Source organism: Trachurus trachurus, assembly GCF_905171665.1.
Source record: "Trachurus trachurus genome assembly, chromosome: 2".
Taxonomy (NCBI): domain Eukaryota; kingdom Metazoa; phylum Chordata; class Actinopteri; order Carangiformes; family Carangidae; genus Trachurus; species Trachurus trachurus.
Genome location: NC_139914.1, coordinates 2,717,117 through 2,828,148, shown reverse-complemented (window position 1 = coordinate 2,828,148; position 111,032 = coordinate 2,717,117). Strand labels below are relative to the sequence as shown.

Below are 111,032 nucleotides of genomic sequence, written 5' to 3'. Positions count from 1 at the left end.
CTCCTCAGACACCAGTGTCACCTCCATGGGTGTGATGACTGCTGAAAGATGGAAGAGATCAGTGGTGTAGTCTATGTCATACGCAGGTATAACACTGGAAGACTAGACTACACCACTGGAAGAGATCATTTCACTTCACTGTGACTGACTGACACCGAGTCAGATCATAAACCTCCCGTTAGCAACGCCAGCCCATAGCCCTGCCCAGAGATTTTATATATAATATAATTTTTTCCAGCCCTTCAAAGTGCAGGAAAAACACAGTTTTTATTTGGAGCTAACCAACTCACGTAACTGTGTTTTTCCTGCACTTTGAAGGGCTGGAAAAAATTATATTATAGCGAACAATGGAACTGTGTATTTTTTTTTTTCAGGTAAAACCTCTTTTAGGCCCTGAAAATAGGCCGTTTCTTTGGGTCTGTTCACAACACTTGTTGTAAATCTCTGGGCAGGGCTATGGGCTGGCGTTGCTAACGGGAGGAGTGCAGAGTCCTCTACTGCAATTGAAGTACTTGGGGCTATTTGTAGACAGAGGTGGGTAGTAACGCGCTACATTTACTCCGTTACATTTACTTGAGTAACTTTTTTGGATAAATTGTACTTTCAATGTTTCAATGCAGCATACTTGTTACTTTTACTTGAGTACATTTCTTCAGAAGAAGCGGTACTTTTACTCCATTACATTGAGCTGCATTCCGGTCACTTTTTCTTATTGATCCAATGTGCGATCTGTCTGTTTATGTTTTAATGGAGATACTTCCGAGCCTCTGTCACATGACTGCGTTTCACCAATCAGATGTAGCCACTCGCGACGTTTGCCTCCGTGTAACCAATCAGACAGAGCCAGGCAGTCACATGACCGCACACAAAATCTCCGCAGTAGGCTAAACAGGGCGGCCACTCCGCCTCAAATTTGAGAAACTGCGGCTAGTAGCTAAATGATTGGGATGACGTCAGCCCTGGTATGTCGTGGATAATAGTGGATAATGTCCGTGAAGGTTCTCAGTCATCCAGGTCATCTTATTCTTCTTCCTCCCCAGGAAGTTTAAACCCCATACACACCTGGAGACATGTGACTCCTAGACATGTGACCCCCCCCCCCCCCCCCCCCCCCACACACACACACACACACACACACACACACACAGACACACAGACACCACACCCACACAAAGAGCTTCTGGACAGTACATAGATCTTTCATAGATAGGCCTATGTAAGTTATTGTGGCTGAATTTGTCTTCATTTATGTTACTTTGTAAAAAATGTCATTTAGGCTTTTGTCTTGTTAAATGTTGTTCTTTGGCAATATCTGGATTTTTTCATTGCTATTATATTTTTGTGTATTTGATTAGGCCTACATTTATGCGCTGATCATTAAACGAACAAATCAGAGGTTACTCAGCAGTTACTCAGTACTTGAGTAGCTTTTTCACCAAGTACTTTCTACTCTTACTCAAGTAAATGTTTGAATGGCTACTTTTTACTTTTACTTGAGTAACATTATTCTAAAGTAACCATACTCTTACTTGAGTACAATTTTTGGCTACTCTAGCCACCTCTGTTTGTAGATCATACAACCCCACTTTTAAAAAAAAATGCTACTATCCCTTTAAGCGCAGGGAGAGTCGGGCAGTGTGTGTGTTGTGATCCTAACCCAGAACGTTGTAACTTGTTCCTGATTGGACAAACAAAGCTATTTGAAATGATCCTCTATTAACATCACACACAGACTGAAATAGCCTACGTCATAAAAGTTAAAGTTAACAAACGAACTAAACTTACTCCGCAGGCTTATCTCAGTCCAAACAGCAGCAGAAGGACGTCTTCACTCGAACCCTGCAGATTTAACTACTTCCTGTTAAGAGTCAGAAATAGGAAGAGGAGGAGCAAATTTTAACAATAAGATGACACGTAACCGTTTGATTTTAACATATTTCATTTATTGTTGTTTATGATGATGTCAGACACACGCAGGTTTGTCACTTTCACTGTATTTACAGCTTAAAAACAAGCTCGCGTTAACACAGCCAACTTGTTGCAGTTCAGGATTGCGACCACTAGATGTCGCCAAAGTAACGTGACAGTTGAGCCCCAGAGTCTGTTTCCGGCTTTCATTCATAACAACAACTCTACAGTGAAGTTTACAGGTCACTGTTTCTACTGGAGTTTATTTCCTAGGACTTTACAGATGCATTAATTTAGAAAAGTCGTTTCTTCAACAGGCATATTTATCATCTATATGTCTTATAAAGTTTAATTAAATTGCCACTTGGGCCAATTAAATCAAACCCTCTGATAATAATTGATCATGAGTTCATCATAGCCTCAAACTCATCAATTCTCTGTTTGGTGTTTCCTTTGCGGATCCTCCTGTAGGACACAGTTTTGAATTTGGAGGACTGATGGCCGCCATTCTTCTTCGCCTCCTCCTCTTCCTCCTCCTCACTCTTGTTAGGGGAGTTTTCACCTCCGTACTGTTTGACCCCGTTGTCCTCCTTTGTCTCCAGCTCAGAGCTCTCTGTCCCGGATAAGTTCTGTGGACTGGTCTCCTTGTCGTCTTCCAGTTTGGACACTGTCGCCGTCGACTGAGCTTCTGTGTCCATCAGTGTCTCTCCTCTCTCTGGAAGTGGAAATATCAAATGTAATAAAGGGCTTTTCAATCATCCAACAGTTGTTTTGTGTCATCTGTGTGGAATTTTAATTAGATTTTGATGAATGAATTAACTCTCTGACCTGAATCTCCACTTTGAGTAATTGTGTTGCAGCAGTTATGTAACGACCTGTCTACACTGCAGGCTCCACAGCAAAGTGGGACAACTTCAAGTTCAACATTTAAACGATTAAATGAGAGAAAAATGTAGAAGCAAAACAAATTAAAAGTTTCAAACACTGCAGGGGAAAAGCAGCAAACTGACATTATGCAAATGTTAAAGCTCTTTTACTTTTATTACTTCATTAATTTGTGGAAACTATCATTTTTGCACATTTGCTGCAGTTTTTCCTTCTTTTTTACACAGATAACACGGTGCTTTTATTTTAAAAAGTAGAGAAAATGATCCATTTCAGATATAGGCTAGTGAAATTAAAAACTTGACTTCAGAGATTAGTTTTACTTCTGGACTTGTTTAATCAAACTACTACCTGTACGTGGCTCAGGTGAGACACCTCCAGGCTCCGCCTCCTCCTCCATCCTCAGGTGTAGCTGCTGGTCGTCGACACTGTGGAGATCTGTGTCCGTCACAGTCGGAGCTGGAGCGTCTGTGCTGCTCAGCTGCTCTTCCTCCTCCTCCTCCTCCTCCTCCTCCTCCTCCTCCTCCTCCTCCTCGTTGTTGTTGCTAAGCGACGTGGGACAATCGTCCTCTCTGTGGTTCCTGCCAGAGACTGAGCTCCACTCTTCATCGGACCGAGCTTCATCTTCTCCCTTCATCTTGTTTTCTTTTTCCTCCATCTTCTCTTCTTGTCCTTTCATCTCTTTTTCTTTTCCCTGCATCTCCACTTCTTGTTCATCCTTCTTTTCTTCTTCTCCATCCACTTTGTCCTCTTTTAACACCATCTCTTCCTTTTCAACCATCTTTTCTTCCACCTCGTCTTCTTGTCCCTCCATCTTGCCCTCTTTACCTGTAATCTCTTCCTCTCTTACCTCTGTCTTGTCCTCTTTTCTCTCCATCTTTTCCTCTTTCTCTATCATCGCTTCCTCCTTTTCACCAATCTCTTCTTTTCTGTCCACCTTTTCCTCATTCCCCTCCACCTCTTTGTCTTTTCCATCCATCTTTTCTTCTTTTTCCTCCAAAACATTTTCTTTGACTTCATTTTCCTCCGTCTCATTTTCTTTTCCTTCTTTTTGCTCAACCTTTTCTTCTTTTTCCTTCATCTCATTTTGTTTTACTTCAATTTCCTCCATTGTTTCTTCTTTTTCCTCAATCTTTTCTTCTTTTTCCTCCATCTCAGTTTCTTTTTTCTCTATCCTTTCTTCTTTTTCCTCAACCTCTTCTTCTTTTTCCTCCATCTTTTCTTCTTTTTCCTCCATCTTATTTTCTTTTACTTCTTTTTCCTTGATCTTTTCTTCTTTTTCCTCAACCTCTTTGTCTTTTTCCTCCACCCTTTCTTCTTTTTCCGCAACCTCTTCTTTTTCCTCCATCTTTTCTTCTTTTTCCTCAATGTTTTCTTCTTTTTCCTCCATCTTTTCTTCTTTTTCCTCAACCTCTTCTTCATTTTCCTCTATCCTTTCTTCTTTTTCCTCCATCCTTTCTTCTTTTTCCTCAACCTCTTCTTCTTTTTCCTCCATATTTTCTTCTTTTTCCTCCATCTTTTCTTCTTTTTCCTCAACCTCTTCTTCATTTTCCTCTATCCTTTCTTCTTTTTCCTCAACCTCTTCTTCTTTTTCCTCTATCCTTTCTTCTTTTTCCTCCATCTTTCCTCCCTCTTCCTTAATTTTTTCTTCTTTTTCCTTCATCTTTTCTTCTTTTTCCTCAACCTCTTCTTCCTTTTCCTCCATATTTTCTACTTTTTCCTCAACCTCTTCTTTTTCCTCCATCTTTTCTTCTTTTTCCTCAATGTTTTCTTCTTTTTCCTCCATCTTTTCTTCTTTTTCCTCAACCTCTTCGTCTTTTTCCTCCATCTCCTTTTCTTTTTCTTCTTTTTCCGCCATCTTTTCCACTTTTCCTTTCATCTCTTTTTCTTCCATTTCTGCCTCTATTTTTTCAATCTCTTCTTCTTTTTTATCATCCATCTTTTCTCCTTCCTCCGCCACCTTAAACTCTTCTCCTCCTTGCAGATATTTGAGTTCTTTCACTTTTTCCTTGGCAGTTTCTTCTTCTTTTCCTTCACCTCCATCATCATCACATTCTTCCTTCTCCACATTTTCTTCTCCTCTTCCTTGCAGATCCTTGTGTTCCTTCTCTTTTTCCTCTCTCCAGTCTTCATACTCTTGGTCTTCTCCTCCCTTTTCCACCTTCTCTCCTTCGTCCTTCACCATCACATCCTCATCCTCATCTTCACAGTTTTCCTCCCGGTCACTTGGACGTCTGCGTCTCTTGACCTCTGACCTCGTCGTCGTTTCCATGGCGTCCTCCAGCGACAGGAAGTCTCCAAACAGACCGACGGCCTGAATCACCCGAGACATGATGGAGTTCTCCTCCAGGTCCAGACTGTCCAACACGTCGGCCTCCGTCCACCAGCTCGCCATCACCAGCCAGAACCAGAACCAGAACCAGAACCAGAACCAGAACCAGATCCAGAACCAGAACCAGAACCAGAACCAGATCCAGAACCAGAACCACTGCGGCTGTCGTTGTGGTTTCTGCTCAGAGTGAAGTAAAACTAAAGGAGAATTTCCATAATGCAGCACACGTCACCTCTCAGACCTTTAATCCCTCATTTTCTCCTCCCACGCTCACAAACTGCTCATTATAATAATCATTACTATTATTATTATTGGTCCAATGCATAGAAACACATTTACACTGCTTCTATATTTCAAAATAAAAGTTCAATTAAATCAGCTCAAACAACTGTGCATCATCTCTATTTACAAACGACCTTCATGTTTCAAAATGCACCACAAAACAGAGGAAAGAGAAACTTGAATAGGTCAGGTAGAAATATGGAGCTTGTTTCTGTGACTCTGGATTTAAATGCATATACAACACAACAGCTTGAAGATCAACATTCCCACGTGGTTTATCCCTCTGTGGTATGTAAAGCTTCACAATAAGCTGCAATAAGAGAAACAGCCTCACGTGTGTTGCAGCTATGTCGACACCTCCTCCTGCACCATCATCATCATCATCATCATTATTACACTTGTGACGAGGTAAATCAGTCATTAAAGAAAATTATATAATTGTATCTCATCCTTGACTTTACTCACTTTGTCCACTGGAGAGCGCTGTAACATAAGAGCTACAGGGAAGTGCCCCTCATGTTAAAGCCTCCACCTCCTGCACAAAATATGCATATTATTTCTATATATTAAAAACAGCTTTCTTCTTCTTCTTTCAGTTTATTATTGCTTCCATCCTCTAACCGATAAATTAATATCCAAATCACCAACCTTGTCATGTGCCATGATATTTATTGCAATAATAAAATAACAGAACAGTACAAATAGGACTTGGGTTTTCTATTTTCAGGAGCTTTACATCATCTGTTATGAAAATACATTGAGCACTAAGTGTGATTTATAATCAATTACATTCTACAGTGGTGAAACTAATAACTTATGCACACTGATGAGAAGAAATATTAACTCTATAACAGGTGAAGGTGCTTTATCTTCCCTACAAGTGTAAATACTTCGTCCACCATTTGAAAAAAGGGACATTTACATTCAAAAGATTGTGTACTGGAGTTTCCTCTCCACCAGGATTCATTTCTAACATTCACTGCGGCTGTTTGACTTGGCTTCCAGCTGCGCCCTCCAAGCGGCGACAACCTCGTCGTCTTCAGCCTCTGCAGCAGCTCGAGCTCTGATCCGCTGCCTGGTCTGGGCGATGAAGGTCGCAATGTCCTCCTCCTCCTCCTCGGCATCGGCCTGCACCCTCCTCCCGCTCCTCGCCTCCGTCGTCTCGCTGCTTTCGTATCGCGATTGGTGACCGTACTTCCTCTTGGAGGAGAAGTCGCCGTAGCTCTCCGCTCCCTCCTCCCTCTCGCTGCGAGCCGAGTACGACCTCCCCGCTCGGGACTGCGAGAACCCGTTGCAGGAATAATCCGCCTCTTCGCTGGACAGATCTTCACGTAACCTCGACCGGTACCTAGAGCTGTACGTCGTCTCTTCCTCTTCTCCTTCGTCGGCAGCGTAGGATGCCCGGCGGCTCGAGAAGTCGAACTCAGAAGCGGAGGCATCGAGGTCATCATAGGGATCCTCTGCTGCACCGGCCTCTGCTCCGTAGGCGGTTTTCCTCTGGGGAGGCCGGACGCTCTCCAACCAGTCGTCCACGCTGGTGTTCTTCTCTTTCTCCAGCGCTGGGTTGAGGTTCAGGCACCCGGACAGGCCGAAACTCCTCTTGGGTTTCTCCTTTTTCTTAGTCTCCTCCAGAAACTCCTCCTCTTTCTGCTTTCTTTCTTCCTCCTCATCTTCATCCTCCTTTGGTTTCTTCTTCTTGTACAAAGTGCTGCGCTTGTTGTCCTCCAAGATCTTCTTCTTTTCGTAGGTAGACATCTTGTCCCTCATATCGGACTTCATCTCCTTGTCCATGGCGTCCAGTTTGCCCAGGTTGACCTGGTCTTGGAAGAGGCTGAAGAGTGGGACGCTGGTGGTGGTGATCTTCTTCTTGGAGCTCAGAGTGGAGCTCAGAGTGGAGCCCAGAGCTGAACCTCTACCACTGAGACCTGAGAAGCTGCTTGAGCCGCCGCCGACGCCTGAGAGCACGGACGCTGCTCTGCCCCGACCTTGGGACAGAGCGCTGGAGTAGGACGCGCCGCTCAACATGGACGCTCTGTCGTCATCTGCTCCTCTTCCAGAGATCAGACTCGCTGCAGCGCCGCCGTAGCTGAACTCTGACCCTGCCCGTGACGGCGGAGGCAGGCTCATCTCGGTCTGCTTCTGTTTGATCGTCTCCGAGACGACGTTAGCGATCCAGTTCTGGATGCTGGCCAGATTGACCATCGGCTCGCCTCCCGGGCCCGGGACGGCCGGGACCGGGAGGATGGGAGGAACGGGAGTCATGGGAGTCATAGGAGCTGCGTGTTGCGCCGATCGCGCGCTACGAGGTTGTGAAACCGAGGATATGGCCGACGACCTGCCGCTCAGCATGGACATGTTGTCATCGTTGGCGACGCTCGGCGGGCCCGTGACCCCGGCTCCGGCCCAGAAGGCCGAGAGCGGAATCGTTCCTCCGCTGACGCAGCTCTCGCTCTCCCAGCCGCACATGGACTGACTCTCCTCTAAGGTTTTCTTCGAGCGCTCTAGGAGCTCTTCGCGCCTCTGCCTCCTTTTGATTGTGGCCGAGTCCTCGCCTCGACTCATCTCCAGAATCTCGTCCGTGTTCTCCTCGCCGAGGCGTTTCTGCTGCCTCAGCTTCCACGACTGGTACGCCGTCAGGTTGACGTCCTGGAAAGACGGCGTCTTTGTTTCTCCCTCGCCGTCACCTTTCTCTCCGTCCGCGACCGAGCTTTTCTCTCCGTCCTCTCGATCTTTCTTGTTCCAGCCGAACTGAATCCGTTTGACGCGCCAACGCTCCAGAGGCGACATCTTCTCCTTGTTTTTCTGGCAGAAGTTGTACATGGAGCTCGTGTCGGAGAGGATGCTCTCCACCTCCACGTCGATATTCTTCTTTTCTCCCTCCGTCCTGGTGCTCTCGCTGCCTTCGTCGTCTTCTTTCTTGCGGTAGCGAGCGGCGGCTTGTTCCTCGATCTCCTTCAGCCGCTGTTTCCAAAGATCGGAGTAGCTGGTGCAGCTGGAGGTGGACATTGCGTCCGACGGCGGACGTCTGTTGCGACGCTTCAGACGCTCCTTCACCGCTCGTACGTCCTCGCTGGTGACGCTCTCCACGTCGCCGTCCGCGCCTTCCGCCGTCTTCTTCGATCGGCCACCGGCAAGAGATTCCGCCTCGTCGACGTCGCTGTTGAGCTGGGCCTCCCACCAGTCCTCGTCTTTATATTTCTCATTTCTCCGCTGCCACTCGCGGATCATGCTGCCCACTCCGTCGTCATCGTCCTCGTCGCCCCGTTCCTCGGGCAGGACGATCTCCTCGGGACCGGCGGCGTTGTCCAGTCCGTTCTGCACTCCGATCAATCCGCTCCTGAGCGCCGCGGCGGCCGCAGACGAAGCGACGCTGCTCATCACGCTTTCACCATCCTCTTCCTCCTCCATCGTGATGGACTGAGCTTTGACCCCGATCATGCTCTGCTCTTCCTCTTTATCGGTATCGTCGTCGTCGTCGTCTCCGTTGAAGATGCGGCCGCGGGTGCGAGCGTCGATCACGGAGCACTGGCTGAGCGTCTCGTCGTCGTCGTCCCGCTCCTCCATCAGATTCTCGTTGAACTCTCGCAGCTGCTTCAGGAAGCCTTCGTTGGGGTTGATGGGACGCTTCTTCCTCATGGAGGTCAGGGCCTCCATGATGGTCATGTGCTGGAAAATCATCAGGTAGGACGCCACCAGGACCGCAGAGCGACTGGAGCCCATCATAGAAACCACAAGAACCTTTCCTGTGAGGAGAGAAAATGACGATTGGATTGGATTGTACATTTGTTTTGGGCTCGGAGCCACTGCATACACAAAACAATACATACGAGACATTCATACAAAGTACTTTCACACATTTAGCACACATTCAAAACAGTGAAGGGTGCTTCCACTCTATACAAATAAATCATTAAAATCAATAAATCTGTAGAACTGATCAAACCAGCAGCTCTTACTGTAAGATAAAGTGCTATGTGCGCAGTGGTTCGATACGGAGAAAAAATAAACCAATAGAATAAAACCAACGGTACATAAATAAACTAGAGTGCTACATTCACAATGCTTGCATATAAAAACAATAAAATTATACAAAAAAGGTAAAACCTACAGTTCTGCAGTAAAGTGCTTCATATTACTGTTTAGTGCCTTAATGGCGGAAGGTATAAATGAGTTCCTGTCTACTTTTTGGAACTCTGAGCCTTCGACCTGAGGGCAGCACATCAAATACTGGGTTGAGGATGTGTGTCCGGTTGTTAAAAATATTTTGTACTTCTCTGAGCAGTGATTTCTCATATAACAACTTAAGATAGTTCTGCTCCTCCCTCCCTATGATTTTCATGGCGGTTTGAGCCAGGCGTGCAAGTTTAGACTTCGCCAGTTCTGAGGTATTACCATACCAAACTTGCATGCTGTATCGAATGACGCTCTCAAAAATCGCCTGGTAAAATAAAAACATAATCTTGTTGTTCACACCATACAGCCTGAGTCTTCTCAGGAAATACATTCTTTGCTGCAGTCGGGAACAAAGCTTGTCAATGTACACCTGCCATGTAAGTGTGTTGCCTAGGTCTTTATATGTAGCTACCTGATTAATGGCTGCATCATGAATGATTGGCGTCGTTGAGTCAAAGGGGCAGCCATCTTGTCCACTTTGTTTTTGAATATTGGATTAAAAGCAAAACTGTGTTAAAAACAAAAAAATATATATAATGCAGATTTGACGCTCAAAGAGTTTTGGCCTCCAGGACTACAGTTGCTGTTGCTGCTGACGTCAGAATCAGCTGCAGTTACAAAGAATAAGAGAGTCACAGCGACTGTAACGAGAGGCTCTGCCAGGAACAGAGGAGTTTCTCTGTATGCTCCATGAAACACTTCTCAGAAACTGGGATTCTGTGTAAATCGGTGAGACATTTCCGGTTAGCTGTTCGTGATCTCTGACTGCGTCACTGTCGACCTCTGCCGGGGGACAGGCTGTTAAAAAGTGCGCTTTTGGCTAAATCTGGTAAAATGGGAGTATTGTGCATCATTCCCATGTTAAGTTAATAATGAAATAAATACAAAATCTCCAGGAATCACAGAGCAACAACAACAACAAATCCACTCTCTGTTTTATTTTTGAGACATTAAAACAGTTAATGAACTGAAACCATGTGATTCCTCCTTAAAACATGATAAGGACACACAACTGAATGTTGTTGACTCTGCAGCTCAGGAGCACAATGGCTCTTTGGACATTGAATTACTGTAAAAGTCGCTGGAAGACGTTGAAAGAGACAACACACAACCCCCCCCCCCCCCGGCGGCTCACCTCTGTGGGTCAGCAGGGCCTCGTCCAGGAACTCAGCGGTGGATCTGAAGTGCGCAGAGATGTCGGCGTCGGGGAAGTCGTCCACCTCGATGCCCATGTACTGGATGTTCATGCCGGTGTAGAAGGACTCGCCCGTGTAGACGCCGGTGCCATGGGCGGCGTTCAGGATATGGGTGATGCCCATCCGCTTCAGACGAGCTTTGTTGACGGCGACAGATCTGAGGAAGATGAGATAGATAGGCTCATGGGATTTCTTGGTTTCCTTCATCAAACTCATCAAATACACAATCCAACAACTCCACAACGCTCTGGTGGACAAGTTGTGACCTGCACATTCACCACGCTATGAGATAATAACACAACGTTACGATACAGCTCGCGGCTCTGCTCCGCCGTTCTAAAAATAGCTTGCACCGTCAATTAAAGGTAACCAACCTACTGCTAAGACTATAGGGATTATGGCAATGGGCCAATTTGACAAAATGTTGAACTACTGAAAATGTAAATATGTCCTCAGCATCATCTACCTCCTTGGTTACCATAGAAATGGTCGTACTTGCCCCCTAGCCACAGGCAACAAGATATATAGATAGATAGATAGATAGATAGATAGATAGATAGATAGATAGATAGATAGATAGATAGATAGATAGATAGATAGATAGATACTTTATTCATCCCAGTAGGGAAATTCAGGTGTCTCTCACTCATTCAGACAATTAAAACAGTTAAAATGCAGACCAGTGCATACAGACTGGATAAAAGACTGCAAATAAAATAAATAGCAACTAATAAAACAGATGGAAGAAACGCTGTGAGTGAGATTCTCTTGAAAGGTCGGTTGGATTTCTGAGACACAGCTTCCATGTGGAGAGACTCACTTCTCCGCGATGAAGATGTTGGGCCACACCTCGTCCACCGGGTTGACGGGCGCCTCCAGCCGGTCCTGCACCATGGCCCTCTGGATGTCCAGCACACAGGGGGTGTTGTAGGGGCTGCGGTCGTCGATCATGTCCCTGACCCGGTTGTAGAGGTCCTCCACCATCAGCTGCTCCGCCGTCTCCAGCATGGACTCCGGGATGGACTCGGCACGCACGCTTCGAGGCGGCAGCTCTGAGGAGACACAGACATTGTGTTACAGTAAACCCCTGTTAAAAGGATTGTTTATACATTATGGTAAATTGGCCCATTGCCATAATCCCTATAGTCTTAGCAGTAGGTTCGTTACCTTTAATTGTCGGTGCAAGCTGTTTTTAGAACGGCGGAGCAGAGCCGCGTGCTGCTCAGAGCTACGCTATGGAGGCTCATGGGATTTCTTGGTTTCCCTCATCAAACTCATCAAATACACAATCCAACAACTCCAAAACGCTCTGATGGACAAGTTGTGACCTGCACATTCACCACACTATGAGATAATAACAGAACGTTACCAGACAGCTCGCGGCTCTGCTCCGCCGTTCTAAAAATAGCTTGCACCGACAATTAAAGGTAACAAACCTACTGCTATGACTATAGGGATTATGGCAATGGGACAATTTGACAAAATGTTGAACTATCCCTTTAAACCAATCATTTGTAACTTCCTGCAGAGAAATCGATGGACTGTACAGAAAAAAGAAAGCATGAGGCCTTCTTAACTCTACCCATAATAACTATTATTACTTCTTTAAATATGTCCTCAGCATCATCTACCTCCATGGTTACCATAGAAATGGTCGTACTTCCCCCCTAGCCACAGGAAACAAGATAGATAGATAGATAGATAGATAGATAGATAGATAGATAGATAGATAGATAGATAGATAGATAGATAGATAGATAGATAGATAGATAGATAGATAGATAGATTTTTCTAACTGTTGACAAAGAGGCGAAGGTTTAAATTCAACCTTGAAATGTTTTTCTCTTCTTATTAAACAGCAGCTGGATGGTTTTCTGTGTGTGTGAACCCACAGTAGGTGAATCACTGTTTGTGTTACAACGTTGACATCGATCTTGTCCTGGTTTAAAGGCCGTCACAGTCGATGTCTGACAAACTCCTCAGAAATTCATAACCAGTGCATGTCAGAGGGTTTTTTCATTTCCCAGGTACAGTCTGTTCAGAACATGTGTGTGTGTGTGTGTGTATGTGTGTGTGTGTGTGTGTGTGTGTGTGTGTGTGTGTGTGTGTGTGTGTGTGTGTGTGTGTGTGTGTGTGTGTGTGTGTGTGTGTGTGTGTGTGTGTGTGTGTGTGTGTGCGTGTGTGTTTGATCTCTGTGAATACCAGCAGCTCATAAACACAGACGCTGCCGTATTCATCGTCTCCCTCCTTAGATGAAACATGCATCGTGTATTAAGCTGCTGCTAATGTAAGGAAACGACAGAGGAGACGTGTGAAGCAGGAGCCGCCGTCTCGACGTGTCGTCCACGCTGATTTAGTCAATCAGCGTTTCTCCGAGGAGAAAAACTCTGGGGCCTCATAACGAGCCGAAACAATGAGACACGGCTTCACTCTAATTGAAGAGCGTTTGACCAAATTACACTCCATGGTTATATGTGGACGTAGGAGTCATTTCTCCAATTGCTGCATTTATATGAGGAGTGAGGGGCAGAGTGAGGCTTCTCAGAGCTGAATACATGAGCAGATCAAAGTCACACTGCAGGAATTTCACCGTTTTACTTTAACGGTAAAAGAAGAAGACAAATTTGTCTCCGTCTGACATCATAATGATCAATAACATCACTGGAAATTTGGGACAGATCTTCCAAAAGCTGAATATTTAATCTACAGTATATATTTGGTTTTACTGTTGTGCAGCTTTAATGTTTAGGAGTGCACGCAGAAAATTTAGGGCCGCACACCGTAAATCAACTTGCAAAGCAAATATTTATATTTCGTTTTCATTGGCGTGACACCTTAAATGACAGATACCAGATTATTTGAGTTGCCACTTTCACTATAGTACTAAAAGAAAACAGCAAATTAACTGGTTGCACATAAGATTTTACTTGCATGCTCTCAAATTGCACCCATTTAGGGGCAGTCTGGAGCCCTGTTGTGGATGCTTTTGTTCTGAGTTTTATTGATTAATAATGTTTGTTCACCTTCGTTGATGATCTTCTTGGCAGCGATGGCCGACGACAGGTGGATGGGCTCCATGAAGATGCTCGCGGCGTCGGAGCCTGAGATGGTGGAGAACCTGGACTCAGACACCATGGAGAAACTGACAGAGAGAAGAAGAAGAGATGATGATGATGAAGATGATGATGATGATGAAGATGATGATGAAGAAGAACCAGGTGGGAGGAGTCTCTCCTACCTGGGGGAGGGGCAGCGGAGGTAATGAGACTGGACTCCTCTGATGCTCCTCTCCTCCTCCTCCGCCTCCTGCTGCTCTCCTTCCGCCGCCACTTCCTCCTTGTTGCCATCGGGAACCGTCTGATCCCTGTGCTCCCCGTTCTCACCGGGCGACGCCATGGCAACCAAGATACTTCCCACTGATGAGACTGGTTCCCTGCGTCAGAGATTTCACACTATTATTATTAATATTGACGTGAGATTAACACACGTTGTGTTACTTTGACCTGTAGTTTGAATCTCAGCAGGATATTTGAAAGTAAGAAAGACTTAAACAATGACAAAGATGACTCAAAATAACAGAGTTCTTGAAAAGCGCTTTATAAATAAAATGTATTATCATTATTATTAATAATTAAACAGTTCTTTTCGCACAAATAACAAGACACAACCACCTGTCGTGGCCGATCTGTGCTCATGTGTGAATTAAAAAAAGGGTTTTCAAACTGGCATTGATTTAAATCAGTGTACAGAAAGTGCATGTGTGTGTGTGTGCATGTGCATGTTTGTGTGTGTGTGTGTGTGTGTGTGTGTGTGTGTGTGTGTGTGTGTGTGTGTGTGTGTGTGTGTGTGATATGAGGCCTTGCAGTGGGTCTATATTTAGCGGTGACAGCTGCCTCAGAGCCCGTCAGGCCTGAGAGCAGCAGCTCAAACAGCTTCAGGCCTTAAACAACAGAACAACAACACTAATCAGGAGTGTGAAACCTCTCACACACACACAGACAAACACACACACACAGTGACCCTTGTGGTTCTCAGTTTTGTATAAAACACCTCACCTATGTGTGTGTGTGTGTGATTTCTTACCTCGGTTCAGGCTGGACGAGGTCGTCTGCTCTGAGGTCTGACGGCAGCCGAACTGACACAGGCTCCTAAAGTTAGAGAGTCACTCACCCCCCCTCACCCTCCTCACCCCCCACCAGGCCTGTGTGGACGCCCTGACACCCGACACCAGAGCTGCAAGTAATCGAGTACTTTTACTCAAATAAAAGTAGTTTAAACAAACAGCTCTGTTCACTTTCCACTGTTATTTTCTTTTCTTTTATTACTTTTTTGTCTATTTTTTTCCATTTTACTTTTAATATCATAATATTGTTCAATAAATTAAAATAAAAGTCTTTTCTTTTCTTTTTTTTTGCAAACTGTGTCCTTGGAGTTTTGTGATTTTAAGTTTAAAGGAGCTCTGAGTCCATTTTGGTTATTATACATAGCTAATATCAGCATCAAATACAGATAGAGGTGGAGAGTAGAGTCGTTGTTTTGCTTCTATTTATGTGACCTTTCCTATAGTGAGCAATGCTAACCAGCTAGCTACAGGCCAGCTTGAATTTTTGATTCCAAAACAACAACTCCCTAACAGCCTGTTAATAATAGCTACACAACAATGTAGCAGAACTTAGCTCTGACATGCATGAGCATCAACAGGAAGTGATAATCTGTCATGTGACTAAAAGCTAGCATGCTAAGCTAAGCAGCTAGCTGTGGTCCAGTTTCCTCTGAGCTCAGCCAGTGTGTTTATCTGCAGTCAGCTGATAATCCACTATTTATATCAGCAGAGTGCAGCTAATTTAAGTCACAGGGTCTCTCTCACACACACATCATCACACACAACAAAATTAGGTCATTGCCGTATTGTCCATTTGAAATTGAAGGCCGAGTTGTTGTTTCAACAAAAACAACAGATTCTAATTATTTTATGTCTCTGAATATACGTATACATTCATCCCACCTCTTTTCCAGCTTCTTTATTCCCATTTTACCTACAGTGACCCTAACAGGCCACCATATGTTCAGATTAATGACAAATGACAAAAACTTCCTTTTCACTCTTTATTGCATTTAAGAGTTATTATTATCGTCGCTTGTGTCACAATAAAAAGGTGAAAATGTATCTAACACTCAACACAATGTGCATATACTGCAGGTCCACCATTGTCCTCACATGGAAAAGTTTCCAGGTGTGTGTGTGTGTGTGTGTTGGTGATGGCAGCTGAATTTTCAACAACAGAGGATCAAGCGAACAAACGAACGAACGAACAAACAAACAAACACGGCTCTGTGAAAAACAAGGCACATGAAGGCACAAAGATTTACAGCACGACGTCGACCTGCAGCGGCAACGACAAACACAGTGACACAGTGTCCAGTGGATCAGAACCATCATCTGATGTGTTACAGATGCTGCAGATGTGGAGGCTTCCAGTTAGGACCTGACACATGATGCTCCTTCATCATCAACACCTGAAGCATCCAGGTAGAGGAGGAGGAGGAGCTTCTACAGCAGTAAAAACAAAACAGCGTGTGTAATAACGGGACGACAGCCACCCACTGTAGAAAAATATACTGTATCACGCTCTCTGGATGAAACGCCTGGAGGTCTGAGATGAACGTGATGATTGACACGTGGACGACAAACACGAATCCTTTCACAAATTCACAGCTTCTGACTTCCTGAGGGCGGAGCTTGCGGAGGAAGAGGAGCGAGGACTTCAGAGGAAACACAATGTTTTTAAAAATAGATTTAGAAAAAGTCATTTAGACACATTTCTATTAACTGATGAATCAATTACAGAATGAAAAGTCCTTTTATAAATAGGAAAACTAACCTGATTCTGTTTCTGCATTTCCTATTAGTGCTTAAAATTATTTTGTTTGTTTTTTAGAAGATCCTGTGTAAAATCCAGTTATTTATCCCTGTTTATAGACTCTATTATTTACTCATGAGTTAATGCACTGCAAAACTCAAAATCTTTCCAAGAATATTTGTCTTATTTCTTGTCAAAATGTCTCATTTCTAGTCAAAACTAATCTCGTTTCACTTACAATAAGAATCATCACCTAAAAATGAACTTGTTTTTAGATAATTTTCATTTGTTTCAAACTAATTTTTACTTGAAATAAGTAGAAAAATCTGCCAGTGAAAACAATTTTTTTTGTGCTTGTAATAAGAAAGAAAAACTTGATCCACTATCAGATTTTTCTACTTATTTCAAGTGAAAATATGCTCAAATATTCTTGGTAAGATTTTGAGATTTTTTGTTTTATTACGTCTTCGTTTCTCTTCTTTCGTGTCCAGACATCGTTACGTAACGTGTCGGGGTTCACACAGATGTGGATTAACATTCTGGGGCGTGGAATTATGGGATATGATCAACAATCGCAGACGTGAAAAATCTCGAGAGCTCGACTTCGAACACACCTGCAGCCCCTCCTCCCTCCTCCTCCTGGATGTGACGCAGATTTTGGCGCTTTATCAATGAACCCGATTGGATTTGATTCGATTCTCTTCAGCGGAAACTTTCATTGTCATTTTTAAATCTCTTCGTCCGCAGCTTCAACAACAACAAGAACAAGAACAAGAACAAAAACATCAACATCAACATCAACAGGTTTGGTCCCCAGAGTGTGGTGCAGCTGAAAGGACAGAGACAAGCCGAGGTCCGGAGGAACCGGAACCGGAACGACGCTCGGTTCTGTAGAGTTTGCGTGTTTGTTTTTTGTTGCGACGTCTGGAGCTAAATTGTTCTGCGGACTCCAGCGTCGCTCGTGGCAACAGTTTCCATGAGAAGTGTGTGTGTCTGTGGATGTGCTTCCTGTCACTCAGCCCTTGTTGTCGACGGTGACGGGCAGCAGTGGGACGGCGGCCTCGCTCCTCTCCGCCTCGTCGCCGCCGCCGCCGCCGCCGTTCCTCCTGGCCTGGTAGTCGGACAGTTTCTTCTTCTTCTCCTCTTTCTCTGCGGTGTGGAAGTCGACCCGTGGCGCCGGCGGCGGCGGGAACTCGCGGCAGTACGGCGGCGGCAGGCACGGCACCAGGTGCACCTCGCCGCTCTCGTTCATGAGCTGGACGCAGGTGTAGAAGTCCTGCGGCGAGCGGCTGGCGGTCCGGGCGGCGGCGGCGGCGTCCGGAGCGTGGGCGAGAGCGGCGGCGTTGGGATGTCCCACGATGCTGTAGTCCGTCCCCGGCAGCGACACGATCTCCGGCCTCGGCCACAGCACGGCTGCGTCCAGCGGCACGGCGAAGGCCTCGGGCGGCGGTGGCGGCGGCGGGCAGTAGGGCGACGGGCTCTGCACGTACGACGTCGGGCCGGTCGGGGCGGACAGCTGGAGGCGAGCGGCCGCCGGCGCCACGTCACACGGCACCATGAGCCCGTCCTTCTCGAGGTCGGCGGAGACGCTGTCCTTCGGCGCCGCGCGGTACACGTGGTCGGCGCTGACCTGGTCCCAGACCTCCTCCGACGTGTAGCTGGGAGGACGGTAACTATGGAAGTTACTGAAGTGGTGGTTGATTTCATCCAGGTTCCCCTTCTGATGGAGGGAGGGAGGGAAGGAGGGAAGGAAGGAAGGGGGGAGGGAAGGAAGGAAGGAAGGGAAGGAAGGAGGGAAGGAAGGGGGGAGAGAAGGAGGGAAGGAAGGAAGGAGGGAAGGAAGGAGGGAGAGAAGGAGGGAAGGAAGGAAGGAGGGAAGGAGGGAAGGAGGGAAGGAAGGAAGGAGGGAAGGAAGGAGGACAACGACGACAATGGAGGGAAAACAGAGGAGGAAAAGTGAAGCAGGAAGAGAAAGAGAGAAGAGGAAAGAAGAGAATGATGCAAGAAAAGGAAGAGAGAAGGAAAATCAAAAAGATAAAGTGGAGGTAGAGGAGAAGAGCGAAGGAATGATGTGAACAAAAGGGAGGAGGAGGAGGAGGAGGAGGAGGAGGGTTAAAAGGAAAATAAGAATAGAGAGAATAAGAGACGGAGACAATGACCAGAGGAGGCAGAGAAACAAAGAAAAGGAAACACAAGGTCAGTGTGAATAGCTCTTACTTCAGAGTAAAAACAAACATGGAGGTGGTGGACAGTTGGCCTGGGCTGGTTGCTATGCTGGTTGCTACGCTACGGTGTTGTGAAGTTTTTTTGGTTTTTTTTTTATAAAGTAAAAACTAAATAAAGCACCAAACAAAATAAACTCTCAGCTCTCTGATTGGCTGAGTCGACCTCTCTCTGCTGACCTGAAATGACCTCACACTTTAATCCCCAACAACAACAACTGTGTGTGTTACCTTGAGGAGCAGCGGGTCGATGCCGATGATCCGCGGCTTGGGGATGGGCGGCAGGAAGTACTCTTTGATCCTACGGCAGTAACACACACACAGAAGATGTTGAATATATATCAACAACAGCAACAGAAGAAACTTTCTTTTCTTTATGCTTTTCATTTTTGTTGTTTTTCTTGATCTGAAGCCCCAGTATGTAACTTATTTGGCTTTTTATTATCAAAAATCAAATATGTCTGTCATAAATCTGTATTTCACTGAAGTGGAATCACAGCCGCATACAAATGAAAGCTTTCTACCTTAGAATGAGTTGTTACAAGTCGTTACAAATACATAAGTGGGCGACGCACCGAACCGAGGCGGCCATGTTGCATCGCCATTTTTTTTTTTACGTCGAGTGGCAGCCATAGACTGTAAAGAATGGACATAGCGTCCGTGACGTCACCCATTGGTTTTGGGGAGTCGTTTTTGTGACTCAAATATGGCGGCCTGAACAGCGCCATGTTGGATTGGCCGGCCGAGAACCCGCCCACTGGCCTCTAAGCAGCTGTCCACGGAGCTGCTCGGACCTGTCACTCAACGTTTCCGCGCCCTAATTGGCCAGAGTTTTAACCTAATAACAGTAAAACGGTAGAGTTAAAAAAAAATTCACCCCCCTCAGAGTGTGTGCGGGGGTAGAAACTATCGATTGAGACGAAAAAACGTTCTGACACCAGGCTTTTAACATGTTTACTGAGGATGTAAAGTCGGCGATTTTAACATGGGGGTCTATGGGGAATGCTGCTTTCTGACACCAGCCCCCAGAGGAAGCCGGGGGGATTGCAGTTTTTTGAACGCGGAAGTGAGCTTCACTTCTCAGACCGACAACTGCCCCCTTGGTGGCAGCGTGACCGTAGGTAACCACGGAAACTGAGCGTAGCTGTGGGCTCGGCCTGTTAAAACTGTCACCACTGTGTAGTGTGAGGAAGAGGAGGCACTGGTGTTGCATTCAGGTGCAGTCAGGCAGACGGCCGTCGGCAAACCAACCGGATGTCATATTACTCCATCAGAGAAAGACGGTAAAACAATATCACATCACCAAGACAACATATTGTCTCGTGGTGGCGGACCACTTGTTTACATAGACGCTTGTTTATCCTGTTACATGCAGCGTCTGTTGTCTGTCTGACGTCTGCCCGATTTCACCTGAATGCAACATCAAGAATACGTTCAGATATGCAACCGCACCGCTAGATGGGGGGAATTCCTACGCATTATACCTTTAAATAATAAAAATCGTCACTGCAGCAGCTGTGTGTGTGTGTGTGCTCTCTGACCTCTTGCTCTGTGGGATGACACCGAAGGCGATGACGAGCAGAGCGACGACTCCGACCCCTGTGACCAGGATCAGCACCAGGAGTTTACCTGCAACAGGATCAATATTATCAATACATTATAATCATCATTACTGTGATTACAGAGAGAGGTCTCAGTGTGTGTGTGTGTGTGTGTGTGTGTGCGTACCCGCCGGCGGCCGCGTGGGGATGCTCATCAGCAGCGTGGAGCTCCACCGGCTCCACAGGCCGTAGTTGTGCGAGCGGCATCGAACTCTGACCACGTAGTCGCCGAAGGGAAGACCGAGCAGCTCCACGTGCGGCTCCCGCAGAGGGTGTTTCACCTGCCACACACACACACACACACACACACACACACACACACACACACACACACACACACACACACACACACACACACACACACACACACACACACACACACACACACACCAGGGTTACTATAGTTCACTCAAACTAAAACTAGCAGTGAAACAATAAACTGAAATAAAAATAAAAATTACAATTTTTCCAAAAACGAGAACTAAATGAAAACTACAATTGGCAAAGCTCTCCTTCGTTCTTTCCACAATCCTTTTTCTCTTCCTTCCTTCCTTCCTTCCCTTCGTCCTTATTTCTTCTTCCTTCCTCTTTTGATCCGTTCCCTCCCTCCCTCCATCTTTCTTTACTTCCTTCTTTCCTCCCTTCTTTCCCTTCTTCCTTCCTTGAACGAATCTGTTCCTTCCCTCCATCTTTCTTTCCTTCCTTCTTTCCACAATCCTTTTCCCTCCCTTCCTTCCTTCTTTCCCTTCTTCCTTCCTTCTTCTTCCTTCTTCTTCCTTCCTTGAACGAATCTGTTCCCTCCCTCCATCTTTCTTTCCTTTCTTTTTCCCTTCTTTCTTTCCACAATCCGTTTTCCCTTCCTTCCTTCCTTCCTTCCTTCCTTCCTTCCTTCCTTCCTTCCTTCCTTCCTTCCTTCCTTCCTTTTTGACCCAATTGGCACAATCTGTTCTCTCCCTCCTTCTATCTTTCCTTCCTTTTTCATTTCCTTCTTTCCTTCCAACTTTCCCTTTGCCATTCCTGCCTGCCTTCCTTTCTTGCTTCCTTCCTTCCTTCCTTCCTTTCATCCTTCCCTTCATCCTTCCTTCCTTGACCCAGGAGGACAACAGGAGGGTTAAATGTGAATATTTCTGTTTTTCTTTGTTCCTTTATGACAATAAACTGAGTCTCTCTTTGGTTTGTGGACAAAACAAGACATTTGAGGACGTCGTCAATCAGTGAAACACTGATTGACATTTTTCAACATTTATTAACATTTTATTGACCAAACAACTAATCGATTAATGGTTTAAATAATCAACAGATTGATCGATAATGAAAATAATCGTTAGTTGCATTACCTTCCAGTTGTCGGGCTCGGTGACGCGGCGGTACTGCAGCTCGTACACCAGTGTGATCCAGCCGTAGCGCAGCGCCGACGGCACCGGGTAGGTCCAGGACAGCTGAGCGTTGTGACCCATCTCGTCGCCGCCGGCGTCCGACAGAGTGTAGGTCAGGTTGACCGGCGCCTCCGTCTGAACTGCACACACACACACACACACACACACAGAGGAAGGCATGGTTAGAGAGGCTCTGCATACATATAATAATCAGTGTTTCAATATTTTCCTTCCCAGAATGCACTGGTGCACTGATCCACGGTGATATGCTGCTGTAAATCCCGCAGCGTCTCTGTGGATCCTCTGTCTTCATGTTCAGAATATAAACCTCATCTTTCCTGTAGATATCAAACTCTTTGTATGTTATTTATTTATCTCTTCTTTCTGTTTCTCTGAGGTATGAAGGACAGAAAAACCATTTGTTACTCTGTTTTTGTGATTTTCATTGTGACATTGTGACGCTTTAATTTATCTTTTACTCAGCTACACTGTAAAACAAAGGTTCAATGTAGGGCTGCAACAAACGATTAATTCAATTATCGATTAATCTGTCGATTATTTAAACGATTAATAAATTAGTTGTTTGGTCAATAAAAAGAGACTCAGTTTATCATAAAGGAACAAAGAAACCAGAAATATTCACATTTAAGAAGCTGGAATCAGAGAATTTGGACCTTTTTTTCTTAAAAAACTACTAAAAGCGATTATTTGATGGACTAAATCTCCAAATGTTGAGCTTTTATTCTGGAAACAACTTCCTGCAGGTCGTTGTTCAAATAATAAAAACACACATTTCTTATCTCAGTTGTTTGTTTTCCCGACATGCACATGAACGCCACATCAGATCTGTGTAGTGTAAGAGCTGCAGTGCTCTGTATCTGCTCCACTTCCTGCAGGGTGGTGATAACCCCCCCGACCCCCCCGACCCCCCGACCCCCCAACACCACCACCACCACCACGCAACAAAAGAGCACCACTGTGGTCACAAGGATCCGCGCGCACGACTGTTACACACATGTTGGTGCTGATAAATCACACATGACACAGAGCAGAGCTGCACTCAGACCAGCTCCGAGGAGGCTGCAGCGTCTGGATAATAACACACACTCGCTCCCCAATAAACCACATTAGCCGATGGCAGACACACACACATGCTCCTCCAAAATAAGAGCCTCTAAATGTGTGTGCAAAAAGAATTTTTTACACACACACAGCTCGTAAAAACGAAAAGTTTCACATGACTGGGAAATGTGTGTTTTTATAATGCTGCTATAACAGAAAAACTTCTGTCCTGTAAATAAAGAGGAATAGAGCATCTTCTTCTTCTTCTTCTTCTTCTTCTTCTTCTTCTTCTTCTTCTTCTTCTTCTTCTTCTTCTTCTTCTTCTTCTTCTTCTTCTTCTTCTTCACGTGAATACAGCGTGACTCCAGCTGCACAGGCTTTTATTGTGAAAAATGTTGACTTTCAGGAAATAAGAGGAAACTAAAGACAGACGCCTCAGCAGCAGCATCTGTCTGTAAAAGCATCACGTGCTCCCAGGAGAAGCTTCTGTTCTGTTGTTAGGAGCACGAACATGAATTAGCGGCTAAAAAAACAGCAGGTTTCAGATGTTTTCCTTGAGGTTTTATTGTGAAGGTGTCGGTCACACTGACTGAATCCCATCAACATGTGTCTCCTGTGTGTGTCAAAGCTCTCACAGTGAATATTTGAATATCTAATGTTATAGCACATGTGTATTTTCTGTCACGTCGTCCGGCCTTATGTGGATTTAATTAAAAACCAGCCGCGCCTGAAGGCATCTCACATGAGCACACGGTCGGTTTAGTGAATGCAGACACCTGCCGACCGAGCGCTCGGCTCATGTTGCTGCTGCACCAAATCCTCGGCCGCTGTGTGTGAGAAGCTGCAGGTGGTGAACGTGCATCAGTCAGTCAGTCGGTCTCACCGATCTCGGCCACGTCCAGGCAGTGCTCCTGCGAGGTGTAGTTCCTGCGGGCGGTGACCGCCGTCACGTTCATGCAGTAGATCTTCCATATGGACGTGTGGCTGCTGTCGAAGTGGCAGCTGTTGGCGCCGGCCGCCACGTAGTCCGGACACTCGTGAGTGGGGCCTTTGCTGTGGACGACGGAGAGAAGACAAAGTTTTAATCACACATCCGACTCATAAAACACATTCTCTGCAGGATGCACTGAACGGTGATTAGATTTTGTTCAAAAATGCACTGTAAAAACTCAAAATCTATTTGTCTTATTTCTAGTCAAAACAATCTCATTATACTTAAAATAAGACTCATCACATAAAAAGTAGTTTGTTTTTAGACACTTTTTACTTCTTTCAAGGATATTTTCACTTGAAATAAGTAGAAAAATCTGATAGTGGATCAAGTTTTTCTTTCTTATTACAAGCACAAAAAACTTGCTTTCACTGGCAGATTTTTCTACTTATTTCAAGTGAAAATTTGTTTGAAACAAATGAAAATGATCTAAAAACAAGTTCATTTTTAGGTGATGAGTCTTATTTTAAGTGAAAAGAGATTAGTTTTGACTAGAAATGAGACATTTTGACAAGAAATAAGACAAATATTCTTGGAAAGATTTTGAGAAGAGTTTTTGCAGTGTGACTTCACAGAGCTGTTGTTTTGCTTTTACTTCAAATCTTCTACTTTTTTTTAATATTTCTGTGTGAAAATGCCAGGATTGTTTGTTTAAATGCCTGTGTCCTGTTTCTAAGAAGATATCAGTATAACAACACAACTAGATGTTCAAGGTCAAAGACTCCTGAGCACTGGGCTGTCACTGGCTCCATAAAGACGATAAGAGCTTCAACTTCTGTGTGCATCAGGCAGGTTTCACTTAGGTGTCGTGTTGTGGTCAAGACTGAAACAAGACCATCACTGCATTCAGAACCACAACTCATAATAATAATAATCATATGGCTTGAAATTTACATTATTCCTCCTCAACTAAAAAGAAAAGATGACCATAGTTAGGATTGAACAGAAGAACACGAGTCTCCGGTGCAACCAGATGGTTTTTCAGATGGTTACACAACAGTTGTAATTATCTTAACGTTATTTAATCACATCACATAAACCAAAGCGACCAGACAGAGGAGACATTTCTGGTTTAAAAAAAAAAAAGAAAGAAAAAGATGTCACTGCAGCTGCGGCCTTGAGTCCAGCTCGAGACAAGACCAAGACCTTCTGTTCCCAATTTGTTGACCATAAAATTTAAAAAATAAAGTGTAAAACTGTGGTTATGGACGGAGCTGACTGAAAAGCTGTAGGGGAAGTATTGGGGAATAATTTTACGATATGAACGTTAAACTCACACTCCTATCCTTGAGGGTAAACATGGGACTGACTCACTCTAGTGGTCGTTAGAGGAACTGCAGCTAATGTGACCGGCTGGAACTAACTAGTTTGAGCAGCGGAGGGATACGTGACTCCAGGAGTGTGCGTCTCTCACAGTCTCACAGTTTTATAACAGAAAAAGAACAAATAAATCTTTATCGAGCTGAGTAAAGCAGCTTTTGTTTGACCCTGTTCTTAAAAAATAATAATAGCAACGTCTGGTTTAAGCCGTGATGCGTCGGTTTTTCGACTCTGCAGAGAGGAGCTGCTGGTTTGGTTTTGTTTTGTTTTGTTATTGTCCCTAAACACAATCAATGGAGCTGTGTGTTCAAAGGCACAATCCAATCTGTCCTGAATACAGCAGGGGGGGGGGGGGGGGGGGGGGGGCTTCTTGGCGCCGCCACGTGAGGCCGGGGCCGGGATTTTCACATCGACGGGTTAAAAGCTTCTGAAGTGGAGCACGAGAAATCAAAGTGGATTTAAAGCCCGACCGACCCAGAAACTTTGGTTCACTCTTTGTTTGTTGTTCCAGAATAAAAGCAGCAGAGTTTCAAAATAAAAGCCTCCTCTACGTACTCTTTGGAGTAGGTGAGGACGTACGACACCTCCTCCCCCTCCGTCAGGTTGTCGAGCGGGTGCCACCAGCAGGTGAAGTCCTCCATGTTGGGCGAGCGGCAGTAGTAGATGTGAGGCCTGGTTGTCACGGCAACTTCCACTGTAAGGGGGGAAGGGGGGAAGGGGGGTGGAAACAAAACAAAAGGCGAGTCAGTGCCTGAATAAGAAGAACAGGTGGTTTTTGTTTTAATGCACGTGCAGACAGGTTGCGACAGACAGGTGTTTCTGTCTCTGTGGGCTTTTATTGTGAAGGGCTCGGGTTTTTTTCAAAGTCAAAAGTTGAACGTTGAAGCTGCAGCGTCGACGTTATCACATCCAAACACCACGGTCATTTCCTCTGTGTCAGATAATGAGTCAGTTTTCAATATGAATGTGTGAAATGACAGATAATGGACACACACACACACACACACACACACACACAAGGAGAACGACGGGGGGGTAGAAGAAAAATCCATTATCTAACTGTCATCGCTCCTCTCTCTCACCTCCACAAAATCCATCCCCTAATTTCATCTGTTTCAACACACACGCGCGCACACACACTCAATCTATTCCCTCTGCGTTTGATGGGCCGTTGGTCCCATGACTGTGATTTAGAGCAGCAGTGGAAAACTGATCAGCATCTGAAAACAGCAGGAAGTAAGAACACACACACACAGATACACGTACACGTACACACACTTATCATTAGAGGCAGTGTTGTGGATGTTTCTGGGCTGAACAGAAATATTTTAACAAGATTATTTTATTTAAGCATTAAACCAGAAGGAGGAGGAGAAACATCTGACCTGAGCGCAGCTGTGATTTTGTCACTGACGTTATTTACTGTAGTTTATATTAGAGCCCCTTCAGAATAAAGGTATGTTTATATGAAGGCTCCTTCAGAATAAAGGTATGTTTATATGAAGGCTCCTTCAGAATAAAGGTATGTTTATATTAAAAGCTCCTTCAGAATAAAGGTATGTTTATATTAAAAGCTCCTTCAGAATAAAGGTATGTTTATATTAAAAGCTCCTTCAGAATAAAGGTAGATGTTTGTATTAAAGCTTCTTCAGAATAAAGGTAGATGTTTGTATTAAAGCTCCTTCAGAATAAAGGTTGATGTTTGTATTTTTTTGTATTTAAAAAAAAAAAAAAGTATGTCCTTGTCCTTTTCTTAATCCCAGGCTTGAGCCTTTTTAAAGTGTTTTTCCGTTGTGTCTTGTATGTCCTTGTGTGTTCTTCTTTGTTTCTCCACCTGACCTGGAACAACCGTACAAAAATTCCTATGTGTGTATGCATGCACAAATGGCAAATAAAGATTTTGACTTTGACTATTACAGCTCCTTCAGAATAAAGGTAGATGTTTGTATTACAGGTCCTTCAGAATAAAGGTAGATGTTTGTATTACAGCTCCTTCAGAATAAAGGTAGATGTTTGTATTATAACTCCTTCAGAATAAAGGTAGATGTTTGTATTACAGCTCCTTCAGAATAAATGTATGTTTATATGAAGGCTCCTTCAGAATAAAGGTTGATGTTTATATTAATGGCCTTGGCTCATGTTTCGTGTCCTGATTGTCTACATCTGCTCTGACTGGCTGAGGAGCTGACACGTGTCGAACCAGCGAGGACGTCCTCTCTCCTGCTCCACTTGGCTCCGAGCTGCAATTAAACCGCCTTAATTCCCCATTAAAAAGCAGAGTGGACGTAGCAGCAGCAGCAGCAGCAGCAGCAGCGGCAGAGCGACCTGAGGTACTACTCAGACTTGGATTCTGAGAAGTGGAGGTTGTTGATTCGATCGCTGAGCTCCTTACAGCCGACACAATGGGCCTTTGTGTCCTCGCTCTGCAGCGCTGTGCATTCTCTGATGGATTTAGCGCCGGCCTCCCGCTGCCATCATCTGTGAAGGCTGCATGACGCCCCCTGATCGCTCTTTTACAACCGGACAAATGTCAACAAGGACAGTTTCAAACTCCACAGGCTTCATCGGCTGCAGAAACTCATTGATAACGTTGATTGAAAACGGACGGAGAAGAGAAGCTGTGAAATCTTTCTGTCATTTTCTGGTTCGTTCTCCTTCATTCAGTCACATAATGTGAACGTATCTGCAGAGAAACATCTCTCTACATTCATGTTTCTACTCTTCTTCCATCTCCTGTCTTCTTTCTGCAGCTCTACTGTAGTAACAACAGGTCAGTGTCGGCCAATCAGAAGAGAGGAGGAGGCTCTGAGCTTCTCCTCCGATTGACTGACTGTTTTCTGAGTGATCCAACAAAAAATAGAGCAGATTTCAGCAGATTTCAACACCCAGAGAAACCAAATCCTGCAAAGTTGTTGGATGGATGGTGGGTGACTGCTTTGTTGTGACATCACAAAGTGACAGGAAGTCCTGCCGGCTGGTTTTAAGGCTCAGTTTCTGAATACAGGCTGTGTGCATTTCTCTGTGGACTGAGGCTTTGATACTTTCACAGTATTAATATAGAACCTAGAGCGGCTTTATAATCACACTACACATGGACATCTACCTTTATACTGTATGGAGCTTTAATACAAACATCTACCTTTATACTGTATGGAGCTTTAACACAAACATCTACCTTTATACTGTATGGAGCTTTAACATAAACATCTACCTTTATACTGTATGGAGCTTTAACATAAACATCTACCTTTATACTGTATGGAGCTTTAACATAAACATCTACCTTTATACTGTATGGAGCTTTAATACAAACATCTACCTTTATTTTGAAGGAGCTTTAACACAAACATCTACCTTTATACTGTATGGAGCTTTAATATAAACATCTACCTTTATTTTGAAGGAGCTTTAATACAAACATCTATCTTTATACTATAAGGAGCTTTAACACAAATTCCTCCTCTGTGATTTTAAAGTTGCAGCAGCAGTGACTCATCGTCCTCCCGCCGAGTTTTCATTGACACATGCAGCTGAGCGTGAATAAAGCGTCTGAGCTTGAGCTCCGTCACAACAGCAGCTGCCTGCACCGCTCATTTCAGTTCAAACAGTTGCAGTTGCCTCGGTGCGCGGAAAGTTTCCACCTACGTCACCGCCACCGCGACAACGTCCGGATCGATGGCTTGTTTGACGGCACTGACACTGACACTGAGGTTTCTACTTTATTTAAAGCAGGGATGTCAAACATGCGGCCCGTGGGCCAGAACCGGCCCTGCAGAGGGTCCAACCTGGCCCTCAGGATGAATTTGTCAAGTGCGAAAATTTGAAATTGCACATGTTTTTATCAAGAAATTTCAGGTGGTTCATAATACGTTTTGTAAAAGGATAGTTCAGTAACTGTAAAACATCTTATTAATGTACCAAAACAGAGGAAAATTTCAGTTTTTTAGATATATTTAAAGGTTATTATGCTATTATTTTACTGGTCCGGCCCACTTGAGATTAAATTGTGCTGTTTGTGGCCCCTGAACTAAATTGAGTTTGACATCTCTGATTTAAAGAGACACAACGCATGAACGTGAACAGGTTGAAAGGTCAGTGTGAAGTGGTTCAGTGTGAGAAGATGGGATGTAATTTAATTAGTGTTTAATCAGCAAGGAAGCTCCAATTATATATATATAATGAGTGTTTGGCACACAGATGGAGACTCACTGTGGTCGTCGTCACTGATGCTGCTGCCACCGCCGCCGCCGCTGTCGTCTTTGTAGGTGACGTCCTGCACCGCTGTACGGCTGCAGGTCGCCATGGGCAACAGACAGATCAGCAGCCACAGCATCCTGCCTCCCACCTGTCAAAAACACAACAAACAAAGAGATGAGCTCACAGTGCAGATTCCCAACTCTGGAAACTGGCCCCGCCCACTTTCCTGGAAGCAAAGTAGATAACAGAAAAAACTAATTAAGCTCGTTTGTGTTCCTAAAGTCCGTCTTTTCATGTCCAATTATTCGATCACGCTCTCAATTAAAAGGTCGTTCTCAGTTCGACGACGTGCACATCATGTAACACGAGTTTTTAGACATTTTTAGACTTGTGCAACGGAAACATGTAAAATAAATTAAAAATCCAATTTAAATCTGAATTACGTCCAGATCCTGATTTAATAACCAAATGACCCGGTGACTGTGAGGACGCCGTGACCTCGTGCACATATCTCAGCAGGTGATGCCCCCCCCCCTCCTCTAAAAGGGGCGGAGCCTGAGGAGCGTTGGGAAGCGTACAGTAGCTATACTCTGAAGCACTCATGCGTGAAGCAGCAAAGTCAGTGATGAACATATGAAGGTCTTCATGCGTCCCTCAGCTCTAATTAGGCTTCTGCCCGTCAGAGCTGCAGATCTCTGGGTTTAGAGGTCTGCTCAAAGCTCATTACTCTAATCAGCTTAGTCCAGTGAACTACTCGCGCAGACAGACACCACACTGAGCATGTGCACGACGTCGGGCCGCAGCAACAGCAACACACTGGGAAATATGAACTCCGTGGAAACTGAGCTGGAAAATGTTTCACTCCCTCTGCCAGAACAGAGCGAGCCGCCAGCCACACATCATCACCAGCTCCGTCTCAGAACAGATCACAGACCAGCCAGGACGGACCGAGGCCCGGCTCCATCAGGAACGTCTCAAACACACAATCCATCCACAACAAACAGCTTCAACGTTTGGCCTAAACTATGTATTTACTTCTGTACAGTTAGTGTTGTGGCAAATCAAATACCGTCTTTGTGCACTTCGCCGAAATAGCGATCACAACGGTCGTCTTCTTTTTTTTCCACACTCAACTTTTTGACCGTTATGAGTGAAACCATCCAGGTTCTTACAGTACACTGTGTTTGTGAACTCACTTACACACACACACACACTGCAAAAACTCAAAATCTTACCAAGAATATTTGTCTTATTTCTAGTCAAAATGTCATTTCTAGTCAAAACTAATCTCATTATACTCAAAACAAGACTCATCAAATAAAAAGTAGCTTGTTTTTAGACACTCTTACTTCTTTCAAGTGTATTTTTACTTGAAATAAGTAGAAAAATCTGATAGTGGGACAAGTTTTTCTTTCTTATTACAAGCACATGGCAGATTTTTCTACTTATTTCAAATGAAAATTAGTTTGAAACAAGTGAAAATGATCCAAAAACAAATAAATTTTTTTGGCGGTGAGTCTTATTTTAAGTGGAAAGAGATTAGTTTTGACTAGAAATGAGACATTTTGACAAGAAATAGGACAAATATTCTTGGAAAGATTTTGAGTTTTTGCAGTGTGTGTAAGTATGGAAGTATATTCAAATTGATAGACAGAACAAGAGATGAAGATCAAGGATCAATGACCGATCAGATGATGAATGAACCTGTCCTGAGTGCAGGCATAAACAGCGGACTCTTATTGTGGCGGGGCGCCAGGAGTGGAGGTCGGGTCACGGACTCTGATTGACTTAATTTCATTTGAGGATCTGATTCATCGACTCTTTAACCTCAATCTCACATGATTTATCTCGAGCTGCAGGACGCCACCGCCACCCTCCTCCTCCTCCTCCTCCTCCTCCTCCTCTTCGTCTTTCACCTCCTCTCTAACCTCATATCTTCTTCGCTCTCCTCTCTGGTCTCCAGCTGCTGTGTGAGAGGCGTTCGGGGGCCGTCGGACGCACAGCGACATGAGAAAGCAATAAAGGCAGAAGGCTGCTGGTGTGTTGGAGCCGATGGAGTCACATGGTGGAGCAGGACGACAGGAGTGACATGCAAACAGCAGCTTGATCCTGCAGCGCTAAGACAACAATCACTGTGAATAATCCCGGCCTTGATCTTGCAGGAGGATGAAGAGGAGGAGGAGGAGGAGGGTGGTGGATTAAAATGAGACCTCAGATCACCCTGTCAAACAAACATTGCCACGGAAACCATGACGAAGAAGAAGTTAATATCCCGGCTGCATAAAAACTGATTGTTGTTGAAATATTTGAAACTTTTCCAGGTTTCTGATCAAGAACCACTCAACAGATTATAGAAAACAAAACCGTTCTGGACTCAAGAAGATTCTGGGATTTGATATCGACTTTACTCGTCTTTCTTTTTATTTGGGGAATATATCAAAGGATCTGCATTAACAGGGACAGATATTGATTTAAAATCCTCATGGTAGCAAGTAAAAAAAAAAGCAATAACCAGATGCTGGATTCTTAGAAAACCTCCCACCCTGCACCAATGGAAAAATATAATAAATGATATATACAGTATGGAACGTATAATTTTCATTTTGAGATTACAGAAGGAATGTTTGGTGAATATTTAATTGAATGGTTATATATGACCTTAAATAAAGTAAAAAAAACTCTGCAGCAACAACACGACAGGTGTGTTTCCTGTCATGGGATCCCAACCCAGTGCTTTTACTTTGAAAGGTCACAGCAGTGTGTGTGTATATGTGTGTGAATGTGTGTTCTTACATGTAAACACCAACATGGCCGCCCGCTGTCAGCTGGGAGCTCGTCATGTGTTTTCTTGGTGAAAAAAACACTTATTTTTCTTTTTTTTTATGAATGACGCAGATTTCCTCGCGGTTATTATGAGATAATTCGCGACTTCCTGTCACATGCACTTTATAAAAATGGCCCCGAGGGGAGATGAGGGTTGGTTGGTCGGGGGGGAAACCCTGCACATGCATGTGACCGGGCCCCGGGGCCGAGGAGGAGGAGGAGGAGGAGGAGGAGGAGGAGGAGGAGGAGGAGGAGGAAGAGGAGCTGCCTCTTTCTTCTAGTTTGTGTCTGAAGAGCCTCAAACTTTCATCACTGAGCAGCTGAAGCTAATTAGCTCAGGTGTTGCTTTGATGGTTTGATTGGTTACCCCTGGTTACAGTACATCTATGATCATGACATCACAGCGATAGCCTCCTTTATGGCGCTGTAAAGCCGTGGCAACACGTGGCCGAGACCAGAGATCCAAAGGTGAGTGAGGGGCCTCCGTTACGTAACAACAACAACACGTCGATCCTGAACGCAACTCAAACCAACAATGAGTTGTGGAGCTCTGACCAATGATTCAACACTTAGTCCAGTCCAGTTCGGTCCGGTCCAGTCCAGTTGGGTCGGGTTCGGTCCAGTAGGCTACACAGAGGCCTCATGTCCCACACTGTGTGAGGACTTTGAATGCGTCGCTCTGTTTTTTTCCTCGCTATCAGATATGAGACAAGTATCTGCTGCAGGTTCAAAGGTCACGATGCGTTCAAGGTTCAACCGAGTGTTTCTATACGTCTAAACCCAGAACCAGAGATGTTTCTTCTCCTCATCGATGTCTGATCAGCTCGGAGGTGAAATCCGGGCGAGGGGACAGGAAGTGCTCGTGTGTCAACAAGTCGGTCTCTGTTGGGCCGGTTTTAGCCCCAAACTAAAAATACTTTCCAAAACATTGTTAATTAGTTTTTAGAAATGAAGTTATCAGCCCATTAGAGGCAGAATCTGAGCAGAAACCTTCAAAATAAGAGCTCAGAGAAGACACACACCAGACTGTAGTGAGATTTGGACTCGAAACATTTTTCTAAGTCTATATTCCACGTGTTATTTCGGGACGCCGACTTAATGAAACGTCTCCATTCTCCAGATAATTAGTGAGAAATTATGGGACATGCAGCGCTGTAATTGAGTAGAAGAAGAAGAAGAAGTATGACATGTAATAAGATTAAAACACTGAGGACAGGAAGTGGAACTCCGCCTGTTTTCACATGTCCACTCCTTAGTTAAAGTCGTTAAACCTCGTGCTGTGTGTGTTAGTGTGTGTGTGACACAGCTGTACAACAGCTGGAGGGCAGAGCTGCAGCTGGAGCCTGTTGAGCTCAGATACCTTCACACACACACACACACACACACACACACACACACACAGGTTCACCTGTCACACCAACGCAGCATCCCTGCCTCGCTATCTGATCCTCGGCGGCCAATCACAACACCTGCTTCACCTGTTGCCGTGACGACTGTCTCCCCGATCAATCCTCAATCCCGCCCCCCCCCCCTCCTCCTCCTCCTCCTGCTGCCCCTTCATCATCTACGGCGACCACCGGAGCTGACGGAGAAAAATCCATACGACTGCAGCGGGAAAAGCTCAACGTGACACACACACACACACACACACACACACACACACACACACACACACACACACCTTCACACACACACACACACACACACGTTCACACCAGGAGGCGATCAGAGCCGGAGTCTCTCGGCCGTTATCGACTGGCCCGGTGGAAGCTGACATCACCTTTGACCGATGACGTCACCGATGACGACGCTCCAGCTGTGAATCTTTATTAAATATCGATCAGAAATCGATTGAACAAATCAAAATGAGATTTTTTCTTCTTGTTTTCTTGACTTGAGGAAGTTGAAACGCAGACGTTCGAATAGAAAAATAAACTTGAATCCCTTTGGTTTAACTGATGATGTGATATAGTAGGGGTGGGAATATTTTACTGTCTCACGATTAGATTCTATTCTGATTCTTGGGGCTACGATTCGATTCAAAATGGATTTTCGATTCAAAACGATTTGATTCCTAATGATTTCTGCTTCAGTCTGTCGGTGTGTAAAGGATCCTCATGATCTACTCCAGTCTGCTCTGCAAGACAGAATGACTAAAGTGTCTTTTTCACATTTATTGAGTTTTAAATTTATCCATGCTTAGATGGAATTGTTGAAACTGTTGCATAAAAGCAACATCATATATTGGTTAAGTAACACAATTAAAAGTGCCTCTTTATTAAAAAAAATAGTGCAGTTAAACATGCTGCGTATCGTATTAAATGAGAATTGCGATTCTTATGTGACTATGATACAGTTTAGTGATCTGGTTCTTTTCAGGCTTTTCGAGGCTGCGAAGAAACAACATAAATATTTCTGTGGTGGTTTCGCAGGAGACCATCTTTCAGTCCACGTTAAGTAGCTTCACTTGTTCGCACTCACACGTATCGAGTGATGGGAGGAGGAGGAGGAAGAGGAGGAGGAGGAGGAGGTTTCTCCCCCCGGGCGGCGGCTGCTAAGATCTTTTCTAAATAAAGTCTGAGGAGAGAAATGAAGACGAGCTCCACCTCAGAGACGAGGATGCATGAGCTGTAAAGATGTTTCTTTCCACCTCATCACAGCTGTTGAGTCTGGAGCTTAAACACCCACACACACACACACACGCACACACACACACACCCTTCACCTCCTGCTCATGTGACCTTAGCGACTCCGGAGGCTTAACGACCCCACAGGAGCTTCAAGACTGGGGCCGACGGAGAGTTTCAGGCCACACGACCCCGAGTTCACAACCTCCTTTAAAACTGAGGCTTTGTTTTATTCTGAAAAGTCCAGCAGGGTGGAGTTTTATTTTGAAGGACACAGTTTGTTTTACAAGAAAAAAAAAAAACTCAAAAAGATTCCTGAGACAAAATAAAATTGAGACAACAAGTAAAAAAAATGTTCAAGAAGAAAAACTACAAGAAATAATATTTACTCGAAGAAAATGCAAATGTAAAATAACTAAAAAGAATTCATGAGATAAAAAACAGCTGTCCCAGATCCAGCTGTTTGGGTTTGTTGAACGTCTGCTCACTCCTCCAGGGCTGCTTCATAATCTCACATCTGGTTCAACCCTCTGCTCTCCACATCTGTACCATCATGTCAACAGTTTCCAGCTGTGGGAGCAGCTGTATACCTGCCTTTCTCTCTCCCTGAGTCTCATATTTACACGCTGACATTTAAAGCAGCACTAATTATAAAATAAAACAATTAACTTTTCTCTGCGAAGGGAACTCGTCTGCGAACGTCTGATTAACTACGACGACGACGCAGGAATTCAGCCCCGACGACGACGACGACTGCGAACGTTTAAAAAGCCATTTAGAAATAAGAGATAAGGACGGTTTGAACGGGCGCCGCTCCGTCGCCGTGGGCAACGGTCTGACCTTCAACAACAAAGACTCCTCATTAAGTCCCGGCGCACAAACAGGAAAAAAAAAAAAAAAAAAGACGCAAGTCGTTTATGGATTTCTAGTGACATTCAACACATCAACAGACTGTGCGGACCAATCAAAGAGCGGTGCGTTCAAGGACCTGTGGGGTCAAGAGCGCAAGGTCACGGGAAGGTCAACGGATCACAGGCGCCGCCATTTTTCTCTTGAGGTTTTTCTGCTCAGTGATTTTCAAGCATGGACGACATGAAAGGAGGAGGAAGAAAAGGAGCAGCGGCCTTATATGGGCACAGCAGGAAGAACTCAGTGTGAAAGTGTTGAGGCCTGGAGCCTGTTCCCTTCCTCCATCCTTCCTTTCTCCTTCCATCTTTCCACAATCCTTTTCCCCTTCCTTGCTTCCTTCCTCTTTTGATCCAGTTGATCCATCTTTCTTTCCTTCCTTTTTCCCTTCCCTCTTTCCACAAACTCTTTTCCCTCCCTTCCTTCCTTTCTTCCTTCCTTCCCTTCTTTCCCTTCTTCCTTCCTTGAACGAATATGTTCCCTCCATCTTTCATTCCTTCCTTTTTCCCTTCCTTCTTTCCACAAACCCTTTCCCCTTCTTCCTTCCCTCTTTCCCTTCTTCATTCCTTGAACAAATCTGTTCCCTCCCTCCATCTTTCTTTCCTTCCTTTTTCCCTTCCCTCTTTCCACAATCATTTTCCCTCCCTTCCTTCCTTCCTTCCTTCCTTCCCTTCGTCCTCACTTCTTGATTCCTTTTTGACCCAATCTGTTCCCTTCTTCCTTCCTTCCTTCCTTCTTTCCTTTCCATTTCTCCTTCCTTCCTTGACCCGGGAGGACAACAGGAGGGTTAAGGTAGTTTTTCTTTTCAGGAAACAAACGTTCTCCATGGAAACAGAATATCTAAAATGTACGCTTTTCCCTTTGAAGAAGAAGAAGAAGAAGAAGAAGAAGAAGAAGAAGAAGAAGAAGAAGAAGAAGAAGAGGCGTTTGAGTGTCTGACGCTGCGTCGGACTTTGTGGCTTCGACTTTAACCGTCATGTGCAGATCCAGTGTTGATAAGTCTTATCTGAAGGATGTAGCTACGCTGCTGCTCATTCCAGCAGTGGTCAGAGCATCCACCCTTCACCACACACACACACACACACACTTATACACACACACACACACACACACACACACGGCGCCGCAGGCAGAACACGCACACACACTGATAGACACAGGAAACACAGATGTGAACAGACAGGGCCTTCGATCCACAGGGAGTCACATGTGAGGTCTCGCATGAACACAGCAGCGTTATGTAATCCTGTGGTCACTTTGACCTGTTACTAATTAACACACACACAGTTAACATTATCAACACACACACACACACACACATTGAGGCTAATCAACACGGCTCCATCGCTGTTAAGCAACAACGCTGTAACTACGGTCGTTTAAGTTTCAAAGAGTAAAGTTCAAAAATCTTCGACCAAACTAATCAATTAATCAATAAATAAATATTTGTAATATTTTATCCAGAATCATCAACAAACCTGTGAAGAGTTCTCGTGTAAATGTTTTCTCGCATGTGTGCGTCTTTAAACTTGAAAACACAGAGTTTTAAAGGGATAGTTCAACATTTTTGCAAATTGGCCCATTGCCATAATCCCTATAGTCATAGCAGTAGGTTCGTTACCTTTAATTGTCGGTGCAAGCTATTTTTAGAATGGTGGAGCAGAGCCGCGAGCTGCTCAGAGCTACGCTACGGAGGCTCATGGGATTTCTTGGTTTCCCTCATCAAACTCATCAAATACACAATCCAACAACTCCACAACGCTCTGGTGGACAAGTTGTGACCTGCACATTCACCACGCTATGAGATAATAACACAACGTTACCAGACAGAGTTGTTTTAGAGGGAAATGCAGAGACTGCTTGATGAAAAACTGTCCCTGAAGGCAACGCGCATCAGCGGTTTTGCATGAATTTACCTCTAAAACAACTCTGTCTCTGCTCCGCCGTTCTAAAAACAGCTTGCACCGACAATTAAAGGTAACGAACCTACTGACTATAGGGATTATGGCAATGGGCCAATTTGCAAAAATGTTGAACTATCCCTTTAAGCTCAGAAATTGACCCCGCCTCTTTTCCCAGATGAAAAGTGGGCGGAGATGTCACATGACTCAGAAACAGGAAGTGATCAGAAAAGGAACCACGGCCCTTCTTTCTCCCATGGCAACACGCCAACGCCACCATGCTAACATGCTGCAGGCGGCATCGTGCAGGAAGTGGAATCTCTCTCGTGGTGCATTCAATTACAACTCGGAGGTCTGAGATTTTCAGAGTTCCCAGCCGGAAAATGAATGAGCTCACAATCCAAGATGGCCGCTGCACATCACACCGTTCATCTTTGTCTTGGTTTATTGTTCTTGAATACATTGTAAAGACAGAACACGATTTGTTGTGTTACTTTCATGCATAGATGATTTATCGCCAACTGTGACACGATTACTGGCTCAGATCTCCGAGGTAATTGAACGCATCATCAGCCTCCGAGCTGCATGGGCCTGTGCAGAGAGAGACACAGAGTCCTGCTGTTGTGACAGAGACAGAGACAAGACGCCGGCAGCTTCCTGCGGTCTCTGCGCCGATAACGAACATGTGACATTAAAGGTCACATGACAAACGATGGAACTAAATGTATATATGTTTAAATGGATTTTCCGCTCCAGCGTATTACGGCGGCAGACAGGACGTACTGTGAGCGGCTGATAAAGACACAGGGAAAGTCTTTGTTGCCGCTGCCGCCGTCCGTTAAACACTGATTTCATACTTACATAAGCTCCAGAGGGAGAGACAGAGGAGTGTGAAACAAACCGACCAAATCTGAGCCGCAGGTTTTTAAATAATTAGAACAAATAAATCTGGATATTATTAATCAAAGTGTGGGTTCATGGCGACTTGTGGGACAGAAACAGCAACAAAAACCGTTCAAAAACACCACTGAAGTCGGTGCTGACGATGAATAAATAACAAGAGACGAAGAAGTGAGAGGTCAGAGTTTGTGTTGGAGCTTTAAACTTTAACAGATCGGTGTCTGTACAGCTCTATGGTTAATGTTCTGCAGAGGATTCTGGGTAATTTAACGTTCAGTAGGTTCTATAGGTGTGACAGTCTCTTATCTGTCCCAGCACATGTGTAGCTGCTGTACATCCAGGAAGTGGAGAAGGAGGGGGGGGTCGTCATCGTTGTTACTTTAGTGAATAGTGTTTTTAAAGTACATTTCTTCAGACTTAGCCTACTGTGCCTGTGTGTTTGTGTGTGTGTGTGTGTGTGTGTGTGTGTGTGTGTGTGTGTGTGTGTGTGTGTGTGTGTGTGTGTGTGTGTGTGTGTGCTCTTTGAAGCTGGAAAATTAATTATTGACACTTAATAATCATTTAATCCTCTATCCAATAAAAAAAAACTGTGGTTATTCAACATTTCTGATTTTCAAAATAAAAGCAGATTATAGATAGAAGTCTGGAAACTTCTTTTATTTTGATTTTGATTTTTCTTTTTCTGCTGAATAAAATCAAAACATGCAGATTTAAAACAGCTGAATCTCTGTTTCCTCTCAACTTTTAATTAATTAGAGGCACCGGTTGCGTGATAAAACATGACTCTGTCTTACCTGTCGAGTGAGTGAAGCCCCCTGGAGAGCGCGCGACCACCGCTGCTTTGAAGCCTCAAACACAGACCCACATGGGAACCAGGACCAGGACCGGGACCAGGACCAGGACCAGGAGGAGCCGGGAGCTGCGGTCGTGTAGTCCGGGTGAAGTCCCTGCGGAGCGGACGGAGCTGCTGCTGATCGAGTGGCCGCTGTTTGTGTCTGAGCCGAGTGGTGCGTTCACTGCCGCCCCTGTATATTTCTACAGCCGCGCTCCTCTGTAAGGAGATTTTCCTCCACCTGATCCCGCGTCATGAGCCAAACACCAGCTGGAGCTCCGACCCCCGCCCCTCCCGCCCCCCCTCAACACCTCCTGGCCGCTCCGCCAGAGGGCGTACGGAGGAACAAGAGTGCCAACAGAAAAAAGAAAAACTACTACAAAATAAAGGCATGGCAGGGCATCTTTATTTATATAGCGCGTTTCATACCAAGGCAACTCAATGTGCTTTACATAAAGACAAAACATAAAAATAAAAAAGAGAGAGAGAGAAGCATAAAACAGAATAAAAACAAACACTAAAAACATGGTTAAAAGCAAGAGCAAATAAAAGTAAAATAAAAGAAAATAGATAAAGTTTAAAGTTCTTAAAAAGAGCTCAGCTATAAGCACGTGAAAAGAGAAATGTTTTTAACCTGGATTTAAAAGTGCTGACAGTTGGGGCTGATTTCAGTTCTGCTGGTAGTTTGTTCCAGTTGTGTGCAGCATAACAGCTAAATGCTGCTTCACCATAAAAGCACGAACTAATCAACATCGTTTATTAAATTTACAAAGTTTCTCTCATTAAAAATATATTTTTTTGTATTATTTCATGGAACACATGTAGCAACAGCAACTAGTGCATTATTAATACATTTATTATAATTATATATTATCGTTATTTAAGTTTCGACTTCATTATAGCAGTGACTTAATGAATCATAATTACAAATCACTTAATCCGAATTAAAATAATTCAAGCAAAACCATAATTTACACCATGAAATAGAAATAGAAACTTTTGATTCCAAATTAAAGTCATGATTTTGATCATTTTTATTTCTATACACTTTTTCTTTTGCACAATTGAGCTTCCATACTAATCTACAGTAAGACAATACTCATCACTTGTGTTCACTTTATTACTCATGCATATATTTTAATGCATTTATTTTGCATGTATTATAAATGTATTATTCTTATTTATATGTTTTACAGAAACGAATGAAGAACATTGAGGATAAGTGAAGGAATATTCTGAGCTCTCACCATCACTGGATTGATTTTTTTTCTGAGGCGTTCAAGTGTCACATAATATGGAAGTCCAAAGTGGCCATTATCAAAGTAAATAAAACAGGATTATATGGAAAACTGTATGTATAATTGAATAGATAATTAAAACCCAATTTATTATTGTGATTTTTTTGTATGTATTCATCTTTAATTCATAAGAGAACATCCTCATCACGACATCCATTTAGTTCATGTCACATGATGGACATTTTCCCGGCTGAGGTTTAATTTTTAATTGTTCTCTGGGCGCTTTACGACGCTCCACGTTATGTTGCTTCTTTATTTGTTAAAGTGTTTGAAGCTCCACGTTAGAAAGTCTTTATACTAAACGAGTACAGATAGACATTCAGAGTCGAACCAGTGCAGAGATGTGAACGATGAGTTCCTCTGTGTTGTGGTGTTTTTTAGGAAACCCGGGCCCTGCAGCGGCGACGATGTGTGAAAGAGCCGTCACCTCAGATCAGTATTAGATTTGCCCCACAGAGACGAAAATAATCAGATTATTCTCCAGAGCAGCTTGTTTGGTTCCCCTCGCTGAGAGGCCTCGAGTGTGTGTCGCTCTGTTTTCACTGCCGCTGATGTTTTACCAATGAGAACAGCGTGACTGCTGCGGGCCCTGCAGCTACACAGCCACGGCTCAAATTAGCTAGAGTGCATCTTCCTCTGAATGATTCATCAAAAACCGATCCAGATCCCTGGACGCGGCGGAGAAAGCAACCAGGCGGCTAAATGTGAGCTGATGTGGAGAAGGAGAGGGGGGTGGTGGTGTGTTCAAGGCCGTTTTTCTATCAGTTTAAACATGAACATGTCTCCGTATGGTTGTACAGTAAACTCACTAACCAGCTCCCAGACCTTTGGCCAACGTTACGGCTCTGCAGGAAGAGAAGGGAAGTTTCACAACCTTTCAAAGTAAAACACTCCAAGACGACACTAGCCTACAAACAAACTGGCATCACAAATTTCCTCGAGTACACCTGGCTGAGACACATCACTGTCAAAAAGTTAACATGTGATTATTATTGCATGGAGATTATAGCAACCGCCTCAGACACGATGTGTTCAATGACCACGGATCTCATGCACATTAACATGGTTTTAAAAAAAACAGCTGCAGTGATATTAATATGCAAACCCTTGTCATGTCTTGCAAGAAGGAGCTCATGCATCATTCATGCATTGCGCAGCATTGAGCGGAGGAGAGGAAGAAGATGAAGATGAAGAAGGAGATTGAGAAGAAGTCTCTCAGTCTACACTTTACATGGCAGTACCAGACTGAGGCTGCGTTCTCTAGCTTACTTTAACTGGACATATCAATGGCCACCTGGTTCACTTTCTTGTACCTCGCACCGTAAATAAACACTGTTCTGCAAAAAGTTTCATTGAAAAGATTAAAAACATTTGTTAACAGAGTGAAGAGCTCAGTGAGTCTCGTACACTCGCTAAAAGCAGGCCACAGGAAGGGCACCGGTTTGACACATCGGGGTTAAAAACGGAGATAAAAGCATTTGTAGCAATGGCAAAAAAGAAGGAGAAGAAGGAGGAGGAGGATGGAGAAAAGCCAATTTGTAAAAATCTAAATCTTGCTACCGTGCTGCCGAGGTCGAGTCGTTGTGTTTCCGCCTCCACAAAGGTCAGGAGGTCAAACAGAACAACACAGTCTAGATGAACCCAACTGTTTTCTTTCTCTCTTTTAATCCTCGTTCTTTTTTCCCCTTCTAACAAAAGTACAGAGAGGAGTTCAGAGGTCAAAGGTCGTCTCATATCAAAGATATCACAAGTCACAAAGCAAAAAAAAAAATCCACAGGTTAAACTTTTGTGAACTTGAACTCAGCCGAGTCACAGGAAACAGAGACAATATGAAGTTCAATATCACACGATCACGTGTTATTGATCATATTGACTCTTAGCTTAAGCATTAGCCTTTAGCCTGGCAGCTCAAGTGTTGTGTGTTGACCCCTCAGGGCCACCGTAGATTAATGAGTAATTACACTGCAGGTTGTTGGAGATTGTCTGCAGCGTCCAGGTGAAGGGGAACCAGCTGCAGCGGCGACGGCGGCGGTCTGGCACGACACTTTGTGATTATGCATTGTGAAATGGGTCGGTGGTGATGTCACAGTCGCTATGCAACAGATTTAATCTAATCTCCCCCCCTCCTCTACCCCCCCCCCCCCCCCCCCCACCACCACCAGATTAAGAGGGAAAATCACTCGAAGGCCTTTTGTCTAAATTACACAGCATGTGAGCGTCGCTCTAACCTTCACCTCCTTTAGCGTTTGGCATACGCCGCTTTGCTGACGTGTCACACGAGCAGCTCTTTAAAATAGAAAGTGAAGTTGTGAGACCAACAAATTGAGAGCGCACACTTTTATTCAGCATCAGTCTGGGCTGTGCAGCTGAGATGATCCAGACTGCTTTCAAAGATCCGACTCATCACCTCTGGACAGGAAGTGTTAAAATGCCGAAAACACTTAAAGCAGAAGTAAGCGATATTTTTGTGTTAATATAAGTCTTAAATAGTTCTATCTTCCCACAGCAATCACTTACATAGAGTGTTTGGACCGAAACACGGGTCTCTCAGTCCCTCTGCTCTGCTCTGAGCCGAGGAGAAAACTTTTCTTGTATCCTACAAGTTTTATCCAATGAGGAGAGAGAACGGCATGAAGGGCTGTGTGTGCAGCCTGAATGTGGTGACGTAGGGACGAGGACCAATAGATCCATGACGAGGGCGGGGGCTGCTAACTCCATCGGCTGACAAGACTTTATGGTGCGTTCAAGGCAACTCGTAACTCGTGTTTTTCCGACCTGTGAAGTCGTACCAGTTCGATCTGGTACGAGTTCACGGGTCGGAAGTTACGAGTGGCCGTTATAGTGACTTTCACAAGTAAAACAGGTCGGAAAAACACGAGTGGGTTGCCTGGAACGCTACAAAGTCGTATGTCGTGACTTGAAGCTGTAATTTACGGTTTCAAAAGCCTGCCTGGAACGCAGCATTTGCCAAAACGACCAGATTGCTTAATTCTGCTTTAACTAATATATGAGAGGAGACGCTAAAGAAACAATAATATTAATTATTATAACAACAATACGACTGGAACAACAGCTCTGAACAATTGGAAGTTAGAGAAGAACAAACAAGTGGATTTTACACTGGACTGTAAAAGCAGTCGAGCAAAAATTATAGTGGTTATTATTTAAAACTTTTATTTTGGAGGGGGAGGAGCTTCCTGTGTCGATGTTCACAGCTTTAAATGAAAGTTTGTCATCATTTGTCACCCTGATTAGTTCAAATTATATTTAAAACAACTAAAGATCTGTGTGATTAAAGTTTATTATTCAACAACCGACGTCCTACAGAATAGATAATTCAGATGATTTAGTATTTATAATAATAATAATAGTCGTAATAAAACCTATGTGAGGACTGAGCCGCTGACATCGAGCTGCATGTTAACGCAGCAGCGCATGTTTTCATTTAGGTTTAGTGTGTGTGTGTGTGTGTGTGTGTGTGTGTGTGTGTGTGTGTGTGTGTGTGTGTGTGTGTGTGTGTGTGTGTGGTGAGCAGACAGATGGTTGTGGTCGTGAACAGGGAAATATACATAATTCAGTCTGAACAAGGTTGAAGTTTAATGGCAGAGTGACAAACACGAGATGTGACAGAATGAGTCCAATACTGTACGACACACACACACACACACACACACACACACACACACACACACACACAGGTTCATAGAGTCATTAAAACCGCTTCGTTGTTTTCTTCGTGCTTCATTGATCTTGTGATTTCTGATCGGATCATCACATCACATTAAAACACACTAAACGTTTATTGCCAATATGTTTGTTTCTAACTGAAGTTGCGGCGCTCAGCAGGCAGGTGTCAGTGTCGCGCTGACGCCACACATTTTTAATCTGACACCTGAGTTCATTTCGTTTATTTTGCTCTTTTCACCGGATCAAACCAGGTTGGTGGGCGGAGCCTCGGCCGGTGGTCACTTCCTGTGTCGGTCCGACACCTCGTGGGGTCTTAACCTCGGCTGGTGTGACATAATCTACAACATCTAATCCGCAGCAGCGATCTGATAGACTGTAATCCTGAGTGAAAGTCGCATTTTAATTCCTTGCAATTGTGTTGAAAGGGTCGGCGCTTTAAACTCTCCCCACTGTGTAGAGTAGACGCTCATTAGAAGGCTTTTCAAAATAAAAGACAGACGTTTGTTGTGTTTTTTTTGACGTGCTGGAGATTAAATTAAAGGGATAGTATCATTTTTTTTAAAGTGGGGTTGTATGATCTACAAATAGCCCCTAAGTACTTTAATTGCAGAAGAAGACTCTCTGCACTCCTCCTGTTAGCACTATAATATATTATAGCGAACAATGGAACTGTGCTTTTTTTTTTTCAGGTAAAACCTCTTTTAGGCCACGAAAATAGGCCGTTTCTTTGGGTCTGTTCACAACACTGTATGTTGTAAATCTCTGGGCAGGGCTATGGGCTGGCGTTGCTAACGGGAGGAGTGCAGAGAGTCTTCTACTGCAATTAAAGTACTTAGGGGCTATTTGTAGATCATACAACCCCACTTTAAAAAAATGCTACTATCCCTTTAAATATCCAAGTAAAGTCTGATTATTGATCGATATTGACCTGGGCCCAGTGATCTGAACCTGGTCCAGGTTTTGGTTCAGGTGTTTCCCCTCTTGAGCGCTGTCGTCTGAAACAGGAAGTGTGTGTATGTGTATGTGTATGTGTATGTGTATGTGTATGTGTGTGTGTGTGTGTGTGTGTGTGTGTGTGTGTGTGTGTGTGTGTGTGTGTGTGTGTGTATGTGTGGTAATTAATCTTGTGTTTTACTTCACATTTAGAAATCTTCCACTTCCTCTGCCTCCAAACTTCACAGTGTCACCATCAAACATTAACTTCCTCCTCAACCGTCTCTGAGTTCACGCTCCGCTGCACAGATTCACAGATTCACATCTTCACCTTCATCCACCTGGAAACGTGTTTTTGTGTCGTTTGAGTCATTTTAAAGTCGTAGAGAAACAAGTGACTCAGATTATCGCTCTTTGTCTTCACAGCATGGAGAGTATAAGTCTGTTTTTTCATATTTGATTAGTTAATTGGTCTGTTTGAGGACCTGAGTGGCTGCACTGTATCTGCAGGGTGAGGAACACTGAGCTGGAGATCAGTTTATTATATTATACTATATTATATATTGTTTTATATATCATATTGTTTTATTCATACACTGGTATAAAGAACAGTTATGTTTCTTTTTAAACTAATTTGAAGTCAAATCAAGACTTTTATATTTGACAAACACACAGAAAACAGACTAAACCATGAGCAAAAAATATGATTTAAATGTATTAAATGAATAAAAATAAGATAAGTGTATTATTATTATGTTAAATAAAGATTTTTATGATTCTTCTTCTGTGAGTAGAACTGTAGTTGAGTTTGTCTGGGGGAAACGACCCGATGACCTCACTTCCTTATTTGTTCCTGACACAGGTTATAAAACGAGTGACGATGCCTGTCAACTCTTTACTGTCTCCTTCCCGCTTCCTTCTCACGCTGTCAATATAACACTCACACACACACTCTCTCTCCTCATACACACACACACCGACCGACTCTCACCATGGGGAACTTTGTGGCTAATGAGGGACTCTCCATCTTTGTCATTGTGAGTATTTACTATTATTTATTAGCTTTTTTATTAACTTTATACTGTGTTTGTGCATCATTTTCTGACTTTACTTCAGATTTATACTCCGCCGTGCTTTTACTTTGAAGCAGCTTTTATTTTGAAACAGTCCATGCATCAGTCACGTTGTGTTTATTTTGAAATAAACTTGTTTCCTCTAGTTTTAAACGTCTGTTATGTTTAATGATAACTGTTTGAATCATATTTAAGAAGCTTTTTACACGTTTAAAAATATAAATATGTATTTTTATTTAATTAATGACTCAAATCAGTTCTGAGTCATTAGTACTGAGGTCATATCTGAGCTGTGTGAACTAGTGGTTAATGTGTCTTTAAACATCTAAAGATAAAACACACGTCAGATAACTGAATTAATACCTGCAATATAATGTTGATTTATTAAGTGTGTGTGTGTGTGTGTGTGTGTTTGTGTGTGTTGCAGCTGGTGTGGTTGGGCTTGAACAGCTACCTGTTTGTCCAGTTCTACTTCAACTTCCTGGTCAAGAGGTGGTTTTACAGCAGGGCCCTGCTCGGGGTGAGTCCCACTCGTCTGTTGTGTTTCAATGAAGCGGTTTAATTCTCAGTTTCAATACAATAGAGGGAATATAAAAAAAACAACTAATTAATTCATGAAAGTTGGAGGAAACCTTTTGAAAAACAGGACCTGGTCTTTTTCAGTTCCTCATGATGCAGCAGCTGCTTCACACACTTCTCCTCCTCCTCCTCTCCTCTTTCACTCTGCAGCAGGACGATCAATAGATCAATTGATTAACAGGAAGCTAAGAATAATCAGTTTAATCTGGATCCTTCTGTAAACCAGAGTCCAGTGGGTCAGTCTCAGTTCATCACCAGGTGAATTATTGATTCCACTTCTTTCCCGTAACGAGGTGGTGACACAGTTTTAAGAGCTGTCAGCCCTTCACAATAAAACGCCTGCTGCTCTAATCTGCTCTTATCAGCTCATGTCGACGGCGGGGAAGGAGCTCTGATGTCACGGTCCCTCACAGCAGCTGGATTCACAACAGCTGCTGGTCTCAAGTCTGCAGAAGTGAAAACACAAGAGACTCCGCTTTTATTTTTAGACATCAGATAAAGAACTTTTTATCATGAAATAGGGAAGATTAAAAAGTAAACAATGTTAGTTTCAGTTCAGATTTAATAAAATACAGATGTTATATTGTTGCTGTGTGAGGAGGATAAGTGGATGTTGATGTTTACAGTGTAAAGGATGGAGGGATTACATCAACAGTGATATTGTGTTAGTGGGTCAAATGAGCAGGAGCACTCAGCGTCATTTAATCAAACTGAAACGTCTTTTATAGTCAATATGAAAATTAAGCTTTACATGTAATATCTAATTTATTTATTTTGAACAAGAAAACAACAATTAAAGCTGAATTTTAGAAAAAAAAAGTCAATGTGACCATGTTATATGCGTTAGATGAGAATAATGACCCCTTGCTCAGGAGTAATCTGATTACTCTTTTGGCTGGGAGTAATCCACTACTTTCTCCATCCCATCCCATCATCAGCACGCTCTGCCCTGGGCCCGAGCTCCCGCCGCCGCCCTCAACTTCAACTGCATGCTGATCCTACTTCCTGTTTGCCGCAACCTCCTCTCCTTCCTCCGCGGCTCCATCCAGGTAACCATGACGACCGTGGAGGACTCGCTCCAAAACAAACTTTTATTATTATTATTATGAATTATTTGGTTTCTATGATACAAGTTTTTTCTTTTTGTTTCGTTTCTGTGTCGTCCAGCACTGCAGTCGAACAGCTGCTCGACAGCTGGACAGAAACATCACCTTCCACAAGCTGGTGGCGTACATGATCGCCTTCCACACAGGTAACAACGCCTCATTAGCATAACGCGGGAGGTCAAGGTGGTGTTCAGTTCACTGACCTCAATAAGAGTGGTTTATGGTCCTTATGGCTTTTAGTCATTGACCTGCAAAAACTGCTTCTCAAATGATCAGTCCACTGCAAAAACTCAAAATCTTACCGAGAATATTTGTCTCATTTCTAGTCAAAACAGATCTCATTATACTTACAATAAGACTCATCACATAAAAAGTAGTTTGTTTTTAGACACTTTTTGCTTCTTTCAAACATATTCTCACTTGAAATAAGTAGAAAAATCTGATAGTGGAGCAAGTTTTTCTTTCTTATTACAAGCACAAAAAACTTCCTTTCACTGGCAGATTTTTTACTTATTTCAAGTGACTAGAAATGAGACATTTTGACAAGAAATAAGACAAATATTCTTGGAAATATTTTGAGTTTTTGCAGTGTATCAACACCTAAACATCTTTGCTGCTTTTATTTTGAAAAGGCCAAGACATCAACATTGTTTTCACAAATGTAAAACTTGTATTAAATATTATATAGGCTAATGTAAAAAAAAAAAAAAAAAAAAAGTGTAAAAAGTGCCGTTACTATTGTTTATATCATAATTACCATATGTACATTTTAAATTTACCTTTTACACATTCTTTTCTAGTCTGCATTATATTTACTTATCCTGTTTTAACATATTATTTTTACGCATTAATATACCTCTTTATCTTAATTTAATTATACTACATATGTATGCACATGTGTTTGAAGGTGTATATGTATGCATGAATATGTAGGAAAGATGTATGTTATTACTTATTTTTATTCATCATTTAATTCTACTTTTATTATTTAGTTCATATTTTATTCCCTCCTCCTTCTCTCCCCCTTTTATTCATCTATTCATTTTATTATTTATTTATTCTCATCGTATCACACATTTTCAAAGTCATACTGTATGTCAGGAAATGTTTTGCAAAATGTTTAAAATGTTTCTCTCGTTGTCGTAGCCGTGCACATCGTGGCACATCTGTTTAACTTTGAGTACTTCATGGACGCCCAGCTGAACCGGAACAGCAGCCTCCTGACCTTCGTCCTGTCCGAGATCGGCACCGACGACAACCTGCCGTTCCTGAACCCGATCAGAACCAACGAGACGGTGAGAGCCTCTTCCTCTTCTTCTATCTCTTCTTCTTCCTCCTCTTCTGTTGTTGTTCTTGTTGTTGCTAAACTCTGTGAAATTTCTGACGGCTGATTGCTAAATTTGGTTTCAGGAGGATTACTGCATCTGACAAACTTCCTCTTTGGAGCTTTTTGTCTTTTCTGAAACTTCCTCTTCCCTCACTTAGCCTACAATATTAAAGCCTCCAACCCCCCCAAAAAATTCTCCCATTTCTTCAAAAGACAAAAACACAAAGAGGAAACTAATTTAACTAAACGATTCAAATCTCACAAACACATTAAATAACTCAAAACCACTTCACTGATGCGTTGAGGATTTGGTTTTACTCTTGTTTCTCTTGCGAGGTCAATGTGAGGGAACTATGACGACACAGACGTGAAGGAAGTTGATCAATGGCCGTGACCTTTGGCGGGTGAAGGGGAGGTTGTGTGTGTGTAGTAATGTGTGTGTGTGTAGTAATGAGTGTGTGTGTGTGTCCGATGCAGAACCCGACCATCGTCATGTTCACCACCATCGCCGGGCTGACGGGCGTGGCCATCACGCTCGCCCTCATCCTCATCATCACGTCGTCCATGGAGGTGATCCGCAGGTCCTACTTCGAGGTGTTCTGGTACACGCACCACCTCTTCATCGTCTTCTTCATCGGCCTCGTCTTCCACGGCTACGGGTGAGACGCCATGACGACCACCACCACGACGACGGGTCTCTAATTACCACCACCACCACCACCACCACCACCAGACAAGCCGCCGCTCGTTAGCGTTGATTATATGATTAGTGGGTTTGAAGAAGGGACTTGTCCTGGTCCCGTGGGTGTTTGTTCCCCCGTCTCCACTCAGTCCAGTTCCCATGACAACACTCAGAAACCCATGACTTCGACGTGACCACATCTGGACGTGACTCTTGACCCCAACCGAACCCACGACCTCTACTGCACCTGGTCCTGAATAACCCTAGATCTAGATCCGGTTCTTACTCAAACAACATGTCTATTGGAGCTGGTCCTGACCGTAAAGGGATAGTTCAACATTTTAGCAAATTGGCCCATTGCCATAATCCCTATAGTCATAGCAGTAGGTTCGTTACCTTTAATTGTCGGTGCAAGCTGTTTTTAGAACGGCGGAGCAGAGCCGTGAGCTGCTCAGAGCTACGCTACGGAGGCTCATGGGATTTCTTGGTTTCCCTCATCAAACTCATCAAATACACAATCCAACAACTCCACAACGCTCTGGTGGACAAGTTGTGACCTGCACATTCACCACACTATGAGATAATAACACAACGTTACCAGACAGAGTTGTTTTAGAGGGAAATGCAGAGACTGTTGATGAAAAACTGTCCTGAAGGTAACACGCATCAGCAGGTTTTGCATGAATTTCCCTCCAAAACAACTCTGTGTGGTAACGTTGTGTTATTATCTCATAGCGTGGTGAATGTGCAGGTCACAACTTGTCCACCAGAGCGTTGTGGAGTTGTTGGATTGTGTATTTGATGAGTTTGATGAGGGAAACCAAGAAATCCCATGAGCCTCCGTAGCGTAGCTCTGGGCAGCTCACGGCTCTGCTCCACTGTTCTAAAAACAGCTTGCACCGACAATTAAAGGTAACGAACCTACTGCTATGACTATAGGGATTATGGCAATGGGCCAATTTGTCAAAAATGTTGAACTATCCCTTTAACAAGACCTCTAATGGTTTTGACTCAGACATGAGCCCATTCAGAATTGGACAGAACCACATTTGGACCTTCTGTCTCTGAACTGTTATTTGTCCACTGATCCGTCCTCTTTGTCTACGGCTGCAGACGTATCGTGCGAGGACAGCAGGTGGAAGACCTTAAAAACAACGATCCAGATGTTTGTGCCGACCAGTTTGAGGACTGGGGGAAACCTGGGTCCAACTGTTCGGTACCAGTGTTTGCTGGAAACGCACCGGGGGTGAGTCTAGTCCACCACCACCTCTCTGTTTGTTCTGCTTCTGCTTTTACATCCGTGGTGTGAAAAGGGACGATTTCTGTTCACTTCACAACCACCAAAATAAAGTCAGTAAATTACAGCGTTGCTCCAGCTGCACTCAGTAATCACCGCTCGTTTCCCTCAGACGTGGCAGTGGGTGCTCGCTCCCATGATTCTCTACGTGTGCGAGAGGATGGTGCGTTTCTACAGATCGCACCAGAAAGTCGTTATCACCAAGGTGAGTATGGATTTGAACATGAAGAGGACGTTCAGGTCTGTTATTATCTGTCCTCCAAGTCTGTTTACGTTCTTGCTTTTCTTTGCTTCCTGAGCTTTATCGATATATTTATTTTTTTATATATTCAACATGAAGTAAAGCGACACTTTAGACGATGAATCCCTTTAACCCCGTTGTGTTACCTGCTCTCCAGGTGGTCATGCACCCCCACAAGACTCTGGAGCTGCAGATGAAGAGGAAAGGCTTCAACATGGAGGTGGGGCAGTACGTATTCATCCAGTGTCCGTCCGTCTCCCGGCTGGAGTGGCATCCCTTCACCCTGACCTCCGCCCCCGAGGAGGACTACTTCAGCGCCCACATCCGCATCGTGGGGGACTGGACCCAGGCGCTGTACGAGGCCTGTGGCGGGGACAAGAACGAGACTCAGGAGGCCTGGAAGCTGCCTAAGTAAGAGGGAAATTGTGGCTCTTGATTGTGTCGAGCGAGCGGCTCCATCAGCTCTCTCAGCGGGGGGCGGGGGGGCAGTGGTGACTCATACAGTACGAAGCCCTGAGTGCTTTATTATACTGCAGGTCTGTAATTCACATCCCTGCAAGGAGCGATTGTTGAGGCAAAAAAGGAAACGGTTGAAATTGCTCCACATTCTGCAGCAATTTCCTCCTCCGGCTCGTCGAGGAGCTGCAGCAGCTCCAGACGTTTGTTCTGTCGGTTTCACTCTGACGAACCAAACGACCATCAGGCCTGAAAACGTCCGGGTGTAGAAAACCCAGATTTTCAGATTTCAGAGTTTCTCACTTCACCGTTTGATGAACTGAAACTCGACGGATGGAAATTAGTAGAAGTGACGCTGACGGCCTTGTTTTGGTTCTGCATTTGGTCTTTCCTGTTCTTCACACAGGAGGAGTATTGAAGAATATATTAATGATTCTGTTCAATCAACTCTGTGTGTGTCAGGATCGCCATCGACGGTCCGTTTGGAACGGCCAGCGAGGACGTGTTTCGCTACGAGGTGGTGATGCTGGTCGGCGCCGGCATCGGCGTCACTCCCTTCGCCTCCATCCTCAAGTCTGTGTGGTACAAACGCATCCAGAACAACCAGGACGTCTTCACCAAGAAGGTGAGGAACCGTCCGACACTCGGTCCGGTCGCCCCGGGTGACCTCTGGACGTTTGGTAAAGTTTTGTGTTGATTTCTCTCCAGATCTACTTCTACTGGCTCTGCCCGGAGACGCAGGCCTTCGAGTGGTTCGCCGACCTGCTGCAGTCTCTGGAGGGTCAGATGGCCGAGAAGGACGTGACCGACTTCCTCAGCTACAACATCTACCTCACCCGCTGGAAGGAGACCGAGGTAGGACTCCGGAGGTTTCCGTTGTTCCTGGAAAGCTGCTCGGACCGGTTAGATTAAACGGTCGACGACCTTTGTCCACGTGTGTTTGCTGAAAGTCCCTAACGTCTGTTTTTCCTCCTCCTCCTCCTCCTCCTCCTCCTCCTCCTCCTTCTCCTCCTCCGTCAGGCGGCTCACTTCCGTGTCCACCACGAGGCGGAGAACGACCCGATCACAGGGCTCAAACAGAAGACACTTTATGGGAAACCCAACTGGGACAACGAGTTCACCAACATTGCGTCAAAGCACCCGGGGTGAGGCCTTTTGTCACATTATCGCTCTCTGTACACAAGCGGCGCACAGTCATCCGTCTATAACCACGGACCTTAGAGGAATAACAAAGTGAGTTTTAATGCGAGCGTTACACAAGCGAGGAGGAACGGCGGCGTCACAAGACGCCTCGTTTGCTGTTAACGCACAGCTCTGCCATGGCCGCCTCCGACAGGAAGCCGACTCAACCAACGCCTCGTGCACAAAATAAAAGAAACAAATGAGCAGTTCATAAAGTGCAGAACAGATGGGGGGGGGGTATGGCGGGGTAATTGACGCAATTAGTGTTTAAGTCTCTCGGTCAAATGGGAACACACATACTTTTAGACTCAGTGTGACGTTCACTTCCCGAGGACACAATTATCTGAGCTGTGCACCGTAACAACGAAACAGGAAACTCTGCACAGCTGCACATGAACCACCAGGGTTTTTTGGGGTTTTTTGTCATAATTAGTGGATTAAAAATGAATCAAATAAAGGTTTAATATGACGTCTGTTAGCTGCATGAGTGAAAACTGATGGCGATGAATTAAAAGGTTATTTTTGTGTCTTCAGGACCAAAGTGGGCGTCTTCCTGTGCGGCCCGCAGCAGCTGGCCAAGTCCCTGGGGAAGCAGTGTCGGTCCCACTCGGAGGAAGACGTCAAGTTCATCTTCAACAAGGAAAACTTCTAATAAGTGTCAATAAATAAATTAACAAACGACCACAGGCAGAAGGACAGAGAGAGAGAGAGAGAGGGCATCAGCTTCCCAAGTAGCCGTGCAGCTCGACGCTTCTCGCCACAAAAACCTTCTGCAAAGACGTTAACGTTGCTCAAACGCCTCTGTGCTGTTTTCCACATTACTCTGTTCTTCTTTTTGTTGTTACATCAGTGTGTGTGTGTGTGTGTGTGAAGCTGCTGCTGCTTTCACAGCCTCCTCAGCTCCCGCCAGCCGTGCCGTGGCCACAGTCACAGTTTCTGAAAAGCAGATTTGAATCCAGATGGTTGAAGTTTCCAAAGCTGCTGCGAAACAAGGAGAAACTTCTAAATAATGATCTAAATACTGATTGATTGGTTAGAAAAGTTACAAACCTGCAGTTTTTGTGTTTGGTTTTATTTATCTGGGGGGAAAAACGTGACTGAATGTTTTAGTTTTATGTGCAAACTTAGCTAAATAAATGGAAATAGCTTCTATTTTATGTGAATGTCAGTGTGTGTGTGTGTGTGTGTGTGTGTGGTGCGTTTACTGCCCTCAGTGTTGTTGCGTCCATGTGCCCGTGACCAAGTGAATTTCCTTTTATGGAGAATAAACCTGAACTTTCAGAGAGAGGCCTCCTCACAGTTTTTTTTAAATAGATGTTGTAATTATGTGTGCAACCCAAAAAAAAGTAAGATCTATTTTTAAATTCCTTGACATTTTGTGAAACAGTGGTTTTTACACAGAATAGAGAACATGCATGTTACATAACTGACTTTCTAAACATCAGCTGGTCCAGATGTTTCAGAGACAGAGAGAAGCTGCAGAATTATTCCTTATATCTCTTTTACTGGTTTTTCAATGCAGAGACTGAAAGAGACACAAAACTACAAAAAAAGACACAAAACAATAGAAAAAAAAGGACGTGTACAACGAAAATGTGAAATGATTCGACAGTGGAATCGACTGAACAAAACGGCAGAGGATAGAATAAATAAAAAAGTATTTATATGGAGCAAATTACATAGTTCCCCCTGGTCAAAAGAGATTTACTCCATTTACAAGGAGGTGGACATGCTGTATATTTACAGGAACGCTGTTACGAATAAGCTTTTATTGTAATTTGAAGAAAAATGGTTCGTAAATGTTCCATCAAAACCAAAATTTAGGACATATTATATGCAGATTAAATCTAATTTTGGCCCTGAATTATTGGTTGATTCAAATATATTCCTGAGGAGAGCAGAAAATGTGAAATGTGTGAGTTAGATGAAGTGGGAAGTGAGTTTCATTTCCTTTTATATTGTACAAAGTATGAGGATATTATTTCATGAAATCTGTGGACAAAAAAACCCTGAAATATTCTGGTGCTCTGATGAGCAGAAGCTGCAGTGGCTGTTTAATTTCAGTATGTTTAGACTATTTCCAAAGCCTGGAAAAGAAGACAAGATGATTTCCTCTGAAGCTTCGGTTTTTTTTCTTTCTTTGGATAATGGTTTTGAACCTGTTTCTTTTATTTCTTTGTCGTGTTGAAGAGCTCTGGTCCTCCTTTTTTTTCTTGGTATGCATGACACAATAATAAAATTCAATTAATTAATTCATTATAAAACAAACAAGAGACACGGCAACTAAAAAAAATCCCCAAATAATCATAAAAATATGCTAAATGACCAAAGAGACAAAGACCAGAGAAACTGTGTGTGTCTCTTTCAGTGTGTCCTACATTCATTCATTAATTTCTAATTTTAAAAACAATTGACAGAGGAAGTGTTTGCGGTTGAATAAAAGAGAACTCATGAAAACGGTGTTGGTCAGAAATCTCCTGTTTATTTTCCTGCAGCGAACCGATCGAGTACAAAAGTCCTGTTTCCATGATCCTCACGACAAACTGACAGAGTGAAGCTGCTGAAGCACACAAGCTCATAAATAACGTTGACGTGCATCTGGAGGCTGAAGGAGGAGAAGCTGACGGACATCCAGATGTTCTCCTCTCTGCAGCTGCATGGTGGAGTGTGTGGCCCCCTGCTGGTCACAGGGACTCACTGCAACTCTCTCCTGGTGGTGGTGCTCCTTTCTGTACATTGATTTATTTATATATATATAGTGTGTGCATATGTGTGTGTGTGTGTGTGTGTGTGTGTGTGTGTGTGTGTGTGTGTGTGTGTGTGTGTGTGTGTGTGTGTGTGTGTGTCCTATGCCACGGCCACAGCAAACACACTGACCACACAGTACATGGTGCGGTTCTCCCATCTGACCGTGCAGCTTCCTGTAGAGACGAAGCAGAACACAGGATTTAATAGAATAATTAAAGGGTAAAACAATAAAAAATTAAATTAAAAACCACTGAAGTAAATAACTAAGACCTTCTGTTCATAGATAATCATTAGTGCACGTCTTCCAGCTGTGCAGTTTTAGTCCAAACCTCAGTGTCTGATCTCTTGTGATGTGGATTCATCAGTCACATTAATGTCCATGATGGACAGACACACCAGGACACAGTTTGAGCTGAGTTTCAGCTTTAACACCTCAAGAGCAGAGAGGAAGTCTGGGATTAAACCAATTCAGCTGAAAGCCACAGAGAGAATTAAACCACACACACACACACACACACACACACCAGCTGAGAGGCTGCGACAGGTGTGAGTGATTGATTTTAGCTGCGACTGGAAAAATCTAAGGTAAATCCTTGACTTTTAGGGTGAATTCCAATTCCAATCTTAACCCCTAACCTTAGTATCCCCTCAAAACCAAGTGTTAAGGGCTATTTTGTGACATTAGTTTATTATTTTTTTTATATTTGCACTGTTAATCCTTCCAGTTTAATCATAAACCACAAACACAGCTATCATCGACGTCTCCATCAGGTCCATGTTTTTGAAATTGTTGTGGACTATCTGTCAGTTATTAGTTGTTTTTGTAGCCTATAAGTTAGTTGAGTTAGTTGTAAGTTGATATTCAAACAAATAATGTGTATAAACACCACAACCAGGGACACATTCAGCTGAAAGTCTCCACAAACAGCAGCTGGAACTATGGTTAGATAAACGCTCAAACATTTAACGTAGCAGGCTGTATCTTGATAAAACAACTTAACAACTACATTATTATTAGAAAAATGAGCATTTAGTAACTAAACGACAGCAACATGGCGTCTGCACCGGCTGGCTGTTGACTAAAGATCATAAGTTGTTTTAGAGGGAAATACAGAGTCTGCTTGCTGAAAAACTGTCCCTGAAGGCAACGTGCATCAGCAGTTTTGCATGAATTTCCCTCTAGAACAACTCTGTCTGGTAACGTTGTGTTATTATCTCATAGCGTGGTGAATGTGCAGATCACAACTTGGTCACAACTTGTCCACCAGAGCGTTGTGGAGTTGTTGGATTGTGTATTTGATGAGTTTGATGAGGGAAACCAAGAAATCCCATGAGCCTCCGTAGCGTAGCTCTGAGCAGCTCACGGCTCTGCTCCGCCGTTCTAAAAACAGCTTGCACCGACAAATAAAGGTAACGAACCTACTGCTATGACTATAGGGATCTTTGATCTGTGGTGTCTCTGTGTGGACACTGTCTGTGTCTCTGTGTCTCTGTGTGTCCTCACCGTCCATGGCTGTGTCCCAGTAGCAGGAGTTGGCCGTGTGGAGTCCAGCTCCTACTTTCTGCATCACGGCGCACGTCACTGCAGAGACAGAGACAGAGACACGTGTATGAATGAAAGAAAACTGAATAAAAGTTTCACTCTCATGTGCTGTGGTCTCATACCGATGTACTTGTACGGTTTCCCCTGTTTGACGAGCTGAGTGAGGCAGCGCTCCACCACGCTCGCCGTCCACTTGTTCACCAGACTCTGGCTGTAGTCGTCGCTGCCCAGGACGCTCTCGATGCACTGAGACACACACACACACACACACACACACAGACACACACACTGTGAGTGTTTCCAGTCATGTGGAAGTCACTGGATGCTGCTTCGCCCCCGAGGACGCTGAAGTAAAAGAGCAAACACTGTTCTGCTCTTCAGTCAACATCGGTGTCGCTGAGCCGAGTCCAGCACATTTTCTACAAACATTTCTCCAGAATGTGACGTGAGAACGGCTCCGAGAAGCAGCCGGAGGACAAAACCCCATCATGTGTTCACACTTTTTTTTATATATTAAATCAAAAATGAGTAACTAATCATGAACCAGATCTTTAATAAACCTCCTACTGAAGCTACAAACACCTAAAAGCAGCAACGTCTTGGAAATAAATCAATTCATTATGTTATTTATAGCAGATTTGACATGTTTTGGTTTAATTGAGCAGCCCTGAGCTACAGTATCTTTAATAAATACAAATACTGACCTCAAACACATCACATCATAAATCCAAACTGTGTGTTAGCGTGACACTTTATTTCATCATTTCCTAACCATATTAAGATCTAATCATAGACTGAATTAGGACAAATCTGAGTTTTGACTTTTCACTTTTCATACAAATCTGAATCTCAGTGGGAAACTGTGATTTTTTTTAACCAACGTAAAGTTACTGGAAAATAAAAATAAAAGTGGAATCACCTCTTTGACAATACCATCAGCTTCTTCAGAGTTGAAGGAGCCCTGAAAACAACAATGACACAAATATAAATAATTAAAGTCGACACTCAACGGTGAACACATCCAGATTACACTGTCATCAGGGGGGGAACAACTGCCAATACATATCTACAACTATGTAAATGATGCAATATGAGATTAAAACATGCAATTAAATCATTTCAACATTGTTATATTATAAGAGCGAATGGTTGCCAGTTTAGCATCAAGGCCCTGCAGGTTTCATCAGTAAATCAATGCAGCATCAGGTAATTTACGTATCATTAGCATCTTATTGGATTATTATGAATAAAATATAATATAATATGTATAATATAATGATTTTAATAACAGTGTTAGTCATGTGGATGTGGGCTAACGTCAACATTAAGGAGTGGCTGCTCTGCTAAAAGCAACAAGGACAAAAATAAATAAAAAATAAAGGCGATGCGGGTACAAACCTCGTTTCCGTTGTGGTACTCCATCGTTCCCGGTGTTTAGCGGCGGTTCTCGGGGGTCGAACAGTTCGTTTTTCGGGTTGAAATTAAAGGGAAAAAAGCATAGAAAAGGCGAAGTGAGCGGAGGACAACAACGGAGCTGCTGCGGACTTCCTGCCGGGTGTCAACAGTCAACGACGGGGCCGACAAGAGCGACGGAGCCGCGGGGAGAGCGAGGGCGCGGTGGTCGGTCTCCCCCTGGTGGTCACTGGCGGAACTACAACTACAACAGCCTGCAGCCGCAAAACTCACTTTTATCTCCGTAAAACCGTCAAATAAACTCTCTTTACTCACTCACAGGAATGTTTTATGACAGTGTATCATAAATGTTGTTTAAACTCACCTGTGCACTTGAAGATTCACCGTCAGCTCCTCGGTGTGTTGTGTGCAGAAGGTTGAACGACCGCAGGTGGAGCTAATTAGCGATCTGAACTTCTTCTTTTGGGTGATGTTACCATGGTAACGCACGAATTAGCGTCAATCTTTTATTATATTATTTTGTTTATTACTATTTTTTAATCTTTATTTCATGTATGCATTGCGATTTGGAAAAGCCTGATTGTTTGTATATATTATATACGTAGCCTACTGTTAAACTCAAACTCTAAATAAAGAATAAAGTTGTATTTTTTAAGACAATTTGCATGCTAACCTTTCTGACATTATTATTAAAACGTTTAATAATGAATAAAATGACTCATTTCAACATTTGAAGCCATTTTAAACGATCAACACCATTATTTCTGCAATTTAAAAAAAAATATTATCAGCTATATTTGAATTTTAAATATAATATAATATTTTATTATTCAATTTTAATTTCTTTTATATTATAATTATTGCAATGGCTTTGGATTTATGCAAGATGTTATATTTTATATTGCACTGCAGAATATTAACCCGTGTGAGAACAGTTCATCATGTTTTAACAAGAAAAAGAAAAAGGTCAAAAACACGTTTGATATATTTTTTATGCAATAGGCTTTTTCACAATACAAAAATAATGACTCCTGTTCAGCTTCATATCAAAAATGTTTCACTGGTGATCACATAAAATCCAGAGAGGTTAAAAAAAGACGAACATGAGAGTCAGTCGGATGAGATTATCACCACAAAATATAAAACTGACGGATCTCCTCGAAATGCAAACAGATCACATCAAAAGTGCAAATGTGCTCAAGGACCACGTCTTAATAAATAAGAATATTTACATCCTCACAGTTTAAAAATCACACACACATTCACGCACACACACACACACACACAAACACAACATTTTTTAAAAAGAGGGTAAAACCTCCCAGCAGCTGGATGGTCCAGGAGGCTCAGCTGTAGGTCACTTGTGAACAGTGGTTAAAGTTAAAGTAGTTGATTCTTAAAGCTGCACGCAAACACGGGAAACCAAACCAAGCCGTGGTCATCTGGGATCACAGCAGGGTGCAGGCCCCGGAGCGCGGCCCTCGGGCTCCTCCGGGCGCCACGGCTTTCTGCTGAGCTCCGCCTCTGCTCGTCCCTGGGTTGGCGTTAGCGGTGGCGTTGGGGGACGGAGGCTCCCCCTGGGCGGCTGCCTCCCCGCTGACGGTGCCCTCCGCTGGGGCTTGGTCTCTGTCACTGGGCTGCTTCGCCCTGGTGAAGGAGAGGCGTCTGAAGAGGGAGAGCTGGGGGGAGGACGGAGAGGGAGAGGGAGAAGAAGTGTTGGAGCATCTTCACAGTCAACATGGCAACCGCCCTGTTGTGACGTCATGTCGGCCTATTTTATTTCTCACCTTCATTCTCTCATACAGTTTGTACACTGCATTAACTCAAAATCTTTCCAAGAATATTTGTCTAATTTCTAGTCAAAACTAATCTCTTTCCACTTAAAATAAGACTCAACTTTTCACTTAAAATAAGTAGAAAAATCTGCCAGTGAAAGCAGTTTTTTTGTGCTTGTAATAAGAAAGAAAAACTTGCGCCACTATCAGATTATTTTGAGTGAAATTATGCTTGAAAGAAGTGAAAAGTGTCTAAAAACAAGCTACTTTTTAATATGATGAGTCTTATTTTAAGTATAATGAGATTGTTTTGCCATAATTTAAAGATGTGAAATAGCTTGAGGTGTCCTAAATTGAAATATTTTAACGTTTACCGTCCGCCACCACGGATTTCACAACCGGATGTCCATGTACTGTGTATCTCACTTTGTGTTGATAAACGTGTCGCTGTGTGTGTTTTGAGCCTTCTACCTTTTTGTTGACGCCTGGTTGGCTCTTTGAGTCGCCGTCTGCCGTCCCATTGGCCGGTTTGGAGGCGTCGCCCGTGGCGTCCTCTGTGATCTCCGCTGCTGTTGGACACGAGGAAACTGTTCATCAGAATCACAAACCGATGACGATGAAGCTTCGTTTTATTATTATCACTTGTTTTTATGAAAAGCCTCTCACTGTCACCTTCCTCCTCCTCCTCCTCCTCCTCATCTTCCTCATCATCATCTTCCTCCTCTTCATTTTCACTCTCACTCTCGCTATCAGTCTCCTCACTTTCTTCCTCCTCCTCGTCTACTTCACCTCCTTTACTCTCTGTTCCTTCATCCTCAGCTTCACTCTCACTTCCTGTTTCCTCCTCATTTACACTCTCTTTCTCTTCCTCCTTTTCTTCCTCATTCTCCTCCTCCTCTTCATTGCTTTCTTCTTCTTCCTCCTTTTCTTCCTCATTCTCCTCTCTTTCCTCCTCCTCTTCCTCTGCATCGCCTCCTTTCCCTACAGCCTCATCTTCACCTTCACCTCCACTTCCTCTCCTCCTCCTCCTCCTCCTCCTCTCACCTCTCTGCTCTCCGTCAGGCACCGACTCCTCCTTCAGCTCCTCAAGTTTCTGTAAAAAAAAAAAGACGTTCGTGTTACCAACGCCGAGTGAGTGAAAGAGTCAAAACGCTGAACTCAGATCAGTGAACCTACTCCACTCGGAGCCTCCTCCTGGTTCTGAGGCGACGGAGCTTCAGCCTCCTTCTCCGCCTCCTCTTCATCATCAGCAGCAGCATCGTCCTCCTCCTCCTCCTCCTCTTCATCCTCATCCTCTTTCTCCTCGTCTTTGCTCTGAGTTGAAGTGAATCCCTTCGTCACATCCTAAAAAAAACAAAAAACAGAGGAAATTAAGACACAGGATCAAGTCTCAGTTTCAGCTACAGGAGAAAACACGAGGAGGAGGAGGAGGAGGAGGAGGAGGAGGAGGAGGAGGAGGAGCTACATCACCGATTAAAGGAGGGAAACTGGAGGATGATGGGACGATATAAACAGAAAGAAGAAAACAAGTCCCACCTGCTCCTGAAACCGACCAATCACAGCGCCGGACGAGGTCACGCCAGTCGAAAAAAAAAACTTTCTAACTCTGTTTTATCTTAAAGAAAATGAACTTTTAACCTGAAGATCGAACTTGATGATGATGAAGAAGAAGACGGAGATGAAGAGGAAACGACACAAAAACAAAAACACAAACACAAACTAAAGAAAACACACGTTTATTACAAAAAACAAAACAAAAAATAAACGAGAGAATTGAGAGCAGAAGAATAAAAAATGTAAAAAGCAGCAAAGCGAGAAGCTTCTGTTTTAAAGGCACCGAGTCTGAAAACTGCAGCAGAGCGGAAACAAAACAAGATGGAGAAGGAGGAGGAGGAGAAGGAGGAGAAGGAGGAGGAGGAGAAACCATGTGACCTCTCAGTTACTTCAGGTTCAGGTACTGAGGTAAAACGTCGCCCCAGAACTCCTCTGGCTCCGCCCCCTGACCTCTGACCCCCGACCTCCGTTTACCTGCAGCTCGCTTCACCACAGACTTCTTCTTTTGCACCTCCTCCTCTTCTTCCTCTTCTTCCTCCTCCTCCTCTTCTTCCTCCTCCTCTTCCTCTTCTTCCTCCTCCTCTTCTTCTTCCTCTATTTCATTATCAACCTTTTCCTCCTCCTCTTCCTCCTCCTCCTCATCTCCCTCCTCCTCGCCCTTTTCTTCCTCCTCCTCCTCCTCTGCTACCTCTTCTTCACTTTCATTTTCAGCCTCCTCCTCCTCCTCCTCCTCTTCCTCTGCCACTTCATCCTCACTCTCCTTTTCCTCCTCTTCTTCCTCCTCCTCTTCCACCGCCTCTTCTTCCTCTTCCTCCTCTGCCACCTCCTCCTCACTCTCTTTTTCCTCCTCCTCCTCTCCCTCTTCCTCCTCCTCTTCCTCTTCTTCACTCTCTTCCTCACCACTCTCCTCCTCCTCTTCCTCGGAAGACTTTAAGGACTCACTTTCATCCTCCTCTTCCTCTCCCTTGTTTTCCAAGCCCTCCTCCTCCTCCTCCTCCTCTTCCTCCTCCTCTTCTTCACTCTCTCCTCCTTTACTTTCTGTCTCCTGACTTGACCCTTCCTCCTCCTCCTCCTCCTCCTCCTCTGCATCACCTCCTTTGCTCTCTTTCCCTACAGTCACGCCTTCGCTGTCACTTCCTGTTTCCTCCTCCTCCTCCTCTTCCTCCTCCTCCTCACCCTCCTCCTCCTCTACATCACTCTTCTCCTCCTCCTCCTCCTCCTCCTCCTCCTGCAGAGTGTCACTGTCTTTCTCATCCTCGTCTTCTTTTTCTTTCTTCACACTCTCCTCCTCTTCCTCCTCTTCTTCTTCCTCGCTTACGTCTGCACTCGTCCTCTGCTCCTCCTCCTGTTTGACGGAGGTCGTCTGCTCCTCCTCCTCCTCCTCTTCCTCTTCCTCCTCCTCCTCCTCCTCTTCCTCCGTCCCCTTCTCGTCCCGACTCTCCGACGCCGGCGTGATGTTGATGCTCACGGCCGATTTGTTGCTGACGTCGGCGGCGGCGGCGCTGGATTCCGATTCGCCGCTTCTCGATTTCCTCGGCGACGACAAAGACGACGGCGACCTGACTCCGCCTCTCGACGCCGCCTGATGCACCAGAGCCGACGTGGTGGCGGCGGCGGCGGCGGCGGCGGCGGCGGCGGCGGCGGCGGCCGTGGCGACGAGGCCGACGCCTTTCAGCGTTTCCTTTTTGGACTGAGCAGCTTTTTTGTTTTTCTCGTTCTTGGAGGTTTTGCTCAAACCTGCAGAACTTCCTGTGCTGACGTCGGGCGAGGAGCCGCCGCCGCCGCCGCCTGAGGCTTCCCGCTTCCTGCCGACCTGGATCAGCTGACTCCTGCCCTGCGTCGGCCGCCGCCGCCGCTGCGTGGTGGACGCCGCCTTCCTGATGTCCTCGATGGTCAGAGGTTTGCGTTCGCCGCCGCCGCTCCGCCGCAGCTCGGCCGCCATCACGTTCTCTTTGTTCTGACTCGTCGTCCGAGAGCGACCGTGACCTCGGAGCAGCTCGGTGGGCAGCGGCCGGCGAGGAGAGGCCGCCTCGCCGCTCCTACGGCACGAGGAGGAGGAAGAGGAGAAGCTGCTCTGCTCGGACGGCGCGCTCCCAGTCTTACCGTGCTCGCGCTTCGTCTACGGCCGCCGGCGGAAAGCAGGAAGAGGATGAAAGAGAGGCGTGCGTTAGAGAGGGCGAGAGACATGCAGACAACTCAGGAGAGACAGAGAGAGAGAGAGAGATAAGAAATAAGAAAAAAAAGAAGAATGAAGGGAGATGATGGAGGACGTTTGGATCAAAGCTGTTGATCAGAAACCAATCGGTGGTAAAGTTTTTATGTGAGGAAACAAAAACCAGGGCCGAGTTGTTCAAAAGGTTTCATCTGGATCAAAATTATCCAGATTTCCATCCAGGATAATTTAATCCGTCTTTACTTTTATCCCAGTTGTTCAAACACAGTTGGATTGGATCAGGCTGATCCAGATACAAACTTTTCTAGATTATTAAATCTTGATAATGAGTTTTAAATGTGACTGTGTATCAGACTGAAGGCTGATCGGTCTGTAATCTGTTGTTTTCTGTGCTGTTTTTCGTTTCTTCAATGTCTTTTAAATAAAAAATAAAAATCAAATATACAATACATTAGTCAAATACATTGTGAATATTTTTTCATGTGTTTCAAACTCAAACTTCAAATTCCATTAAATAATCCAGTAGTTGGGGAAAAGTTCTTACTACTACTTACTACTTACTACTACTTACTTTATTAGTGTAATGGTTTAAAACTCAGGTGCAACATATAAATTAATAAATGTTTATATACTACATTATAAATGTTGTTTATTTGACGGATTGATTTGAATTTAAATCACATGTTGTTCCTGAATCCATCAAACTGCTGGGATCAGAATAATCCTGATGTTCTGGATCAAAGTTTTCCTGATCCCACTAAAAAGTTTTAAACAACACATACTGAGGGTTTGATCCAGATTAAAACTAGATTATTATTATAATTATATATTATATTATATTATATTATATTATATTAAAACCATATTATACATATTAAAACCAAGACTGGATCACAAATCCGATTAGATTACACGTATTGAACGACTCGGCCCTGGAGATCGATCGTGTCTAAACGTGTTGCCCGTTAATCATCAGTCTCATAATCAATCAGATGTATCGACGACCAGGTGGCGTCGGCGTGAACGTTACCTTCTGCACCGGAGACAGAGCCAGGGACTTGTCGCTGGGGTCCATCGTCATCATGTGCGTCTGGAGGAGGAAGGAGGAGAAACAGGAAGTAGGTCACAGAGCGCCATCGACTCAGAGCTCAGAGCTCAGAGGTCAGAGGTCAGAGGTCGGAGCTCACCATGTTGAGGAGGTCGGTCGTGTCTCCGAGGCCTTTAACGCTGTCGGCGTCCGTCAGGCTCTCAGCAGCGCCGTCTGTCTCACCGCCTGCCTGCGCTGAACACGAAGCCATGTTAGTCCGCAGGTAAACAAACAAACACAACAAACAGACAAACGGTTCTCGACCTAAACCAGGAGGAGAGGGAGAGGAGGAAGAGGAGGAGGGAGGGTGAGGAGGAGAGAGGAAGGGGAGGAGGAAGAGGAAGAAGAGGAGGGAGATGAGGAGGGAGGAAGAGGAGGAGGAAGAAGAGGAGGGAGAGGGAGAAAGAGGAGGAGGAAGAGAAGGAGAGAGAAGGAGGGAGGAAGAGGAGGGGGGAGATGAGGAGGGAGAGGAGGAAGAGGAGGAGGAGGAGGGAGAGGAGGAGGGAGGAAGAGGAGGGGGAGATGAGGAGGGAGGAAGAGGAGGAGGAAGAAGAGGAGGAGGGAGGAAGTGAAGAGAGAAGGAGGGAGGAAGAGGAGGAGGAAGAAGAGGAGGAAGAGGAGGAGGGAGGAAGTGAAGGAGGAGGAGGGAGAGGAGGAGGAGGGAGGAAGAGGAGAAGGAAGTAGAGGAGGAAGAGGAGGAGGGAGGAAGAGGAAAAGGAAGAAGAGGAGGGAGAGGGAGGAAGAGGAGGAAGAGGAGAAGGGAGAGGAGAGAGAGGAGGAGGAGAAGGAGGGAGAGGGGGTGAGGTAGGTACCCTGGTGCATCGACCCGTTGAGCACCTTTCTGTGGCTCAGCTCCGGCGGCGGCAGGCGGGGGGGGGCGGTGTGGGCGGAGACGGGCAGCGGCGGGTGGAGGAACCCGGCCGTCATGGCGACGGGCAGAGTGCGGAACATGGCGCCGAACTGATCCGGAGAGCGTTCCTGCAGAGGGAAACACAACACGCACCGTCAGCCAATGAGCTGCGTTGTTGTTGTCCGGGGGGGTTTAGCTCCGCCCCCTTCCTTCCTTCCTTCCGTCCGTGCGGCGTGCGCTCACCCTCTCCCGGCGGCGGACGCGGGCGGAGAGGCTCCTCTGCAGGGCGGCGGAGGAGTCGCTCGTGTCGCCCAGCAGCTCCACGTACGGCTTCTCCAGGAAGTCCTCGGTCACGTCGTCCTCCTCCAGCGTCGCCTCGCCACGCGTTCCCTCACGCGGCCGCGCCAGGACCACCATGTGACAGCCGCCGCACACGGCCTGGAGCACAGAATAAAAACGATACTTCTAAAAAACTGTACAAAGTGTGTAACTTCTCTTCTTGTGAATGAAGAACAGACTTTTAAAGGGATAGTTCAACTTTTTCGCAAATTGGCCCATTGCCATAGTCCCTATAGTCATAGCAGCAGGTTCGTTGCCTTTAATTGTCGGTGCAAGCTGTTTTTAGAACGGCGGAGCAGAGCCGTGAGCTGCTCAGAGCTACGCTACGGAGGCTCATGGGATTTCTTGGTTTCCCTCATCAAACTCATCAAAATACACAATCCAACAACTCCACAACGCTCTGGTGGACAAGTTGTGAGCTGCACATTCACCACGCTATGAGATAATAACACAACGTTACCAGACAGAGTTGTTTTAGAGGTGAATTCATGCAAAACCGCTGATGCACGTTCCCGTCGGGGGCAGTTTTTCAGCAAGCAGTCTCTGTATTTCCCTCTAAAACAACTCTGTCTGGTAACGTTCTGTTATTATCTCATAGCGTGGTGAATGTGCAGGTCACAACTTGTCCACCAGAGCGTTGTGGAGTTGTTGGATTGTGTATTTGATGAGTTTGATGAGGGAAACCAAGAAATCCCATGAGCCTCTGTAGCGTAGCTCTGAGCAGCTCACGGCTCTGCTCCGCTGTTCTAAAAATAGCTTGCACCGACAATTAAAGGTAACAAACCTACTGCTATGACTATAGGGATTATGGCAATGGGCCAATTTGCCAAAAATGTTGAAATATCCCTTTAATGGAAACACAACTTCTGACATGGCAACAAATCTATCTAATTCACAACAAACAGGCGTGGCAGTCCCTGAACGCACCGCCTGGATGTTGTACTTGAGGAAGCGCGGACACAGCGTGGGTTTGAACTGGTTGGTGAAGTTCTCCTCCCCCAGACACAACTTCCCGTGGCGCCCGTCTCCAAACGTGTAGAGCAGCCCTCCGTCTGGAAACACACACACACACAGAGGTCAGCTCGGCTCGGCGGCAGCAGCCAAGCGAGGGTGTAAAAGTGGGCGGTGCTCACCTGTGATGACGGCCGTGTGGTTCTCGCCGCACGCCACCTGACAGACACGCCCCCTGCGGAAGTGCTCCACCGGCCGCGGCAGCCGCGACTCGAAGATGAACGTCCCGTGTCCGAGCTGCCCGAACTGCCCCAGGCCGAAGGTGTAGACGTCGTCCTCTGAGACACAGACAGGGGGGCGGAGTCAGACACACACACAGGCCGCCGTAGCTCCTCCCACCTCCACGTGTGTTTGTGTGTGTGTGTGTGAGTGCTGCTGGTTACCTGTGAGCGCCACCGTGTGTCCGCCGCCACACGCCACCTGTGTCACCGGCTCCTTGATGCTCTTCACCAGCTGAGGGACGCGGTGTCGCGGCAGCTGCTCGGTGCCCAGGCCCAGTTTACCGCTGTCCCGCTCGCCGAAGGTGTAGAGAGCTCCATCCACTGACACACACACACACACACACACACACACACACACACACACACACACACACACACACACACACACACACACACACACACACACAGTATATTATATTATATTATATTATATTATATTGAGGAATATAAAAGCATAATAAACTTTGCATCTTCTGAAAATCAAAAGAGACACATTATATTATAATAATAAATATATATAATACCTACACACTATTAAGCATTAGTTAAACATTGATAAATAATGAATTCTTCATTTAGAACATGAATTATCATTAGTATGAAGTTTATAAATAAAGTTAGCGCTTATAAATGATAAGTAAAACATTTTTAACTGTGTTTATAAACTACACACTAATGAATATTCATGGGTTATAAATTATTAATTCAGTATTTAATGCTTTATTAAAGCAGAAGTAAGCGATCCGGTGGTTTTGGCTAACTTCCTGTCAGCCGATGGAGTTAGCAGTCCCCGCCCTCGTCCCTACGTCACCACATTCACGCGCAGCCCTTGGCTGCACACACAGAGAGGACTGCCCCTTTATGCCGTTCTCTCTCCTCATTGGATAAAGCTTGTAGGATACAAGGAAAGTTTTCTCCTCGGCTTACAGCAGAGCAGAGTGACAGACAGACCCGTGTTTCAGACCAAACACTCTATAGAAGTGATTGCTGTCGGAAGATATAACTATTTAAGACTGATATTAAAGGCCCCATGCTGTGCGCTTTTCTCTGGGTTTATTTACCTGCTGATATCCCTAACAAGATGTATCATTGGTTTTGAGGACCTGTGATCTGCTTAATATCGTTTATACTGCCCCTTTCTGTTGCCTCTTTCTGGAGCTCTAGCAGGCACAGGTCATTTGGCCAATCAGAAGAGAGAATGAGAACCTCTCTTCTGATTGGCTGACTGTTTTTAAGTGGCATGTGGTCGGGCCAATCACAGGCAAGTAACTGAAACCTAAGCTGCATTCATACAAATTGAAAAAAAACAACCGGTCACGGTGGGCGGAGTTACCTTGTGTGTGACATCACAGAAAGGAGGAAGTGCTATCTGCTCGTCTCAAAGAGAATGTTCCTACAAATGGGCGGTGTGTGTTTCTCAGTTTATGACCAGTTTCATGTATGGGGCAGTATATACGTGGCCCAGAGACCTCCCCATGCACGAAAAAATAACCAAAATCACATTTTTCATGCCATGGGGCCTTTAACACAAATATTCTGCTTACTTCTGCTTTAATTAATGTTTAAAGGCCCCATGCTGTGCACTTTTCTCTGGGTTTATTTACCTGCTGATATCTCTAACAAGATGTAGGCTATCATTGGTTTTGAGTACCTGTGATCCGCTTAATATCGTCTATATTGCCCCTTTCTGTTGCCTCTTTCTGGAGTTCTAACAGGCACAGGTCATTTGGCCAATCAGAAGAGAGAATGAGAACCTCTCCTCTGATTGGCTGACTGTTTTAGAGTGGCATGTGGTCGGGCCAATCACAGGCAAGTAACTGAAACCTAAGCTGCATTCATAAAAATTGAAAAAAAAACAACTGGTCACGGTGGGCGGAGTTACCTTGTGTGTGACATCACAGAAAGGAGGAAGTGCTATCTGCTCGTCTTAAAGAGAATGTTCCTACAAATGGGCGGTGTGTGTTTCTCTGTTTATGACCAGTTTGATGCATGGGACAGTATATACGTGGCCCAGAGACCTCCCCAAGCACCAAAAAAATAACCAAAATCACATTTTTCATGCCATGGGGCCTTTAATAGTGTGTACTTATTATAAAGTGTTACCTATTATATTATATTGAGACATATTATATTATATTATATTATATTATATTATATACGCCTCAGGTCTGTCTGTTGAACGTCGCCTGCGGCTGCGCTCACCTGTGACGAGGGCGGAGTGATAATAGCCACAGGACACCCAGCTGATTGGTCGGCCCACGCTGACTTCCTGCGGCGAGGAGGCGTGGCTCTCCTTCCCCAGGCCGATCTGCCCCTCCGTGTTGTCGCCCCACATGAACAGCCTGCCGCTCTCTGCAGAGGGTGACAGACGTTCCCTCATCATCAATCAGTCACACGGCCTCGGCGAGCTCGTGACGCCAGTTGTCATGGTGATGGTGATGATGATGTCAGAGCCTCACCTGTGAGAGCGGCCGAGGTGTTGGACCCGGCGGCGAGCATCCTGACCGGCCCGCGCGCATCGAAGAACTCCAGCCGCCGGAACGACGTCCTCTCCTCGCAGTCGCCGAGCCCCAGCTGCCCCTCGCTGTTGCCCCCCGAGGCGTACACCCTCCCCTGGGCTGCAGAGGGGGAAAGAAAAAACACCACAGGAGAAGAAAGTCGGACCAGAAGCGTTTGGACGGAGCCGATGAAGGTGAAGAAGAAGAAGATGGAGACACTGACCGGTGCAGAGCAGAGTGTGGTTCCTGCCGCACGCCACCAGCTGGACCTTCTCACTCTTCAGAGCTGGAAACAAACAGGAAGTGACACCTGACATCAACATGTTAAAATGGGAAATGTGTAAAATATCTGATATTTATTTTTATTTATTGTCTTTTTACCCTTTACTGTTCACTCTTTTTCTTTAATTTTTACTGTTTACATCTTCTTTTTTATATAATTGTGTGCACTTTCTTTATATATCTTTACCTTTTTATGTTTGTACCCTAACAAACGTACAAATGGCAAATAAACTGTATCTATCTATCCATCTATCCATCTATCCATCTATCTATCTATCTATCTATCTATCTATCCATCCATCCATCCATCCATCCATCCATCCATCCATCCATCCATCTATCCATCTATCTGTCTGTCAATGGAGACGTACAGTATCTGCTGTTCTGACGTCATTAGGATGCTAACTACTGAACTGAATTGATGAGAAAAAACTGGGGTTATGATTTACACTATATAAAAAAGTTTGAGCGTTTTATTGTGAAATCGTCTCTGTTTAACAGGAACATGTCGTGTTGGAGCTTTTTTGGTTTTATGTAGACGTTTTTTGGAAAATGGTACATCAAAATAATGCTAATTATAATAATGATGAAATATTTATATATTGTAGATAAACTATTATTTATTATGATGGTTCTTTGCAGCTCAGGTCCATCCTCCTCCTATGGTTAGATATGTTAGATAGGAGTGAAATAAGTTTATCAACCACTAAATTTAATTTTTGTAGGCCGTAAGCAGCCATAACACGTCATCTCTATGTCTTCAGATTACAGCAGATTATGAACCAGACTGGGATTACAGGGGTGACAAATCTGTGTGTCCCCCCTCCAGCAGGACTCCTCTGCTCCTCACGTCACGTCTTTATCTGAGAGCAGCTGTCAGTGGCAGCACTCGAACACAACACAACACAACACAACACAACGCTCCTGAGCAGTCAACTGACAGCTGTTTTGTTCACACCGACCTTTGACACACGTCGGCTTGTTCACGGTCAGTTTGGATCCCAGACCCAGCTGACCCCAGTTGTTGCTGCCGAACATGAAGAGTTTCCCATTTTCTGCAGAGACAGAGACAGAGACAAAGACGCTTCAGCTTCGACTCGACTCGGTGTAAACAAGAGAAGCATCTTCTCTCCAGACTTCCAGAGTCTCTCTCACCTGTGATCAGAGCCGTGTGTTCGTCCCCACACGCTATTCTGAGCGGGACGTCGTTTTTCAGCCAGAATTTACTGGGGATGTTGTCGGCAAATTTACTCTTCCCAAAAGTGAAAACTGCTCCTGATTCTGTGAGAAAAGAGAAAAGAGACGAGAGGAAAGAGGAAATTATTAGCAGGCAATAGGCAAGGTGTATGACAAATAGTAGCACAAGACAGCAATATTCACAAATATATTTCCTTCCTTTCTGCAGTTATCAGACTCCACAACAAGAGCTTTTCTTTCTAATTCCTATTATTCATTAATCATACTCTGTTACAAACACTGCTATTGCTATTTATTATCTGTGCTATACATTTCATTGCTGTTGTCTGCTGCTGCAACCCTGTACATTTCTCCACTGTGGCGCGAATAAAGGATTATCTTATCTTATCTAATAAGAATGGTGATGGTTATAAGAACTAAAACAACTATAGTTAGAAATACTGATCTATACAAATAAATCTCAAATAATCAATGACCTTGAACAGTTGAAGCTGTTAATTTGTAAATATGTGGGAAGTTTATGAATGTTTGTTTCAGAGCTCTGAAGGCTAAATCAATAAGAAAATATGAACATTAAATCTGCTCAATCAAAAGAAACAATCAATAACTTGACTGTAATTTCTAAAACTTATATTATTTTTCACATATTTTCATGTGCGACAAAATATGAGGATTAAAAGGTCAGAAGAAAACCTGTTATCATTTAATTATAGTTCTAAACTGCTTCACAGAGCTGGAAATGAATCATTATCAAACAGAGTCAAATGCTGAACGACTCGTAATTATTGATTAATATGAAAAACATAATAATCAAACATAATTAACCGACAGATTAACGCGGAGAAAGTCAACAACACACGGGTTTATTCTGGGTTTCTTCTCGGTTAGCCAGGGAGCTAAAGACGAAGCTAACGCCGACTACCTGCTCCGCTAATTAGCAAAAACGGTTCCGTTAAACGAAGGTTTCGGGTTTTAATCGTTAATAATCAGTGAAACATAAGGAGATAATTCTAGTTCCTGACCTGGTATCTCGTCCTCAGCCTCTCCTGCCATCGCTGCGGGATTTTAATCCGCTTTGCTCGGCGTCGTGGGCGTGTAGCTGCCCCTCTTGTTTTCGACTCGAGCAACCCGGAAGTAAACAAAACGTCTCCTAGGTTACGACGCTGCTGTCTTAAAGGGACAGGACGAAGCCTTGGAGATGGAGCTGTTTACAACATTTATTCATTGAATTAATTTACTTTTGTGCAATTTTCATCATCATCATTATCATCATAATACATTTACACTTACACCAGGGTTCCCACGTGTCCTGGAAAACCTGGAAAATGGTTGACCAGTTTCCCAGTCATGGAAAACACATGGAAATTGTCATAATTTCTAAGCATGTAAGAGATTATTTCAAAGATGACCTAGAGCCATAGAGTGCATATCTTTAAATCAGACTTCTGGGGCTGAGAGAGGAATAAACATAGAAACAAACTGGTTAAATGTACACGTCTCCAAAGCATGAACGGGATGGGGGATTTATTTGTGTAGTGTAATAATAACATGTCTGTCAGACTGTAGCAGCTTCAAGAAAAGAGTGGGAACCCTGTCACTTGCTGCAGGATTCTTATATCAGTTTTATTCAGGTGTTTGAGATTTTTGAAATTTGAGATTTGTTTTTAATGAAGCCTCAGAGACAGTTGTTTTGAGTTCATGTGTTTCTAATGAGTAGAGAAGGTGCAGTGGATCCCCCAGTGATCACTAACGAAGCATCCACACTCCAGTCTCTCCTGCCCAACCAAAGATATGCTGTCAGGCTTCAGGGGCGGAGCTCCATCCGCGGTGGCCCGGCGCAGGTACACGCGGTCGAACCGGAATTGAACAGGGAACGAAATCTCCTTGTTGTCGTTGTACTTCATGTCCCATGTGTAGCGGGAGAACCAGGGTCTTCGCAGCTCCTCCCACACATCACACACGCTGTCAGGGAGCCCCGCTTTGGCCACCTGGACGGGTAGAGACACACACACAGGTGAGCTGCCTTGTTCTCCACAACACCTGGACACATCTGGCTCTGTGAGCTCCACACACACACACACACACACACACACACACACCTCAGCATCTCTCAGGTTGGTGTCTCCTCCGAACAGCACGGTGACGTCTGCAGGCGCCTTGCTCATCCCCTTCATCACCAGCCCCAGCTGCCTCAGACGCTCCTCTGCGTTGGCCTTACAGCTCTCGAAGTGAGACGTCATCAGCCACAGCTTCTGGCCCCTGAACAGAACCTGGTTCAGAGAGAGAGACACACACACACACACACACTCACACACCTGTGCAGGTGAAGGTGAAGTGACTGTGTGTCTGTCGACCGACCGACCGACCTGAGCCACGAGCAGGTTCCTCAACATCCGAGAGAGCGGGTAGTCGACGATCTTAGTCTTGAGCAGAGTGACCCGAGACTTCTTCAGCAACATCCCAGTGAAGTAACCGACCTTCCCACCTGAGGAAAGGTGCAAAACAAGACAAATACCCAATAATTCATTAATAATAATTACCTAAAGCAGCTCCACAGCTAAGATTTAACAGTGACAAATCCCATATTTCATATTATTATAAATAAACATGGAATAATGATGATAATAATAATAATCATTATTATGTCTATTTCAAAACACAGGTAACAGACGCAAACTTATTGTCTCTCTCCATATGAATCATAATTGATATAATAATCAGCACAGAGTTTGTTCTCCTCCCTTCTGTTGGTTTGTCTAGATAATAAAGTCTCAGGTGTGTGTGCACAGTCTCCACCCTCTCAGTAACTACAGTACAGTACATATTGTATGTTTCTATTTGTGTGTTGGTTTATGCCTTTTAGAGTTTTTTATGACTTTGCACTGCAGGAGATGTACTTCAATTTCAATAAAGTGTCTAGTTATCTATCTATCTATCTATCTATCTATCTATCTATCTATCTATCTATCTATCTATCTATCTATCTATCTAGTGTTTCCTCTGACGTTACAAACCTTCGATGTACGTGTACTCGTCAGACAGACGTTTGTGCAGGAAGCGGACGTAAGGCTGCACGAGCTCCTGCAGAAACACAACGTCAGGAGAGAATCTGTGGACACAACACAACAACAACAACACAGCATGTAAAAAAAAAACAGAAAGAGTTATCTGTAATAAATCATTTTAGGGAAATACCATATTCATAAAACCAAATTTAGTCACTCAAACCTTCATTTATAGGTTTTCAAAGGGAAAAGTGACTCTAAAAACAAGAAAGCTGCTAAAACTTTTCATTTGTGCTCATTATTTGAAAACTCCCTCTAGCTCCTGTTTGATTATTTGCATATCTATTCTTCTGTTATTAATAACTGCACTGTTATTATCAATAATCAATCAATAACAACAGCAAATTCAGCCACACCGTGTCACCAGCAGGGGGAGACACAGAGCGGATTGTTGATTCACTTGCACCAGCGGGGAAACTGAGGAAACGAAACTTAAAGCAGATATCAGCTTCACGGCCGTTTCGGCTAATGCTGCGTTCAAGGCAGGCTTTTGAAACCGTAAGTTACAGCTTCAAGTCACAACTACGACTTGGTAGCGTTCCAGGTAACCCGTAGCTCGTGTTTTTACCATCCTGTTGTCTGTGAAAGTTCCCTATAACGGCCACTCGTAACTTCCGACCCGTGAACTCGTACCAGATCGAACTGGTATGACTTCACAGGAAGGAAAAACACAAAGTACGAGTTTCTTTGAACGCACCATGAGTTAGCAGCCCCCGCCCTTGTCAGGCATCAATTGGTCCTCGTGCTACGTCACCACATTCACGCGCATCCCTTGGCTGCACACACAGCCCTTCATGCCGTTCTCTCTCCTCATTGGATAACACTTGTATCCCACAAGGAAAATTTTCTCCTCGGGTTACAGCAGAGCAGAGTGACGGAGAGACTCGTGTTTAGGCTGAAATACTTCATGTAAGTGATTGCTGACGGAAAATAGGACTATTTAGGACTTATATTAACAAAAACATTCCACTGATATCTGCTGGACAGACAGAAAGACAGACTATGTCTTCTCCTGAGCTCAGACTCACCTGGTCAGCTCGGAGCAGAGGCCTCGCGCTCTCTGCGGCTGCTCCTCGTCGTCCAGCCCGTCCACGTTCCAGGTGATGAGGGTCAGTTTGTCCTCCTCCTCCTCCTCGCTGCAGGACGCAGCAGCCTCCTCGGCTCTGGAGCGTTTCAGCAGGAAAACAACACTAAGATGTGTAGATTGCATTTAGATAAACATAGCCTACTGTAAAATATGAAACTGGAGCTGGACTCACCTGTGTCTCCACGATTTCTCCTCTGGAGGTTCAGCTCCAGCACCGACTCTCTCCATGTCTGTGCCTGACAGTCCAGCTGCTGCTGCTCGCTCCTGTGTGTGTGTTTGTGTGCGTGTGTGTGGTGCAACTTTTACTGACTCATGTGATGTGGGTGTGTTTCTGGAGTTTACAACAACATTAACTCACTCTGCCCTATTGTGCAAAAACTATGGAGTGATATTTGTAATTTTGTTGCTATCAATGTTGATGGTGATTTTATTTTGTTTTGGAGGAATGTTCTGTTTGGGCTCCCTGACCTGAAAAAAAAACAAGGAAAAAGCTAACATAACTTTTATTATCAACCTTATTATTTTAATGGCAAAATTTCATATTCACAAATGTAAGTTCATTAAAAAAAAACCTTCCTTTACTGCTTTTAACGGTGAGCTCAAGCAATACATAACCTCCATCAAATTTTCAAACAACCAGAAAGCGATCAAGACTATCAATATATGTGAAAACTGTGAAAATTTTGTTGTAAACTTATAAATTCCCCCTGGCGTATAATATAAATATGCTTTATTAATTGCATTTTACCATGAAAAACTGTTTTTGTATTGTGAAACAAAGTTTTGAATTAAAAAAAAAACTCACTCTTACTTACTTATTATGTAGCCTATTGTTGTTATGTTTTTTTTTGTTTGTTTGTTTTTTTACTTCTTCCTACTCCCTTTCCAGCATGTTAAGACTGTTGATGAATATAATTTATTAATTTGATTAGTTTTCTATTACTATTTGTTTAGTTTTTTGTTGTTGCTTGCTTTGTCTTCTGTCAGTTTCTTTACATGTTTGAAATAAAGGCTTAAATTATAGCTTTTATTTTCTTTGTCTGTCCTCTTAGCATAATTCCTTGCATTGGTTTTCTATGGTTCTTCTATGTATTTCCCGTGTGTCTTTTTTACTATTACAACAGCCTGCCTGGGGACAACAGACGGCATATTTACACATGTACAATGTTCATTAATATGCACTGTCCCTAATCTAAATAAAATAAAACAATAAATACAGACCTGAACAGAATCAGAGAAAAGTAAAAGTGAGACGTTGCTCATGTTGTTAAATTCATCATTAATGAATCTGATCGATCCAACAGATGGTGCATCAGCTACCACACGTTCACTGACTCCACAGTGCAGATACAGACATCGCTGCAGGATTTTAATCCACTTTGCTTCGCTTTATCTCCGTCACAGGGGTGAGATCTTCACCGGGAGGGGATCTCCAGTCAAAATGTATGGGAACAGTTTCTCAGTGAAAGTGTGTGTGAAGGTGTGTATGTGTGTGTCAGTGTCTGGATCAGAGAAGGACAGTTTTCCTCCGCTCCAGTCCAGATTCACTCTGATCTTCTGCAGCTTCTTCTGCACTGGGAGATCAGTGGATGGAGCTGGTGGTGACCGCGCTGAATAGTCTCCTTTATAAAACCCTATCCTCCATAATCTGGACTGGATGTTTCTCTTCCTGTGGACAGACTCTGCTGACACGCCCAGCAACCAGCTTGTATTGTCTCCGACATGGACATCCCAGCTGTGAGTTCCTGAGGAAAAGCCCTCGGAGCCCAGGACAGAGTATGCGTTTTTACCAAACCTCTCTGGGTTCTCAGGAAGCTGCCGATATGTGTCTCCTAGTTTAACACTGGTCAGATCTTCAGACAGGATGAGGCGTGGATGAGCAGTGTTTGGGTCCAGAACCACAGGACTGTAGGAGACCATGTCCTTCATCTTGGTCCAGATGTTGAAGGTCAGGTTGCCCAGGTGTTTGGCCTGGTCTATCAGAGCTCCTGAGTCCAGCTGTGGGTCCTCCAGCAGGGGGCGCTGCTGGACTCTTTCCACTGCAGCCTTGTAGTTGAGCAGGAATGAGACGTCTTCAGCTCTCAGCTCGTCCTCTGTGGCTCTGACTGTGTGTGAAAGAGCTGCTATCTCTCTGCTCAGAGCCTCCATCTTCTCCTTCATCCTCTGACTCTTCTGCTCCTCTTCCTCCCTCAGTGCAGCCATCCTGGCCTCCTCTTCCTCTTCTAGAAACTGGTGAAGCTTCTTAAACTGATCCTTAATCTGCCTCTCTGTGTGTCGGGCCTGGACCTTAATGTGTTCTGCTGTTTGATCAAACTTCACTTGAACTTCTTCAAAGCCCTTTAACTTTTCCTTTAAGGGCTCCAGAGTTTCCTTAAGTTCCTTCCTGAGTTCTGAAGCAGCTTCATCAATGGGTCTGAATCTGTGGTTGGTGTGTTTTTTCGAATCTCTGCAGATGACACACACCGGCTGCTGGTGGTCCAGACAGAAGAGTTTGAGTTTCTCAGAATGCAGACTGCAGAGAGCCTCTGAAGATCTCTGCTCTCTCTGCTGTAAGAAGCTCTCACACAGGTTCTTCAATGCCAGGTTGAGACGTAGATCTGCTGTTGGATGTCTTTTATTACAAATTGGACACAGTTGATCTTGTTTCTCTCTCCACCATCTCACCACACAGTCTTTACAGAAGCTGTGGTTGCAGGGCAGGAGGACAGGGTCTCTGAAGACCTCCGTACAGACCGGGCAGCAGAGATCGGGCTCTAACCTTGAAGCCATTTCGTTTCTGAGTGAAAGTGAAAGTGAAAACACAGCAGACACAAAGTCAAGTCAGTGACAGTCAGCCCCTCCCTCCTCTTCTGCTGAAGTTTCCTCCCTGTCTACTAGTGGGGTGTGAATCTCACCTTCAGGAGAATCTGCAGTTTTAATCAGAAGTGTTGAAACTGGACTCACTCAGAAGAAACTGTGAACTGTCTGTTTATTTATTAGCGAACAACTTTCTTCCTGGTTTGTCCCGGGGCAGTCAGCTGCGGGGCGGAGCGGAGCGAGACGGAACCTTTGAGTCGCGCGGCTTGTTTGACGTCGGCGGTTTTCACCGGAACTCCCAACAGGAAACACAGATGGAGCTGTAGGCAGCTCCTGTGGCAAATGTTGGGACACTTTAATAAGTGCAGATACATTTGTTTTCATTTTATGTTTTATAAAACCCTACAGTCCAATAATTACTGAACAATATTTAATTCATTGGTAACTTCTCTCATTAGCCTCTGCTCCTCTTCCTCCCTCAGTGCAGCCATCCAGGCCTCCTCTTCCTCTTCTAGAAACTAGTGAAGCTTCTGGGAATGGGATGCTCCTCTAACCTGGAAGCCTGTTGATTATTTACTACATTTACTGTGCAATGCTTCCTGTTAAAAATGCGACAGAAATAAAGTGATCGATTGATCTGAAAGGGAAAATGTGACATTAAAGGGATAGTTCACCCAAAATTCAAATTTCACTCATTATCTACTCACTCGCATGTCGACTAAGAGCTGTGAGAATTTTCAGAGTCCTCCGTTCCTTCAGCAGTATTTGTCCATATAATGGTTGTGAATGGATACCAACTTTCTTCGTCCAAAAAGACACACCAAAAAACACCCAAATACCTCCATAGTGCTTGTCTGTAATGTCCCTCTTGTATTGAAGCCCTGACATGAGAAATTGTTCCGAAAAAAAATTAAATAAGTGTATATTTTAAGCTTGTTTGTAGCGGAAGCTCCCAGTGTCTCGGTTCGCTGCTCTTCCAGTGTCAGTGCAAACAATTTCTCATGTCAATACAAGAGGGACATTACAGACGAGCACTATGGAGGTATTTGCATGTTTTTTGGTGTGTCTTTTTGGACGAAGAAAGTTGGTATCCATTGACAACCATTATATGGGCAAATACTGCTGCGCGGACCCCGTAACTCAGAGAAGCCACGGAGGACTCTGAAAATTCTCACAGCTCTTAGTCGACATGAGGGTGAGTAGATAATGAGTGAAATTTCAATTTTGGGTGAACTATCCCTTTAACCTGAACAGAATCAGAGTGAAGTAAAAAGTGAGACACTGCTGGTGTTGTTAAATTCATCTTTAATGAGTCTGATTGATCCAACAGATGGTGCATCAGTTACCACACGTTCACTGACTCCACAGTGCAGATCCACATCGTTCTGAATCGGAGCCTCAGATCCACAGTCAGAGAGAGTCATATGAAAAACATTTAGTGGAATAAAACACGTCGTCGCACTGTGACTTAACCAACAGGAAACAGTCATGAAGAGTGGTAACGAGAGGAAGAAATCAGCAGCCGGGTCTTTGCATCTTATGCCTCTACGACAAGATGATTCAAAAGTCAAAATAAAACCATATGTGCATTAGAAAATTTAAGCCACACGCCAAGACACGTCCTCAAAAAAAAAAAAGTCCGATATAAGAAACAAACACTGCTGCTGTTCCCTGTGGTGAAGCTACGAGCTGCTGACGTCTGCGCTCACAGTGTTGAGTTTGTGTTACAACAAAAATGACAAAAAAAAACAATCAAATGCTTCATGCAAGGAACTGACAACACACAACATAAATATTTGCACATTCATACAGTACATCCACGACAGAAACGTCAGTGTGTCTTTAAATGTTGCTAAAGCACGAGTTTGTGTTTCGTCTGAGTTCAGCACAACAGAAATAACTTAGGAATACAGAGAAAGAAAAAGACAGTATGAATATGAGTGGATTAAATTTGTCTTCTGCATCAGCCGTGATGAGTTCACTGACACTGGTTTCAACTGCACAAACAATACATTTGGTGCCACTGAGATGTCTCTGATCTCTCTGAAACGTTTCTCCACGTCGACACTTTTTAAATCTGAGACGAGCTCGACCGCCGCTCCCCTCAGATCTTCTGGGTGAAGTTCTCGGGGAAAACACCTTTGGCTGAAAAATCTTTCTTCTGCATCCACTGAGACTCCTTCAGGCCCATGAGCCAGCCGTCGTCCTGCAGACACAGCAGCACAAAATTCTCTTTTCTTACAGTCAAAATTCTCTTTTCTTACAGTCAAAACTACTGAAATTCAAAGATCTTGTTAATCTACAGACAGCTCAAATAATATTTAAAGCAAGAAACAACTCACTGCCTGGAAATATTCAAAAATTATTCATTGAAAGGGAAGGGGGTTACAACTTAAGGGGAAAATTTAACTTCAAAATCAGGAACATACGAACAACAAGAAGGAGCTTTTGTGTTTCTATCTGTGGAACTAAACTATGGAACAGTTTGAATGTGGGGTTAAAAGAATGTCCAAACATAATCCAGTTCAAAAAGAAATACAAAGAAATGATTTTCAGTATGTACAGAAATGAGGGTGTCTGACAACCACAAGGTGCTTATTATTATTTATTTGGGTATTATTTACCCACTTAGTTATTTGTTGCTCGGTTCATGTTACTTTCAGTTTGTCTTTGTATGTATGAATGTGTTTGTATATGTTTTTATATGTATATGACTATATAGAGAGATAAAGATTAGTAATCATATGTTAGAATAAATCTATATGTATATAAATATAATAATATATTAGAATAAATCCAGTTAAATAACTCATAAATTAACTTACTGTATATATTATAATGACTAGATAACCTGATAAATAATTTATGAATAAGGGGTGGGAGTAAATAAGTTTTACTTCTTCCCACTCCTTTTCGGATATGAAACAAACAAAACAAAACAAAACAAAAACAAAAAAAATCAAATTACCTTTATTTTTCAATTATTTTCTTTTATTTTTTTTTATTATATATATATATATATTTCTTTTTTTGTTCATATGTTGTTTTTGCAAAGTTTTTATATGTTATGTCTGTCCATTTCTGTATTATGTTTTATTTCTTTTAACATGTCCGAAATAAACTTAAACTAACTAACTAACTAACAGAGAAAGACGGGTTTCACCTGAACGCACCGCCGAAGCCCACAGACAAACACACACAACAGACACATTATTGTTTGACTCTCTCTGACCTGTTCGTCTGGGTTGTCGAAGGCCACGACCAGCACCGTGTCCCCGATCTGCAGCTCCAGCTCGTCGCCGTCGGTGGCGGCGTACTCGTGTACCGCTTTGACCTGACGAGCAAAGGTCATTATGAATAAAGTTTGTGTTTGAACTGGGCTCTGATGACGAGACTGCGTGTGATTTGAAAATGTTTGGCTTCACTGTCTTTCCATTTACCAAAGTTAGACACTACTACATCATTAATCTTATTATCCTTTTATCCAAATGGCACATTCATAAATGTAGATACACAAATCAAAATCCTTTTTTTCTTACATTTAAGAACTTAGTCAAGCAGTAGGCCTATATTAAAACTATTGAAAAATCTAATAACACAAAAGCTATCAAGACCTTGAACCTATGTGCTGGCTACAACATCTTTTTATAATGCCATCTGTAAATGCCTTTATGTATGTAACCCCCTGGCGGTAATCTTTGTTGCTGTGTTGAATTGTATTGTTTTGCACAATTCTTAATAAAGTTGTGAAAAAAAAGAGACTGTGCATGTGATGGAGTTTCACCTTGTAGAGGAAACCAGGAGGGAGGTCGCCGCCGGCGCCGTTGGTCACCGAACTCTGGAGCAACAAACAAGAAGATGGAGGGGAGAGAGGAGTTATGCAGTGAAGTAAGTTTTACACTGCAAAAACTCAAAATCTTACCAAGAATATTTGTCTTATTTCTAGTCAAAACAATCTACTTATACTTAAAATAAGACACTTTTTACTTCTTTCAAGCGTATTTTGACTTGAAATAAGTAGAAAAATCTGATATTGCAGCAAGTTTTTCTTTCTTATTACAGATTTTTCTACTTATTTCAAGTGAAAATTTGTTTGAAACAAATGACAATTATCTAAAAACAATGATGAGTCTTATTTTAAGTGGAAAGAGATTAGTTTTGACTAGAAATAAGACAGATATTCTTGGAAAGATTTTGAGTTTTTGCAGTGTTGAAGTAAACAGGAAGTGATATGTTGAAGTAAACAGGAAGTGATGCAGTGAAGTAAACAGGAAGTGATGCAGTGAAGTAAACAGGAAGTGAGAGACGTGCTGAAAGTTTCTCGTGGCGGTTCTGGACTTCCCGCTGTCGTTCCTTGGCTCCTCCCCCTCAGCTCCCACCTGAAGCCCCGCCCACCCCACTCTACCTGCACCTCCTCCTGCTCCTGCTCCTCCTCCTCGCCCCAGCCTCCCTGCCCCACGTTGGCGCCACCACCACCGCCACCGCCGCCTCCGTCATTGTCATCGTCCCAGTTGGGTTCGCTGTACGTCTGCGCGGCGTAGCCTCCGTCCTCCTCTTCCTCGTCGTCGTTCCAGTTCTCCTGAGCCGCCGCCGCCGCCGTGTCGCCCTCGTCCCACTGCGGCTCCGTGTAGCCGGGGGCGGAGCCTTCGCTGTAGCCCCACCCCCCCTGCTGGTCGTCAGGCTGCGGCTGCTGCTGCTCTTGCTACGAGGTGGAGGGAGGAGGGAGGATCGTGGCGAGGAAGGAGGGAGGAGCAGGACGGGTAGGTGGACGCACGGGAGGAGGAGCGTTCGGTAAAGGTCACGACCCGGGGTCAAGAGGTCAGAGGGAGGAGGAGGAGGAGGAGGAGGAGGAGGAGGAGGAGGAGGAGGAGGAGGAGGAGGAGGAGGAGGAGGAGGGTGTGATGGAGGTTTAACATCACAGGCCAAAGTCACGGAAGAATAAAGGAGGAGGCGTCTGCTCAGGTGAGGTCACACTTACCCACGAGTCCCACGACGGCGCCTTCGCCGCGGCAACAACACACACAACAACCGGGAGCGCGTTACATGATGACACATAGTACTGTATATATAATATACTATAATATAATATGCTGCTCGGAACCAGTGAGGCGTTCAGGTGCCTTCACCTGTCACCTCCTGTACCACAGCTCAGTTCATTCATGGACTTAAAGGGATAGTTCAATATTTTGGCAAATAGGCCCATTGCCATAATCCCTATAGTCATAGCAGTAGGTTTGTTACCTTTAATTGTCGGTGCAAGCTATTTTTAGATCGGCGGAGCAGAGCCGTGAGCTGCTCAGAGCTACGCTACGGAGGCTCATGGGATTTCTTGGTTTCCCTCATCAAACTCATCAAATACACAATCCAACAACTCCACAACGCTCTGGTGGACAAGTTGTGACCTGCACATTCACCACGCTATGAGATAATAACACAACGTTACCAAACAGAGTTGTTTTAGAGGGAAATGCAGAGACTGCTTGATGAAAAATTGTCCCTGAAGGCAACGCGCATCAGCAGTTTTGCACACATTTACCTCCAAAACAACTTTGCCAAAAAATTGAACTATCCCTTTAAAGATAGAGTTGGTGATCCTGGACAAACTGAGCGTTCAAGATGATTGGACGCTGTTTTTCCAGGATTGTGACTGATTTTTTTTTTTCATTTTTGTGAAAAAAGCATTTAGTTACTCGGTTGCAGTCGGGCCACAGAACAGGATCCCCACCCCGACTTTTACAGTAATCAGCAAATTTAAAACAAATGTGACAGAAACCAGACGTACAGTATAAGAGTAAACATGCAAAGTGAAAACAAAAATATGCAAAAAAAACAAACAAACCACCATGCGCACACGCACACATGCAGGACCTGTAGGTAAACAAAGTCTGACCTTTGACTTCTGACATCACACACACACACACACACCCACCTGGGCAGCTGGAGCTGTGACAGGCTGTAACACCTCAACATCCCAGTCCAGCAGGTTCACCCCGGACCAGGGCTCACGCTGCCGCACACACACACACACACACACACACACATACATACACACACACCCAGTGAGTTGAGTCCCTGAACGTCTCATGGTAAGGAGAGTCTCTAAATCCCTCACGTAAATCACTGTCCTTGAACACATCATACTTATCAAAGTCCTTGAACATGTCATATGTAAAACAAAATCCCTGAACAACTAATGATGGTCATCGTCCCTGAACGCATCGTGTCAGTCACTGTCCCTGAACGCCTCGTGTCGGTCGCTGTCCCTGAACGCCTCATGTGGGTCATTGTCCCTGAACGCATCGTGTCAGTCACTGTCCCCTGAACGCCTCATGTCAGTCGCTGTCCCTTGAACGCATCGTGTTAGTCATTGTCCCTTGAACGCCTCGTGTCGGTCACTGTGCCTGAACGCCTCATGTCAGTCACTCTCCCTTGAACGCATCGTGTCAGTCACTCTCCCTTGAACGCATCGTGTTAGTCATTGTTGCCTGAACGCCTCGTGTTGGTCATTGTCCCTTGAACGCATCGTGTCAGTCCCTGTCCCTGAACGCCTCATTGTGGCGGTCACTGTCCCTGAACGCCTCATCGTGTCAGTCACTGTCCCTGAACGCCTCATGGTGTCAGCCAGCTGTTCTCTGACCTGTGCTGTTGTCCTGGACTCTGTGTTCACCTCCTGCTCTTCCTCCTCCTCCTCCTCCTCCTCCTCCTTCTCCTGCTGCCTCCTCTGGTCCGGAGACGGCGTCAGTCTGGGGGGGGGTCGACTGGGAGGGGGGCCGGGCCTCAGAGTCTCCAGGTGGGTTAGAGCCAAACAACACACACGTGCACACACACAGACACACACACACACACACAGACAGACAGAGACGTGCACACATGCAGAGCAGCGAGGCCGACAGAGACACGTTAGTAAACGACGTCATGGGCGACGAGGCTATGATGTCACGTGCGGTGTGTGCATGTGTGTGTGTATGTGTGTGTGTGTGTGTGTGTTACCTTTGGAGCTGAGCTGGCTGATTCGCTGTGGTTGGCCTCCTCACTGACGGAGAGAAAGAAAGACATGAGGAAGAGGAGGAAAAGACGGATGAAGTGTGAGTGTGTGATGTCATCAACATGGCCGACGTCTCACTCAGATTTAAAAAAAAAAAAAAAAAACGTGCACAAACACACACAGAGTTATCGTCAGGCAGATAAAAAAAAAAAAAAAAAAACAGGCGGCGTCGCAGGTTCAAATCCCAAACTCGCTCCAACACACCAGAGATTAACTGATGAGGTCACAGTGACATCATCACGGCTGATTCTTGTTAAATGTGACTTTCCTTGTAAAAAATCTGATGTAATTGTGACTTGTGAGGTTATTAATAAAGCTTTAACATCCCTTTCATTCGTTAATATTTAAATTAGAACATTAAAGGGATGCTTCACCCAAAATCGATAATTCACCAATCATTTACTCAGAAACCCTTCCTTGTCATGACGACGGTGAGTAGATGGTTGGTGAATTATCGATTTTGGATGAAGTATCCCTTTAATAGACGAGCAGCACAGACATGCTCGGCCAATGAGGAGCAGCGACCGCCGCGTCGTCTTTACCTCTTTGCACCGTCTTCTGTCTTGGCCGCTGCAGTTCCACCTTTTCTGCAGCAGGAGGCGTGTGAGCAACGTTACTCATCTGGGTCACATGGTGTGTGTGTGTGTCTGTGTGTGTTGTGTTGTGTGTGTACGTTGTGTGTGGACTTACTTGAGCTGCCGCTGCTCCTCCAGTTTGGTCATGATGTCGTTCAGGTTTTGACTGAGCTGCGGCGACAGAACAGAACAGATATTGATCACTGTGTTTGCTGATCGATCGATCAATCAATCAGTCAGTTCCATCAGCGTGATTGATCTCACCTTGCTCATCTCTTTGTGGAACTTCTCCTGTTGACCTGCCAGACTCTGGAATGTGTTAACATAGACGCCAACACGACTGAAAACACAAACACACACACACTTAAAGGGATAGTTCAACATTTTGGCACATTGGCCCATTGCCATAACCCTATTTGTCGGTGCAAGCTATTTTTAGAACGGCGGAGCAGAGCCGTGAGCTGCTCAGAGCGACGCTACGGAGGCTCATGGGATTTCTTGGTTTCCCTCATCAAACTCATCAAATACACAATCCAACAACTCCACAACGCTCTGGTGGACAAGTTGTGACCTGCACATTCACCACGCTATGAGATACAGTAATAACACAACGTTACCAGTTGTTTTAGAGGGAAATTCATGCAAAACCGCTGATGCGCGTTGCCTTCAGGGACAGTTTTTCATCAAGCAGTCTCTGCATTTCCCTCTAAAACAACTCTGTCTGGTAACGTTGTGTTATTATCTCATAGCGTGGTGAATGTGCAGGTCACAACTTGTCCACCAGAGCGTTGTGGAGTTGTTGAATTGTGTATTTGATGAGTTTGATGAGGGAAACCAAGAAATCCCATGAGCCTCCGTAGCGTAGCTCTGAGCAGCTCACGGCTCTGCTCCACCGTTCTAAAAATAGCTTGCACCGACAATTAAAGGTAACGAACCTACTGCTATGACTATAGGGATTATGGCAATGGGCCAATTTGCCAAAATGTTGAACTTTCCCTTTAAATCTTTGTGATCGATCAGGATTGATCGGATTGATTGATCTCTGACACAAACATGAAACTGTCTCTCACTTGTCCCACAGTGCTGGAAGCTCGTCCTGTAACTCCACGTTCAGCTCCTCGAAAATCTTCTGAGCGCGACCCAGATCCTCCTCCGCCTGCACACACACACACACACACACACACACACACACACACACACACACACACACACACACACACACCGAATAAACATTAACACATCTCAATGTTGTTTTCAACGAGCACACACACACACATGCAGACACACACACAAACAAACGCACACACAGGGTTTAATAACTACAGTTCTGTTGCTCAAACACACACAGGCAGCTAAGACACAACACGGCTGTGGACAGTGGATCTGATCTGGGGTCAGATTAGAGTGAAGCTCTCCACACATGATGAGCAGCATCAATACTATATCCCTTCGCCACACAAACTAGTCCCACATCAGATTTAACTGTTTGTTGACTGACGTTTTGTCATAACTGATGCGTTTGCTTAGGCTATGAAGGTTTTTTGTTGTGCGTTTGTGCGTCCGCCGTCCAGGGTTATTATAGTTCACTAAAAACTGAAACTAGCAGTGAAAAAATAATTTAATAAACTGGGAAAAAAAGTAAAAAAAAGTTTCCAAAAAAGCAAAACAAAACTAAAGTAGAGTCAGATAACATCAGCTTAGTTGTAGTTTTCTTGTCGATGTCTAAAGCTGCAGGAAGAAAACGCCACAGCTCAATATGGGACGACTTGGAGTACGACCCACAGGTAGATATAGTGAATGGAACCTGATGAGGACTGATGGGAACATTATGGGATGCAACTAAAAAGGAAAATCCCACAAATGTGGAAGTTCATCATCAGAGGTCTGACAGAGGCTTTCTCCTAAAACCTGAAAAACTAAAACTAAGACTAAATAAAAACTCAAACTATATTATTTCTTTACTTTGTTATTGGTAAATGGTAAATGGTAAATGGTCTGTATTTATATAGCGCTTTACTATACCTGAGCGATACCCAAAGCGCTTTACAGTACATACATCGCGTTCACCCATATTATCTTATCTGTATAGGTCAAGGTGAGGTCATGCTATAAGCCTTTCGGGTTTCCGACTTCACCTGAACATTTTTTTTGTATCTTCCTACCTATGAAGAGTAAATGTTTGTTTTATTCCATATGTGCGAATAAAAAAAGAAATAAAAAAAAATCACTAAAATACGAGCGAGTATTAGGGCCACATTGACAAATAAAAAAATCACAAACTTCGATAATGTTATGACTTTTTTCTCGTAGAAAATGTACGACTTTATTCTCGTATATGTACGACTTTATTCTCGTAAATTTACGACTTTATTCTCGAAGTCTGTGTTTTGTTTTGTTTTCTCAATGTGGCCCTAATACTCTGTCGTACTAAAACTAAACTTACTTACTGAAAAACTAAATAAAAACCATAATAAAACTATAATAACCTTGGCTCTGGACGGCCTGAAAACAACATGGCCGCCGCTCAGAACGAGTGCAGATCATGTGCAGAGAGCCTGCTGCTGCGAGGGGGGCGGGGCCAAAGGCCAGGTGGGTGGGAGTGGGAGTGGGAGGGGTGAAGGTGGGTGAGGTGGGTGAGGGGGGGCAGTGATGAACCAGAGTGTCACCTGGTTGTAGGAGAGGTTATTCTGAGCCACCTGGTGGGCTGATATCAAACCCTGAGCCCAGCTGGGAGCCGCCATCTCCAACAGGGCTGCTGGCTAACCACACACACCATGCAAGAGAGAGAGAGAGAGGGAGGAAGGAGGGAGAGAAGGAGGGAGGGAGAGAGAGAAAAGGTGGAAGAGTGGAGGAAGAGAGAAAAAAGACAAAAAGCAAACGAGAACAATTCAAGACAAACGCAAAACATGTTAATGAATTAGCATTTAGTTCACGTTGCAACTGTCAGTTTGAAATCAATCAACACACACAGCTGGTGTTAAGGTGGAATGATGACAACCACACAATCATCAATACCACCTTAAGTCCAAACAGATAAACCAACAGAAGTCAGAGCAGATTGGGTTATAACGCTGTAAACACACACACACACACACATACATATTATGCACACACACGCTTGTCGTTACCTTGGCGATCTTGGCCTCGTCCTTCTTCTTCCCTTTCTGTAAGGAGGCGAAGTGATGCCTGGCGCTGTCGAAGTCCACCATCTTCCTGTCGCGCTTGGCGATGCGAGCCTGCAGCCGGGCGGGGCACACACTTTTTATTTTGATTCATTTATTTTCTGTCGTTTGTTATAAATTAAGAAACATAAACATGCTCCTCCAAAATAAAAGCCCTTTAGTCCATTTTCAAACACATGCACTAAAACTGTGAGTGCAGATGCATTTATCTATTATAACTTCCTCTTTTCAAAGTAAAACTCACACAATTCCACATTTATTTTTATCTTTACATGTGTGAATCTGTAAAAAATGATGATTTATCTGTTTAATGATGAATTTATTTTAGTTTTTTTGTGACATATTTGAAACTAAAAACTAGAAGCAAACGTCCAGACCTTAATTTCAGGGAACTGGTTCAGGTACGTGTCCACACTCATCACAGACTTGTCGGTGATGTTCTGGTGGAAGTCCAGCCACAGAGTGTCTGTGTCCTGAAACACACACCCACAGCAACAGCTTCAATAAAACACACACACACACACACACACATCTGGAATGAGAAGATAAAGGTCTAAACATCTGTCTACATGGTGGTCTAAACGTCTACTGTAGGCGGGACAGGGTGGAGGCGTCCTACGTTTTACCTCCAGGTTATTGTCCATCTCCTTTTCTATCATCTCCTTCAGAGACGCATGAAGTCAAGAAAAACAAAGAGTGAGGAAGAGGAGGGAGAAGAAGAGCAACGACAGAAGAAAAACTGGTCGGAAACAGAAGCTCATCAGTTTGTTAAGTTGTCGAAAGATTTAAAACACAGAAAAAGTCATTATCAGTTAAAATAAACATAGATAACCAGAAACTAAAGAATCTGAAACAGTCAGATTAATAAAAAACAATAAAACTAAAATCAGTATGTTGGAGAAATACAGTGAAATGTGCTGGTTAGGTTTCCTTCTGGTGTGTTTTGTTATATTAATCCTCCTGTTGTCCTCCTGGGTCAAGGAAGGAAGGAAGGAAGGAAGGAAGGAAGGAAGGGAAAACGGATTGTGGAAAGAAGGAAAGGAAAAAGGAAGGAAAGAAAGATGGAGGGAGGGAACAGATTGGGTCAAAAAGGAAGGAAGACGTAAGGATGAGGGGAAGGAAGGAAGGAAGGAAGGAAGGAAGGAAGGAAGGAAGGAAGGAAGGAAGGAAGGAAGGAAGGAAGGAAGGAAGGAAGGAAGGAAGGAAGGAAGGAAGGAAGGAAGGAAGGAAGGAAGGGAAAACGATTGTGTAAAGAAGGAAGGGAAAAAGGAAGGAAAGAAAGATGGAGGGAGGGAGCAGGTTCGTTCAAGGAAGGAAGAAGGGAAAAAGAAAGGAAAAGAGCGAGGAAGAAGGAAGGACAAAGGAAGGAAGGAAGGAAGGAAGGAAGGAAGGAAGGAAGGAAGGAAGGAAGGAAGGAAGGAAGGAAGGAAGGAAGGAAGGAGAAAAAAATGATGGTGGAAAGAAGGAAGGGAGAAAGGAAGGATGGAAGAAGGGAACAGACTGGGTCAGTTTGACCCAGAAGGACGAGACGAGAGAACAGGAACAGGAAGTGAAGTGAAGTGGTTTCCTGTTCTCACCTCCACCATCGTGTCCATCTCCTCTTTACCGAACCACTCGGGCTCGTACATGTCGGCCAGACAGTCCTGCAGCCGCCGCGACGCATCGTGGAGAGCTGAGACACACACACACACACACACACACACACACACACACACACACACACACACACACACACACACACACACACACACACACACACATCATGTCTAATCAATATGGACAGTTTTCCTCCACACATCTTAACATGCCGTTAAATAATCGATGACCTTACAAACACAGAAACACACTCACTCTTCACTGCCAGCACGTAGGCCTTCAGGTCTTTCTGCAGTTTGGAGCCTTCAGTCTGAAACAGCAGGAGAGAAACGTTTTTATTCAGCACTGGTTCAGTTTTTATTATAAAGAGTTTTTAAACGTCTGTGAAGAGTAGAAATGATTTCAGTTCTGACCATCTGCTTGTTGAAGTTCGCCACCATCTCCTCGAAGGCCGCATCTCTGGTCTCGTCTGCTTTGCCGAGTTTCTGCAGAACCTGCGACAAAAAAAACAACAACATTTTCATAAATAAATAAATATGATTTTGCTTTTTTAAAACACACAGTGCCTGCTATAGAAATATCAAGATTTTCTGTCATAAAGCGATGTCATAAAGTGAATTATATGTTTTTTAAATCTCTTCTTCTTGGCCTTTGACCCCCAGAAGAACACTGACTTTTACTTTATTTCATCTTATTTTATTGTTCTTTTATTCTACTGCTATTATTTTTTTCCTTATATGTCTTTTAATTTATTTATATGTAATTTTATGCATTATGTGAGCCGTTATGTCTTTTATTTTTGATTCATTTATTATTCTGTGCAGCACTTTGGTCCATTGCAGATGCTTTATACATACTGTATGACTGAACCTATAGAAAGTCATCATACAAAATCAATTTTAAGTGCAAATTGTTCCATCTTCTGTCAAATATTAAATGCGATTAGTTAATTACAATGATTCATTCACTGATCCTCCTGCAGAACAGAAACTGTCCGATGTGACGTTTAAATGCGAGGAGGGAAAGTTGGTTTTTTTGTGCTCGTTAGTCAAACGAGGTCATCGGTGACTAATCAGCTCAGATGAGTGACTGCGAGCACATGGACGAGGCTCCGACTCCTCCACCACCACCACCACCTGCCGCCCTAATCCTGGGACGGATACACAAACCGGAGGGGACTTCCCCACACACACACACACACAAACACACACAAACACACACCTGCTCCACACACTGAATCTGTTTATAGCTCTGACAGGAAACACATCAATGTCAAACTTTAGTAGAAGTCTAATACAGTAAAAATCCTTCTTTTATTGTGAAGGGTCAGATTATCATGATCATTAATCTGATAATAAAACTAATAATTTGTGTTCAATCAGGTGATTATTATTTGTTATTTTATGAAGGATTTTATTTTGAAAAGTCGTAGAGACACTGAATGAAAGGAGCATGTAAAGGACAGACTCAAACACAAGCACTTGAACGCAGCACTGAAGAATAAAGTCAGCTGTTTTCATTAACCGGCTTCATTGTGCTCCAGTCAGATGTGTCGTGGTGCGTTCAGGCGATCCCTCCGAAAGTCTGGAAAGATCACATGACGGTGGCGACATATCGGCCGGTGCGTGTTTGTGTTATTTATACTGTAAATGCAGGTACAATGGGAAAGTGCGCTGCTGTAATCGTGCATGTGTGTGTGTGTGTGTGTGTGTGTGTGTGTGTGTGTGTGTGTGTGTGTGTGTGTGTGTGTGTGTGTGTGTGCGTGTTCACAAAAGGCCGTAGCTGCCGGTGTTTGATTTCAACCCCCCAAAATACACACCGGTCAGTTTGTGGGGTATTAAGAGTGATGAGAAGGAGGCCTGGGGGAGGGAGGGTGGGGCTATAGATAGATACACCCTCCCTCCCTCTACACACACACACACACATATCTGAGCCCTGCCCACAGCACTGAGGCATGCTGGGAGTGCAGGGAGGGAGGGAGGGACAGGTGTTCGGGCCAAGCAGGGCAACTTCGAGGTTTGATAAGTTTGGACTCGAGTTACTGATCCGAGAGAGAGAGTCGTAAAAATATCTGCTCCAGGTTTTTTTTTTTTACAGTGTTGAGAGAGAGAGAGTTCCACTTTTTACAGTGTGGATGTTAGAAAAATAGTAATATTAACACAGAAAAGTGCCGTTCTGTAGGATGTTTGTGCGGTTGTTACCTGTATGTATGTATTTTTATTTTATTTTTTATTATGTGATCATGGTTGATTTGTTTTGTCTCATGTAAGTCTTGCTGGCAAGCGTCTGTTCTTCCTAAGTGAGACCAAAGATGAATTTCCTGCCTTGGCGGGACAATAAAGTTTTCTAAATTCTGAATTCTAAAATGTTTTCATATAATTACTATAATTTATGTGACTATTTTCCTTTCTTGTTTGTTCTTTAGACTCATCTCTGTCATATTTACTATATATTTAGTGTGTGAATGGGTGAATGCAATGTACTGTAAAGCGCTTTGGGTATCGTTCAGGTATAGTAAAAGCGCTATATAAATACACACCATTTACCATTTATATCTATATATTATTAAATTTGCCTGCTCTGCTGTTTTTTTCTGCAGTTACATTGATTTAATCCTGTTTTTCACGGTTTAAAAACTCTGCAACGTCCCAAAGAAATAAAGATTATTCTATTCATTATCATTTATTACTTTCGGAACACATATCTACAATCTATATATATATAAAGATCCATTATGTTGGAATTACACTGATTTAGGTCAAATTTTCAGCTGATTTGCATTGAGGGCTCAGACTGGAGGATGTGAGACCGTTGGGTGAGGCGTTCAGGGACCTCTTTGACTGTGTTTACATCTGCAGATTATCACCTGTAGCATCACGAAGCTAACGGTGCTAACAACACAGCGACACAGATCCATTAACCGTGCAGCTCTACTTTCATTTTTTCTCATTTGTGACATCATAAAGTTTGTTGTTGCTGTGATGACTGAACTTCCTGCTGCGGCTCAGGAGGAGAGAGTCGGTGCTGAACGAGGTGAGGGGTGCAGGGCGGCGTGCCAGCAGACAGACAGCTGAGGCCGCCGCCCCCTCCTCCTCCTCCTCCTCCTCCTCCTCCTCAGAGGGAAGATGATACTCTGACCTTCGTCTACGGGACCTGAACGCCTCACACTCTGTCATACTGCCTCCAGAACGAAGCCTTTCTATCTGTCCAGGTTCTTCCTCCAGATTAAAATCCATGAACGATCAGAACCGCTGTTATAAACACTGAGGTCATGTCACACTGCAAAAACTCAATATCTTACCAATAATATCTTATCTTATTTCTAGTCAAAATGTCATTTCTCGTCAAAACAAATCTCATTATACTTAAAATAAGACTCATCACATTATAAAGTAGCTTGTTTTTAGACACTTTATACTTCTTTCAAGCATATTTTCACTTGAAATACGTAGAAAAATCTGATAGTGGATCAAGTTTTTCTTTCTTATTACAAGCACAAAAAACCTGGCAGATTCTTCTACTTATTTCAAGTGAAAATTAGTTTGAAACAAATTAAAATGATCTAAAAACAAGTTCATTTTTAGGTGATGAGTCTTATTTTAAGTGAAAAGAGATTAGTTTTGACTAGAAATTAGACATTTTGACAAGAAATAAGACAAGATTTTGAGTTTTTGCCGCGCACAGTGCATGTGTCACAGATACACGGTCCGGCACAGTCTGGCTTTTAAAAGGACAAATACACAACACTGTATAAATTTCCAGCGTAAGGTGACTAAAACTCAGCCTGCAGGGAACCCTCCTCTGTTCCTGGTCTATTTCTACTTCCTGACAGGAATCCATGTGCAGCCATGGACAGCAGCTGCTGCGAAGGTCAAAGTTCATCCAAGGGGAAGTCCTCATATCCATTCATATCTGTCTGTACAAGCGTCCTGAAGAGCTTCATCAGCACAATGTGCTAATGAAGCTTTCTATCCAAAATCCACTGTTTACCAAACCAAAAGTTGAAGCATTTAAAACACCTCTGGGCAAAGATCCAGATGTGCTTCACATCAGACCACCAGCCTGGACTCTGCACCTTAAAGGGATAGTTCAACATTTAGTCAGATCCTCCTCTCACCATAACCCCTATAGTCACAGCAGTAGGTTCATTACCTTTAATCATCGGTGCATGTTGTTTTGAGATCGGCGGGGCAGAGACGTGAGCTGCTCAGTGAACACAATGGAGGTGAACAGTACAGGTCCCCCTTTTCCCTCATCAAATACACAATCCAACAACTCCACAACGCTCTGGTGGACAAGTTGTGACCTGCACATTCACCACGCTATGAGATAATAACACAACGTTACCGGACAGAGTTGTTTTAGAGGGAAATGCAGCCGGAACTACATTCCAGACACGGCTGCTGGGTGGAGGGATTTCAAAAGCGCAAGTAGTTCAGAGTATTTGCTTCATGTGTCATAACGTTACATGTCTATCTCATAGCGTGGTGAATGTGCAGGTCACAACTTGTCCACCAGAGCGTTGTGGAGTTGTTGGATTGTGTATTTGATGAGTTTGATGAGGGAAAGGCGAAAGTACCGCGTGCCTCCGTTGTGTTAACTGAGCAGCTCACGTCTCTGCTCCGCTGATCTCAAAACAACATGCACCGATAATTAAAAGTAATGAACCTACTGCAATGACTATTGGGATTATGGTGATAAATGTTGAACTATCTCTTTAATTCACCCCCACATCTCCACACACACTGACACTGACCCACACATCAGCACAACGAAGCCGGCTAATTAAACAGCTGGTTTGTTCCTCAGTGCTGCATTCAGGTGCTGGTGTTTGAGTCTGTTCACATGCTGCTTGTCTTGTCTTGTCTGTGTCTTTGTTATTACTCCTCCCTGCGACTTTTCAAAATAAAATCCTTAATCAGCTGATCAAATACGAGTTAAATCCAGCTGTAACTGGTCATAATTTGTCAATTTCTGCTCAGAAACATAATGAAAAAGAGACACAAGGCCAAGAAACAATTTAAAATAGTTGATTTGTTGTATAAAGAAAAGAAATAACTGTCCAAAAGAGATGATAGTCATACGTATCATTGAGTGAGCAAATTCATTCTTGTATTACGTTAGCTGGTTGATAGTTTACTGGTGACTTTAGTGGTACAGCCTTTTCTCTGTGAATCATATTTGGTCTTTACATTTTATTATTGGCAATAATTATGATAAAGCCTCTATAGACAGACTAACTGTTAACCTTGTCATAGCCTGGTGGTGTTAATGAATAAGTATTTATCTTGTCAGAATAAATGTGTTAATCACCACTAAATAAAATGCATTAAGAATAATGGTGGTAATAAATAAATTAAATATCTTTTACTACTGTAATGAATGTGGGAATGCCAACATAGTTTTTTTTTTACAGAGGGGTTTGTTGATACATCATTCAAAGAGATATCCAAAATCCCCTCTGTAAAAACTTAGCTTCATCCATTGTTCAGATTTCTGTTATGGAAATATATGCAAATTAGCGCATATTTAATTAGATATGGCCTCATTTACATATTTAAACATAAAATTTGACAAAACTTGTAATACAAAAAATATTTGTCTTAATGTAAGTGATACACCTGGGAAGTTTCATGGTGATATCTGTTAGTTTTATTTTTTACCCTATTCACCTGTAGTAAAATCTAACTTTAATTATGAATATAAATGGTTTAAATAGAAAGAGACAGCTGAACGGTTTGAAAGTAAGAAGCTAAATATGTGCAGCTGCCACATGGTGGGGGGTGGTGGGGTTGGGGTGGGTCGGGGTGCGTTCACGTTTGAACTGGAAAACCGAGTGATCAGTAAACACAGCAACAAACAAGACTGGTTTAAAATGTAAATCTCCCCGTGGTGTCGTACCGAGGTGCTTAGAGCGTAAAACCTCAGCAGGCTTAGGCAACACGAGTGATTAGGACAATAATAACTTAGACAGAGACAGAGACAGAGACAGAGACAGAGAGCTGGACACAGGCTGGTTTCATTCAGACGCTGCTGCACAGGTTTAACTCTGGTTCACAAAACATTATTGTCAATTCAATAAATAAACAGTGGTGGACAGTAACGGAGTAAATTTACTTGAGTACTGTATTTAAGTAGGTAACCAGAGGATTTGTACTTTACTTGAGTATTAGATTTCTTTGGTACTTATTACTCTTACCTGAATACATTTCCAAGACAAATATGTTTACTTTTACTCAAGTTAATATGTAGGAAGGCTGAAAAGTACTGGTTACTTTCAGGTCTTTTTCTAAAATCCTATTGGACACAGGCTGTGTTTGTCAAAGAAGGAAACCCTAACCCCTAAAAGCAGCACATCAGTGCAGCTGCTTTCAAAGAGTTCATTCTCAGAAACAAGAGTTAAAGCAGAAGTAAGCTGAATATTTGTGTTAATATCAGTCTTAAATAGTTCTATCTTCCGACAGCAATCACTTACATAGAGTGTTTGGTCTGAAACACGGGTCTGTCAGTCACTCTGCTCTGCTGTAAGCCGAGGAGAAAACTTTCCTTGTATCCTACAACCTTTATCCAATGAGAGGAGAGAACGGCATAAAGGGGCGGTCCTCTCTGTGTGTGCAGCCAAGGGATGCGCGTGAATGTGGTGACGTAGGGACGAGGGCGGGGACTGCTAACTAGGAAGTTAGCCAAAACCACCGGATCACTTACTTCTGCTTTAAAAGCTCCTTAAATTCATTTAGAAAAAATTATAGTAATTCATTGATGTGAAAAATAAGAAATGTACTCTTACTCTTACTTTTACTTAAAGTAAATGTAAAAGCATGTACTTTGGGATACTTAAGTACCTTTAAAAGCAAGTACTTTTTGAAGTAAATTTTGACCAGTAGTATTTGTACTCTCACTCAAGTACTGGAGTCGAGTACTCTGTCCATCTCTGTATATAAAGTTACACCTGAGTGTTTGTCTTCTACTGTCACGTGTTTTAGACTTTAAATGCATCTTCCTGTTGTTTTATTATTAGTGTCATCATGATGTTGCAGCAGAACAGACAGTAGTAAAGCAGCAGCAGCAGCAGCAGCAGCAGCAGCAGCAGGAAACCCGATCACAGATTTAATACTGGTCTCCTGTCACTTTTTGTCCTCTTGAGCGTCCTCTAGTGGAAAACATCGGCTACAACTGCTGCTGCGTTCAGGAGCCGTGTCTTGCTCAAGGACACTTCAGCAGCGACTGTTCAACTCACTAAAGAAAAGCCTTAAATTGTGCAGAAAAGCATAAAAAGTTAAGGTGGAGTGGAGATACTTTCCCCTTAATTCACAAACCATTCAAAACTGCACAGATAACACATTAAAACATTGGATTTAAATATAAATTATAAGCTCGTCGTGAATGTAAATAGGCTACTTGTTAATATCTTTTTTTTTTTAAGTGCACACGACAAACTGACAGTTGAGGGACCATTGCAGCAATTTAAGGTGGTAATACTGAGTTTTAAACTTTAAAGCTGTAAAAATAACTCAGGTGTGAACTGTGTCTCTGGTTAAATGTCACCGTGTGTCGCTCCTCATCACAGGTTCAGGTAATAAAGGTTAATTAAACTTTAAGTAGCTACAGTAGATGTCGCCCCCTGAATCCCTCTGATACTCTGATCGTTATTATGGGATGTTAATTATGCCCATTGAGAGAAGGAGTTTCCAGCTGCATTAAATGCTGAATGAAGTGGTGTCTGCAGTATAAAGAGCGGAGGGATCCAGTTACACAGCGGGTCACCGTGTCTTTACCTTCTCCTGCGCCCTGGTCAGTCTCTTCTGGACGTTGATGGCCAGTTTCCCCGCGGTGACTCCTTTCCCCATCTCGGCCATGGCTGCTCGGTGTCGACGGTTCGAGTCCGGTCGGGACTGGAGGGAGAAATGTCGCCTGGATACCGACGGTGCGTAAAACCCACCTCCAACCCCCCCTTCTTCTCCCCCTCCTCTTCTCTCTCTCTCTCTCTCTCCGGAGCGCGGCGATTTGGCTCGCTGCGCGTAACTCTAATCCCGGTGACAGCTTCTTAAAGGTGCAATGCGTAATTTAATCCGGGGTTCTGTTCTGTCTGTGCCGCTCAACACAACGCAACACAACACAACTGAACACAACTCAGCAGAACAATAGGAAAGAAGAAAGCAGGAGAAGTCAGGTGCGGTTCGGTGCAGCAGGGGCCGCGGCGGCAGGCTCAGGAATCGAACCTTTCTCGGCTCTGACTGTTAATTGACGGAGACCTGAGCTGGATATGGACTCATATTAAGTTTCTCTCACCCCCCCTCGGTCTCGGTCTTAAAGGCGCAGCGGCCTGTTGTTATTATTAGACAACTAGACAACTGTTGCACACACATCCATCAGCTGCACAGGAGGTGCGTTCACGTACAACCAGACAGCAGGAAAAAAGAAGAAGACACTCGGCTTCATTTCCACATAATTTAATTTAAAAAATAAATCTTTTTTATTCTCAATATCTCTTCACCCACAATGACGTCACTGGATTCTCTGTAAACAAACACACATCTATCATATCATTGACTCTACAATCTGTGTTAATAATAATAATAATACAACTTATTTACAAAAGAGCACTAGAAAACTAAACCCTTCATTTCCTTCACTTTATTATTATATATTATTATATTATTCATGGAGGTAAAAAAAAAAAAAGAAAAAGAAAAAAGCCCTTAATTTACACATGGATTTAAAGGATAAATACGAGAAATTGAATGAAAATCCAGTTCGGTTGTAAATGAATGAGTTTTGAATTTAATGTGTAAAGTTGTTTTCTGTATAAATTATTGTGTCATAATGTTTTTCAAACGCGTTCGAGTCCATTTCTCGATTTCTCTGTTGATTTTGTCTTTTTTTCTTTTTTTTCCCATCATGCCTCAGCTGCCTCCCTCCCTCACCTGTCGTCCGGGGCGACGCCCAGCGGATGGAGGCGTCCTGAGTCCAGCAGCTTCCCGCCGAGCCAGCGCAGCATCCGGGCGTACCAGTGGATGCCGTCGCCGTGGTGACCAGCGGCGCCGGCCCAGCAGCGGTGCAGCAGCCGGAGCGGGGCGAACGCCCAGTGGGCCAGCGCGTGGCGGTCCACCGCCGCGTAGCAGGACGCCACCACGCCGTCCACCGCCACCGTGCCCTCCCGGGTGAGCGGCGCAAACGCCCCCCGCCGCTCCCTCAGCGTTACCCGGGTAACCCGCGACAGACGCCCCGAAGGTTTGTGACCCTCCGACACCAACACGCACTGTCCGGGCCGGGCGTCGCTGGCGTACACAGTCCTGAGGGCGCCGCGGGCTGGCTCCGCCCCCTCTGAGCAGTTGCCCTCGGTTACGAAGACGAGGTGGGCGGCGGTGAGCGAGAGCTCCGCCCCCGACGCCGTGTGGAGGGCGTGGTAGAGTTTTGGGGTCACGGGGTCGCGGTCCAGGAAGGTCAGAACTTCGCTGTAAACCAGCTCGCCATCGCCGCCGCCGCCGCCCGTCCAGGCCAGGACTCGATCCCCGGGCCGCAGCTCGCTGATGGACGTCTGACCGCCGCCCGCCACCGTGACCAGAGCGTCGCCGGGGAAACAGCCGCCAGACTTGGCCGCCACCGAGTGATCTGAGAGAGAGAGAGAGAGAGAGAGAGAGAGAGAGAGAGAGAGAGAGGTCAAAGGTCATTAGAGTTCAAAATAAGAAAACAAAACATATATTTTTTTTACATCGTAATCATTGTAACGAGCCTCAGTAAGAACTCCCCTTGGCTAAATATTGACTTTTTCTGTCCTACATAAAAGAACAAAAGCTGTGTGTGTGTGTGTGTGTGTGTGTGTGTGTGTGTGGACAGGGTGGAGGTGATAAGATAAGTCGGGTGAAGGAGGAAGGAGCAGAGCAGGAAACTCAGAATCACCTGCCAGACGACACCTGCTCACGTGTTTCTGTTCTAACATCCACTTAAACCTTTTATTATTAACAAAAACAAAACAAAACAATAAACTTCATGTGGAATAAAAGTCAATTATCGTTTGTTTTTCTAACTCCTGTGTTTCCTGGTCCTGGTGCTCTGCCGCCCCCTGGTGGCTCCTCCCTCCAACTCCACCTCTCAGGGCTTCAAATGGACCCAATCTGTTCCCTTCCTCCATCCTTCCTTCTTTCCTTCCTTTCTCCCTTCCTTCTTTCCACAATCCTTTTCCCCTTCCTTCCTTCCTTCCTTCCTTCCTTCCTTCCTTCCTTCCTTCCTTCCTTCCTTCCTTCCTTCCTTCCTTCCTTCCCTTCGTCCTTACTACTTCTTCCTTCCTCTCCATCTTTCTTTCCTTCCTTCTTCCCTTCCTTCTCTTCTTCCTTCCTTGAGCGAATCTGTTCCCTCCCTCCATCTTGTCCTTCCTTCCCTCCTCCCCTTTCTCCTTCCTTCCCTCCCTCCTTCCTTCTTTCCCTTTGTCCTTCCTGCCTTAAGGAGGATTTAAAGGTCCAGTGTGTAAAAACAGTGATACCTAACCGTGATATCTCACGTTCATATTCTAGTTCGCATCGCTCACTCGCTCCCGTCGGCAAAGTGACGGTGGCCTCCGAGGACAAAAAGACTTGTACTCCAGGACTGGGACGACTGTCTGCTGTTTCCTCCTCCTCCTTCTTTCCTTCTTCTCTGTTGGTTTATTTATGAGCGTGAAACTCGCGAATCGGGCTCTGGCTGGCTGGATTTTCCGTACGTATATATAAAAGAAGAATTATACGGCTACAAAATCAAACATTTTATTTTATAGCGATTGTACACTGATAAAAATATATTTATGAGTAGTAGCTATATTCCGATTTTGCCAATAAACCTTGACAAATATTATACACTGGACCTTTAAGGATGATTTTTTTTTAAAGGGGGTTGTTGTTCACCTGCCACTTTTCTTTTCTATTCTTTCCTCTTTTTTTCTCAGAAGAATTTAAAGGAGAACAGAAGAAAAAAAAACGTGAAACAAATACCAACTTGATTTGTTGCCCTTCTGATCAAGTCAAGGACTGGGCCCTCGCAACCCGATCTGGGAGGAGAGAGGAGGAGGAGGAGGAGGAGGAGGAGGAGGAGGAGGAGGAGGAGGAGGAGGAGGAAGGGAAAGGAGAGAAAAAGTAGGAAAAAGAAAGAGGGGAAAAAGAAAAAGGAAAATCTCATTACCACTCAGTGTCAAATGTGTCAGGAGTGTGTGACTTTCAGCGTGTGTGTGTGTGTGTGTGTGAGAGAGAGACACTGCTGTTACTTTGCTAACTGCTAATCTATTAATCAGTTTGAATCTAATGTTATAATATTTTAAATTACACAAAAACCACCACCTTTATGTAAAAAAAAAAACCTTAAACATCCACTCCCCATTCGCCTTTATTATAAGATAATCAATAACTTCCCTTTGCATTGTGGGAAAAGGAGTTTTTAGTTTAATAATAACTGAAGTTTTGTGAGGTCACAAAGCGACGTGAGGTCACACAGGAGCCGTCAGAGCAAAGCAGCGGAGAGGGAAGAGGAAGGAGAGAGCGATGGAGATGGAGAAGGAGGAGGAGGAGGCAGCAGAAGCACTTCCTGTTAGAAGCTGCGGTTAAAGCGTTGGAAACCACAGAAGAAGCATGAAACAGGAAGCTCGTAGCCGCCATGTTGTCTTCACCTTGAAAAAAAAAAAAACCCTGTTCCTAAATCTACTTCCTGTCCTTCCCCGTCTCACCTGACTTGACGCTGCAGTGGATGTGGGCCTTGGACTCGTAGTAGACCCAGTCGAAGCCGGCCTCCACCGCCAGCCGGGCCAACATGGCGTACTTGTTGCGGTCGCGGTCGGACGTGGTGATGTCGACGGCGCGGCCCTCGTAGTGCAGCGACTCCTCCGAGTGGTGGCCGTCCTCGTCCCAGCCCTCGGTGACGCGCAGCCGGACCCCGGGCCACAGGTTCATCACCGAGATGGCCAGAGAGTTCAGCTTGTCTTTGCAGCGCTGCAGGGACACAGGGATCCATATCAGTATTGATTATTGATCAGTTTGACACACAGCAGCTTTAAACTGGGAGAGCTTCTTTTTCTTAACCCTTTTAACGCTTTAATTGCCAAGTTTTTGTCACGATGCACCTCCATTTTATGGTCTAAAAAAACAGAATATTTGATATATTTGCAATATACTTCATGCAAACTGGATTATTTGTGCTTTGATTATTGCAGCCTGGTATATGTGAAAGATTAGCAGTAACATTTATTTTTTTGCAGTGTCAAATTTCCAAAAAGTATAGCCTTGCGTTAACACACCTTTGTAAAAAATCTGCGATTGTAAATTCAAGCTATAAAAACATTATGAATTATTATTTCAAAAATCTTTTTTTATTAATTTTGTAAAGCAACTTCTGCTTGAACCATACATATAAAATTTAAAAGATTTTTTTCCCCCCACGCCTTTAATTGCCAAGTTTTTGTCATGATGCACCTCCGTTTTATGGTCAAAAAAACTGAATATTTGATATATTTTCAACATAGTTCAGCAGCTTTAAACTCAGAGAGCTCCTTCTTCTCGTTTTTATTTTAGTTACAGCTGATGTGACCTCTGAACTTTGTTCTTGAGGTCAATATTTAAGCCCCGCCCACTGCTGATGCACTCGTCATCATTAAGCTGCAGCCTCATCATTCTGATCACTATTAGTATTGACTATTGATTATGTTACATTGTGATGGACAGCAGCTTTAAACTGGGAGAACTTCTTCTTCCTCACAGCCGACGTGACCTGTTTGACCTCTCTGATGATGATGATGATGTCACAGTCTAAGCCCCGCCCACTGGTTGAGAAGCCACAACTGACCCCTGTCACCTCCTTGTCTGTGGTGACAGGCAGCGTTTCCCACAATGCACCCCTGCTGTCCCTGCTCGGCCCGATGTTTGCTCTCTGTGGCCAGAACGCCATGTTGGGTGGGGTGTGGTGATGGTTGTGTGTGTGTGTGTGTGTGTGTGTGTGTGTGTGTGTGTGTGTGTGTGTGTGTGTGTGTGTGTGTGTGTGTGTGTGTGTGTGTGTGTGTGTGTGTGTGTGTGTGTGTGTGTGTGTGTCTCAGTGTCCCTGTAAACCTGGGGTCTGGTCAGGGAGCAAACAGGAGGTGAGAGGCTCCATTGAAGGACGGAGGCGGTTTCATCTTCACAGAAACATTAAAGGGATAGTTCAACATTTTTGGCAAATTGGCCAATAATCCCTATAGTCACCAGACAGAGTTGTTTTAGAGGTAAATTCATGCAAAACAGCTGATGCACGTTGCCTTCAGGGACAGTTTTTCAGCAAGCAGTCTCTGCATTAACCTCTACAACAACTCTGTCTGGTAACGTTCTGTTATTATCTCATAGCGTGGTGAATGTGCAGGTCACAACTTGTCCACCAGAGCGTTGTGGAGTTGTTGGATTGTGTATTTGATGAGTTTGATGAGGGAAACCAAGAAATCCCATGAGCCTCCGTAGCGTAGCTCTGAGCACCTCACGGCTCTGCTCCGCCGTTCTAAAAATAGCGTGCTGTTTCATGTCATTATTATCAGATCTGAGATTTTACAACATAAAAAAACTAAACTGAGGAGAATAAAGTTGAGAGAGAAAAAAACTACTCTATAGTTTTGACCTGAAGGGGGCGCTGCTCCACGTTACACTGAATTAAACTGATCCAGGTTCAGTCAGTCTGTCGCTGCGGTGAGGTCAATAATAAGTTCAGAGGAGCTGATACATGTCAAGTGAAATGAGAGCAGAGGCAGAAAGAAGGCGCCTGTTCACTGACTTATTGAGCGATCGGATGAATGCGCGTCTCAGTGATGCAGCGTTTCCTGAATCTCTCCCTGTTCGCCCTGAAAACTGGGATTAAACCCTATAAATGTCTTTTTCCATGTTGGCTGTGATAAGAATAGCTCGCGGGCTGCGCGGCCACAGATGCCTTTTCACAGTGTCCACTGTGGATTTTAACCTCTTATGTTTTCTCTGTGCGGTCGCAGCAACGACTTGGAGTTCATAAATCAGACGATACATTTTGTTGGTTTTCCTTTCAAGGTATACACACACACACACATGCATGCACGCACACGCACGCACACACATCTGTAGGAGCGGTTTCTGCACCCAAACCGCTGGCTGCACAAACATTGGACAACATGCGCCTATATGCACAGAGGTAGCGCTGCAGAAAAAAAAAGTGTCCCTGAACGCCTCGTTGAGTTTCATGTGGCGTCTAAAAGGCTTGTTTCACAGAATCAGAGTCATGTCAACGAGGCTGCAACAAACCCCGAACAGAAACTGATTAAACTCCGGAGTTCAACGTCAACAAAGAGGTTTTTTTTTTCTTCGAGGAAAAAAACCTAAAAAATAAAACCTAAAAAGAAAAAAAAGAAAAAGAATCGGGATAATTGAGGCTTCAGGGTTATTTTTACACACGTGCGCTGCGAAAACAAACACAAAAGTAACACGGGATCAGCACAAAGACAAACAGGAGGCTGTCTGCTGCGGCTTCCAGCCCATAAATTGTGCGCAGGTTTTAACGCCGCTGACGCGCAGCGGGGCTCTCGGGGTGCGCGCTGCAAAAAATGTCCCGCATGGAGGACACAGACAGAGAGAGAGACGTGTGTGTGTTCATGTGTGTGTGGATTTCTGGTTTCATGCACAAAGCTCGTGTGCAGCCGATGAGGCGTTTGATGCGCGGCCGATGGAGCCAAACGCTCCTGCACTGCAAAAACTCAAAATCTTACCAAGAATTTTTGTCTTATTTCTAGTCAAAACAAACACTTAAAATAAGACTAAAAAGTAGCTTGTTTTTAGACACTTTTTACTTCTTTCAAACATATTTTGACTTGAAATAAGTAGAAAAATCTGATTTCTGAGTTTTTCTTTATTACAAGCACCAAAAACTTGCTTTCACTGGCAGATTTTTCTACTTATTTCAAGTGAAAATTGGTTTGAAACAAGTGAAAATGATCTAAAAACAAGTTCATCTTTAGGTGATGATTCTTATTTTAAGTGGAAAGAGATTAGTTTTGATTAGAAATTAGACATTTTGACAAGAAATAAGACAAATATTCTTGGAAAGATTTTGAGTTTTTGCAGTGTAGACTCTGCCCTACAAAGGCAAAGTGCTGTAAAAAATGCCAAACTGAGAAAAACAGCTTTTTGTGTTTTGCATTGTCAGGTTTAAGAATCAAATTATGAATAACTGACAGATTTAAGATACAGCACTTTGCCTTGGTTTCACAGTGTTTTTTTGGATGGACAGCAAAATAAAAATAATAACTTTGGAAATTTTAGCAGTACCAATATCAAATTCTACCAGATAGCCTACTGCACTTTGCCTTTGTAGGGCTGGAGGCTGCACGTGTTGCAGATGCATGTAAAGAAAAGAAGAAAAAAGGGGGCTTCCCTCCACTTTTCGGACACTTCTTGCAGCGCGCAGCGGCGCTGAGGTGACAGCTCCACAGGAGCCGAGTGCGCGCTCCCCCCCACTCCCCTCCCTCCCTCCCCACTCCCCCCCACGTGGGTCTGTGGACATAAACGCCGCCGCTCGGGGAGGAAGCCCGCGGTCACAAGAGCCAGATATAAATACTTTATTCCTGGGGAAATTGGGAGTCAAATAAATTCCACCCGGGGCCACATCAATGACGGTGTCGTAAAAATGTTTGACAGTCCAAAAGGCGACTGTTAACTCAGGCCAGTCGGGCTAAAAACGAACACGGTAAACATCAGTCCACGCTTGACCCGGGCTCTGACTAAATACGACTTTTGGCTGTTTTTCCACCAAAAAACATGATGTAAAACAGAGGACATAGTGTTTTAATTAAGAGCGACCGCTTTTCCAGACATTTTTAGACGCGGGGTTGCCCTCTTTTACGCACGACGAGCTGCCCACACTGCGCCTCTGAAGGCTCCACTGAGAGGAGACCGGTCCCCCTCTGCTGCTGCTGCTGCTGCTGCTGCAGCGGCTCTGGGACAAGTCCACCTTAAATCTGACGTGTTTTTATTGAGCAGACAAGTGGAATAAAAAAAAAAAACTCCGATAATCAGGTGCCAAGGTGGAGAAAGTCACCAAAAATGAGTCAAAGAGCAATAAACCAGTTTATCTGTGTGTTTGTGTGTGTTTGTGTCTGAGTCCTGCAGCAGCAAGAAACCAGGAAAAAAAACACCAAAGTGTCCACGTGTGTAAAGACCGGGCAAAGTGCAGCAGGTAACACAGAAAAAGCTCCAGACTGACTGAACATTAGAGGCTCTAGTCTAGGGGGTTACCTGTGTCATCATGCGGTCTGCACCTGTGTTCTCCTCATCCTTGAAGATGATGTCGGGGTTGTAGTTGGGGGTGAGCTCCTTGAAGCGCTCGGAGCTGCGCGTTATTTTCCCCTCGTACCTCCCGCTCGCCCCCAGCGTCTTCTCGGCCACGTTGGGGCTGAACTGTTTGTAGGCGAGCGGCACCAGCTTCCTCGGCGAGCGCCTCTTGCCGTAGCCTCGTCCGGGGCCGCAGCCCTCGCTGAGCGGCGCCAGGCTGAGCAGAGACAAGGCGCACCAGCACCAGGCGGCGAGGCACGTCACCAGCGTGGGGAGCAGCATTCCGCCCCCAAAGTGTCACCGCTGGGAAAGCTTCACGGAGCAGGACTCATCATCATCATCATCATCCCCGCTGGCTCCCGGAAAGTCGCCATTCCCGGCGCGTAAAAGTGTCCGCGGAGACCCAGAGAGATCCGGATCCGGACTGCGCGCTGTCCCGAGTGCCCGGCCAGGAGGCAGGGGCATAAATAAATAGGCGAGGTGAGTTTATCTTGGCAGGCAGGTTCAAAGCGGCCTCTCTGTGTCGGAGCTGTGAGAAACGGCTCTAACAGACAGACACGGAGGCGCGCGGTGCGTAGGCTGGCGGTCAGCGCGTGTCCCCGCAGCGGTTTGTGCCTCTCGCGCTCCTCAATGCGGCTCAATGCGTCTCAGTGAGTCTCAGTGAGTTCCCTGTGGCAGCGCTGCAAATGGAAGAGATCCTACTACAGAACAGATGAGGTGCCGCCGCGGGAGAAGAAGGAGACCGCGCCCTGCTGGACCTGGACCTGCCCTCCTCCGCCCTTTTGGACCCTAAGACCTGCTAAACTTTCTCACCCCCTCTCCCTCCTTCCCTCTGCTCTCTCTCTCCCTGTCTCTCTTTCTCTCCAATGTGACGTAAGAGTCTGTGCTGCAGGTGACGAAGTGACAAACACACCTGTGGCCATGAACCCTCACCTGGATCTGCACTCAAACGCACCATGTTCATTCAATCTCAGCTGCTGACTCTGTACTACATTACCCAGAAGCCCCCTCTCTGGACCATCAGAGACAACAGAAATGTGTCTGTGTTTCCCTTTTCTTTTTAAACTTTTCCAAATAAATTGACCCAACCGGTTCCCTTCCTCCATCCTTCCTTCTTTCCTTCCTTTCTCCCTTTCATCATTCCACAATTCTTCCTTCCTTCCTTGACCTAATCTGTTCCTTCCATCCATTTTTCTTTTCTCCCTTTTTCCCTTCCTTCGTTCCCTTCGTCCTTACTTCTTCCTTTTGATCTAATTGACCCAATCTGTTCCCTCCCTCTGTATTTCTTTCCTTCCTTCTTTCCACAACCCTTTTCGCCTTCCTTTCTTCCTTCCTTCCCTTCATCCTTGCTTCTTCCTTCCTTTTTGACCCAATCTGTTCATCTATCTTACCTTCCTTTTCCCCTTCCTTCTTTTCTCCCATCGCTCCCTTTGTCCTTCCTTCCTTGACCCAGGAGGACAACAGGAGGGTTAATTGAAACTAAACTAGGATCTAACTTTAGTTCCCACTTTGTTGGTTACACTTCCTCCTCATCTCCAAGGTGCGTTCAAGTCCAACACAATAAACTCAGGGCTCGTTACCTTGAATGATGGACTCAGGCTGATATGGGTCATCGTTCCTTGAACCTGCTCTTCAATCTGAGCTGCTGACTCTTCTCTTGCAGGATGGAGACGCAACAGAGATGTGTCTGTGTGTATCTTCTCTTTCTTATCTACGGGCTGTCACAAAACAAAAAACAGCTATGTTTAATCTTTAAATATAGAGAAGAAGATGATGATTCCTCTCAGGGAAACAAGGATCTAAACTTGGTTCCTGCTTCATTGGCTGCACTTTCAAATTCTCACAATCTTCAAAAAACCAAGGTGCGTTCAAGTCCTGTGAGGGAAAACACGACTCGGCAGCATCAGGCCTTTGTGATCCTGCAGCATCGATCAAATGATTGAATGATTATTTGATCATTGCACTGGTTTTTGTTGCTGGATTGACGACGGAGGTTTTAAAACTCTTTGCCTGACGTCACAGCGTTGAACTTTTCATCCTCGTTGCTGCAGAGGACAAGAGGAGGCGACGCCTGCGGACCACAGGTCACTATAAATACAGCAGCAGACAAACACATTAGTCCACACTGATCGGCAGCTGTTTGCTGTTTACGGCGTTTACAGTCGGCCGGATCAGCTGGAGGATAACGCAGCGTTGAATTATATCTGGTGGGGGGGGAGAAGGCTGAGCCGCTGAGCCCAGCAGGGTGACCTCATACCCACATCACAGGAGGCCGACCCGGGGTCTGAGCTCCACCACGGCCCCCAAGCAAGAAACCAGAATGTTATTGGCAAGATTCAGGACGATATATTTCAATATTTACAATGCAGGTTATGTAAAATATCTTTCTGAATGCAACTACTTATAAATGTGCGTACTTTATTTATTTCTTACAGTTGATTCGGATGTTCTCCTGCGTGGGATCAATGAAAAGAAAACAGAAAACAGTAAATTATGTCTTATTTTGGAGGTTCCTGATGGGTATTTCCAGGACAGGCACTACTGACTATAACCTGGAGGTCAAGGTTCACTCTGCTCTGTGTAATGTTCCACTAATTAGATAGAAATATAGCGATTAAGTAGAGGAGAACAAAACAGCTCAGATTTTAATATTTATATGTATCGTTCAATATATAAAAGCAGAAGTAAGAGGAATATTTGTGTTAATATAAGTCTTAAATAGTTGTATCTTCCGACAGCAATCACTTCTATAGAGTGTTTGGTCTGAAACACGGGTCTGTCAGTCACTCTGCTCTGCTGTAAGCAGAGGAGAAAACTTTCCTTGTATCCTACAACCTTTATCCAATGAGGAGAGAGAACGGCATAAAGGGGCGGTCCTCTCTGTGTGTGCAGCCATGGGATGCGCGTGAATGTGGTGACGTAGGGACGAGGGCGGGGACTGCTAACTCCATCGGCTGACAAGAAGTTAGCCAAAACCACCGGATCGCTTACTTCTGCTTTAATAATGATTTTTAAACACATGATAAAAGCCTAATTATGATTTTTTATATTCTTATTTGGTTTATTATTGTAAAACATGAACTGTAGCATTGCTTTTTATTCTTTTTTTTAACCCTGAACTCAATTATATATCAAATTATAACATGAATTTTAATATTCAACCTAAATATTTTAGTCTAAGCTTCATTAAACAACTGCTGCTGTTCAGTCGACTGATAGATGACGTGTGTTTACAGTGTTGTAACAATAAAAAACTTGTTAAATTGTTAATGTTAATTTGAAGCTGCTGCTAATTTCTATAGTTAATAAATCTCTGGTGGTGGTGGAGATGAATTAAGGACGGACACGAACCAGCAGCTTCCTCCTGCTCTAAAGAGTCAAACTGTGAACTGTCAAAATAAAAGCACACAAACAGAAACACTTGAAATCCTGCAGACAAACAGCGACTTCTCAGCCCAGACTTCAATAGC

At 44.2% G+C, this 111,032-nt stretch overlaps 10 protein-coding genes across 11 annotated transcripts; 1 reads left to right on the top strand and 9 right to left on the bottom strand.

Moving 5' to 3' along the window:
* Positions 1-2,101: 2,101 nt before the first annotated feature.
* ermn (ermin) lies at positions 2,102-5,188 on the bottom strand (the record flags this gene model as incomplete). The annotated part of the gene is made up of 3 exons (XM_083987608.1): positions 2,102-2,623; positions 3,145-3,396; positions 4,831-5,188. The coding sequence occupies 3 exons, from the start codon at positions 5,186-5,188 to the stop codon at positions 2,310-2,312; spliced, it is 924 nt and encodes a 307-aa protein (XP_083843734.1). The 3' UTR covers positions 2,102-2,309.
* Positions 5,189-6,094: 906 nt separating this feature from the next.
* Positions 6,095-14,912, bottom strand: dusp27 (dual specificity phosphatase 27). Its single transcript, XM_083985762.1, has 6 exons — positions 14,860-14,912; positions 14,015-14,209; positions 13,800-13,918; positions 11,597-11,828; positions 10,716-10,933; positions 6,095-9,150 (listed from the first exon to the last, which is right to left on the bottom strand). The coding sequence occupies exons 2-6, from the start codon at positions 14,170-14,172 to the stop codon at positions 6,377-6,379; spliced, it is 3,501 nt and encodes a 1,166-aa protein (XP_083841888.1). The 5' UTR covers positions 14,173-14,209; positions 14,860-14,912; the 3' UTR covers positions 6,095-6,376.
* Positions 14,913-46,238: 31,326 nt separating this feature from the next.
* On the top strand, positions 46,239-54,532 carry cybb (cytochrome b-245, beta polypeptide (chronic granulomatous disease)). Its single transcript, XM_083986912.1, has 13 exons — positions 46,239-46,351; positions 46,815-46,907; positions 47,905-48,015; positions 48,134-48,218; positions 49,219-49,367; positions 49,877-50,058; positions 51,195-51,327; positions 51,491-51,583; positions 51,777-52,030; positions 52,538-52,700; positions 52,784-52,930; positions 53,096-53,220; positions 53,792-54,532. Exons 1-13 carry the CDS (start codon positions 46,307-46,309, stop codon positions 53,907-53,909), a joined length of 1,698 nt encoding a protein of 565 aa, XP_083843038.1. The 5' UTR covers positions 46,239-46,306; the 3' UTR covers positions 53,910-54,532.
* A 1,196-nt stretch (positions 54,533-55,728) lies between these two features.
* Positions 55,729-59,104, bottom strand: LOC311000533 (dynein light chain Tctex-type 3-like). The gene is made up of 5 exons (XM_083991272.1): positions 58,947-59,104; positions 58,468-58,509; positions 57,671-57,794; positions 57,510-57,587; positions 55,729-56,178 (listed from the first exon to the last, which is right to left on the bottom strand). The coding sequence occupies exons 1-5, from the start codon at positions 58,968-58,970 to the stop codon at positions 56,105-56,107; spliced, it is 342 nt and encodes a 113-aa protein (XP_083847398.1). The 5' UTR covers positions 58,971-59,104; the 3' UTR covers positions 55,729-56,104.
* A 952-nt stretch (positions 59,105-60,056) lies between these two features.
* rpgrb (retinitis pigmentosa GTPase regulator b) lies at positions 60,057-73,061 on the bottom strand. The gene is made up of 17 exons (XM_083986902.1): positions 72,971-73,061; positions 71,907-72,032; positions 71,714-71,806; positions 70,693-70,755; positions 70,431-70,589; positions 70,174-70,323; positions 68,134-68,292; positions 67,873-68,028; positions 67,667-67,791; positions 66,644-66,838; positions 66,363-66,528; positions 65,651-65,745; positions 65,494-65,553; positions 61,913-62,080; positions 61,781-61,829; positions 61,208-61,305; positions 60,057-60,640 (listed from the first exon to the last, which is right to left on the bottom strand). The coding sequence occupies exons 1-17, from the start codon at positions 72,999-73,001 to the stop codon at positions 60,410-60,412; spliced, it is 2,124 nt and encodes a 707-aa protein (XP_083843028.1). The 5' UTR covers positions 73,002-73,061; the 3' UTR covers positions 60,057-60,409.
* On the bottom strand, positions 62,663-64,232 carry LOC310997498 (uncharacterized protein; the record flags this gene model as incomplete). Its single annotated transcript, XM_083987208.1, has 2 exons — positions 62,663-63,872; positions 63,957-64,232. The coding sequence occupies 2 exons, from the start codon at positions 64,230-64,232 to the stop codon at positions 62,676-62,678; spliced, it is 1,473 nt and encodes a 490-aa protein (XP_083843334.1). The 3' UTR covers positions 62,663-62,675.
* A 67-nt stretch (positions 73,062-73,128) lies between the features above and the next one.
* On the bottom strand, positions 73,129-76,387 carry LOC310997134 (tyrosyl-DNA phosphodiesterase 2-like). Of its 2 annotated transcripts, XR_014595927.1 has the most exons (7): positions 76,273-76,387; positions 76,042-76,176; positions 74,963-75,057; positions 74,315-74,433; positions 74,048-74,218; positions 73,239-73,936; positions 73,129-73,152 (listed from the first exon to the last, which is right to left on the bottom strand). XR_014595927.1 is itself a non-coding variant. In XM_083986774.1 (6 exons), exons 1-6 carry the CDS (start codon positions 76,326-76,328, stop codon positions 73,655-73,657), a joined length of 858 nt encoding a protein of 285 aa, XP_083842900.1. In that variant the 5' UTR covers positions 76,329-76,387; the 3' UTR covers positions 73,141-73,654. The 2 variants fall into 2 exon arrangements, 1 of the variants encoding a protein (XP_083842900.1); XM_083986774.1 differs by having other exon boundaries at positions 73,141-73,936.
* A 1,111-nt stretch (positions 76,388-77,498) lies between these two features.
* Positions 77,499-78,869, bottom strand: LOC310997536 (nuclear factor 7, brain-like; the record flags this gene model as incomplete). The annotated part of the gene is made up of 1 exon (XM_083987273.1): positions 77,499-78,869. The coding sequence occupies one exon, from the start codon at positions 78,867-78,869 to the stop codon at positions 77,499-77,501; it is 1,371 nt and encodes a 456-aa protein (XP_083843399.1).
* Positions 78,870-80,777: 1,908 nt separating this feature from the next.
* Positions 80,778-99,549, bottom strand: bin1b (bridging integrator 1b). Its single transcript, XM_083991178.1, has 14 exons — positions 99,070-99,549; positions 91,708-91,788; positions 91,550-91,604; positions 91,276-91,370; positions 90,076-90,171; positions 89,645-89,752; positions 87,587-87,672; positions 86,781-86,856; positions 86,632-86,687; positions 86,484-86,528; positions 85,887-85,929; positions 82,681-82,734; positions 82,129-82,230; positions 80,778-81,102 (listed from the first exon to the last, which is right to left on the bottom strand). Exons 1-14 carry the CDS (start codon positions 99,148-99,150, stop codon positions 81,001-81,003), a joined length of 1,080 nt encoding a protein of 359 aa, XP_083847304.1. The 5' UTR covers positions 99,151-99,549; the 3' UTR covers positions 80,778-81,000.
* Positions 99,550-100,214: 665 nt separating this feature from the next.
* LOC310996951 (indian hedgehog B protein-like) lies at positions 100,215-107,844 on the bottom strand (the record flags this gene model as incomplete). Its single annotated transcript, XM_083986500.1, has 3 exons — positions 100,215-100,906; positions 102,984-103,245; positions 107,527-107,844. The coding sequence occupies 3 exons, from the start codon at positions 107,842-107,844 to the stop codon at positions 100,215-100,217; spliced, it is 1,272 nt and encodes a 423-aa protein (XP_083842626.1).
* Positions 107,845-111,032: the final 3,188 nt, after the last annotated feature.

What these genes read in the sequence shown, in the direction of transcription:
- bin1b (XM_083991178.1), bottom strand. Translation starts at nt 99,150, where the DNA reads ATGGCCGAGATGGGGAAAGGAGTCACCGCGGGGAAACTGGCCATCAAC. An exon ending in ACAGAAGACGGTGCAAAGAG is followed by an intron (nt 85,930 to 86,483) that starts GTAAAGACGACG and finishes TCTCTCCGTCAG; the next exon opens with TGAGGAGGCCAACCACAGCG. An exon ending in CAGCCAGCTCAGCTCCAAAG is followed by an intron (nt 82,735 to 85,886) that starts GTAACACACACA and finishes TTGTTGCTCCAG; the next exon opens with AGTTCGGTGACCAACGGCGC.
- LOC311000533 (XM_083991272.1), bottom strand. Translation starts at nt 58,970, where the DNA reads ATGGAGTACCACAACGGAAACGAG. An exon ending in AGTACCACAACGGAAACGAG is followed by an intron (nt 58,510 to 58,946) that starts GTTTGTACCCGC and finishes TGTTGTTTTCAG; the next exon opens with GGCTCCTTCAACTCTGAAGA. An exon ending in GAAACCGTACAAGTACATCG is followed by an intron (nt 57,588 to 57,670) that starts GTATGAGACCAC and finishes CTGTCTCTGCAG; the next exon opens with TGACGTGCGCCGTGATGCAG.
- LOC310997134 (XM_083986774.1), bottom strand. Translation starts at nt 76,328, where the DNA reads ATGGAGAGAGTCGGTGCTGGAGCTGAACCTCCAGAGGAGAAATCGTGG. An exon ending in CGAGTACACGTACATCGAAG is followed by an intron (nt 74,434 to 74,962) that starts GTTTGTAACGTC and finishes ACCTTTCCTCAG; the next exon opens with GTGGGAAGGTCGGTTACTTC. An exon ending in GGAACCTGCTCGTGGCTCAG is followed by an intron (nt 74,219 to 74,314) that starts GTCGGTCGGTCG and finishes TCTCTGAACCAG; the next exon opens with GTTCTGTTCAGGGGCCAGAA.
- dusp27 (XM_083985762.1), bottom strand. Translation starts at nt 14,172, where the DNA reads ATGGCGTCGCCCGGTGAGAACGGGGAGCACAGGGATCAGACGGTTCCC. An exon ending in AACATCTTCATCGCGGAGAA is followed by an intron (nt 10,934 to 11,596) that starts GTGAGTCTCTCC and finishes CATCTTCCTCAG; the next exon opens with ATCTGTCGCCGTCAACAAAG. An exon ending in GGCCCTGCTGACCCACAGAG is followed by an intron (nt 9,151 to 10,715) that starts GTGAGCCGCCGG and finishes CTCTCCTCACAG; the next exon opens with GAAAGGTTCTTGTGGTTTCT.
- rpgrb (XM_083986902.1), bottom strand. Translation starts at nt 73,001, where the DNA reads ATGGCAGGAGAGGCTGAGGACGAGATACCAG. An exon ending in CCACACTCTGCTCTGCACCG is followed by an intron (nt 70,590 to 70,692) that starts GTCAGTGTCTCC and finishes CCCCCTCTGCAG; the next exon opens with CCCAGGGGAGGGTGTACGCC. An exon ending in ACACACGGTGGCGCTCACAG is followed by an intron (nt 68,029 to 68,133) that starts GTAACCAGCAGC and finishes TCTGTGTCTCAG; the next exon opens with AGGACGACGTCTACACCTTC.
- cybb (XM_083986912.1), top strand. Translation starts at nt 46,307, where the DNA reads ATGGGGAACTTTGTGGCTAATGAGGGACTCTCCATCTTTGTCATT. An exon ending in ACAGCAGGGCCCTGCTCGGG is followed by an intron (nt 46,908 to 47,904) that starts GTGAGTCCCACT and finishes TCCCATCATCAG; the next exon opens with CACGCTCTGCCCTGGGCCCG. An exon ending in ATTGCGTCAAAGCACCCGGG is followed by an intron (nt 53,221 to 53,791) that starts GTGAGGCCTTTT and finishes TTGTGTCTTCAG; the next exon opens with GACCAAAGTGGGCGTCTTCC.